We start from the raw sequence: 144,179 nt of genomic DNA, 5'->3' as shown, positions 1-144,179 counted from the left end.
CTTAGGCTACAGGACACCATTAGCTCCAGAGGGATCGCACACAGGACCCGACCTCGTCATCCGTTCCCGGAGCCGCGCCGCCGTCCCCCTTACAGAGCCAGAAGCAAGAAAATCCGGAAAATCGGCGGCTGAAGACGTCTGTCTTCTCCAAGGTAGCGCACAGCACTGCAGCTGTGCGCCATTGCTCCTCATGCACACCACACACTTCGGTCACTGATGGGTGCAGGGCGCTGGGGGGGGGGGGGGGTGCCTTGAGCAGCAATATTAACACCTTGGCTGGCAAAACTGACACCATTTATAGCCCCAGAGGCTATATAGGTGTAAATTACCCCTGCCAGAATAACACAAAAAGCGGGAGAAAGCCCGCCGAAAAAGGGGCGGAGCCATCTCCCTCAGCACACTGGCGCCATTTTCCCTCACAGCTTCGCTGGAGGGATCGCTCCCTGGCTCTCCCCTGCAGTCCTGCACTACAGAAAGGGTAAAAAAGAGAGGGGGGGGCACAAATTTAGGCGCAGTACAATATATATATATGCAGCTATAAGGGAAAACACTCTTTATAGGTGATATCCCTGTGGTATATAGCGCTCTGGTGTGTGCTGGCATACTCTCCCTCTGTCTCCCCAAAGGGCTTTGTGGGGTCCTGTCCTCTGTCAGAGCATTCCCTGTGTGTGTGCTGTGTGTCGGTACCGCTGTGTCGACATGTATGATGAGGAAAATGATGTGGAGGCAGAGCAAATGCCTGTAAATGTGTTGTCACCCCCTGAGGGGTCGACACCTGTGTGGATGGACTTATGGAAGGAATTACGTGACAGTGTCAGCTCCTTACATAAAAGGTTTGACGACATAGGACAGCCGGCTACTCAGCTTGTGACTGTTCCAGCGTCTCAAATGTCATCAGGGGCTTTAAAACGCCCGCTACCTCAGATGGCAGACACAGATGTCGACACGGATACCGACTCCAGTGTCGACGACGATGAGACTAGTGTACCCTCCAATAGTTCCACCCGTTACATGATTGAGGCAATGAAAAATGTATTACACATTTCTGATAGTACCCCAGGTACCACAAAAAAGGGTATTATGTTCGGTGAGAAAAAACTACCAGTAGTTTTTCCTGCATCTGAGGAATTAAATGAGGTGTGTGAGGAAGCCTGGACTTCCCCCGATAAGAAATTGATAATTTCTAAACGGTTATTGGCAGCGTACCCTTTCCCGCCAGAGGATAGGTCACGTTGGGAAACATCCCCTAGGGTAGATAAAGCGCTTACACGTTTATCAAAACAGGTGGCACTACCGTCTCCGGATACGGCCGCCCTAAAGGATCCTGCTGATAGAAAGCAGGAGGCTACCCTAAAAGCTATATATACACACACGGGCATTATATTGCGACCAGCGATTGCATCAGCATAGATGTGCAGTGCTGCTGCTGCGTGGTCAGATTCCCTGTCGGATAATATTGATACCCTGGATAGGGACACTATTTTGCTGACAGTAGAGCATATAAAAGACGCTGTCTTATACATGCGTGATGCACAGAGGGACATTTGCCGGCTGGCATCAAAAATAAGCGCAATGTCCATTGCCGCCAGAAGGGGGTTATGGACTCTGCAGTGGTCAGGTGATGCCGATTCAAAAAGGCACATGGAAGTTTTGCCTTATAAGGGGGTGGAACTGGGGATGGTCTTTCAGACCTCGTTTCCACAGCTACGGCTGGGAAATCGACATTTTTGCCACAGGCTACCCCACAGCAAAAGAAGGCACCGTATTATCAAGTACAGTCCTTTCGGCCCCATAAACACAAGAGGGCTCGAGGCGCATCCTTTCTGCCGAGAGGCAAAGGTAGAGGGAAAAAGCTGCAACATACAGCCAGTTCCCAAGAGCAAAAGTCCTCCCCCGCGTCCGGTAAGTCCACAGCATGACGCTGGGGCTTCACAGGCGGATCCGGGTACGGTGGGGGCCCGTCTCAGAAATTTCAGCACACAGTGGGCTCTCTCACAGGTGGATCCCTGGACCCTTCAAGTAGTATCTCAGGGGTACAGGCTGGAATTCGAGACGTCCCCCCCCCCCCCCCGCCGTTTTCTAAAATCTGCCTTATCAGCAACTCCCTCTGCCAGGGAGGCAGTGTTGGTGGCTATCCAAAAAACTGTATTCACAGCAAGTGATTGTCAGGGTACCCCTCCTTCAGCAAGGGAAGGGTTACTATTCCACAATGTTTGTGGTACCGAAACCGGACGGTTCGGTGAGACCCATCTTAAATTTAAAATCCTTGAACACTTATATCAAAAGGTTCAAGTTCAAGATGGAATCGCTCAGGGCGGTTATTGCGAGCCTGGACGAGGGGGATTACATGGTCTCCCTGGACATCAAGGATGCGTACCTGCATGTCCCCATTTACCCTCCTCACCAGGAGTACCTCAGATTTGTGGTACAGGACTGTCACTATCAGTTCCAGACGCTGCCGTTTGGGTTATCCACGGCACCGAGGGTCTTTACCAAGGTAATGGCCGAAATGATGATACTCCTTCGCAAGAAGGGAATTTTAATTATCCCGTACTTGGACGATCTCCTGATAAAGGCGAGGTCCAAGGAACAGTTGGTAGTGGGGGTAGCACTTTCTCGGGAAGTGCTACAACAGCACGGCTGGATTCTCAATATTCCAAAGTCACAGCTGGTCCCGACGACACGTCTTCTGTTCCTGGGAATGATTCTGGACACAGACCAGAAAAAAGTGTTTCTTCCAGTGGAAAAAGCAGAGGAGTTGTCATCTCTAGTCAGAGACCTCCTAAAACCGGGACAGGTGTCGGTACATCAATGCACACGAGTCCTGGGAAAAATGGTAGCTTCGTACGAAGCCATTCCATTCGGAAGGTTCCACGCAAGGACTTTCCAGTGGGACCTGTTGGACAAATGGTCCGGGTCCCATCTCCAGATGCAACAGCGGATAACCCTGTCGGCAAGGACCAGGGTGTCGCTGCTGTGGTGGCTGCAGAGGGCTCATCTACTAGAGGGCCGCAGATTCGGAATACAGGACTGGGTCCTGGTGACCACGGATGCCAGCCTTCGGGGCTGGGGCGCAGTCACACAGGGAAGAAATTTCCAAGGACTGTGGTCAAATCAGGAGATTTCGCTTCACATAAATATTCTAGAGCGAAGGGCCATTTACAATGCCCCAAGCCAAGCAAGGCCCCTGCTTCAGAACCAGCCGGTACTGATCCTATCAGACAACATCACGGCGGTCGCCCATGTAAACAGACAGGGCGGCACAAGAAGCAGGAGGGCAATGGCAGAAGCCACAGATATTGCACCAGGTCAAGGGACCCTCAGGCGATCGCTGTGGACGCTCTGGTAGCACCGTGGGTGTACCAGTCGGTTTATGTGTTTCCTCCTCTGCCTCTCATTCCCAAGGTACTGAGAATAATACGAAGGCGAGGAGTGAAAACTATACTCGTGGTTCCGGATTGGCCAAGAAGAGCTTGGTACCCGGAACTTCAAGAGATGCTTTCAGAGGACCCTTGGCCTCTGCCGCTCAGACAGGACCTGCTGCAGCAGGGGCCTTGTCTGTTCCAAGACTTACCGCGGCTACGTTTGACGGCATGGCGGTTGAACACCGGATCCTGAAGGAAAAGGACATTCCGGAGGAAGTCATCCCTACACTGATCAAAGCCAGGAAGGATGTCACCGCAAAACATTATCACCGCATTTGGCGGAAATATGTTGCTTGGTGTGAGGCCAGGAAGGCCCCAACGGAGGAATTTCAACTGGGTCGATTCCTGCATTTCCTGCAAGCAGGGGTGACGTTGGGCCTCAAATTGGGGTCCATTAAGGTCCAGATTTCGGCCCTGTCGATTTTCTTCCAGAAAGAACTGGCTTCACTGCCTGAAGTTCAGACTTTTGTCAAAGGAGTTATGCGTATTCAGCCTCCTTTTGTGCCCCCAGTGGCACCTTGGGATCTCAATGTGGTTTTGGAGTTCCTGAAATCACATTGGTTTGAACCACTTAAGACTGTGGATTTGAAATATCTCACGTGGAAAGTGGCTTCGGCCAGGCGTGTGTCAGAATTGGCGGCTTTGTCCTATAAAAGCCCTTATCTGATTTTCCATATGGATAGGGCAGAGTTGAGGACTCGTCCTCAGTTTCTCCCGAAGGTGGTATCAGCGTTTCACTTGAACCAGCCTATTGTGGTGCCTGCGGCTACTAGGGACTTGGAGGATTCCAAGTTACTGGACGTAGTCAGGGCCCTGAAAATTTATGTTTCCAGGACGGCTGGAGTCAGGAAAACTGACTCGCTGTTTATCCTGTATGCACCCAACAAACTGGGTGCTCCTGCTTCTAAGCAGACTATCGCGCGCTGGATTTGTAGCACTATTCAGCTGGCGCATTCTGCGGTGGGACTACCGCAGCCTAAATCTGTAAAAGCCCATTCCACAAGGATGGTGGGCTCATCTTGGGCGGCTGCCCGAGGGGTCTCGGCTTTACAACTTTGCCGAGCTGCTACTTGGTCAGGGGCAAACACGTTTGCAAAATTCTACAAATTTGATACCCTGGCTGAGGAGGACCTGGAGTTCTCTCATTCGGTGTTGCAGAGTCATCCGCACTCTCCCGCCCGTTTGGGACCTTTGGTATAATCCCCATGGTCCTTACGGAGTCCCCAGCATCCACTAGGACGTCAGAGAAAATAAGAATTTACTTACCGATAATTCTATTTCTCGTAATCCGTAGTGGATGCTGGGCGCCCGTCCCAAGTGCGGATTGTCTGCAATACTTGTACATAGTTATTGTTATACAAATCGGGTTGTTATTGCGAGCCATCTGTTCAGAGGCTCCGTTGTTATCATACTGTTAACCGGGGTTCCTATCACGAGTTATACGGTGTGATTGGTGTGGCTGGTATGAGTCTTACCCGGGATTCAAAATCCTTCCTTATTGTGTCAGCTCTTCCGGGCACAGTGTCTTAACTGAGGCTTGGAGGAGGGTCATAGGGGGAGGAGCCAGTGCACACCAGATAGACCTAAAGACTCAGGAACTGCAACAAGCAGTGGCAAGTCTTACTGCTAAACATCCCCCCCTGTCTGCTTCAGGTGCACAGAAACGTGCTTTACCTGCACTCCTATCAGATACGGATGATGATTATACAGGATGATGTGGACCCCATAAGTGGCAATTTCACCCCTACACAGAGCAGGGACGTGCAGTCAGGGGAGGTAGGAGGCAGTGCCTCCCCTGTCATTAATGATTACAATAATTCAAAGAAGATACTTATGACACGTATTCTGTCATAAGTATCTTCTTTATATAATTCTAAACATTTTAATGCTTCAAAATTAGCTTGGGAGGCACCGATAGCAGTGCCTCCCGTTTACAATGAGAACGGGATAAGGTAGGGGGGCAAGCACTGGGCTGTAAAAGCCCATTGAAAAAAGGGAAGAAAGCGGCACTAGTATAGGTGCCTCGTTTACAGAGACGTGCTTTCAACACACATATCACGCCCCTGTCAGTGAGGCAGCTGTGATTGGACAGGTGGATCTAGTGCTGGACCCGCTGTCCAATCACCCATACCGCTGCGGGGGGAAGCGGTGGCGGGATAAGATGATGTGTACTTCTGTGGGTGCTGCCTGGCAGACTGTGTCCCAGTCAGCTCTGTAAGTAGGCTGGGGCGAGCGATTGAAGACTGGGGGCGGCGATCTCTACCTACCCGGCTCCGTCCGTGCTCCGCAGCTGGCATGCTTACAGCATGGGAGCCGAGGCCCCGCCCCATGCCAGATAGGTGTGCTGAGACTGGCAACGGTGCGGCCTTCTCCCTGTCCTCCAGAGCGTCTCCCAGCAGCGGTGTGTGCCTGCGACCTGCAGTAAGGGGTAAGAGAAGTGGAGGCGGCAGGAGAGAGACACACACATGATGTGATGAGGCTAGGGAAATCAGAGATGGTTCAGGTTGTAAGCACTTGTAACTGTCAGGTGTGTGTGTCTGGAGGGGGGGGGGGGAGTTGGGTAGACAGCAGCACACTAATGCCACCATTTATCAACAGGTTTTGCCGTCAACACCCCATTTCCTTTGATAAGTATCTGCTTTGTTTATTTAACAAGACCCCACAGCTTAAGTCACTGCTATTTCTCTTACGTCCTAGAGGATGCTGGGGTCCACATTAGTACCATGGGGTATAGACAGGTCCACCAGGAGCCATTGGCACTTTAAGAGTTTGAGAGTGTGGGCTGGCTCCTCCCTCTATGCCCCTCCTACCAGTCTCAGTTTAGAAAATGTGCCCGGAGGAGCCGGTCACAGCTAGGGGAGCTCTACAGAGCTTCTGTAGTAAAAGTTTATTTTAGAGTTTATTATTTTACAGGAGGCTGCTGGCAATAGCCTGCCTGCAGCGAGGGACTAAGGGGGGAAGCAGTGTCCGCCCTGCGGGGTCTGAGCCACTTACTCCGCTAACTGGACACTGAGCTCCAGGGTGGTCTGATCGGTCTCCGCCACAGGGGAACCGCTCGCCCCAGCAGCATGCTGCCACCCCCTTACAGAGCTGAAGAGAGTGGTGAGTTAGTAACCGACCCCGGTGTGAAGATGGCGGCATTGGGGAGGGAGCGCGGTATTATCCGTGCTCCTGGGATGGTACCAGAGGCACATAGTGCGGCGCTGTGAGGGGCGCCCTGGGCCAGCGCTTACTCCCCACACTGGTCAGCACGTCTGTCGGGGTCCAGGGATCTCAGCCAGCAACTTTCCTCCGGCCAGTATAATCTATGAAGAGCAGGAAGACAGCGCCATTAAGGGGGTGGAGCTTCTCAAAGCGGACCCAGCAGCATTCCAGCGCCATTTTCCAGCCTGCACAGCGCTGAGAGGAAGATACAGGTCCCTCCACAGCAACTCCAGCTTACTGTGCACGGTACCAGGGGGCTGTAGAAGGGAGGGGAGGCTGTTATTAGACTGTGTGTCCTATTAAGGAGCACAGTCAGCGCTGACGGGGTTTTCTCCTTGCTAAAAACGCTGTGTGTGGGTTGGCTCCAATCTCTGTCTCTCTCTTGCCATTCTTGGGGGGGGGAAACTCTGTCTGCCCCCACGTGTGTGTGTGTGTGTGTGGAATGTTTGGTGGTCTCCTTTAGCTATGTCCTGGGACACTGTGTCATATGCTGCAGAGGATTTATCCTCCCAGGATGATCCCAGTCCTTGTAATCAGGATAGCACTGGTTTAGCACAGATACCAGCAAGGGAACCAGAGTGGTTTTCCTCTATCAAATCTTGGATTTCTCAGATTTCTGACAGGGTTGCTAGTAATGAATCTGCAACCCAGGTATTACAGAGCTCTATGGCAGTATGGCCTGTGTCTGGTACCTCAGGACGCCCCGCTATATACCCCCACAAACGTGCGTTTGTGCATGTCACACAAGACTACACGGATACCGATTCTGACACTACAGATGGTGATGGGGATGTGTTGCGGGGGTCCGGATCTCTTGCAAGGGGGGTGCAATTGTTGATAGAGGCTATCAGGGATGTGTTAAATGTAAATGATACCACACCTGAGCAGGTTGAGGAGGTTTTTTTTCACAGAAAATAAGAAAGCCTCGCTAACCTTCCCTGCGTCAAAGGAGCTGAACGCTATATTTGAAAAGCATGGGTAAACCCTGAAAAGAAGTTTCAGATCCCTAAGAGGGTTCTGGTGGCTTTTCCTTTCCCTGAGGAGGATAGGAAAAGGTGGGGAAACCCTCCCACTGCTTCGGGGGCCATTTTACGTCCCACTATTGCTAGTGCATGGATTGCAAAGGCAATAGTAAAGTGGTTGGCTACCTTTCTTGAGGATTTGGATACGATGGATAGGGATGTCGTTGCTTTATATTTACGCAACATCCATGATTCTGCAGGTTTTATGGTAGAATCCATGAAAGACCTGGGTTCCATGGCTGCGGGAATATCTTCCATGCCTATTTCAGCTCGTCGGGGACTGTGGCTGCGCCAGTGGTCGGCCGATGCGGAATCCAGAAGAAGTGTGGAGTCCCTACCCTATACAGGTCAGGCTCTCTTTGGGGAAGCTCTAGACGCGTGGATATCCACGGCTACAGCGGGTAAGTCTCCGTTTCTTCCCTCAGCAGCACCTTCTCCGAAGAAATCCGTCTCCTCAGCTGCGCAGCAGTCCTTTCGGCCTAACAAGCCTAGAAAGGCCAGATCATCCAATACCTTCTTTAGGGGAGGTCGAGTTAAGTCCAAGAAACCTGCCGCTGCAGGCTCCCAGGAACAAAAGCCTGCTTCCAGTACCCCAAAGTCCTCCGCATGACGGTGGACAGCACGGCCCGGAAGTGGGGCCTGTGGGAGCGAGACTCAGACAGTTCTGTCATGTCTGGGTATCATCCGGCCTGGATCCCTGGATGGTAGATATTGTGTCTCAGAGATACAGGCTGGAATTTCAAAGTCTCCCTCCTCATCGTTTTTTCAAGTCAGGCTTACCAACTCTGTTGGAAGACAGCACAGTGCTTCAGGATGCTGTCCAAAAGCTGGTGGAGGCACGGGTCATTGTGACAGTACCACCTCACATGCTGACAAAAGGTTACTATTTGAACCTTTTCGTGGTACCGAAACCGGATGGTTTGGTCAGGCCCATTCTGAACCTAATCATTGCACCCCTTTCTAAAGGAGTTCAAGTTCAAGATGGAATCTCTCAGGGCGGTGATATCAGGTCTGGAAGAGGGTGAATTCCTGGTATCACTGGATGTCAAGGATGCGTACCTTCACATTCCGATTTGGCTACCGCATCAGGCTTATCTCAGTTTCGCATTACTGGACTGTCATTTACAGTTCCAGGCCCTGCCATTCGGCCTCTCCACAGCACCAAGGGTGTTTACCAAGGTGATGGCAGAAATGATGGTTCTCCGCAAACAAGGGGTGAACATCATTCCATATCTGGACGATCTCCTGATAAAGGCATCGTCCAAGGAGCAGCTGCTGCAGTCCATTGTTCTCACAACTCGACTGCTCCAGAGTCATGGGTTGATTCTGAATTTTCCAAAGTCACATTTGGAACTGACCCAGAAATTGTCATTTCTGGTATGATCCTGGATACGGAAGTGCAGCGGGTGTTTCTTCCGCGGGACAAGGTGTTGGTGATCCAATCCATGGTCCGGGATGTCTTGAAGCCACCCCGAGTGTCTGTTCATCAATGCATTCGCCTATTGGGAAAGATGGTGGCCTCCTACGAGGCTCTCCAGTACGGGAGGTTCCATGCTTGGTCCTTCCAACTGGATCTCCTGGACAAGTGGTCGGGATCTCACCTCCACATGTATCAGAGAATTCGTCTGTCGCCAAAGGCAAGGATTTCTCTCCTCTGGTGGCTCCAATTGCCTCACCTCCTAGAAGGCCACAGGTTCGGGATTCAGGACTGGGTCCTGCTAACAACGGATGCGAGCCTCCGGGGCTGGGGAGCAGTCACTCAGGGAGTGACCTTCCAAGGACTGTGGTCAAGCCTGGAAGCCGGCCAGCCCATCAACATCCTGGAACTAAGAGCCATCTACAACAGTCTTCTGCAGGCGGCCCCTCTTCTAAGAAATCGGGCCATTCAAGTGCAGTCAAACAACGTAACAGTGGCTTACATAAACCGGAACGAAGAGCAGAGCGGCAATGTCAGAGGTGACAAGAATACTCCTCTGGACAGAAAAGCACGCATTGGCGCTGTCAGCCATCTTCATTCTGGGAGTAGACAACTGGGAAGCAGACTTCCTCAGCAGACACGATCTCTATCCAGGAGAGTGGGGACTCCATCCGGAGGTTTTCAAGGAAATAACGGATCTTTGGAGATTGCCCCAAATAGACATGATGGCCTCTCGTCTCAACAAGAAGCTTCGGCGTTATTGTTCCAGGTCGAGGGACCCACAGGCAGTGGCAGTGGACGCCCTGGTGTCTCCATGGGTGTACCAGTCAGTGTACGTTTTTCCACCTCTTCCACTCATCCCAAGAATCCTAAAGCTCATAAGGAGAACAAGGGTTCAAGCGATCCTCATTGCCCCAGATTGGCCAAGAAGGGCTTGGTACGCGGACCTTCTGAATCTACTGCTAGAAGAGCCGAGTCCTCTTCCTCTTCGGGAGGACCTGCTGCAGCAGGGGCCGTTCGCCTATCAAGACTTACCGCGGCTACGTTTGACGGCATGGAAGTTGAGCGCCTGATTCTTGCTCGGAAGGGCATTCCGAAGACTGTTATTCCTACCCTCATACAAGCTAGGAAAGGGGTGACGTCAAAACATTACCATCGTGAAAGAAATAGGTTTCTTGGTGCGAGTCCAAGAAGTTTCCTGCGGTGGAATTTCAACTTGCATGTTTCCTTCTCTTCCTGCAAGCAGGAGTGGATATGGGTCTGAGGTTGGGATCTGTGAAGGTCCAGATTTCAGCCTTATCCATTTTCTTTCAGAAGCAATTGGCTGCCCTCCCTGAGGTTCAGACCTTTTTGAAGGGGGTTCTGCATATCCAACCTCCCTTTGTGCCGCCTACGGTGCCATGGGACCTTAACGTGGTGTTGCAGTTCCTCCAGTCGGATTGGTTTGAGCCTCTACAGGAGGTAGAGGTCAAATTTCTTACATGGAAGGCGGTCACTTTGTTGGCCTTGGCTTCTGCTAGACGTGTCTCCGAGCTGGGGGCTTTATCCTGTAAAAGCCCTTACTTGATCTTCCACGAAGATAGAGCTGAGCTGCGGACTCGTCAGCAGTTTCTTCCGCAGGCTGTGTCGGCTTTTCATATCAACCAACCTATTGTGGTGCCAGTGGCTACTGACTCCTCAATTACATCAAAGTCCTTGGATGTCGTAAGGGCTCTGAAGATATATGTGAAGAGAACTGCTCGTCACAGAAAGTCGGACGCTCTGTCCTATATGATCCCAAGAAAATTGGGTGTCCTGCTTCTAAGCAGACGATCACTCGCTGGATCAGATTCACTATCCAGCATGCGTATTCTACGGCAGGGCTGCCGTGTCCAAAATCTGTTAAGGCCCTCTCTACTCGTAAGGTGGGGTCTACTGGGCGGCTGCCTGGTGTGTCGCTGCAGCTTGGTCTGGGTCGAACATGTTCACAAAGTTTTACAAGTTCGATACTTTGGCCTCTGATGATCTGTCAAGTTCAGTCAAGTCAGTTCTGCAGGAGCCTCCGTTGCTCTCCCTCCCGTTCTGGGAGCTTTGGTACATCCCCATGGTACTAATGTGGACCCCAGCATCCTCTAGGACGTAAGAGAAAATAGGATTTTGGTACCTACCGGTACCGGTAAATCCTTTTCTCGTAGTCCATAGAGTATACTGGGCGCCCGCCCAGCGCTTCGTTTTCCTGCAATTGTTATTTGGTTCAGTTCATCTTCGTTTAAGTCGAGTACTGCGTTGTTACTTGGTAAGTAATGTTCAGCGGTTGCTGAGTTTTCAGGCTGGTTAGCTTGCTGTGCCTTGTATGTGTGAGCTGGTATGAATCTCGCCACTATCTGTGTATATAATCCTTCTCTCGAAGTATGTCGTCTCCTCGGGGCACAGTTTCTAGACGGAGTCTGGTAGGAGGGGCATAGAGGGAGGAGCCAGCCCACACTCAAAAACTCTTAAAGTGCTAATGGCTCCTGGTGGACCCGTCTATACCCCATGGTACTAATGTGGACCCCAGCATCCTCTACGGACTACGAGAAAAGGATTTACCGGTAGGTACCAAAATCCTATTTCTCTATCGTCCTAGTGGATGCTGGGGTTCCTGAAAGGACCATGGGGAATAGCGGCTCCGCAGGAGACAGGGCACAAAAAGTAAAGCTTTAGGATCAGGTGGTGTGCACTGGCTCCTCCCCCTATGACCCTCCTCCAAGCCTCAGTTAGATTTTTGTGCCCGGCCGAGAAGGGTGAAATCTAGGTGGCTCTCCTAAAGAGCTGCTTAGAAAAGTTTAGCTTAGGTTTTTTATTTTACAGTGAGTCCTGCTGGCAACAGGATCACTGCAACGAGGGACTTAGGGGAGAAGAAGTGAACTCACCTGCGTGCAGGATGGATTGGCTTCTTGGCTACTGGACATTAGCTCCAGAGGGACGATCACAGGTACAGCCTGGATGGTCACCGGAGCCTCGCCGCCGGCCCCCTTGCAGATGCTGAAACGAGAAGAGGTCCAGAATCGGCGGCAGAAGACTCCTCAGTCTTCTTAAGGTAGCGCACAGCACTGCAGCTGTGCGCCATTTTCCTCTCAGCACACTTCACACGGCAGTCACTGAGGGTGCAGGGCGCTGGGAGGGGGGCGCCCTGGGAGGCAAATGAAAACCTTTTTTTGGCTAAAAATACCTCACATATAGCCTCCGGGGGCTATATGGAGATATTTAACCCCTGCCAGAATCCGTTAAGAGCGGGAGACGAGGCCGCCGAAAAAGGGGTGGGGCCTATCTCCTCAGCACACAGCGCCATTTTCCCTCACAGAAAGGCTGGAGGGAAGGCTCCCAGGCTCTCCCCTGCACTGCGCTACAGAAACAGGGTTAAAACAGAGAGGGGGGGCACTAATTTGGCGTTAGAAATATAAAAAAGATGCTATAAGGGAAAACACTTATATAAGGTTGTCCCTATATAATTATAGCGTTTTTGGTGTGTGCTGGCAAACTCTCCCTCTGTCTCTCCAAAGGGCTAGTAGGTCCTGTCCTCTATCAGAGCATTCCCTGTGTGTGTGCTGTGTGTCGGTACGTGTGTGTCGACATGTATGAGGACGATGTTGGTGAGGAGGCGGAGCAAATTGCCTGTAATGGTGATGTCACTCTCTAGGGAGTCGACACCGGAATGGATGGCTTATTTAGGGAATTACGTGATAATGTCAACACGCGCCAAGGTCGGTTGACGACATGAGACGGCCGACAAACAATTAGTACCGGTCCAGACGTCTCAAAAACACCGTCAGGGGTTTTAAAACGCCCGTTTACTTTAGTCGGTCGACACAGACACAGACAGGGACACTGAATCCAGTGTCGACGGTGAATAAACAAACGTATTCCTTATTAGGGCCACACGTTAAGGGCAATGAAGGAGGTGTTACATATTTCTGATACTACAAGTACCACAAAAGAGGGTATTATGTGGGATGTGAAAAAACTACCGTAGTTTTTCCTGAATCAGATAAATTAAATGAAGTGTGTGATGATGCGTGGGTTCCCCCCGATAGAAAATATGGGCGGTATACCCTTTCCCGCCAGAAGTTAGGGCGCGTTGGGAAACACCCCTTAGGGTGGATAAGGCGCTCACACGCTTATCAGAACAAGTGGCGGTACCGTCTATAGATAGGGCCGTCCTCAAGGAGCCAGCTGACAGGAGGCTGGAAAAATATCATAAAAAGTATATACACACATACTGGTGTTATACTGCGACCAGCGATCGCCTCAGCCTGGATGTGCAGAGCTGGGGTGGCTTGGTCGGATTCCCTGACTAAAAATATTGATACCCTTGACAGGGACAGTATTGTATTGACTATAGAGCATTTAAAGGATGTATTTCTATATATGCGAGATGCACAAAGGGATATTTGCACTCTGGCATCAAGAGTAAGTGCGATGTCCATATCTGCCAGAAGATGTTTATGGACACGACAGTGGTCAGGTGATGCAGATTCCAAACGGCACAAAGGTGTATTGCCGTATAAAGGAAGAGGAGTTATTTGGGGTCGGTCCATCGGACCTGGTGGCCACGACAACTGCTGGAAAATCCACCGTTTTTACCCTAAGTCACATCTCTGCAGAAAAAGACACCGTCTTTTCAGCTTCAGTCCTTTCGTCCCTATAAGAGTCATATCTGCCCAGGGATAGAGGAAAGGGAAGAAGACTGCAGCAGGCAGCCCATTCCCAGGAACAGAAGCGTTCCACCGCTTCTGACAAGCTCTCAGCATGAGGCTGAGACCGTACAGGACCCCTGGATCCTACAAGTAGTATCCCAGGGGTACAGTTTGGAATGTCGAGACGTTTCCCCTGCGCAGGCTCCTGAAGTCTGCTTTACCAAGGTCTCCCTCCGACAAGGAGGCAGTATGGGAAAAAATTCACGAGCTGTATTCCCAGCAGGTGATAATTAAATTACCCCTCCTACAACAAGAATAGGGGGTATTATTCCACACTATATTGTGGTACTGAAGCCAGAAGGCTAGGTGAGACCTATTCTAAATCTAAAAAAATTTGAACACTTACAAAGGTTCAAATCAAGATGGAGTCACTCAGAGCAGTGATAACGAACCGGGAAGAAGGGGACTATCTGGTGTCCCGAGACATCAGGGATGCTTACCTCCATGTCCCAAATTTGCCCTTATCACTAAGGGTACCTCAGGTTCGTGGTACAGAACTGTCACTATCAGTTTCAGACGCTGCCGTTTGGATTGTCTACGGCACCCCGGGTCTTTACCAAGGTAATGGCCGAAATGATGGTTCTTCTTCGAAGAAAAGGCGTCTTAATTATCCCTTACTTGGACGATCTCCTGATAAGGGCAAAGTCCAGGGAACAGTTGGAGGTCGGAGTAGCACTATCTCGGATACTGTTACAACAGCAGGGGTGGATTCTAAATATTCCAAAATCGCAGCTGATCCCGACAACAAGTCTCCTGTGCTTAGGGATGATTCTGGACACAGTCCAGAAAAAGGTGTTTCTCCCGGAAGAGAGAGCCAGGGAGTTATCCGAGCTAGTCAGGAACCTCCTAAAATCAGTGCATCATTGCACAAGGGCCATGGTAAAAAAATGGTGACTTCCTTCGAAGCAATTCCAGTCGGCAGATTTCATGCAAGAACTTTTCAGTGGGATCTGCTGGACAAATGGTCCGGATCGCATCTTCAGATGCATCAGCGGATAACCCTATATCCAAGGACAAGGGTGTCTCTCCTGTGGTGGTTACAGAGTGCTCATCTTCTAGAGGGCCGCAGATTCGGCATTCAGTTTTGGATGTTGGTGACCACGGAGGCCAGCCCGAGAGGCTGGGGAGCAGTCACACAAGGAAAAAATTTCCAGGGAGTGTGATCAAGTCTGGAGATTTTTCTCCACATAAATATAGCTAAGGGTAAATTTATAATGCTCTAAGCTTAGCAAGACCTCTGCTTCAAGGTCAGCCGGTATTGATCCAGTGGGATAAAACATCACGGCAGTCGCCCACGTAAATAGACAGGGCGGCACAAGAAGCAGGAGGGCAGTGGCAAAAACTGCAAGGACTTTTCGCTGGGCGGAAAATCATGTGATAGCACTGTCAGCAGTGTTTCATTCCGGGAATGGAAACTGGGAAGCAGACTTCCTCAGTAGGCACGACCTCCACCCGGCAGAGTGGGAACTTCATGGGGAAGTTTTCCACATAATTGTAAACCGTTGGGAATTACCAAAGGTGGACATGATGGCGTCCCGTCTGAACAAAAAACGGGACAGGTATTGCGCCAGGTTAAGAGACCCTCAGGCAATAGCTGTGGACGTTCTGGTAACACCGTGGGTGTACCAGTCGGTGTATGTGTTCCATCCTCTGCTTTTCATACCTAAGGTACTGAGAATTATAAGACGTAGAGGAGTAAGAACTATACTCATGGCTCCGGATTGGCCAAGAAGGACTTGGTACCCGGAACTTCAAGAGATGCTCACAGAGGACTTATGGCCTCTGCCGCTAAGAAGGGACTTGTTTCAGCAAGTACCATGTCTGTTCCAAGACTTACCGCAGCTGCGTTTGACGGCATGGCGGTGGAACGCCGGATCCTAAGGGAAAAGGCATTCAGGAAGAGGTCATTCCTACCCTGGTCAAAGCCAGAAAGGAGGTGACCGCACAACATTATCACCACATGTGGCGAAAATATGTTGCGTGTTGTGAGGCCAGGAAGGCCCCACGAAGAAATTTCAACTCGGTCGATTCCTGCATTTCTTGCAAACAGGAGTGTCTATGGGCCTCAAATTGGGGTCCATTAAGGTTCAAATTTCGGCCCTGTCGATTTTTCTTCCAGAAAGAATTGGCTTCAGTTCCTGAAGTCCAGAAGTTTGTCAAGGGAGTATTGCATATACAACCCCCTTTTGTGCCTCCAGTGGCACTGTGGGATCTCAACGTAGTTCTGGGATTCCTCAAAACACATTGGTTTAAAACCAGTCAAATCTGTGGATTTGAAGCATCTCACATGAAAAGTGAACATGCTCTTGGACCTGGCCTGGACCAGGCGAGTGTCAAATTGGTGGTTTTTTTCTCAAAAAAGCCCATATCTGTTTGTCCATTCGGACAGGGCAGAGCTGCGGACTCGTCCCCAGTTCTCTCCCTAAGGTGGTGTCAGTGTTTCACCTGAACCAGCTTATTGTGGTGTCTTGCGCCTACTAGGGACTTGGAGGACTCCAAGTTGCTAGATGTGGTCAGGGCCCTGAAAATATAGGTTCCAGGACGGCTGGAGTCAGGAAAACTGACTTGCTGTTATCCTGTATGCACCCAACAAACTGGGTGCTCTTGCTTTTAAGCAGACTTTTGCTAGTTGGATGTGTAATACAATTCAGCTTGCACATTCTGTGGCAGGCCTGCCACAGCCAAAATATGTAAATGCCCATTCCACAAGGAAGGTGGGCTCATCTTGGGCGGCTGCCCGAGGGGTCTCGGCTTTACAACTTTGCCGAGCGGCTATTTAGTCAGGGGCAAACACGTTTGTAAAATCCTACAAATTTGATACCCTGGCTAAGGAGGACCTGGAGTTCTCTCATTCGGTGCTGCAGAGTCATCCGCACTCTCCCGCCCGTTTGGGAGCTTTGGTATAATCCCCATGGTCCTTTCAGGAACCCCAGCATCCACTAGGACGATAGAGAAAATAAGAATTTACTTACCGATAATTCTATTTCTCGGAGTCCGTAGTGGATGCTGGGCGCCCATCCCAAGTGCGGATTATCTGCATTACTTGTACATAGTTACAAAAATCGGGTTATTATTGTTGTGAGCCATCTTTTCAGAGGCTCCGCTGTTATCATACTGTTAACTGGGTTCAGATCACAGGTTGTACAGTGTGATTGGTGTGGCTGGTATGAGTCTTACCCGGGATTCATAAATCCTTCCTTATTGTGTACGCTCGTCCGGGCACAGTACCTAACTGAGGCTTGGAGGAGGGTCATAGGGGGAGGAGCCAGTGCACACCACCTGATCCTAAAGCTTTACTTTTTGTGCCCTGTCTCCTGCGGAGCCGCTATTCCCCATGGTCCTTTCAGGAACCCCAGCATCCACTACGGACTCCGAGAAATAGAATTATCGGTAAGTAAATTCTTATTTTCTCTGACGTCCTAGTGGATGCTGGGGACTCTGTAAGGACCATAGGGAATAGCGGCTCCGCAGGAGACTGGGCACAACTAGGAAAGATTTAGGACTACCTGGTGTGCACTGGCTCCTCCCTCTATGCCCCTCCTCCAGACCTCAGTTAGAATTTTGTGCCCGGCCGAGCTGGTTGCACACTAAGGGCTCTCCTGAGCTCTTAGAAAATAAGAATTTACTCACCGGTAATTCTATTTCTCGTAGTCCGTAGTGGATGCTGGGACTCCGTAAGGACCATGGGGAATAGCGGCTCCGCAGGAGACTGGGCACAACTATAAAGAAAGCTTTAGGTCTAACTGGTGTGCACTGGCTCCTCCCACTATGACCCTCCTCCAGACTTCAGTTAGGATACTGTGCCCGGAAGAGCTGACACAAGAAGGAAGGATTTTGAATCCCGGGTAAGACTCATACCAGCCACACCAATCACACCGTATAACTCGTGATAGGAACCCCGGTTAACAGTATGATAACAACGGAGCCTCTGAACAGATGGCTCAACAATAACCCTGTAGTTAAGCAACAACTATATACAAGTATTGCAGACAATCCGCACTTGGGATGGGCGCCCAGCATCCACTACGGACTACGAGAAATAGAATTACCGGTGAGTAAATTCTTATTTTCTCTGACGTCCTAAGTGGATGCTGGGACTCCGTAAGGACCATGGGGATTATACCAAAGCTCCCAAACGGGCGGGAGAGTGCGGATGACTCTGCAGCACCGAATGGGCAAACTCTAGTTCCTCCTCAGCCAGGGTGTCAAACTTGTAGAATTTTGCAAATGTGTTTGACCCCGACCAAGTAGCTGCTCGGCAAAGTTGTAGAGCCGAGACCCCTCGGGCAGCCGCCCAAGAAGAGCCCACCTTCCTCGTGGAATGGGCTTTCACTGATTTTGGATGCGGCAGTCCAGCCGCAGAATGTGCAAGCTGAATCGTACTACAGATCCAGCGAGCAATAGTCTGCTTTGAAGCAGGTGCGCCCAACTTGTTGGGCGCATACAGGATAAATAGCGAGTCAGTTTTCCTGACTCCAGCCGTCCTGGAAACATATATTTTCAGGGCCCTGACTACGTCCAACAACTTGGAAGCCTCCAAGTCTTTTGTAGCCGCAGGCACCACAATAGGTTGGTTCATATGAAACGCTGATACCACTTTAGGGAGAAATTGGGGACGAGTCCTCAATCCTGCCCTATCCATATGGAAAATCAGATAAGGGCTTTTACACGACAAAGCTGCCAATTCTGATACACGCCTGGCCGAAGCCAAGGCCAACAACATGACCACTTTCCACGTGAGATATTTCAAATCCACGGTTTTCAGTGGCTCAAACCAATGTGACTTTAGGAAATCCAACACCACGTTGAGATCCCAAGGTGCCACTGGAGGCACAAAAGGGGGCTGAATATGCAGCACTCCCTTAACAAAAGTCTGAACTTCAGGTAGCGAAGCCAGTTCTTTCTGGAAGAAAATCGATAGAGCCGAAATCTGGACCTTAATGGAACCCAATTTAAGGCCCATAGTCACCCCTGACTGTAGGAAGTGCAGGAAACGGCCCAGCTGAAATTCCTCCGTTGGGGCCTTCCTGGCCTCACACCACGCAACATATTTTCGCCATATGCGGTGATAATGGTTTGCGGTTACTTCTTTCCTAGCCTTAATCAGCGTAGGAATGACTTCCTCCGGAATGCCCTTATCCTTCAGGATCCGGTGTTCAACCGCCATGCCGTCAAACGCAGCCGCGGTAAGTCTTGGAACAGACAGGGCCCCTGCAGCAGCAGGTCTTGTCTGAGCGGTAGAGGCCATGGGTCCTCTGAGATCATTTCTTGAAGTTCCGGGTACCAAGCTCTTCTTGGCCAATCCGAAACAATGAGTATAGTTCTTACTCCTCTTCTCCGTATTATCCTCAGTACCTTTGGTATGAGAGGAAGAGGAGGGAACACATAAACCGACCGATACACCCACGGTGTTACTAGAGCGTCCACAGCTATCGCCTGCGGGTCTCTTGACCTGGCGCAATACTTTTCTAGCTTTTTGTTTAGGCGGGACGCCATCATGTCCACCTGTTGCCTTTCCCAACGGTTTACAATCATTTGGAAGACTTCTGGATGAAGTCCCCACTCTCCCGGGTGGAGGTCGTGCCTGCTGAGGAAGTCTGCTTCCCAGTTGTCCACTCCCGGAATGAACACTGCTGACAGTGCTAACACGTGATTTTCCGCCCATCGGAGAATCCTTGTGGCTTCTGCCATCGCCGTCCTGCTTCTTGTGCCGCCCTGTCGGTTTACATGGGCGACCGCCGTGATGTTGTCTGACTGGATCAGTACCGGCTGGTTTTGAAGCAGGGGTTTTGCCTGACTTAGGGCATTGTAAATGGCCTTTAGTTCCAGAATATTTATGTGCAGGGAAGTCTCCTGACTTGACCATAGTCCTTGGAAGTTTCTTCCCTGTGTGACTGCCCCCCAGCCTCGAAGGCTGGCATCCGTGGTCACCAGGACCCAGTCCTGTATGCCGAATCTGCGGCCCTCTTGAAGATGAGCACTCTGCAGCCACCACAGCAGAGACACCCTTGTCCTTGGAGACAGGGATATCAGACGATGCATCTGAAGATGCGATCCGGACCACTTGTCCAACAGGTCCCACTGAAAGGTTCTTGCATGAAACCTGCCGAATGGAATCGCTTCGTAGGAAGCTACCATTTTTCCCAGGATCCGCGTGCAGTGATGCACCGACACCTGTTTTGGTTTTAGGAGGCCTCTGACTAGAGATGACAGCTCCTTGGCCTTCTCCTCCGGGAGAAACACTTTTCTCTGTTCTGTGTCCAGAACCATCCCCAGGAACAGTAGACGTGTCGTAGGGACCAGCTGTGACTTTGGAATGTTTAGAATCCAGCCGTGCTGTTGTAGCACTTCCCGAGATAGTGCTACCCCGACCAACAACTGCTCTCTGGACCTCGCCTTTATCAGGAGATCGTCCAAGTACGGGATAATTAAAACTCCCTTCTTTCGAAGGAGAATCATCATTTCGGCCATTACCTTGGTAAAGACCCTCGGAGCCGTGGAGAGACCGAACGGCAACGTCTGGAATTGGTAATGACAATCCTGTACCACAAATCTGAGGTACTCCTGGTGAGGATGCTAAATGGGGACATGCAGGTAAGCATCCTTGATGTCCAGTGATACCATGTAATCTCCCTCGTCCAGGCTTGCAATAACCGCCCTGAGCGATTCCATCTTGAACTTGAATTTTTTTATATGTGTTCAAGGATTTCAAATTTAAAATGGGTCTTACCGAACCGTCCGGTTTCGGTACCACAAACATTGTGGAATAGTAACCCCTTCCTTGTTGAAGTAGGGGCACCTTTACTATCACTTGTTGTGAATACAGCTTGTGAATTGCCTGTAACACTGCCTCCCTGCCTGAGGGAGTGGTTGGCAAGGCAGATTTGAGGAAACGGCGGGGGGGAGACGTCTCGAATTCCAGCTTGTACCCCTGAGATACTACTTGAAGGATCCAGGGATCCACCCGTGAGCGAGCCCACTGATTGCTGAAAAATTTGAGACGGACCCCCACCGCACCTGGCTCCGCCTGTGGAGCCCCAGCGTCATGCTGTGGACTTAGAGGAAGCGGGGGAGGACTTTTGCTCCTGGGAACTGGCTGTATGCTGCAGCTTCTTTCCCCTACCTCTGCCTCTGGGCAGAAAGGACGCTCCTTTAACCCGCTTGCCCCTATTGGGCCAAAAAGACTGTACCTGATAATACGGTGCTTTCTCTGGTTGTGAGGGAACATGGGGTAAAAATGTAGACTTCCCAGCTGTTGCTGTGGATACGAGGTCCGAGAGACCATCCCCGAACAACTCCTCACCCTTATAAGGCAGAACTTCCATATGTCGTTTGGAATCTGCATCTCCTGTCCACTGCCGAGTCCATAACCCTCTCCTGGCAGAAATGGACATTGCACTAATTTTGGATGCCAGCCGGCAAATATCCCTCTGTGCATCCCTCATGTATAAAAGTGCGTCTTTTATATGTTCTACGTTTAGCAATATAGTGTCCCTGTCTAGGGTATCTATATTTTCTGACAGGGAATCTGACCACGCAGCAGCAGCACTGCACATCCAGGCTGAAGCAATAGCCGGTCTCAGTATAACACCTGTGTGTGTATATATAGATTTCAGGATAGCCTCCTGCTTTCGATCAGCAGATTCCTTCAGGACGGCCGTATCCGGAGATGGTAGTGCCACCTTCTTTGACAAGCGTGTGAGCGCTTTATCCACCCTAGGGGATGTTTCCCAGCGTGCCCTATCCTCTGGCGGGAAAGGGTACGCCATTAGTAACCTCTTAGAAATTACCATCTTTTTATCAGGGGAAGCCCACGCTTCTTCACACACTTCATTTAACTCTTCAGATGGAGGAAAAGCTACTGGTAGTTTTTTCTCTCCAAACATAATACCCTTTTTTGTGGTACCGGGGGTAACATCAGAAATGTGCAACACATTTTTCATTGCCTCAATCATGTAACGTGTGGCCCTACTGGAAGTTACATTAGTCTCATCGTCGTCGACACTGGAGTCAGTATCCGTGTCGACATCTGTGTCTGTCATCTGAGGTAGCGGGCGTTTTAGAGCCCCTGATGACTTTTGAGACGCCTGGGCAGGCACAGGCTGAGAAGTCGGCTGTCCCACATTAGGTATGTCGTCAAACCTTTTATGCAAGGAGTCGACACTGTCGCGTAATTCCTTCCACAGCACCATCCACTCAGGTGTCGACCCCGCAGGGGGTGATATCACGTTTACAGGCATTTGCTCCGCCTCCACATAAGCCTCCTCATCAAACATGTCGACACAGCCGTACCGACACACCGCAAACACACAGGGAATGCTCTGACAGAGGACAGGACCCCACAAAGCCCTTTGGGGAGACAGAGAGAGAGTATGCCAGCACACACCAGAGCGCTATATAACACAGGGATCCCACTATAAATGAGTGTTTTCCCTTATAGCTGCTTTTTTATATATCATATATATATATATATCTATACTGCGCCTAAATTTAGTGCCCCCCCCTCTTTTTTACCCTTCTGTAGTGTTCAGACTGCAGGGGAGAGCCAGGGAGCTTCCTTCCAGCGGAGCTGTGAGGGAAAAATGGCGCCAGTGTGCTGAGGGAGATGGCCCCGCCCCCTTTTCGGCTGACTTTCTCCCGCTTTTTCTGGAATACTGGCAGGGGTAATTTTACATCTATATAGCCTCTAGGACTATATATGATGTAGATTTGCCAGCCAAGGTGTCATATATTGCCCTCAGGGCGCCCCCCCCCCCCCCCCAGCGCCCTGCACCCATCAGTGACCGGAGTGTGAGGTGTACATGAGGAGCAATGGCGCACAGCTGCAGTGCTGTGCGCTACCTTGGTGAAGACCGAAGTCTTCTGCCGCCGTTTTTCCGGACCTCTTCGTTGCTTCTGGCTCTGTAAGGGGGACGGCGGCGCGGCTCCGGGAACGAACACCAAGGTCGGGTCCTGCGGTCGATCCCTCTGGAGCTAATGGTGTCCAGTAGCCTAAGAAGCCCAAACTACCACCTGTTAGGTAGGTTCGTTTCTTCTCCCCTTAGTCCCTCGCTGCAGTGAGTCTGTTGCCAGCAGATCTCACTGTAAAATAAAAAACCTAAATATACTTTCTTTCTAGGAGCTCAGGAGAGCCCCTAGTGTGCATCCAGCTCAGCCGGGCACAAGATTCCAACTGAAGTCTGGAGGAGGGTCATAGTGGGAGGAGCCAGTGCACACCAGTTAGACCTAAATCTTTCTTTGTAGTTGTGCCCAGTCTCCTGCGGAGCCGCTATTCCCCATGGTCCTTACGGAGTCCCAGCATCCACTTAGGACGTCAGAGAAAAGAAAGTATATTTTGTTTTTTTATTTTCAGTGAGATCTGCTGGCAACAGACTCACTGCTACGAGGGACTGAGGGGAGAAGAAGCGAACCTACCTGCTTGCAGCTAGCTTGGGCTTCTTAGGCTACTGGACACCATTAGCTCCAGAGGGATCGAACACAGACCCAGCCTCGGTCGTCCGGTCCCGGAGCCGCGCCGCCGTCCCCCTTGCAGAGCCAGAAGCAAGAAGAACGTCCAGGAAATCGGCGGCTGAAGACTCCGGTCTTCATTTTGGTAGCGCACTGCACTGTAGCTGTGCGCCATTGCTCCCCATGCACACCACACACTCCGGTCACTGATGGGTGCAGGGCGCTGGGGGGGGGGGGGGGGGGGGCGCCATGGGCTGCAATAAGAGTACCTTAGCTTGGCAAAAAAAAACACATAATATAGTCAGTAAGACTATATATGTGTAAAGTACCCTGCCAAAAATATCCTGAAAAAAGCGAAAGAAGTCCGCCGAGAAGGGGGCGGGGCTCTCTCCCTTAGCACACTGGCGCCATTTCCTCTCACAGCTCCGCTGGAAGGACGCTCCCACGGCTCTCCCCTGCAGTTTCCAGGCTCAATAGGGTAAAAAAAGAGAGGGGGGGCACTAAATTTAGGCGCAAACTGTGTATTATAGCAGCTATAGGGGAAAAATCACTGTGTGTAGTGTGTATCCCTGCATTATATAGCGCTCTGGTGTGTGCTGGCATACTCTCTCTCTGTCTCCCCAAAGGACTTTGTGGGGTCCTGTCCTCAGTCAGAGCATTCCCTGTGTGTGTGCGGTGTGTCGGTACATGTGTCGACATGTTTGATGAGGCTTATGTGGAGGCGGAGCAGGTGCCGATAAATGTGATGTCACCCCCTGCGGGGTCGACACCTGAATGGATGGACATGTAGAAGGAATTACGCGACAGTGTCAACTCCTTACATAAAAGGTTTGACGACATAGCAGATGTGGGACAGCCGGCTTCTCAGCCCGTGCCTGCCCAGGCGTCTCAAAAGCCATCAGGGGCTCTAAAACGCCCACTTCCTCAGATGGCAGACACAGATGTCGACACGGATACTGACTCCAGTGTCGACGACGATGAGACTAGTGTACATTCCAATAGAGCCACTCGTTATATGATTACGGCAATGAAAAATGTGTTGCACATTTCTGATATTACCCCAGGTACCACAAAAAAGGGTATTATGTTTGGGGGAAAAAAGCTACCAGTGGTTTTTCCCCCATCTGATGAATTAAATGAAGTGTGTGAAGAAGCGTGGGCTTCCCCCGATAAGAAACTGGTAATTTCTAAAAAGTTACTAATGGCGTACCCTTTCCCGCCAGAGGACAGGTCACGTTGGGAGACATCCCCTAGGGTGGATAAAGCGCTCACACGTCTGTCAAAAAAGGTGGCACTACCGTCTCCGGACACGGCCGCCCTAAAGGAGCCTGCGGATAGAAAGCAGGAGGCTATCCTGAAGTCTGTATATACACACTCAGGAATTATACTGAGACCGGCTATTGCTTCAGCATGGATGTGCAGTGCTGCAGCTGCGTGGTCTGATTCCCTGTCGGAAAACATTGATACCCTAGACAGGGACACTATATTGCTAACCGTAGAGCATATTAAAGACGCTGTCTTATACATGAGAGATGCACAGAGGGATATTTGCCGGCTGGCATCTAAAATAAACGCAATGTCCATTTCTGCCAGGAGAGGATTGTGGACTCTGCAGTGGACAGGAGATACAGATTCTAAAAGGCACATGGAAGTTTTGCCTTACAAGGGTGAGGAATTGTTTGGGGATGGTCTCTCGGACCTCGTTTCCACAGCGACAGCTGGGAAGTCAGCATTTTTACCCCATGTTCCCTCACAGCCAATGAAAGCACCGTATTATCAGGTACAGTCCTTTCGGCCCCAGAAAGGCAAGCGGGTTAGAGGCGCGTCCTTTCTGCCCAGAGGCAGAGGTAGAGGGAAAAAGCTGCAACATACAGCCAGTTCCCAGGAACAAAAGTCCTACCCCGCTTCCTCTAAGTCCACCGCATGACGCTGGGGCTCCACAGGCGGAGCCAGGTACGGTGGGGGCCCGTCTCAAGAACTTCAGCGACCAGTGGGCTCGCTCACAGGTGGATCCCTGGATTCTACAAGTAGTATCTATGGGGTACAAGCTGGAATTCGAGACGTCTCCCCCTCGCAGTTTCCTCAAATCTGCCTTGCCGACAGCTCCCCCGGACAGGGAGGCAGTGCTGGAGGCGATTCACAAGCTGTATTCTCAGCAGGTGATAATCAAGGTACCCCTCCTTCAACAAGGACGGGGTTACTATTCCACAATGTTTGTGGTACCGAAACCGGACGGTTCGGTGAGACCCATTTTAAATTTAAAATCCTTGAACACTTATATAAGAAGGTTCAAGTTCAAGATGGAATCGCTCAGGGCGGTGATTGCAAGCCTGGATGAGGGGGATTACATGGTATCACTGGACATCAAGGATGCTTACCTGCATGTCCCCATTTACCCTCCTCACCAGGAGTACCTCAGATTTGTGGTACAGGACTGTCATTACCAATTCCAGACGTTGCCGTTTGGTCTGTCCACGGCACCGAGGGTATTTACCAAGGTAATGGCCGAAATGATGATACTCCTTCGGAAAAAGGGAGTTTTAATTATCCCGTACTTGGACGATCTCCTTATAAAGGCGAGGTCCAGGGAACAGTTGTTGATCGGAGTAGCACTAGCTCGGGAAGTGCTACAACAGCACGGCTTGATCCTGAATATTCCAAAGTCGCAGCTGGTTCCTACAACGCGTCTACTGTTCCTGGGGATGGTTCTGGACACAGAACAGAAAAAAGTGTTTCTCCCGGAAGAGAGGGCCAAGGAGTTGTCATCTCTAGTCAGAGACCTCCTAAAACCAAAACAGGTGTAGGTGCACCACTGCACGCGAGTCCTGGGAAAGATGGTGGCTTCTTACGAAGCAATTCCATTCGGAAGGTTCCATGCAAGGATCTTTCAGTGGGATCTGTTGGACAAGTGGTCCGGATCGCATCTTCAGATGCATCGGCTGATAACCCTGTCTCCAAGGGCCAGGGTGTCGCTGCTGTGGTGGCTGCAGAGTGCTCATCTTCTAGAAGGCCGCAGATTCGGCATACAGGACTGGATCCTGGTGACCACGGATGCCAGCCTTCGAGGTTGGGGGGCAGTCACACAGGGAAGAAACTTCCAGGGACAATGGTTGAGTCAGGAGACTTCCCTACACATAAATATTCTGGATCTAAGGGCCATTTACAATGCCCTACGTCAGGCAAGACCCTGCTTCAACACCAGCCGGTACTGATCCAGTCAGACAACATCACGGCGGTAGCCCATGTAAACCGACAAGGCGGCACAAGAAGCAGGATGGCGATGGCAGAAGCCACAAGGATTCTCCGATGGGCGGAAAATCATGTGTTAGCACTGTCAGCAGTGTTCATTCCCGGAGTGGACAACTGGGAAGCAGACTTTCTCAGCAGACACGACCTCCACCCAGGAGAGTGGGGACTTCATCCAGAAGTCTTCCAAATGGTTGTACACCGGTGGGAAAGGCCACAGGTGGACATGATGGCGTCCCGCCTCCACAAAAAGCTAAAAAGATATTGCGCCAGGTCAAGGGACCCTCAGGCGATAGCTGTGGACGCTTTAGTGACACCGTGGGTGTACCAGTCGGTTTATGTGTTCCCTCCTCTTCCTCTCATACCCAAGGTACTGAGAATAATAAGAAGGAGAAGAGTAAGAACTATAATCATTGTTCCGGATTGGCCAAGAAGAGCTTGGTACCCAGAACTTCAAGAAATGATATCAGAGGAACCATGGCCTCTGCCGCTCAGACAGGACCTGCTGCAGCAGGGACCATGTCTGTTCCAAGACTTACCGCGACTGCGTTTGACGGCATGGCGGTTGAACGCCGGATCCTGAAGGAAAAGGGTATTCCGGAGGAAGTCATCCCTACGCTGATTAAAGCTAGGAAGGAGGTGACCGCAAACCATTATCACCGCATATGGCGAAAATATGTTGCGTGGTGTGAGGCCAGAAGGGCCCCAACTGAGGAATTTCAGCTGGGTCGATTTCTGCACTTCCTACAGTCAGGGGTGACTATGGGCCTCAAATTAGGTTCCATTAAGGTCCAGATTTCGGCTCTGTCGATTTTCTTCCAAAAAGAACTGGCTTCACTGCCTGAAGTTCAGATGTTTGTTAAAGGAGTGCTGCATATTCAGCCCCCTTTTGTGCCTTCAGTGGCACCTTGGGATCTCAACGTGGTGTTGGATTTCCTTAAGTCACATTGGTTTGAGCCACTTAAAACCGTGGAACTAAAATATCTCACGTGGAAAGTGGTCATGCTGTTGGCCTTGGCTTCGGCCAGGCGTGTGTCAGAATTGGCGGCTTTGTCATGTAAAAGCCCTTATCTGATTTTCCATATGGATAGGGCGGAATTGAGGACTCGTCCCCAATTTCTTCCTAAGGTGGTATCAGCTTTTCATTTGAACCAACCTATTGTGGTGCCTGCGGCTACTAAGGACTTGGAGGATTCCAAGTTGCTGGATGTAGTCAGGGCCCTGAAAATCTATGTTTCCAGGACGGCTGGAGTCAGGAAAACGGACTCGCTATTTATCATGTATGCGCCCAACAAGCTGGGTGCTCCTGCTTCAAAGCAGTCTATTGCTCGCTGGATCTGTAGTACGATTCAACTTGCACATTCTGCGGCTGGACTGCCGCATCCTAAATCTGTAAAAGCCCATTCCACGAGGAAGGTGGGCTCTTCTTGGGCGGCTGCCCGAGGGGTCTCGGCTTTACAACTTTGCCGAGCTGCTACTTGGTCGGGTTCAAACACATTTGCTAAATTCTACAAGTTTGATACCCTGGCTGAGGAGGACCTTGAGTTTGCTCATTCGGTGCTGCAGAGTCATCCGCGCACTCCCGCCCGTTTGGGAGCTTTGGTATAATCCCCATGGTCCTTACGGAGTCCCCAGCATCCACTAGGACGTCAGAGAAAATAAGAATTTACTCACCGGTAATTCTATTTCTCGTAGTCCGTAGTGGATGCTGGGCACCCATCCCAAGTGCGGATTGTCTGCAATACTTGTATATAGTTATTGCCTAACTAAAGGGTTATTGTTTGGAGCCATCTGTTGGTGAGGCTCAGTTGTTATTCATACTGTTCACTGGGTATAGCATCACGAGTTATACGGTGTGATTGGTGTGGCTGGTATGAGTCTTACCCGGGATTCCAAATCCTTTCCTTATTGTGTCAGCTCTTCCGGGCACCGTTTCCTAACTGAGGTCTGGAGGAGGGGCATAGAGGGAGGAGACAGTGCACACCAGGTAGTCCTAAATCTTTCTTAGTTGTGCCCAGTCTCCTGCGGAGCCGCTATTCCCCATGGTCCTTACGGAGTCCCCAGCATCCACTACGGACTACGAGAAATAGATTTACCAGTGAGTAAATTCTTATTTTTTTCTTCCCCTAATTTGACATGTAGAAGTGTATTTAACGCGCGGTTTTCCCCACTTGCCTTTCATTGCGCTATTTGAAGCTTGTCAGCTGCCTGTTAATTTGCGCTTACCGGCGCTGTACTGCCGGAGCCCCCCTCCCGGCTCCATGTCCCCGGCGACCTCCTCCCGGCTCCATGTGTCTATTGCCCCCCCTCCCAGCTCTATATCCATAATCTGCCTGCTGCCAAATGGTGTGAATGGCTGGCCCCAGATCCCTACACACTGGACACCTCAGATCCCCAAGCATGGCTGTCCTCCTCCTCCTCCCTGCAGGCTTCCCAACAGTACGAGGTGCAGCAGCACGGCCGGGACCACAAGCAGATCTCAGCGTCTGGTCAGAGACTGCGCATGTGCCAGGAAGGAAGAAGCACTGGTCCTGCGCATGTGCCAGGAAGGAAGAAGCACTGGTCCTGCGCATGTGCCAGGAAGGAAGAAGCACTGGTCCTGCGCATGTGCCAGGAAGGAAGAAGCACTGGTCCTGCGCATGTGCCAAGAAGGAAGAAGCACTGGTCCTGCGCATGTGCCAGGAAGGAAGAAGCACTGGTCCTGCGCATGTGCCAGGAAGGAAGAAGCACTGGTCCTGCGCATGTGCCAGGAAGGAAGAAGCACTGGTCCTGCGCATGTGCCAGGAAGGAAGAAGCACTGGTCCTGCGCATGTGCCAGGAAGGAAGAAGCACTGGTCCTGCGCATGTGCCAGGAAGGAAGAAGCACTGGTCCTGCGCATGTGCCAGGAAGGAAGAAGCACTGGTCCTGCGCATGTGCCAGGAAGGAAGAGGCACTGGTCCTGCGCATGTGCCAGGAAGGAAGAGGCACTGGTCCTGCGCATGTGCCAGGAAGGAAGAGGCACTGGTCCTGCGCATGTGCCAGGAAGGAAGAGGCACTGGTCCTGCGCATGTGCCAGGAAGGAAGAGGCACTGGTCCTGCGCATGTGCCAGGAAGGAAGAGGCACTGGTCCGGCGCATGTGCCAGGAAGGAAGAGGCACTGGTCCGGCGCATGTGCCAGGAAGGAAGAAGCACTGGTCCGGCGCATGTGCCAGGAAGGAAGAAGCACTGGTCCTGCGCATGTGCCAGGAAGGAAGAAGCACTGGTCCTGCGCGTGTGTCAGGAAGGAAGAAGCACTGGTCCTGCGCGTGTGTCAGGAAGGAAGAAGCACTGGTCCTGCGCGTGTGCCAGGAAGGAAGAAGCACTGGTCCTGCGCATGTGCCAGGAAGGAAGAAGCACTGGTCCTGCGCATGCGCCAACCTGTGAGAAAGAGAATCCCCAGCGCTATGCTTTCATTTGTCAGCGCTGTTTGGACTTCACAAACAGCGCTGCTTGTTTTTGTTTTAACGTTGTCACTCGCCAGCGGCAGCTTCATGGTTGAGTTCCTAAAAAACCATGTCAGGCGGTAACGTTAATTAATGTTTAAAAAAAAAAAATACCGTTAATAAATGGGGGCTTTAATACGCTGATTATACTCTGCCTGCGTGTGTGCTTATGTGCTCAGCAGCGAGTGTGTCAGGACAGCTACTGTGCTGTTGTCAGACAGACAGAAGGCATCTTGTATTTTGTATCTGCATGGTAATTTATTTATTTTTTCTCCAACACTGCCACAAGCAGCAGGTGTGCAAGTCGCCATCAGGGAATGTGGGGTGAGCAACAATCAGGTGACTGGGGGGAAGTGAGCCGCCATTGGGGGAATGGGGTTGCACGAGCTGTGATCGTCATACTGTGGGGGTGAGAACCGCAATAGGGATGCAAGTAGTGAGCAACCAAAGGGGGAGGCAAGTGGGGTGTGTAAGTTGCAAGTAGGGGGGGGGGGGGGGGGTATAGTGAGACAAGGTGACTTACCGGCAGTGACCGCCTTGGCTAATGTTAGACTGTAGGGGAGATCCCTGTTGACAGTCGCGTGATGGGGCCGATGCAAATGTTGCATGCTGCTGGTCTTAAAACGTGAGCTGAGGTTTGTGTTCTTATGCAGTTGGGGATCTAGTGGTGAAGCCAGTGCCTCCCCAGCCAGTGACCTCACCGCACGCCACTGACCAGAGTATTGAACCCCTCATATGGGCTATAAGAGATGTGCTAAAGCTCCCCCTGGAGGACACTACTAATCAGCAGTCGTGTTTCCTCCCACAAGAAAAACTGGCAGTCACTTTTCCTGATTCCAAAGAATTGGATGATTTATTTAAATTGTCCTGGAAAAATCCAGATAAAAAATATCAGGTGTCCAAACGGTGTTTGCATACATTCCCCTTTGCCCCTGAAGGCAGGAAATTCTGGGAAGAATCTCCAGCTGTAGACGTTTCAGTCTCTCGCCTCTCTAAAAAGGCGGTACTCCCTGTTCCAGGCTCCTTTACGGTAATGGACACAGGGGATAGGAAAATCGAAACCACACTGAAATCTATCTACACTGCTGCAGGTATATCTCAAAGGACAGGTCATTGCAGGTTGCTGGATGACGCATGCAATTCATTCCTGGGCTACTCAAATTCAGGAGAGTCTCTTAGGTGATATGACCTTGGTTACTACTGTAACTTTCCTAAAACACATTCAGGATATGGCAAGAGTCCACTGTGACTCCCTTAAAGAGATTGGCAATATTAATGCTAGGACCACTGCTATGGCTGTGTCTGCGTGCAGAGCCATATGGTTGCGTCAGTGGATTGCTCATGCTGACTCCAAACGCAATGTGGAATCTCTTCCCTTCACAGGTGAATGGCTCTTCGGAGACAAATTGGGCACATGGATCTCCAAAGTTACTGCTGGTAAATCCACGTTTCTTCCCTCGGGGGCTCAGTCTGCTAGATGTACCTACTCCAGATTTCGATCTAGGGCCAGAGGTGCCTCCAGCGCAGCTAGAGGCACCAGAGGTAAGCCTTAGAAATCAGCCGTTGCCGGCTCCCAGAAATAGAGCACCAGTTCAGCTTCGGCAAAAACTTCAGCATGACGGTGCCCGCCCACCGCGAGAGGATCTATTCGTAGTACCAAAACCATATGGGTCTGTGAGACCCATTTTGAATCTGAAGTCCTTGAATCCTTCACTGATGGTTTTCAAATTCAAGATGGAATCTTTAAGAGTGGTGATCGCAGGCCTGGAACAACAGGAATTCCTAGTGTCCCTGGATAGCAAAGATGCCTACCTCCATATCCCAATTTGGCCTCATCATCAGGCCTGTCTGAAGTTTGCCCTGCTGAACGATCACTACCAGTTGCAGGCTTACCCTTCGGCCTGTTTACAGCTCCTGAGGGTGTTCACGAAGGTGATGGCAGAAATGATGTTTCAGCTCAGAGTCCAGGGGGTCCACGTGGTTCCTTACCTGGACGATCTCCTGATAAAAGCGTGTTCCAGGGAGCTTCTTCTGCTCCATATAGATCGCACTACCCAACTTCTGTAGATTGAGGATCCACCCGTGGTGCGACAGAAGTCTCACCTGGAGCCATCTCAGTGGCTCCTGTTTCTGGGAATGCTACTGGATACTGTAGCGCAGAAAGTATTCCTCCCAGAGGACAAAGCGAGAACACTCCAAGAAATGGTTCGCATGGTACTCTGACCTGCTTGAGTATCCATTCATCTTTGCATAAAATTGTTGGGAAAGATGGTGGCCTCCTACAAAGCGATACAGCATGGAAGGTTCCATGCCAGTCCCTTCCAATTGGACATCCTGAACAAGTGGTCCAGTTCCCATCTTCAGATGCACCGGATGATTCAGCTGTCACCCCAGGCCAGGATTTCACTCCTGTGGTGGCTACAGTCTTCCAATCTCCTGGAAGGTCGACGCTTCGGGATTCAGGATTGGATCCTCCTCATGACGGATGCGAGTCTGAGAGGATGGAGAGCTGTCACCCAGGGGGCGCAGTTCAGGGGCAGGTGGTCTGCCCAAGAGGCCTTACTTCTGATCAACATCCTGGAACTTCGGGCTATCTACAATGCTCTGATTCAGGCCTCCCCTCTGCTCCGGGATCAGGCAATCCAGGTTCAGTCGGACAACGCCAGAGCCTGCACGTGAGAAGTTTCAAGAATACTCCTCTGGGCAGAAAGAAATGCAAGAGCACTATCCGCAATCTTCATTCCAAGAGTGGACAACAGGGAAGCGGACTTCCTGAGTCGCCACGATCTCCACCCAGGGGAGTGGGGACTATACCCTCAGGTGTTTCAACTGCCCATCGACAGGTGGGGCTGCCCCCAGATCGACTTGATAGCATCTTGCCTCAACACGAATCTTCGCTGCTATTGCTCGCGAACCAGAGACCCTCAGGCAAGCGCGGTGGATGCGCTGACATCGCCTTGTCCTTACCAGCTGGTCTACCTATTTCCTAAGATTCAGTTGATTCCAAGGGTACTCAAGAGAATCGGGCCTCAGGGAGTGCAGGCAATCCTGATTGCCCTGGATTGGCCCCGGAGAGTGTGGTACGCGGCTCTTCTGGACATGTCTGTAGAAGACCCTTGGCCTCTGCCAATAAGAAGGGATCTCCTTCATCAAGGACCATTCATTTACCCGGACTTACGGCGGCTTCGTTTGACGGCATGGAAGTTGAGCGGAATAGTCTAGCTCACAAAGGTCTTTCCAAAAAAGTAATTGCCACTATGGTGCAAGCCAGAAAGCCTGTGATGTCAAAACACTATAATCATATCTGGCGGAGATATGTCTCCTGGTGCGAGCAAGACACTTATCCATCTGCAGAGTTCCACTTGGGAAGAGTCCTTCGTTTCCTGCAGGTTGGAGTGGATAAAGGCTTGCGCCTGGGATCAATTAAGGTCCAGATTTCAGCTCTTTCGATCTTTTTCCAGAAGAAGTTGGCTATGTTGTACTTCACATCCAACCTCCGTTTGTGCCGCCTACGGCACCTTGGGATTTGGATATGGTGTTAAGATTTCTACAGTCCTCCTGGTTTGAACCTCTGGCGATGGTAGAAGATAAGTACCTCACGTGGAAGACGGTGATGTTACTGGCCCTGGCTTCTGCTAGACGTGTCTCAGAATTGGGGGCTTTATCGTGTAAAAGTCCGTACTTGGTCTTTTACGAGAACAGAGCGGAGTTTAGAACTAGACAGCAGTACCTGCCGAAGGTGGTTTCCGCGTTTCACTGGAATCAACCTATTGTGGTTCCATCCAGTTCTGGCACTTCTGCCCCTCCGCAGGCATTGGATGTGATGCGAGCTTTAAAGATCTATGGCAAGAAGATGGCTCATATCAGAAAGACTGATTCCCTGTTCGTGCTCTATGATGCGCAGAACAAGGGTTGCCCTGCTTCCAAGCAGTCCATTGCTCGTTGGCTTAGGTTCACTATCCAACAGGCCTATGTGTCGGCAGCCTTACCTGTTCCACAGTCTCTGAAGGCTCACACTACAAGATCGGTGGGGTCTTCCTGGGCGGCTGCCCGTGGAGTCTCGGCCCTGCAACTATGCCGAGCTGCTACCTAGTCGGGGAAGAACACCTGAACACCTTTGAGAAGTTCTACAAGTTTGATACCTTGGCCGAAGAGAATATCCAGTTTGCTGCAGCACCACCTGCCCAATCTCTGCCAGTTCCGGAAGCTTTGGGACGTCCCCATCGTACTAATGTGTTCCCCAATATCCCTTATGGATGTTAAAGAAAATAGGAATTTAATATCCACAGGTAAATCCTTTTCTCTTAGTCCATGAGGGATATTGGGCGCCCTCCTCTGAGCGGTGACTTTCTGCAGGTTCTCTGTTATGTGTTACCTGTTCAGCTGTTGCTGGCCAGGATTATGCGTTGGTGCGTAAATCTTACCACGCTTATTGTTATATTCCTTCTCTCAAGTATGTCATTCTCCTTTGGGCACTGTTTTACATACAACTGCCTGTAGGAGGAGGCATAGAGGGGAGGAGCCAGCACACCCAGTGGAAGAAATTTAAAGTGCACTGGCTCCTTTGGACCCATCTATACCCCATCATACTAATGAGTTCACCAATATCCCTTATGGACTATGAGAAAAGGATTTACCGGTAGGTATTAAAATTCTATTTATACCGCCTGTACCACCGAGCTGTCCCGTGTACCGCGTCATAGATCTGCTGTAATACTGACATCTCCCCCATGTGACACGTGTACCGCATATTATACCACCTGTAACACTGACCTATCCCGTGTACTGCGTCTTATATCTGCTGTAATACTGACCTCTCCCCCGTGTACCGCATATTTCTCTTACATACTAGAGGATGCTGGGGTCCACATTAGTACCATGGGGTATAGACTGGTCCACCAGGAGCCATTGGCACTTTAAGAGTTTGAGAGTGTGGGCTGGCTCCTTCCTCTATGCCCCTCCTACCAGACTCAGTTTAGAAAATGTGCCCGGAGGAGCCGGTCACAGCTAGGGGAGCTCTCCTGAGCTTTTCTAGAAAAGTTTTTAATTTTAGCTGTTTTTTATTTTACAGCGAGGCTGCTGGCAACAGCCTCCCTGCAGCGAGGGACTAAGGGGTGGAGTAGTGTCCGCCCTGCGGGGTCTGAGCAACTGTCTCTGCTGACTGGACACTGAGCACCAGAGGGGTCGGACGTTCTCCGCCACAGGGGAACCGCTCGCCCCAGCAGCATGCCGCCAACCCCTTACAGAGCTGAAGAATTGGCGAGTGAAACACCGACCCCCCCTACCAAGCAGGGGGCCGGTGTGAAGATGGCTGCAGCGGGGAGGGAGTGCAGTATTAACTGCGCTCCTGAGAAGGCTCAGAGGTATATGGTGCGGCATTGTGAGGGGCTCCCTGGGCCAGCGCTTACCCCCACACTAGTCCAGAAGCCTGTCGGGGTCCTCGGATCTCAGCCAGCACTAATTCCTCAGGCCAGTATAATCCATGAAGAGCGGGAAGACAGCGCCATTAAGGGGGCGGAGCTTCTCAGAGCGGACCCAGCAGCGTTTCAGTGCCATTTTCCTGCCTGCACAGCGCTGAGGAGAACAGGTCCCTCCACAGCAACTCCAGCTATCTGTACACGGTACCAGGGGGTTGTACGAGGGGGGGGGGGGGGAGGCTGTAATAAGACTGTGTGTCCTATTAAGGTGCACAGTCAGCGCTGACAAGGGGTCTCCCTTTGGTAAAAGCGCTGTGTGTGGGTTGGCTCCAATCTCTGTGTCTCTCTTGCCATTCTTGGGGGGGAAACTCTGTCTGCCCTCCCCTGTGTGTGTGTGTGGAGTGTTTGGTGGTCTCCTTTAGCTATGTCCAGGGACACTGTGTCATATGCTGCAGAGGATTTATCCTCCCAGGATGATCTCGTTGCATGTAATCAGGATAGCACTGGTTTAGCACAGATACCGGCAAGGGAACCAGAGTGGTTTTCCTCTATCAAATCTTGGATTTCTCAGATTTCTGACAGGGTTGCAAGTAATGGATCTACAACCCAGGTATTACAGAGCTCTATGGCAGTATGGCCGGTTTCTGGTACCTCAGGTCACCCCGCTATATACCCCCATAAGCGTGCGCTTGTGCATGTCACACAAGACTACACGTATACCAATTCTGACATCACAGACTGTGATGGGGATGTGTTGCGGGGGTCCGCATCTCTTGCAAAGGGGGTGCAATTGTTGATAGAGGCTATCAGGAATGTGTTGAATGTTAATGATACCACACCTGAGCAGGTTGAGGAGGCTTTTTTCACTGGAAATAAAAAAGCCTCACTAACCTTCCCTGCGTCAAAGGAATTGAATGCTATATTTGATAAAGCATGGGAAAACCCTGAGAAAAAATTCCAGGTCCCTAAAAGGGTCCAGGTGACGTTTCCTTTCCCTGAGGAGGATAGGAAAAAAATGGGAAAACCCGCCTATTGTTGACGCATCTGTGTCCAGACTCTCAAAGAAGGTGGTTTTACCTGTTCCAGGATCTACCGCCTTAAAGGAGCCGGCTGATAGGAAAATTGATAACAAACTTAAATCAATGTATACTGCTTCAGGGGCCATATTACGTCCCACTATTGCTACCGCATGGATTGCAAAGACAATAGTAAAGTGGTCGGCTACCTTACTTGAGGATTTGGATACGATGGATAGGGATGATGTTGCATTATATTTACGCAACATACATGATTCAGCAGGTTTTCTGGTAGAATCCATGAAAGACCTGGGTTCCATGGCTGCGGGAATTTCTTCCATGTCTGTTTCAGCTCGTCGGGGACTGTGGCTGCGCCAGTGGTCGGCCGACGCGGAATCCAGAAGGAGTGTGGAGTCCCTACCCTATACAGGTCAGGTTCTCTTTGGGGAAGCTCTAGACGCGTGGATATCCACCGCTACAGCGGGTAAGTCTCCGTTTCTTCCCTCAGCTGCACCTGCTCCGAAGAAATGCTTTTCTTCATCTGCAACACAGTCCTTACGGCCTAACAAGCCTAGAAAGGCCAGACCGTCCAATACATTCTTTAGGGGCGGCTAGTTAAGTCCAAGAAACTTGCTGCTGCAGGTTCCCATGAACAAAAGCCTGCATCAGGTACGCCAAAGTCCTCCGCAAGACGGTGGACTGCGCGCCCTGGAGGTGGGGCCGGTGGGAGCGAGACTCAGACACTTCAGTCACGTCTGGGTATCGTCCAGCCTGGATCCCTGGGTGATATGAACCCCTTTCTAAAGGAGTTCAAGTTCAAGATGGAGTATCTTGCCCTGATATCAGGTCTGGAAGAGGGGGAATTCCTGCTATCCCTGGATATCAAGGATGCGTACCTCCATATTCCGATCTGGCTGCCGCATCAGGCTTATCTCCGTTTTGCATTGCTGTCATTTCCAGTTCCAGGCCCTGCCATTCAGCCTCTCCACAGCACCAAGGGTGTTTACCAAGGTGATGGCAGAAATTATGGTTCTCCGCAAACAAGGGGTGAACATCATTCCATATCTGGACGATCTGCTGATAAAGGCATCGTCCAAGGAGAAGCTGCTGCAGTCGATTGTTCTCACAACACGCCTCCTCTAGAGTCATGGTTGGATTCTGAACCTTCCAAAGTCACATTTGGAACCAACCCAGAGGTTGTCCTTTCTGGGAATGATCCTGGATACGGAAGTGCAGAAGGTTTTTCTTCCACAGGAAAAGGCGTTGGTGATACAAGCTATGGTCCGGGATATCCTGAAGCCAGTCCGGGTGTCGGTTCATCAATGCATTCACCTATTAGGAAAGATGGTGGCCTCTTACGAGGCTCTCCAGTACGGGAGGTTCCACGCTCGGACCTTCCAACTGGATCTCCTGGACAAGTGGTCGGGATCTCCACATGCACCAGAGAATTCGTCTGTCGCCAAAGGCCAGGATTTCACTCTTCTGGTGGCTCCAATTGCCTCACCTTCTGGAGAGCCGCAGGTTCGGGATTTAGGACTGGGTCCTTCTAACCACGGACGCGTGCCTTCGGGGCTGGGGAGCAGTCAGTCAAGGAGTAACCTTCCAAGGACGGTGGTCAAGCCTGGAAGCCGGCCTGCACATCAACATCCTGGAACTAAAAGCCATCTACAACGGTCTTCTTCAGGCAGCCCCTCTTCTAAGAAATCGGGCCATTCAAGTGCAGTCGGACAACGTAACAACAGTGGCTTACATAAACCGACAAGGCGGAACGAAGAGCAGAGCTGCAATGTCAGAGGTGACAAGAATACTCCTCTGGACAGAAAAGCACGCATTGGCGCTGTCAGCCATCTTCATTCCGGGAGTAGACAACTGGGAAGCAGACTTCCTCAGCAGACACGATCTCCATCCAGGGGAGTGGGGTCTCCATCCGGAGGTGTTCTAGGAAATAACAGACCTTTGGGGATTACCCCAAATATACATGATGGCCTCTCGTCTAAACAAGAAGCTTCGGCGTTATTCCAGGTCAAGGGACCCACAGGCAGTGTCGGTGGACGCCCTGGTGTCTCCATGGGTGTTCCAGTCAGTGTACGTATTTCCACCACTCCCACTCATCCCAAGAATCCTAAAGCTCATAAGGAGAACAAGGGTTCAAGCGATCCTCATTGCCCCAGACTGGCCAAGAAGGGCTTGGTACGCGGACCTTCTGAATCTACTGCAAGAAGATCCAAGGCCTCTTCCTCTTCAGGAGGACCTGCTGCAGCAGGGGCCGTTCGCCTATCAAGACTTACCGCGGCTACGTTTGACGGCATGGAAGTTGAGCACCTGATTCTTACTCGGAAGGGCATTCCGAAGAAGGTCATTCCTACCCTCATACAGGCTAGGAAAGGGGTAACGTCTAAACATTACCATCGTATTTGGAAGAAATATGTCTCTTGGTGTGAATCCGAGAAGTTTCCTACGGTGGAGTTTCAACTCGGACGTTTTCTCCTCTTCCTGCAAGCAGGTGTGGATATGGGCCTGAGGTTAGGATCTGTGAAGGTCCAGATTTTGTCCCTATCCATTTTCTTTCAGAAACAATTGGCTGACCTCCCTGAGGTTCAGACTTTTTTGAAGGGAGTCCTGCACATCCAACCTCCCTTTGTACCGCCTACGGTGCCTTGGGACCTTAACGTGGTGCTGCAGTTCCTCCACTCTGATTGGTTTGAGCCTCTACAGGAGGTTGAGGTCAAATTTCTTACATGGAAGGCGGTCACATTGTTGGCCTTGGCTTCTGCTAGACGCGTGTCCGAATTGGGGGCTTTATCCTGTAAAAGCCCTTACTTGATCTTCCACGAAGATAGAGCTGAGCTCCGGCCACGTCAGCAGTTTTTTCCGAAGGTTGTGTTGGCATTTCATATCAACCAACCTATTGTGGTGCCAGTGGCTACTGACTCCTCAATTTTGTAAGGGCTCTGAAGATATATGTGAAGAGAGCTTCTCGTCACAGAAAGTTGGACTCTGTTTGTCCTATATGATCCCAAGAAAATTGGGTGTCCTGCTTCTAAGCAGACTATTTGTCGCTGGATTAGATTTACTATCCAACAAGCTTATTCTACGGCAGGACGGCTGTGTCCAAAATCTGTTAAGGCCCACTCTACTCGTAAGGTGGGTTCTTCCTGAGGGGCTGCCCGTGGTGTCTCGGCAGTGCAACTTTGTCGAGCTGCAACTTGGTCTGGGTCGAACACGTTAGCAAAGTTTTACAAGTTCGATACTTTGACTGAACTTCAGATCATCAGAGGCCAATCAGTTCTGCAGGAGCCTCCGTTGCTCTCCCTCCCGTTCTGGGAGCTTTGGTACATCCCCATGGTACTAATGTGGACCCCAGCATCCTCTAGGACAGAGGTTCTCAAACTCTGTCCTCGTGGGCCCACACAGTGCATGTTTTGCAGGTAACCCAGCAGGTGCACAGGTGTATTAATTACTCACTGACACATTTTAAAAGGTCCACAGGTGGAGCTAATTATTTCACTTGTGATTCTGAGGAGACCTGCAAAACATGCACTGTGTGGGCCCACGAGGACCGAGTTTGAGAACCTCTGCTCTAGGACGTAAGAGAAAATAGGATTTTGGTACCTACCGGTAAATCCTTTTCTCGTAGTCCGAAGAGGATGCTGGGCGCCCGCCCAGCGCTTCGTTTTCCTGCAAATGTTATCTGGTTCAGTACAACTTTGTTTAGTTGAGTACTGCATTGGTACTTGGTAAGTAATGTTTCAGCGGTTGCTGAGTGTTCAAGCTAAGTTAGCTTGTTTTGCCTTGTATGTGTGAGCTGGTGTGAATCTCGCCACTGATTAAATCCTTCTCTCGAAGATGTCCGTCTCCTCGGACACAGTTTCTTGACTGAGTCGGGTAGGAGGGGCATAGCGGGAGGAGCCAGCCCACACTCTCAAACTCTAAAAGTGCCAATGGCTCCTGGTGGACCCATCTATACCCCATGGTACTAATGTGGACCCCAGCATCCTCAATGGATTACGAGAAAAGGATTTACCGGTAGGTAACCAAAATCTTATTTATACCGCCTGTACCACCGAGCTATCCTGTGTACTGCGTCTTTTATATCTGCTGTAAGACTGACTTCTCTCCCATGTGACACGTGTACCACATATAACACTGAGCTATCCTGTGTACTGCGTCTTATATCTGCTGTAATATTGACCTCTCCCACGTGTACCGCATATTATACCGCCTGTAACACTGACCTATCCCGTGTACTGCGACTTCTCCCCTGTGTGTCCTAACAGCGCCTGTAACACCGAGCTATCACGCATACCACGTCTTATATCTGCTGTAATACTGACCTCTCCCCCGTGTACCACATATTATACCACCTGTAACACTGACCTATCCCCCATGTACCGCATATTATACCGCCTGTAACACTGACCTATCCTGTGTACCGCGTCATAGATCTGCTGTAATACTGACCTCTCCCCTGTGTACCGCATATTATACCGCCTGTAACATGGAGCTATCCTCCGCCTGTCCTATGTACTGTTCCTCTATGGGGGGGTATACAGGGGATGGATTACCCTCCCCATTCTGTGTTGTGCATTTGTACACGGAGTAAGAGGGGCTCTGCAGATATCACTCTGACCAGTTTGCTGTGTAGCCTCTGTCCTGCTGGATGCTGTGTATTCTTGGTACCTCCATCAGAGGACACGTTATACTCCGGCTGTCCTGAGTGTCAGCCCAGCGTCCCAGAGCTTGCTCATGACCAAAGCGGACCTGACCCTTGCTAAGCGGTCTGTGGGAAAGACCTCATAGTGCCCCCTAACCTCCCCCATACATGGGGCAGACCTGTCATGTTACCCTACTCTCTCTCCCGCACATGTGCCCAGATTTATCAATCCTTGGAGAGTGATAAATATCAACCAATCAGCACCTAATGGTCATGCTACAGGCTTAGAAAACTGACAGCTAGGGGCTGATTAGATAGTACACTGTGCAATGTATCACTCTCCAAGGCTTGATACATCTGGGCCTTACACACCTCATCCCTTTGTATTGCGTCCTGCACCATGCTATGATGTCACCGCTATGAGAACCAATGGAATACCACCCGTCATGTTTTATCACTGATCTCTTCTTCTTTCCGATCTCTTTCCTCCAATCATTTCCCTGAAGCCACATAACGCATCGGTCACATCGCTACATAATGACATAAGATACAACATGATCCTGAAAGTTCAAATAAACATTTTATTACAACGTTCTACAAACCGCGTATAAAATACATTACAAAATCCTTTCATTCTAACAGCGAAACAGCTTCCTGCAGACGTGCCGCAGTCACACCGTACACTGACGCATGTGCGTAATAAAACAGATCATGGTAACCAGGTAACGCCGTGAAGTGCACGAGAAACGTTTCACATGAACGCAACAATATGAAATTGGAGCACAGGTAACTATATAATTCATGCAACGCGTTATAAAAATAACTGGGCTCCCCAACCAACCCGTCCCATCATCTATAACATGGGTCTTCAACCTGCGGCCCTCCAGCTATTGTGGAACTATACATCCCAGCATGCCCTGCTACAGTTTTGCTATATGGACATGCTAAAACTGTAGCAGGGCATGCTGGGATGTGTAGTTCAACAACAGCTGGATTGCCAAAGATTCGCCATCACTGATCTAGAGCATGGATCTTCAACCTGTGGCCCTCCAGCTGTTGTGGAACTACACCTACCAGCATGCCTGGCTCTGCTTTAGTATGCCTTAATAGCAAAACTGGCAGGGCATGCTGGGATGTGTAGTTCCACAGCAGCTGGGGGGCCGCAGGTTGAAGACTCATAATCTAAAGGAAATGATGTCTCCCAGCTAGCACGTGTCTCCTAGGGGTGCGATACATCTTCTGTGCCTCTCATATTATATCCCTGGGGGTTGAGATGAGGCATAGTATATGATTGATCTGAGGGAGCCCCATAGGGATAGTACTGTACACTTTATATATCCCCCCTATAGGAGAGGGGCAGTGTGGAGACACAATAAATTGTATTGAACCCGTTATATCTCCTCCTGTAATGGGTCCATGAGGTACGGTGGGTAACGCGCGTTTCACCACATAGGGCATATACATAAGTGCAATAATACAGCAAACAGGCCACAGCTGGCAGAAATAAGGCACAATTCAGCTATACCGGGCAGCGCCAGTCACAAGGGGCGAGGTCATCAGTCACACTGTAGCATACTGCTCTGAAGGGGTTAAATGGCAGGCATGTCCCCCGGTGTCCAGCTGCCAGTTCTTGCGTGGGTGCACATATAAAAGGAAACGGGTTACACACTGGATGCTGCTTAGTCCTGTATGTGTCTCTGCCAGCAAGGTGGTCTGATATGGCTGGCACTGCAAAGGTTGGGACATGGGCACGTACAGATGACAAGTGCAGGAAAGTGCATTGATAACTGGCAGAAGTATATCTGGTGGGCACAGGACTGGCATACTGGAGTCTAGTTGTGACCAGCGCAGTGAATGTTGTCAGTATATGTAGATACCCAGCAGGTATAAGGCTGTCTGGCATTTACTGGCACAGAAGCTGGGATATGCCAGCCGGAGGGTCAGATGAGGAATATAGCATTGGCCAGTGGGAATGGCACAGCAGATACCAGATAATGGAGACGCACTGGCTGGCACAGACAAAGTAGGCAGAGACATCCCAGGATGACTGGCAGATGACTGAGATGCACCGGCTGGCACAGATGAAGTAGGCGGAGACATGCCAGGATGACTGGCAGATGATGGAGATGGCCACTAAGCAGGGATAAGGTAGTTTGGCGCTGGCTGACATACAGAAGCAGGCTAGATTTTTCCAGGCGGCTGGGACATGCTAGTTGGCAGGGGCAGCAGTGTCCCGTACAGAAGCTACAGCGGGGGCCGGGTAATGGAGGTGTACATTAGGCAGGGGTATATTAGGCTGAGACTTGGCAAGCAGGGTCTAAGATGGCGAGACCAGATGAGAGAACATTGTCCGGTGGGTTGGCACTGCACTGGTCAGATGGTGGAGGTGCCCATTTGGCAGGGATAAGGTTGTGACATTGATTGGCATGTTAGTATTATGATGAAGGTCAGACGATGACATTGTAGAGATGCCCAGTGACGGGTATTATGTTCCTGTGAGTGGCATAGCGACGGTTGGGTAATGCAGATGCACATTATACCAGGATGAGGTTGTGCGGCACTGACTGGCACATTGGTGGATGAGAATGGATGATAGAGGTCAGGGGTAGCACAGTGTAGATGATTGAGGTAACCATTAGGCAGGGCTGAGGGTGTGAGGCTTTACCTGGCACAGCAATGTTAGGATGGGAGTTGCCAGGCCATGAGTCAGATGAGATGCCAGTTGGTACTGGGGATGACACAGCCAAAGACTGTTTGTGAGCGTGCATGATGTATGTCAGTCAGTAAGCAGGTATAGGAGGTCGATCAGGGAGCGGAGGCCAGTGAGTGAAGGTCAAATGTTGGAGGTCAGACCGTTGCCAAGCAGGGAGCGGAGGTGAGGTGGAAGTCGGTTGGTGTGCTCATGTGATGGAGGATGATTAGTCAGGTCACAGATGGAGGCGGGTCAGTCAGTGAGGCCACAGGTGATGGAGGCCAGTCGGTTGGTGAGGGCACAGTTGATGAGTGCTGGTTGGTCGGTGAGGTCAGTCAGTCTGTGAGGCAACAGGTGATGGAGGCAGGTCAGTCGGTCAGTGAGGTGATGGAGGTCAGGTGGTGGATGCCGGACAGTGAGGTGAAGGAGGCCGGTCAATCAGTGAAGTCAGGTGATGGAGGCCAGTTGGTCAGTGAGACGACAGGTGATGGAGGCCGGTAAGTTGGTGAAGTCAGGTGATGGAGGCTGGTCAGATGATGAAGGCCGGTCAGGTGATGAAGGCCAGTCAGTTGGTGAGATCAGGTGATGGAGGCCGGTCAGTCTGAGGCCACAAGTGAGGTGATGGAGGCCGGTCAGTCGGTGAGGTCGGTCAGGTGATGGAGGCCGGTCATTCGGTGAGATCAGGTGATGGAGGCCGGTCCGTCGGTGAGGCCACAGGTGAGGTGATGGAGGCTGGTCGGTGAGGTCAGGTGACGGAGACCGGTTAGACGGTCAGGTGACGGAGGCCGGTCAGTCGGTGAGGTCAGGTGACGGAGGCCGGTCAGGTCAGTGAGGTCAGGTGACGGAGGCCGGTCAGGTTAGTGAGGTCAGGCGACGGAGGCCGGTCAGGTCAGTGAGGTCAGGTGATGGAGGCCGGTCAGTCGGTGAGGTCAGGTGACGGAGGCCGGTCAGGTCAGTGAGGTCAGGTGACGGAGGCCGGTCAGGTCAGTGAGGTCAAGTGACGGAGGCTGGTCGGTCGGTGAGGTCAGGTGACGGAGGCTGGTCGGTTGGTGAGGTCAGCTGATTGAAGCCAGCCGGTCGGTGAGGTCAGGTGACGGAAGCCGGCCAGTCGGTGAGGTCAGGTGACGGAGGCCGGTCAGTCGGTGAGGTCAGGTGACGGAGGCCGGTCAATCGGTGAGCAGGGAGCGGAGGTTACACAGCGGAGGCTGGGGGCAGGGGTCCACTCTGGCCGGTAGCATTGCCCCGTACTCCTGCTGCCAGTAGGGGGACGTGTCTCCGTGGAAGCTGCCCGGGCTGATGGTGGTGTAGACCGGCTGCGGAGCCCGGGGATAGAGGAGAGGGGTCCCGGGCCCCCAGGGACCACTGAGCAGCGGGTAGTGGTAGGCGGGCGGCTCCTGGTAGCGGAAGGCGGGGATCGGGGCGCTGGGCTCGGGCTGCCTCTGCCGCCGCCTCCTCCGGTAGTTGCCCCGCTGGAACATGCCGTAGAAGGAGGGCTCCAGCGCCCAGAGGCTGCCCCGGTGTCCGGGCTGGCGGGGCAGGCGGGTGAAGCACTGGCTCAGGCTCAGGTTGTGGCGGACGCTGTTCTGCCAGCCCTTCCCCGGCAGCCGGGAGTAGTACGGGAAGCGCCGGCCGATCGCCTCGTAGATGCCGCTCAGTGACAGCCGCTGCCCCGGGCTCTCCTCCAGCACCAGCGCGATCAGAGCCACGTACGAGTACGGCGGCTTCTCCTGCTCCGGCGGCTCCTGCTCTCCCGCCCGCTGCGGCTCCATGCTGCCCGGGGCAAGCTGCTCCATCACTCCGGGGACCGGCGTCCACATGTGTCCTGCGGGAACGCCCACTGCAATGCTGTGTATACTGCCTGACCCGCCCACTGCGCCCTGTCACCGCCCACTGCAATGCTGCATATACTGCCTGACACGCCTACTCCAGCTGCGACTCCACCTACCGCAATACTAGTCTATACAAGTCTGGCACGCCCACTCCGCCCTGTCACCGCCCACTGCAATGCTGTGTATACTGTCTGACACGCCCACTCCGCACTGTCACCGCCCAGTGCAATGCTGCCTGACACGCCCATACCGCACTGTCACCGCCCAGTGCAATGCTGGGTATACTGCCTGACCCGCCCACTGTATTTGTGACTACGCCCACTGCAATGCTCTTCTTTTTACTAGTCTGAAACGCCCACTCCGCTCAGTCACCGCCTACTGCGGTTCTAACTACGCCCACCACAGTACTACTGTAAACCGGCGGGACACGCCCACAGCTGTCAGTTTGTCAGAGCAGTAAACACACAGCTACGCCCACAGCACGCGCGTGCCGCAGGACCGCCCCCCCCCCCACTCACAGGAGTCAGCCGGAGGTCACCTCCACCTGAACCCGCAGCGATAACAATGTATCAGCCGCAGTGACCCCGCCCCCAGCCTGACCCCGCACCTGTAACACTGTAACCCCCGCGCCGTGCCCGCAGCCTGCTCCCCTCCCGCCAGTACTGAGCTGAAGCTCGCAGCGGTATGGCCGGATGGTGGGGTCTATGGGGGTCATTCAGACCTGATCGCAGCAGCAAATGTTAGCAGTTGGGTAAAACCATGTGCAGTGCAGGGGGGTGGGGGCAGATGTAACATGTGCAGAGAGAGTAGATTTGGGCGGGGTGTGTGAAATCTAAATTGCAGTGTAAGAATAAAGCAGCCAGTATTTACCCTGCACAGAAACAATATAACCCACCCCAATCTCGAGGCACTGATTGGGAAAACGACACACACAAAAGGAAAAATGTAAAAAAAAATTGTCGAGCTTTTTCCATGTCAACCTAGTCACTGTAGACCCTATGACCCACACCCTGGGGGACCGTCCCCCTGAGCCGCTACCGCCCTGGGGCAACCAGCAGACGTCTAGTACCAGGCGTTACCCGTCAGCGTACACACCGGGTGCCGCCTGCACTGTGTCAGCTGTTTGGGGTTTTCGTGCCTATGCATTACCAACTCAGGCCCTCTGCCACAGTACATGATGCCACGCAGTGCCCCCAATTCCCATTATGCAGCGTCCCCACGTCATACTATGCCACCTTACAGTCCGTAGCACACGCAGGGAGGAGGACAGCCAGGCCAGCTCAGCAGGGGGCATGCAGGTGCAACTGTGTCATCGCGACCCCACCCACGCTATTCAATGCCCCGATTACAGTCATTGCAAAGTAGGGGCGGGGCTATGATGACGCAATTCAACAGAAATCATGTCATCACCCCATCTACTTACCCTCAGCAAGCGGGCGGCTGGCCAGTTCCAAGAGACTTACCTTCTCTTCCGGGTGGCCGGGAGTGCCACCCAATGTTCCGATCGCTCCCGGCTTTTCCAGCAGCGTAGACAAGTGTCCTTATTATACCACACTACAATGCCGGGACTTCATATTGTGCCATATTACAGGGCCCCGGTTCTCGTTACATCACATCGCAGGGCCCCGGCTCTCGTTACATCACATCGCAGGGCCCCGGCTCTCGTTACATCACATCGCAGGGCCCCGGCTCTTGTTACATCACATTACAGGGGCCCGGTTCTCGTTACATCACATCACATCGCAGGGCGCCGGCTCTCGTTACATCACATCGCAGGGCCCCCGGCTCTCGTTACATCCCATCGCAGGGTCCCGGTTCTCGTTACATCCCATCGCAGGGCCCCGGCTCTCGTTACATCACATTGCAGGGCCCCAGTTCTCATTACAGGACATCACAGGGTCCCGGTTCTCATTACATCACAGGGCCCTGGTTCTCGTTACAGGACATCACAGGGCCCCTGGTTCTCGTTACAGGACATCACAGAGCCCCTGGTTCTCGTTACATCACATTGCAGGGCCCCGGTTCTCATTACAGGACATTCCAGGGCCCCGGTTCTCGTTACAGGACATTCCAGGGCCCCGGTTCTCGTTACAGGACATCGCAGGGCCCCGGTTCTCATTACAGGACATCGCAGGGCCCCGGTTCTCATTACAGGACATCGCAGGGCCCCGGTTCTCATTACAGGACATCGCAGGGCCCCGGTTCTCATTACAGGACAACGCAGGGCCCCGGTTCTCGTTACAGGACATTTTCAGAGCCCCAGTTCTCACTATACACCACCAGTTTGACCCCCACTCTGCGTACAACGTTACACACACAGTGACCCCACCACCAGCCTGAACCCCCACTCTGGGAATAATATAAGACCATCAGACACGATCCACTTCTGCACATGCGCCAGGACTTGGGACTGTGATCGAATGCGATCACAGTTTAAGTGCCAGCGGAAGGCGGTGGCGGCGCAGCGTTTTTTGGTCGTTGACGGGGATGAGGTCCGGACAATGGAGGAGTGTCCTGACCATTTCTGCGGGGCGGTGACACAAAACATGGCGGCACCCGTGACTGGCTTTGCAGCTAGGCTGCGCGGGCAGGGGGCTTCCCTTAAGATGCGAGCGCTTCGCTGTTCAGCGAAGCGTTTGCATTTTAGCAGGAGGGCGGAGCCAGCACGTGGGCCGGCCCCCCGGCCTCTTCCTAGTGGAAGGAGTTGTAGTTTGGGAATTTTTGCTAAACTACACCTCATGCTGAATTAGGCCTTAATACCATGAGACATACGCGGACCCTCTCCCCGTTCTCCAGCTGCTGTGTCCTATGTAACAGGAGTTACAGCTGGTACAATACAGTGGGAGCCCAGGAGCGTATATTAGACACACGCCCATGTAGAACGTATTCTTACAATGCATTAGGCACACGTACTGGATGGTATCTGCTTAGCAAATGTTCCCTACTCTGACCAAGAGAGAAGACCCCAAAACTTCTATTTATAAAAGCAACAAAAGGTCCAGCCACTTCTCTGCATTTCCACCCATTTATCATAATCCCCCCCAACACTCCATGGCTTGCAGAGATCAGGTTTGCAGTTTATAGAGAAGCTTTTCTCTTCTGTTGGTAACAAAGCGTCATCCCTGGATGGCTTTATGTCTGCTCACACCGGGCAGTTCTCTTCCAGATTTCTCCCACAGTGCATCTTCCCGCAGATCCATCAGGTGTACCAAGTTACAACCTTATGCAGCAGTCTCACATTTGTGACAGGCATCAGCCAAAGCACACCGGATGCCAGTTTACTGACTGCCAGGATAGGCCGCCGCCCCCGCAGTCTGTGCCAGCGGGTATGTATACAGTATATAAATATGGCAGTGAGACTTCTGCAAAATGCTGAATCGCATCTTTTATAGAATAGGCCCCTTAATGATGACAGCTATTTGCATAAATATTTCATTAAACACAGAGACACTTACAAAGCATAAGAAATGGACACCTGGGGCGCAGACGCACCTGTCACATTACACACCGATATTTGCGGAGACGCACTTTGCAGCCGGTCTGTATTTCTGCAGGAATGGCCATACGCAGACACAGGCCAACAGACGCCTATAGCCGCCGCCACACACCGGAAAAGTAATCGCAGGATCTAAGACACAGCGACTTGTCAGGAGAAGAATTTAGAAGATTACATTAACGAGGATGATGGTCCTGCAGTGTTACATTAACGAAGATTATGGTCCTGCAGTGTTACATTAACGAAGATTATTGTCCTGCAGTGTTACATTAACAAAGAGGGTTGTCCTGCAGTGTTACAATAACAAGGATTATTGTACTGCAGTGTTACATTAACAAAGAGGGTTGTCCTGCAGTGTTACAATAACAAGGATTATTGTACTGCAGTGTTACATTAACAAGGATGATTGTCCTGCAGTGTTACATTAACAAAGATGATTGTCCTGCAGTGTTACATTAACAAGGATGATTGTCCTGCAGTGTTACATTAACAAGGATGATTGTCCTGCAGTGTTACATTAACAAAGAGGGTTGTCCTGCAGTGTTACAATAACAAGGATTATTGTACTGCAGTGTTACATTAACAAGGATGATTGTCCTGCAGTGTTACATTAACAAAGAGGATTGTCCTGCAGTGTTACATTAACAAAGAGGGTTGTCCTGCAGTGTTACATTAACAAAGAGGGTTGTCCTGCAGTGTTACATTAACAAAGAGGGTTGTCCTGCAGTGTTACATTAACAAAGAGGGTTGTCCTGCAGTGTTACATTAACAAAGAGGGTTGTCCTGCAGTGTTACATTAACAAAGAGGGTTGTCCTGCAGTGTTACATTAACAAAGAGGGTTGTCCTGCAGTGTTACATTAACAAAGAGGGTTGTCCTGCAGTGTTACATTAACAAAGAGGGTTGTCCTGCAGTGTTACATTAACAAAGAGGGTTGTCCTGCAGTGTTACATTAACAAAGAGGGTTGTCCTGCAGTGTTACATTAACAAAGAGGGTTGTCCTGCAGTGTTACATTAACGAAGAGGGTTGTCCTGCAGTGTTACATTAACAAAGAGGGTTGTCCTGCAGTGTTACATTAACGAAGAGGGTTGTCCTGCAGTGTTACATTAACGAAGAGGGTTGCCCTGCAGTGTTACATTAACGAAGAGGGTTGCCCTGCAGTGTTACATTAACGAAGAGGGTTGCCCTGCAGTGTTACATTAACGAAGAGGGTTGCCCTGCAGTGTTACATTAACGAAGAGGGTTGCCCTGCAGTGTTACATTAACGAAGAGGGTTGCCCTGCAGTGTTACATTAACGAAGAGGGTTGCCCTGCAGTGTTACATTAACGAAGAGGGTTGTCCTGCAGTGTTACATTAACGAAGAGGGTTGTCCTGCAGTGTTACATTAACAAAGAGGGTTGTCCTGCAGTGGCAGCGAATTTATGGTAACTTCCCGGTACCATGAATCGGGCAGAAGAGCTCCATGTTTCCAGTTTGCAAGTAATCCTTACAGCAATAGTTACACCTTGTGGAATTTCACACATCAGAGGCCAAATGTAAGAGTGAGAGTTTCAGAAAGTGAGAGATTTGGTAAAGTTTCACAGTTTTTTTTTTAAAGTGGCAATCATTTACACTGCAAAACAAGGTTGATCTTGCTGTGTAAATGATTGCCACTTTAAAAAAACCCTGAAAAAACCCTTACCAAATCTCTCACTTTTTGAACCTCTCACTCTATTACATTTGGCCCCAGGTATCTGCACACACACAGCTTGCAGCAAAGGTTTTTTTCCCCTAACAGTAAAACTAAATCTCGTGTTAACACTGCGGTTGGGTAGTATAGCCACATATTTTGGAATACTCCAGGTGGGAGCAATTTACTGGAGTTCACCCCATGCGGTGCATTATTCTATCAGCAGCCTGAACAAAGATATGGTGGCAACGTGGGAAAACGAGGGCTCAGTAATCTGTAGCAGAAGCAGGCTGCCCATACAGAAGGGCGTATGCCATTACAGAGGCTGGAAAGTGAAAAAATACATTCTGCAGTCACCAAAGGCTCGTCCCCCGCCAGCAGCTGCTACCATTACGCCGCACACCTGCTAGATCATCTTTACCTTCCGTTCCATGTCCTTGTATGTTTTATACTTCCATCAGCCTCCCACCCCCAATGTACAGCGCTAATCATTTTATAAATATAGATAAGGGGGGAAAGGTATCAAGCCTTGGAGAAAGATTAAGTATCAGCTCCTGTCATTTTTCAAACAGCCTGTAGCATGGCAGCTATGAGCGGATTATTATTATTACATTTTATTTATAAGGCGCCACAAGTGTTACGCAGCGCCGTACAAAGGACAGTACAGGGAGACAATACTTAGCATTACAATAAATAAATAACAGAAATAGAGTACAGGTAACAAGGAGCACCACAATTCTCATACATAATACAGCTAAGATGTAAGTAGTGAGGAAGTTATCATCGTATTACTAGGGGCTGGCGGCCATAGATAGAGATGAACCTTTACCAGCAGGAGAGAAAGCGGGTAAAGATGGTCGCTGAGTACGGGAGAGCTGCGAGTGAAATGTGAGGAGAAGAGGGCTTAGATAGAGGGCTTAGATAACAAGCTCTGAAGAGCTAACAATCTAGTGGGGAGGGGCGACAGATGACAAGAGGTGCAGGCAAGCCGGAGGTAGCCTGATGGCAGTATGTAAGCAAAGCGGAGATGTTCACGTAATGAGTCAGGGGGATGGAGGCACGGCTTCAGGACTAGGTTATGCATCGGGAGGGTACGCTTTGATGAATAGGTGGGTTTTTAGTGCCCATTTGAAGCTTTGCAAGGTTGGGGAGAGTCTAATGGAGCGGAGAAGCGCGTTCCACTGAAGGGATGCAGCACGGGCATAGTCATGTACACGAGCATGGGAAGCAGTGACCAGGGCGGTGGGGAGGCGACGGTCATTGGTCTACCGTAGGGGGCGGGAGGGAGTATGAAGGAAGAGGAGGTTGGAGATGTAGGGAGCAGTGGAATTAGAGATGGCCTTGTATATGAGGGTGAGGAATGTGAAGAGGATTCTGTAGGGGAATGGGAGCCAGTGTAGATTTTGTGGAAGGGGAGTGGCAGATGTGGAGCGGCGGGAGAGGAAGATGAGCCTAGCTATGGAGTTCAGGACAGATTGGAGGGGAGCAAGCGAGGCCAGTGAGAACATTGCAGTAGTCATGAGAGGACCAGTGAGTGGATGATAAGTTTAGTTGCACTCTGGGAGAGAAATGGCCTGATGCGAGCAATGTTGCGTAGCTGGAACCGACAGGATTGTGCCAGAGCATGGATATGGGGTGCAAAGGAGAGGGAGGAGTCAAGAGTGACACCCAGGCAGCGGAGTTGGAGAACAGGGGAGATGGTGGTGTTGTCAACAATGATAGAGATATTGGTTGGGGGTGTTGCTCTGGATGGGGGGGGGGGGGGGGGGGGGGGGGGATGAGGAGTTCAGTTTTTTCCATGTTGAGCTTCAGAGAGCACTCAGACATACAGGAGGAGATGGCGGAGAGGCAGCCGGAAACCTGAGAGAGGACAGAGGAGGACAGATCAGGAGAGGAGGAGAGGTAGAGTTGTGTGTCATCAGCATAGAGGTGGTATTGAAGGCCAAAGGAGTTAATGAGCGCACCCAGGGAAGAGGTGTACAGGGAGAACAGAAGGGGGCCGAGGACAGAACCCTGATGGACACCAACAGGAAGGATGGAAGGGTGTGAGGTGGTGCCAGAGGCAGACACAGAGAAGGAGCGGTTAGTGAGGTAAGAAGAAAACCAGTCAAGAACAGTGCTAGAGAGGCCAACGTTTTGGAGTGTGCGGAGGAGGAGAGGATGATCCACGGTGGCAAAGGCAGCAGAGAGGTCCAGAAGGATGAGCAGAGAGAAGTGGCCCCTGGATTTGGCCAAAAAGTAGGTCATTGGTGACTTTCAACAGGGCAGTCTCAGTTGAGTGGAGTGGGTGAAAGCCAGATTGTAGTGGATCGAGGATGGAGTTGTCAGAGAGGTAGCTTGTGAGATGGCTACAGACCAGTCGTTTAAGTAATTTGGAGGTGAAAGGGAGAAGAGAGATGGGGCGGTAGTTAGTGGGTGATGAGGGGTCGAGGTTGGGTTTTTTGAGAATAGGTGAGACCAGAGCATGTTTGAATGGTGAGGGGAAGGTGCCGGTAGAGAGGGACAGGTTAAAGAGGTGAGCAAGGTGGGAGCAGGCACTGGGAGAAAGGGAGCGGAGAAGACAGGAGGGAAGGGAGTCCAGGGGTCAGGTGGAGGGGAAGGGGGGGATAAGATGAGGGAGTGGACTTCCTTTTCTGAAGTGGGACGGAAGGAGGACAGGGTGGGATAGATGGAGGGTAGGGATGAAGGGGGTAGCAGAGGGGTGACGGCGGGAGATGTGTTGGATGTCCTCAATTTTGGAGATGAAGGAGGCGAAGTCAGTGGCAGCGAGGGAGGATGGGAGGGGAGGAGGAGGGGGGCGAAGGAGAGTGTTGAAAGTTTCAAAGAGACGGCGTGGACAGGAGGACTGAGAAGAGATGAGTGCTTGGAAAAAGGATTGCTTGGCGAGGGAAAGAGCAGAGCTGTAGGAGGAGAGAATAAACTTGAAATGGAGGAAGTCCGGCAGAGCGTGAGATTTCCTCCAGGAGCGTTCAGCGGAGCGTGAGCATTTTTGTAAGAAACGTGTTAGTTTGGTGTGCCAGGGTTGGAGTTTGGAGCGGCGGAGGGGGACAGAGGAGAGGGGCGCCACAGAGTCGAGAGCAGCGATAAGGGAAGAGTTACAGAAGGAGGCTGCCTGGTTGGGACAAGTCATAGTAGAGAGAGGAGAGAGGAAAGTCTCGAGGGAGGACATGAAAGTGGGGTTGAGAGACCCAAGATTGCGTATGGTGGTGGTGGGTCTGTGCGTGGAGAGGGGGGAAGGAGGATGAGAGGGTGAAAGAAAGCAGATGGTGGACAGAGAGGGGGAAGGAAGAGTTAGAGAAATCAGAGAGATCATATCAGTGGGTGAAGACGAGGTTGAGGGAGTGGCCGAGATTGTGAGTAGGGGTGGAGGTCCATTGAGAAAGTCTAAAGGAGGTGGAAAGGGCGAGAAGATTAGTGGAAGCAGCATTAGTGATGTCAATAGGGATGTTAAAGTCACAGAGGATGACAGGGGGGAGGTCGGAGGAGAGAAAGTGGGGAAGCCAGGCAGAAAAGTTGTCAAGGAAAGGTGAACAGTGGCCAGGGGGGCGGTAGATCACTGCCACAAGGAGGTGAATGAGTAGAAGAGGCGGATAGTGTGGACCTCAAAGGAGGAGAAGGTGAAGGAGGGCTCAGGTAAAATGACACGAAAGGTGCAGTTTGGGGAGAGAAGGATGCCCATGCCTCCACCCTGGAGGCCATCACGTCTGACCGTGTGGGTGGAGAGGCCTCCGTAGGAGAGGGCAGCAGGGGAGGTGGTGTCAGAGGAGGAGAGCCAGGTTTCAGTGATAGCGAGAAGGTTAAAAGTGAGGGAGATGAAGAGGTCGTGGATAGTTGACAGCTTGTTGCAGACTTATCCAGCATTCCAGAGTGCACAGGAGAAAGGAAGGGAGGGGACAGGGGAGATAGGGACAAGGTTGGCTGGGTTCTGAGTGCATGTGGGTGATTTGGAATTTGGGGGGTGAGACCTGGCAGTGAGGATTGGTATGTGAGGATTGGCTGGTACTTTATCTCTCTACCATACATATCACCTCATAAGTTTATTTCTTCACTGGTTTGTGGCTCTCTCGGTGGGATCTAGAGGAAGACTGTTCTGACCTGTATCCTGTCCCAGCAGAGTCGGCTCCCAAAAATATTCTGCCTTACTAAGAAAGCCCTCCCACGGGGCAGATCTCGTGCGTATTGCTGCCCACGTTCAGTACCACGCGCTACTTGCATTCATAACAGAAGATACGTCTGGCTCCAATCCTTTGTAGATGTTACGTGCACTGGAAGATGCACACATTGGGCCCAAATCAGATGCATTTAGCAATATTGAGCAGACTGCGCACGTCTTAAACTGAAAACACGGTGTGCGCTTGTGCCATACGACGCATCTGGAGTAGTAAGCAGCTGCTGCTGTGACACATCTAGGGTGAAAGGATCCCAATGGGTGGGGAGTAATCATGGGAGTGCTGGGAGCTTCTACCCTGACTTCTGAGTCACCCAGGCACAACGTTTTTGTCAGTTCTACCAAGGACGAAGGTTGCGGCAAAAAACAGTGGGCGGTGCGACTTGTACGCATGCAGAACATATATGTGCCTAGACGGCCATATAGTTTAATGAACAGATCATAGTACATGGGTCGCTGCGACCAGACTCAAGTTCTAGTGTGCCATAAACCAGCCAATTGTAGTGAGCAAAAATTAACGATCAAACAAATAAATGCCACACTTTCACTTTCCAATTTAAAAAAGAAATTAAAAAATTGTATTTTTTTTTCTATTTTCTTTTTTTTAGTGACAAATTTTGTTGCCTGGCTGCCCGGTATCCGGTCTTTAGGATGACATCACTTAGGCCGACCACTATTAGCCGACATGGCAAAGGTCAAAGCATGAAAAGGTCAACATGAGTTTTTAAACCTTTTACTTTTTTTTCATTTTTTTAATTTTTTTCATACTTTATGATCCACGTGGACTACGATTGGGAATAGTAACCTGTGCCCGAAGCATGACGAGTAAAGCGAGCCACGTGAGGGGATATGGTGCCCTAATTTGGGTTCTCGGTCACTTTGCGAAGAAAATGACACCAATTTTATTTTTCTTTAACAAAAACTCTTGTCGACCTATTTCAGGTGTCGACTTAGTCACTGTCGGCCAATAGTGGTCGACCTAATGACTGTTGACCCTATGATCCACACCCGGCGTCCCACGTATCTGCAAATCACAGCAACAGGTTTTCACACGGAGGCGCATTCATGAACGCAAGTGGGTCCATTTCACTGCAAAATAACCATTTATCAGTGAACAATACAATATATACAACAAATTCTGAACAGATAATAGACACCATGAGAGATCGGAGCTCCTCCGTCGTACACAGAAGAGGGGAGTGCGCACTTTAAACATAAAAATTTCAAACTAAAACTCCATCTTAAATCGCTGACAACGCGGCGGCATGTCCGAGACGGCTGTGACTGAACAGGACTAAAACTGAATTGCGTCTGACAGAAATAACATCCGCAGAATTTGCTTTTCCATCGCATCCTCTTGCTTTGTAATTCTAAAACGTTATCACCGCAGCATTAGAGTGCGGCTCCCAGGGGAAACGGATTGCAGCAACGTCCCATGTCTAACGAGACGGAAACGGATATCGGAGCAGGCGTGCGGGCCTGTGCAGCAGCCAGGGGGCAGCACCAGGTATTGGCAGCAGAGGAATCTGTCCAGGTAATCAGGCAGTGTCATGATATACAGAAGCACCAAGTGACGCATCACCGAGGTATGAGGAGGGACAGTGACGTCATGAGAGTACGAGGTACAGGTAGGCGGAGATGAACACCAGGTTCATGGTGACGCTTAACACCATGCAGCCGCTGCCTAGAGACATCCTGCCACAGCCTGCAAGGGAAAGCACAGGACAGTCAGAACGTACCACCGCAATATTACACCAACGTGGACCCACATAGCAATATGTATGTATATATAAAAGTGTCGCCGCTTATTCATCTCTCTGCAAGCTATTGTTCTCCGTTATCACATCCTAAATGTACCCCGGGTTGTGAGTGTGATGTTTCCAGGTTTAAAAGGTATAAATGTAAGATGATTGGCCAACTGCAGAAGCTTTAGGTCCTAATTCAGACCTGCAGAGCGGCAGATTATCAAACGACTGTGCATGTGTACGGAATCGTAAAGCGCAGGCGCGAGGCCAAACTGCACAAAAAAAACAAACAAAAAAAAACAAACAAACAAAAAAACCACAACCCCCCCCCCACAAATTTTGATCGCTAGGCGTACGCAAGGTGACTTGACAGGAAGCGGACATTTTTTGGGGGTGTCAAAAAACGCTGGCGTTCCCAAGTGTTTTCAGCCTGTTCATATCGCGCTGCAGGAGTAAGTCCTGGGAAAACCATTCGATGGTGAGTGAGTCACGAACGGATTTGCAGCTGACCGGCGTTTGCAAAGTGCACGGCGTACGCAGACTCGCACGGGGCGGATTTTCACTCCGTCTGGGCGGCGACTATCTGATCGCACACTTCTGCAAATTCACAGAGGAGCGACCAGGTCTGAATTAGGCCCTTACGCCAATCTGTGTTCGCCATCAAAGACCAACTAGGTCAGAAACCCCGAGCAGAACAGGATTCCTTTCATTTACTGCCTACACAAAAAGGCTCTACGAGAACTGAACGTGATAACTCTCACCTTTAGAGGTCTGTGTACTAAACCTGGATAAAGTGGATGGAGATAAAGTACCAGCCAATCAGCTCCAAGGCTTAGTACATAGACACCTTCATCCTAAGTACTTAATGTGGAATTTTTACTTAGCAGCAATTACGCAAAACCATGCAACAAATTCTGACGCCAAGATACGGCTCGTACGGCGACACATATTCTGAAGGACTAAGCCGTTAACTCATAGGGCTGCGGACGGTGCCTAACACACCCCAGGATCAATCCATGCCACGTCGTCCAATTTTTAGTTTTCTGGCTGCTTGACTATTTTTATTTTTTAAATGCCATGTTCTGTCTACCACTATATGCCAATACTTTAATGCGACAGATATTTCCCATTCGCTCGCTTTCCTTTACAAATGGCAGCCACCCTCAGCTCACGGTGGGCGGTGATTTTCATCTTTGTAGGCGATTACACAAAAGCAATGGTCTCAGGACTGGGAGGTGGTAGAGCACTGGGACACATTGTTCTCCGCACGGTCTGGGCTATAGCGTAGTCACACGTTCATTACCTTATCTCACGTTTTCATGGCTGAAAAGCTGGAAAAGAAGACTTTTCAGGGCGCCATTATCTCAGCTTAGACATACATCAGGTCTCAGGAATCAGCGGGAAGTATATACTGTACCTACACACTAGTAACTGTTGCAATAAAAGTTACTATACATTTTTTTACGAGACTTTGAAAATGATGTTTTCCCCAAATTGTACCTATTTCAGGCTTATATATCTCAGGATGGCAACATAGGAAAATAAAAATATTTAAGTCAACGTCTATACGACACTAAACAGCTGTGAAAACTCATGTTTGAGACTGAACCTAAAATTAAATCTAGATACAATATTGAACGAAACTTAATTTGCGACGTCTTATACCAAAGATGGACAGAACGCTCAGGCTATTTAACACACGCTACTAGTGTACACGTACTGTACGTACCTCCTACACAAAACCCGAGAGCAGACATCCTCTCTCCAAGCTACGATAGCGGCATCGGACCAGAAACGTGCAGATTTCGCAGGTATTTTGTGCTAACAGAGACCAGTCATTAACAAGTGAGATACGGTAATCAATGTGCTGACCAGAAGCCCAGAGGCTGCCGAGAACTCGGTCCTAAAGGTGCATACACACGGAGCGATATAACTGAGCGATTTTGACTATATAGTCAAAATCGCTCAGAAAGTTAGTGCAGATCGCTCCGTGTGTACACAGCCAGCGATAGCGATGCGCGTCCCCGCTAGGTCGCTATCGCTGGGAAAAATAGTCAGTGCAGGCAAGTCAATTTTGACTATGTCGCTGCAAAAGTTAGGCAAAATCGCTACACTTTAAGAGGCCAGCGATTTTGCCCAGCGATAGCGATGTGCAGGCGGCGGTGGTGCGGGCGGCGGCGGGTTGTGGCGGCGGTGCGGGCGGCGGCGGGTTGCGGTGGCGGTGTGGGCGACGGCGGGTTGCGGTGTGGGCGGTGCGGGCGGCGGCGGGTTGCGGCAGCGGTGCGGGCGGGGGAAATTTACCTTTCTATTGCAGAGTTTGGCAGCGGAGCGGTACCAGTTTCAAAAATGGCGCCTCAGCGTCATTTTTGAAATTCAAGATGGCCGCCGCGAGCCAATCACGGCTCGCCGCGTCATCGCCCCGCCCCCTCCCGCTGACTTATATAAGTCAGCGCGAGGCAGCGGCTGTCAGTCCGACGGCGGAGGAGGAGCGGAGAAGAGCTCCTGAAGACGCCGTGGAAGTCCTGGATGGGCGGCGGCTATGCAAAAGAGCTTAGCAGCCGCCGCCCACCAGGTGAAGATGCCGGAGCAAGACCACAGAAGCCCTGGGGAGGTGGCGCCCCCCCAGGTGAAGACGCCGGAAGCCCTGGGAAGGCGGCGGCCATGCAAAAGAGCTTAAAGGCTGCCGCCCCCAGGTGAAGACCCAGTTTAATAAAGGATTTTTAAAAGAATGTGTTGTGTTTTTTTTTTTATATTTTCTTTACAGGTGGACTACAGGTGCCAGCGGGCCCTTTATGTCCGGGCATGCTGGCACTTGTGGTTCTCCAAGTGCCAACATGCTGGGGCAGGCTTGCTGGGACCTGTAGGCCTCCTGTAAAGAACAATATTACTATTGAAAGGCTATCAGCCTCCCATCCACCGGGCCACGGATGGGGGGGACAGCCTCGGGCTTCACCCCTGGCCCTTGGGTGGCTGGAGGGGGGGGGGGGGGGGGGGGGACTCCTTGATTTAAGGGGTCCTCACTCCTCCAGTGTACCCCGGCCAGGGGTGACTAGTTGGGGGGGTAATGGCACGGCCGCAGGGACCAATATAAACGTGTCCCCCGGCTGTGGCATTATCTCCCTGGCTAGTGGAGCCCGGTGCTGGTTTGGAAAATACGGGGGACCCCTATGTCTTTTGTCCCCCGTATTTTTTAAACCAGGACCGGACGCAGAGCCCGGTGCTGGTTGTCTAAATATGGGGGAACCCTACTCATTTTTCCCTCTGTATTTTAACAACCAGGACTGGCTCAAAGAGCCCGAGGCTGGTTTTACATAGGAGGGGGGACCCCACGCAAATTTTTTTTTTAACTTTCAGCTATTTAAATACCAGCCACCCTGTAAAATCGTCCTATATATGACACTCATCCCCTTATTTAAATGAGATAGTCAAAATCTCCCATAGCCAAAATCTCTTGCATAGTTAGACAAAATCTCTGGTAAAGTTAGTCAAAATCTCCTACTGCCAGTTCAAGGGAAAAGTTAGTCAAAATCTCTCATAGCCAAAATCTCTCCGTGTGTATGCACCTTAAGACTCTACCACCTCCAATTCCTGAGATATCTGCATTTGTGTAAACGCCTACAAACATGAAAACAGCTGTCCGCCATGATGTAAGTATGGCTGCCATTCCTAAAGGGAGCGACAGAAAATAGGATTTTGGTACTTACCGATAAATCCTTTTCTCCTAGTCCGTAGAGGATGCTGGGGACTCCAAAAAGACCATGGGGTATAGACGGGATCCGCAGAATTACACTGAAAAGACTCAATCTGGGTGTGAACTGGCTCCTCCCTCTATGCCCCTCCTCCAGACCTCAGTTATAGGAAGTGTGCCCAGGAGAGACGGACATTTCGAGGAAAGATTTTTGTTTAAACTAAGGGCTACCAACATACCAGCCCACACAACAAACATACCGTACAACCAGGAGTAACATTAAACCAGATAACCGTATGAATTAACAACAGCAACAAGCTGAAACAAGAAATACACAACCCGTGTATAAACTAATTTAACTAGCAAGAAAACACTGCAAGTAACAGTCCGCACTGGGATGGGCGCCCAGCATCCTCTACGGACTAGGAGAAAAGGATTTATTGGCAAGTACCAAAATCCTATTTTCTCTTACGTCCTAGAGGATGCTGGGCACTCCAAAAGGACCATGGGGTTTATACCAAAGCTCCAGAACAGGCGGGAGAGTGCGGACGACTCTGCAGCACTGACTGAGCAAACGCAAGGTCCTCATCAGCCAGGGTATTAAACTTATAGAACTTAGCAAAAGTGTTTGAACCCGACCAAGTAGCCGCTCGGCAAAGCTGTAACGCCGAGGGCAGCCGCCCAAGATGAGCCCACTTTTCTGGTAGAATGGGCTTTTACTGACTTCGGCACCGGTAGTCCGGCCGAAGAATGAGCCTGCTGAATCGTACTACAAATCCAGCGTGCAATGGTCTGCTTGGAAGCAGGATGACCAATCTTGTTGGAAGCGTACAGGACAAACAGCGCCTCCGTTTTCCTGGCAACAGCTGTCCTAGTGACGTAGATCTTCAACGCTCTTACAACATCCAGAGATTTTGGAATCGCCACAGCCTCCGTAGCCACCGGGACCACAATAGGTTGGTTAATGTGAAATGAAGAAACCACCTTCGGCAGAAATTGTTGACGAGTCCTCAATTCCGCCCTATCCGAATGAAAAATCAAGTACGGGCTCTTATGAGATAAGGCTGCCAACTCTGACACCCGCCTGGCAGACGCCAGCGCCAACAGCATAACTACCTTCCAAGTGAGAAATTTCAATTCAACCTTACACAAAGGTTCAAACCAGGAAGACATGAGAAACCGTAAGACGACATCAAGCTCCCATGGAGCTACAGGAGGCACAAACGGTGGATTGATATGCATTACTCCTTTCACAAAAGTCTGAACCTCTAGGAGGGCAGCTAATTCTTTTTGAAAGAAAATAGACAAAGCCGAAATCTGCACTTTGATGGAACCTAATTTCAGGCCTGCGTCTACTCCCGCCTGTAAAAAGTAGAGAAAGCGCCCCAAGTGAAAATCTTCCACAGGAGCCCTTTTAGACTCACCAGGAAACATACCTTCTCCAAATACGGTGATAATGTTTCGCCGTAACCTCCTTCCTAGCCTTAATGAGAGTTGGAATGACCTCCCTGGGGATACCCTTACGAGCTAAGATCTGGCGCTCAACCTCCATGCCGTCAAACGCAGCCGCGGTATGTCTGGAAACACGCATGGACCCTGCAACAACAGGTCCTCTCTTAGAGGAAGCGGCCAAGGATCTTCCACCAGTAATTCCTGAAGATCCGGGTGCCAGGCCCTTCTTGGCCAATCTGGAACGATGAGAATCGCCTGAACCCTTGCTCGTCGAATGATCCCCAGTACCTTTGGAATGAGAGGAAGTGGAGGGAACACATACACCGACTGGAACACCCACGGACACACCAGGGCGTCCACTGCACTGGCTTGGGGGTCCCTTGACCTGGAACAATACCTCGGGAGCTTCTTGACGAGACGCCATCATGTCGATCAACGGAATTCCCCAACGTTTTGTCACTTCTGCAAATACCTCTTGGTGAAGAGCCCACTCTCCCGGATGGAGATCGTGTCTGCTGAGGAAATCTGCTTCCCAGTTGTCCACTCCCGGTAGGAAGACTGCTGACAGGGCGCTCACGTGTTGTTCCGCCCAGCGAAGGATTCTTGTGGCCTCCGCCATTGCCGCTCTGCTCCTTTTTCCGCCTTGACGGTTTATATGTGCCACTGCTGTGATGTGGTCTGACTGTACCAGGACAGGTCGACCCTGAAGAAGGCTTCTTGCTTGCAGCAGGCCGTTGTAAATGGCTCTTAACTCGAGAACATTTATGTGGAGACAAGCTTCCTGGAGCGACCATTTCCACCGAAAGTTCCTTCCTTGGGTGACTACGCCCCAGCCCCAGAGACTTGCATCTGTCAGAAGTACCCAATCCTGGATACCAAACCGGCGTCCCCCTAGGAGGTGAGGACTTTGTAGCACCACAGGAGAGAAATTCTGGCTCTGGGAGATAGACTTATCTTCCGGTGCATGTGCAGGTGAGACCCGGACCATTTGCTCAGCAAGTCCCACTGAAACACCCGGGCATGAAACCTGCCAAATGGAATGGCTTCGTACGCCGCAATCATTTTCCCCAGAACCTGAGTACAGTGATGGATCGACACACTCGTCGGCCTCAGAAGTTCCCTGACCATCGTCTGCAGTTCCAGAGCTTTTTCTTCTGGAAGAAATACTTTCTGTAAATCCGTGTCCAGAATCATGCCCAGAAAAGGCAGCCGAGTGGTCGGAATCAACTGAGATTTTGGCAAATTGAGTACCCGACCGTGCTGTCGCAGAACCGACAGTGACAAATTTACACTTCTCAGCAACCGTTCCTTGGACCTCGCCTGTATCAGGAGATCGTCCAAGTACGGGATAATTATAACCCCTTGTTTGCGAAGGAGAACCATCATTTCCGCCATGACTTTGGTGAAAATCATCGGAGCCGTGGAAAGCCCAAACGGCAACGTCTGAAATTGGTAATGAGAACCCTGTATCGCAAACCCGAGGAAGGCCTGATGTGAAGGACATATCGGGACATGTAAGTAGGCATCCTTTATGTCGACTGACGCCATAAAATCCCCCCCCTTCCAGGCTGGCAATTACCGCTCGAAGAGATTCCATCTTGAACTTGAAAACTTTCAAGTATGGATTGAGGGATTTTAGATTTAGAATTGGTCTGACCGAACCGTCCGGTTTCGGCACAACAAAGAGGCTCGAGTAGAACCCCTCCCCCCATTGGGACGAGGGAACGGGAACAATGACCCTCTGTAGACACAATTTTTGTATCGCTGCCAGCACCACCTCCCTGTCCGGAAGAGCTACTGGTAACGCTGAAATGAAGAACCGGTGAGGGGGTATCTTCCGAAACTCCAGCTTGTATCCCTGAGACACAATCTCTAGGACCCAAGGATCCAGGTCAGATTGAATCCAGACCTGACTGAATATTAGTAGACGGCCCCCCACCGGTCCGGACTCCCCCAGGGAAGCCCCAGCGTCATGTGGTGGACTTGGTAGAGGCAGCGGAGGACTTTTGGTCCTGGGCGCCTGACACTGCAGGTGGTATCCCTCCCCTTCCTCTACCTTTTGAAGCGAGGAAGGACGAACCTTTTCCACGCCTGTATTTATTGTGACGAAAGGACTGCATCTGCTGATGTGGTGCCTTTTTCTGTTGTGTGGGAACATAAGGAAGAAAAGAGGACTTACACGCCGTCGCGGTCGAGACCAGGTCAGCCAAGCCGTCCCCAAACAAGACAGTACCTTTGAAGGGTAACGCTTCCATAGCTCTCTTGGAGTCGGCATCAGCATTCCATTGATGGATCCACAACGCCCTCCTGGCCGATATCGACATGGCATTGGCTCTTGATCCCAAGAGACAGACATCCCTCGCCGCATCCTTCAGGTAATCTGCAGCGTCCCATACAGACGCCACAGCAGGTCTGAGCAATGCACCCGAATTAGCGAAAATGGACTTCAGAGATGTCTCCAGCTTGCGATCCGCCGGATCCTTGAGAGCTGCCGTGTCAGGAGACGAAGTGCCACTTTCTTAGACAAGCGAGATAGAGCTTTGTCAACATTTGGAGACATCTCCCATTTTTCCCTCTCATCCGAGGGGAACGGATATGCCATGTAAATCCTCTTGGGAATCTGCCACCTCTTGTCCGGCGACTCCCAAGCCTTTTCACAAAGAGTATTCATTTCATGAGAGGGGGGAAACTTCACCTCAGGCTTTTTTCCCTTAAACAAGCAAATCCTTGTTTCCTGTACCGCAGGTTCATCAGAAATGTGTAAAACATCTTTTATAGCCACAATCATGTACTGAATACTCTTAACTAATCGTGGATGTAAAGGAGCCTCAGTGAAATCGTCCTCGGAATCAGAGTCTGTGTCGGTATCCGTATCTACCACTTGAGTAAATGGCCTCTTTTGCGACCCGGATGGGGTCTGTACCTGAGACAAAGCCTCTTCCATGGACTTTTTCCACACCTGTGTCTGTGACTCAGACTTAAGGGGGGTACACACGGAGCGATAATCTAAGCAATCTGACTAGATTGCTTAGATTTTCAGCAAGATCGCTCCGTGTGTAGCCCTAACAGCGATAGCGATGCGCAGCCCCGCGCATCGCTATCGCTGCTGCTAGATTGGCCTGCATGCAGGCCAATCTAGCGGGTCGCTCACTTCACCCGCTGGGTGAAGTGAGCGGCCCCCCCGCACGCTCAGCACAGATCGCGCTGTGCTGAGCGCCGGGAGAGATGTGTGCTGAGCGGTTCGCTCAGCACACATCTCTCGAGCATCGGGCCGTGAGTACTGGCCTTTATCCAACCTCTTTGATAAAGAAGCTACATTCGAATTTATCGTACTGAGCAATGCGAGTAAATCAGGTGTCGGCTGCGTCGACAGTCCCAAATCTAGCCCCGCATCCGCTCCCCCAATAACCTCCTCTGGTGAATAACATTCAGCCTCAGACATGCCGACACGTAGTACCGACACACAGAACGTCCCAGCTAGGTGACAGGCCCACAATGAAGCCCAGATGGAGGACACAGAGGGAGTATGCCACCTCACACCCCAGCGCCCATATATCCCGACAAAAGATATATGTACCCAGCGCTGCTTAATTTATAATAAGAAGCACCACACTACGGCCCCCCCCTTCTGAATATCTCCCCGTTACTTGTGAGAGGAATGTGGAGGTCCGGGTAGCGTCTCCTTCAGCCGCGTGTTGAAGGAGAAGATGGCGCCTGTGAGCAGCGGGACGAAGCTCCGCCCCCTTCCCGGCGCGCTTCGGCCCGCCAAATTTGAAAATGAAAAAGATGCCGGCGGGGGTTTAAGAAACTTTGCCGAGGCACCGAAAGCCTTCTGCCGGTCCCCGACCTCCGTAACATGCTGCCCAGGGCGCCTTCCCCAGCGCCCTGCACCCTGTAACTACCGTTGGTGATGTGTGTGTGGGAGCATGGAGCACAGCGTTACCGCTGTGCTGTACCTTTACTGAAGTCTTCTGCCGTCCTGAAGTCTTCTGATCTTCTCATACTCACCCGGCTTCTTTCTTCTGGCTTCTGTGAGGGGGGGTGACGGCGTGGCTCCGGGAACAAGCAGCTAGGTGCACCAAGTGATCGAACCCTCTGGAGCTAATGGTGTCCAGTAGCCGAGAAGCAGAGCCCTTAACTAAGAAGAAATAGGTCTGACTTCTCTCCCCTCACTCCCACGATGCAGGGAGCCTGTAGCCAGCAGGTCTCCCTGAAAATAAAAAAACCTAACAATAAAGTCTTTCAGAGAAACTCAGTAGAGCTCCCCTAGTGTGCACCCAGTCACTCCTGGGCACAGAATCTAACTGAGGTCTGGAGGAGGGGCATAGAGGGAGGAGCCAGTTCACACCCAGATTAAGTCTTTTCAGTGTGCCCAAGCTCCTGCGGATCCCGTCTATACCCCATGGTCCTTTTGGAGTCCCCAGCATCCTCTAGGACTAAGAGAAACAAAGATTTGTGGTTCTGATCTCCTGGCATATGGGGGAGGGGATAATTAAAAAAAACAAATGGACAAGCAATGTATTTGGCCACTTCTAGTGCCACCCTCCTGGAAACACAGCAGCAGGCTATGTGCTGTATGGAAAGTGGACAACCGCACCCTCCTCCCCCGCAATAAAACACAGCCAGAGGCTCCCATACATGTAACATAGATCAGAATAGAAAGCCACAATCATCACATACAGTAACCGGGGATCTAAGCTCAGAAGTGGATGAAGTTATAACAGTTCATAGTGATTAGTAGTCCAAGAAATCCAGGGTCAAATATTCAGAAAATTTTGTGGGTGTAGCGCCCCATGTCTGCATGTTTGGGGAAGGGGGGGAGGGGGGGGGGGGGTAGCGCCCCATGTCTGCATGTTTGGGGAAGGGGGGGGTGTAGCACCCCACGTCTGCATGTCGGGGGAGGGGGGGATGGGGTGTAGCACCCCACGTGTGAATGTCGGGGGGGGGGGGAGGGGTGTAGCACCCCATGTCTGCATGTTGGGGGAAGGGGGTGTAGCACTCCATATCTGCATGTTTGGGGGGGGGGGGGGGGGAGAGTAGCACCCCATGTCCGCATGTTTGGGGGGGATGGGAGTGTGGCACCCCATGTCTGCAAGTGGGGGGGTAGCACCCCATGTCTGCATGTTGAGGGGGGGAAGGGGGGAGGTGGTGTAGCACCCCATGTCTGCATGTTGGGGGAAGGGGGGCGGAGAGGGGGTGTAGCGCCCATGTCTGCATGTTGGGGGAAGGGGTTGTAGCGCCCCATGTCTGCATGTTGGGGGAAGGGGGGCGGGGAGGGGTTGTAGCGCCCCATGTCTGCATGTTGGGGGGGAGGGGTGTAGCGCCCCATGTCTGCATGTTGGGGGGGAGGGGGAGGGAGTGTATCACCCCATGTCTGCATGTTGGGGGAAGGGGGTGTAGCACCCCATGTCTGCATGTTGGGGGAAGGGGGTGTAGCGCCCCATATCTGCATGTTTGGGGGGGGGGGGGGGGGAATAGCCTCCCATGTCCGCATGTTTGGGGGGGGGGGGGGGGATGGGAGTGTGGCACCCCATGTCTGCAAGTGGGGGGGGTAGCACCCCATGTCTGCAAGTGTGGGGGGGGGTAGCACCCCATGTCTGCATGTTGGGGGAAGGGGGGCGGGGAGGGGGTGTAGCGCCCCATGTCTGCATGTTGGGGGGTGTAGCACCCCATGTCTGCATGGTGGGGGGGGGGGGGTGTAGCACCCCATGTCTGCATGTGGGGGGAGGGGGTGTAGCACCCCATGTCTGCATGTTGGGGGGGGGGGGAAGGGGGTGTAGCACCCCATGTCTGCATGTTAGGGAAAGGGGGTGTAGCGCCCCATATCTGCATGTGGTGTTTTTTTTTTTTGGGGGGGGGGGGGGGGGGGGGTGTAGCGCCCTATGTCTATGTGGGGGGGGGGGGGGGGGGTAGCACCCCATGTCTGTATGTTGTGGGGGATGTAGCACCCCATGTCTGTATGTTGTGGGGGATGTAGCACCCCATGTCTGTATGTTGTGGGGGATGTAGCACCCCATGTCTGTATGTTGTGGGGGATGTAGCACCCCATGTCTGTATGTTGTGGGGGATGTAGCGCCCCATGTCTGTATGTTGTGGGGGATGTAGCGCCCCATGTCTGTATGTTGTGGGGGATGTAGCACCCCATGTCTATGTTGTGGGGGATGTAGCGCCCCATGTCTGTATGTTGTGGGGGATGTAGCGCCCCATGTCTGTATGTTGTGGGGGATGTAGCGCCCTATGTCTGTATGTTGTGGGGGAGGGGGGGTGGTAGCGCCCTATGTCTGTATGTTGGGGGGTGAAGCGCCCTATGTCTGTATGTTGGGGGGTGTAGCGCCCTATGTCTGTATGTTGGGGGGTGTAGCGCCCTATGTCTATGTTGGGGGGTGTAGTGCCCTATGTCTGAATGTTGGGGGGTGTAGCGCCCTATGTCTGTATGTTGGGGGGTGTAGCGCCCTATGTCTGTATGTTGGGGGGTGTAGCGCCCTATGTCTGTATGTTGGGGGGTGTAGCGCCCTATTTCTGTATGTTGGGGGGTGTAGCGCCATATGCCTGTATGTTGGGGGGTGTAGCGCCCTATGCCTGTATGTTGGGGGGTGTAGCGCCCTATGTCGGTATGTTAGGGGGTGTAGCGCCCTATGTCGGTATGTTGGGGGTGTGTAGCGCCCTATGTCGGTATGTTGGGGGTGTAGCGCCCTATGCCTGTATGTTGGGGGGTGTAGCGCCCTATGCCTGTATGTTGGGGGGTGTAGCGCCCTATGCCTGTATGTTGGGGGGTGTAGCGCCCTATGTCGGTATGTTGGGGGGTGTAGCGCCCTATGTCTGTATGTTGTGGGGGAGGGTGGGGGTAGCGCCCTATGTCTGTTTGTTGGGGGGTGAAGCGCCCTATGTCTATGTTGTGGGGGGGGGTAGCACCCCATGTCTGTATGTTGTGGGGGGGGGTAGCACCCCATGTCTGTATGTTGTGGGGGATGTAGCACCCCATGTCTGTATGTTGTGGGGGAGGGGGGGGGGTAGCGCCCCATGTCTGTATGTTGTGGGGGAGGGGGGGGGGAAGCGCCCTATGTCTGTATGTTGGGGGGTGTAGCGCCATATGCCTGTATGTTGGGGGGTGTAGCGCCCTATGTCGGTATGTTGGGGGGTGTAGCGCCCTATGTCGGTATGTTGGGGGGTGTAGCGCCCTATGTCGGTATGTTGGGGGTGTGTAGCGCCCTATGCCTGTATGTTGGGGGGTGTAGCGCCCTATGCCTGTATGTTGGGGGGTGTAGCGCCCTATGTCTATGTTGGGAGGTGTAGCGCCCTATGTCTATGTTGGGGGGTGTAGCGCCCTATGTCTGTATGTTGGGGGGTGTAGCGCCCTATGTCTGTATGTTGGGGGGTGTAGCGCCCTATGTCTGTATGTTGGGGGGTGTAGCGCCCTATGTCTGTATGTTGGGGGGTGTAGCGCCCTATGTCTGTATGTTGGGGGGGTGTAGCGCCCTATGTCTGTATGTTGGGGGGGTGTAGTGCCCTATGTCTGTATGTTGGGGGGGTGTAGTGCCCTATGTCTGTATGTTGGGGGGGTGTAGCGCCCTATGTCTGTATGTTGGGGGTGTAGTGCCCTATGTCTGTATGTTGGGGGGGTGTAGTGCCCTATGTCTGTATGTTGGGGGGGTGTAGCGCCCTATGTCTGTATGTTGGGGGGGTGTAGTGCCCTATGTCTGTATGTTGGGGGGTGTAGCGCCCTATGTCTGTATGTTGGGGGGTGTAGCGCCCTATGTCTGTATGTTGGGGGGTGTAGTGCCCTATGTCTGTATGTTGGGGGTGTAGTGCCCTATGTCTGTATGTTGGGGGTGTAGTGCCCTATGTCTGTATATAGAGTAAATGTACTCATTTGTGCGTATTGGGTTTTTCCTTTGCAGGACCTGCTGATGGTGGAGGAGATGGACGAGTGCTGCTCACCTTTCCAGCCCGGTGGAGAGTCCAGGAAGGCGGTGGTTGTGTCCACCTGGCAGGCTGAGGAATGGGACGAGTTGCGGTCTTCTCTGTGCGTGGTGTTGCTGGACACGCTCCGAGCCTCCGCATGCAGCTTTGTGTGGTCTGTATACGCAGAGAACATGGTGAATGTAAGCATGTGGCGTGCGATTTACAGTCATTTCCCGCTGTAACACATTGAGCCCTAAAGCTGGGTACACACTGGGACGATGTGACCCCAGCCGATATATCCGATCCTGGGTACACACTGAACAATGTAATGAAGGTCGTAGGGACATAAATCACTTCTTCCTTCACCACACATGCCGCGGTCGCTGAGACTGATCTGCAGCACATCAAATCCGGCGACATCGCTACTGACTGCAGGCACATCAAACCCGGCGACATTGCTACTGACTGCAGGCACATCAAACTCGGCGACATCGCTTCTGACTGCAGGGACCTGCATACCGGGCATACACACCGAGTGATCTGCCCAATTGTCGCTCCGAATCGGCCTAAGACATATCGGGACAATATCGGCCAGTGCGTACCCGGTTTAAGGCATTCTCCTCACTCATGGGCTGTTCCATTCACACTTCAGTATCAGTCATTATTACACACACACACACACACACCCTTGTTTGCTCACAACACTTTGTACTTTCAGACAACAACATTGGTTTCTATCTTAGCCCAAGACTAGAACACAAAGCACTTAATGGAAAGCCTCAGTCACACACAGTATACAGGTGTCATATATCACATTACTCAGCGCAGTCTCCTGGTGCGTCCTAGTCACATTGTGCTCCGTATACAGCCTCAGTCACACACAGTATACAGGTGTCATATATCACATTACTCAGCGCAGTCTCCTGGTGCGTCCTAGTCACATTGTGCTCCGTATACAGCCTCAGTCACACATAGTATACAGGTGTCATATATCACATTACTCAGCGCAGTCTCCTGGTGCGTCCTAGTCACATTGTGCTCCGTATACAGCCTCAGTCACACACAGTATACAGGTGTCATATATCACATTACTCAGCGCAGTCTCCTGGTGCATCCTAGTCACATTGTGCATCCTAGTCACATTGTGCTCCATATACAGCCTCGGTCACACACAGTATACAGGTGTCATATCACATTACTCAGCTCAGTCTCCTGGTGCGTCCTAGTCACATTGTGCTCCGTATACAGTATCAGTCACACACAGTATAGAGGTGTCATATATCACATTACTCAGCGCAGTCTCCTGGTGCGTCCTAGTCACATTGTGCTCCGCATACAGCCTCAGTCACACACAGTATACAGCTGTCATATATCACATTACTCAGCGCAGTCTCCTGGTGCGTCCTAGTCACATTGTGCTCCGTATACAGCCTCAGTCACACACAGTATACAGCTGTCATATATCACATTACTCAGCGCAGTCTCCTGGTGCGTCCTAGTCACATTGTACTCTGTATACAGCCTCAGTCACACATAGTATACAGGTGTCATATCACATTACTCAGCGCAGTCTCCTAGTGCGTCCTAGTCACATTGTGCTCCGTATACAGTATCAGTCACACACAGTATAGAGGTGTCATATATCACATTACTCAGCGCAGTCTCCTGGTGCGTCCTAGTCACATTGTGCTCCGCATACAGCCTCAGTCACACACAGTATACAGCTGTCATATATCACATTACTCAGCGCAGTCTCCTGGTGCGTCCTAGTCACATTGTGCTCCGTATACAGCCTCAGTCACACACAGTATACAGCTGTCATATATCACATTACTCAGCGCAGTCTCCTGGTGCGTCCTAGTCACATTGTACTCTGTATACAGCCTCAGTCACACATAGTATACAGGTGTCATATCACATTACTCAGCGCAGTCTCCTAGTGCGTCCTAGTCACATTGTGCTCCGTATACAGCCTCAGTCACACACAGTATACAGGTGTCATATATCACATTACTCAGCGCAGTCTCCTGGTGCGTCCTAGTCACATTGTGCTCCGTAAACAGCCTCAGTCACACACAGTATACAGGTGTCATATATCACATTACTCAGCGCTGTCTCCTGGTGCGTCCTAGTCACATTGTGCTCCGTAAACAGCCTCAGTCACACACAGTATACAGGTGTCATATATCACATTACTCAGCGCTGTCTCCTGGTGCATCCTAGTCACATTGTGCTCCGTATACAGCCTCAGTCACACATAGTATACAGGTGTCATATCACATTACTCAGCGCAGTCTCCTGGTGCGTCCTAGTCACATTGTGCTCCGTATACAGCCTCAGTCACACACAGTATACAGGTGTCACATATCACATTACTCAGCGCAGTCTCCTGGTGCGTCCTAGTCACATTGTGCTCCGTATACAGCCTCAGTCACACACAGTATACAGGTGTCACATATCACATTACTCAGCGCAGTCTCCTGGTGCATCCTAGTCACATTGTGCTCCGTATACAGCCTCAGTCACACATAGTATACAGGTGTCACATATCACATTACTCAGCTCAGTCTCCTGGTGCATCCTAGTCACATTGTGCTCCGTATACAGCCTCAGTCACACATAGTATACAGGTGTCACATATCACATTACTCAGCTCAGTCTCCTGGTGCGTCCTAGTCACATTGTGCTCCTAGACTGACTCTGCCGTCACCTCCATAGGCTGTGAGTAGAATCAGCGCTCCTTGAGGTGATGCATGAAGCCGCCCCGGTGGCCGTTTCCCTTTATTAAATCGGCCCCTATAAGTGGGTTTTATCATTCTTCAGCAATCAGAGAAGTACAAAAACTGAAAAGGACAGACAACTAACCTAGAGCACGTCTAACACAAGCCTGAACTTCACTACAATGGCCAGGAGGTGGCGCAAGAGAGGAACATTTATCACGTTTTTCATTCATTATCGAACAAAGTTGAAGCTGTAGGATTACTGCAGGCAAGTCTCCGGGGAGCTGCCGGTCCCAGACACCTCGTTTGTATCCGCTGGCCTACTACAGTATAAAGGGACTGTGCAAATACACACTATAGAGAAGTTTTATTGTGTGCAAGAGTACGTTCCCCTCTTTAGAAGTATTTGCTAATGGGGGGGGCGGGGGGGGGAGAGAAGGTGATATGTTGTGGAAAGACATCACTTTACTTAGCAGCCAGGTGGTGGGACCAGAACTTCTAAACCACCCAAACACCTACCTCTATCTATTACTTATGGCCTGTTTATAACAACTATCCGCAGGCAATGATCAGACGTGAACGCCCTGGTGGGGTAACCTGTATACAAGAGACACAAGAAAGATACTGACTGTGAGGCTTGGCCGGGAACGGAGTGAACTCCTGCGGACACAGGCTGCTGTCGGCTGGGTACAGGTCATCCGTGCAGTGGGGGTTCTGTGTCCTATCCAGCTGGGAAGTCGAGAAGCCAAGCTTTTGCCCCTGCAGGTTGAGGCGGGCAGGGCTGATCAAGGGACGCCGGTGGAGCAGGGACCCGCAGCTGGATGCGGCAGAGCCAGCCACCGATGGGGTGGGTGACGGAAGAGGGGAGGCAGCCCGGCTTCCAGACAGCAGGGAAAAATAATCTGAAACAAAAGGGAGGAGGGGGGAGAGACCCCAATATCAGGATTTTGGTACTTACCGATAAATCCCTTTCTCCGATTCCACAGGGGCCACTGGAGAGCAGGGTACGCGGGGGGAGCGGGAGGAGGCAGATCTGTACTCACCGCTGCTGCTGCTGTTGTAACTGCTCTCCAGTGGCCCCTAGTGGATGAAGAAGAAATTACATTTCCAGAATAAATACAGAAAGTATGAAAACGCGCTTCAGAAAATCACAGGCAGACCGATCATCACAGATTGCAGACAACATAGGAATGAGACGGTTATAAGCACCGATATCACACCACCCCTAATCCAGCTTCTTATCTGGTGTCTCACCTGATCCCGGTGACTCTTTGTGAGCGGAGGATCGAGAAGCCGGACGGCTCCCGCTGAACAGGTACCCGGAATCTAGAAAACACATTATATTTATATACACTGATGTTCTAATGCGGCTTCAGAATAGAGACACATATCAACCTTCAACTGCATCCCGTTACACCCCACAGCGTCGGTGCTTCTCTGTATGGGGCGACGGGTCGGTCTCCGTATCTCATCTTAAGGTTTATCATGTAATATTACCAGCACATCTTGTAGCTTTATACCTTTGGCCCTCCAGCTGTTGTTGAACTACACATACCAGCATGCCCTGCTACAGTTTTGCAATTTGGCCATGCTAAAACTGTTGCAGGGCATGCTGGGATGTGTAGTTCAACCACAGCTGGAGGGCCGCAGGTTTCCCACCCCTGCTTTATACATACAAGACCACTACCTACAATCACGAAGACCATTGAGTGAAATCAGGGCTACCATACTATAGCACTCGCCAGTGACAAACTCAGAGCAGCAGAGAAACCAAAGACTTTACTACAACTTTCCTTCCACTTTCCCGCGCCACTTAGTGCACCTCCCTTTACAGTAGCAAGTGGAGACTGCGCAGTGCGGACGGCAGCAGATCCGGTGCATGGCATGTTAGTTATTAGGGGGGTCATTCAGACCTGATTGCACGCTAGGTTTTTTCGCTGCACTGCGATCAGGTCAGAACTGCACATGCACCGCAATACGCAGGTGCGTCGCATAGGTACAAAGTGAATCGTTGCTGTGCGATTGGTTTTACGAAGAATCCATTCGCACGGGCGATCGCAAGGAGATTGACAGAAAGAAGGCGTCTGTGGGTGGCAACTGACCGTTTGCTGGGAGTGGTTGGAAAAACGCAGGCGTTTGCAAGGCGGGTGTCTGACGTCAATTCCGGCCCCGGACAGGCTGAAGTGATCGCAGCGGCTGAGTAAGTTCTGGGCTACTTGGAAACTGCACAAATATTTTTTTGTACCGCTCGGCTGCACATGTGATCGCACACTTGCAAAGCAAAAATACACTCCCCTATGGGCGGCGACTATCTGATCGCAGCGCTGCAAAAAACCCTAGCGAGCGATCCGGTCTGAATTAGGCCCTAGGTTTCTTATATAGCGCAGAAAATTCCATTGCGATTTACAATTAGAAACAAGTGTTCTAAAACAAAAACTGGGTAATAACAGATAGAGGTAGGAGGGCCCTGCTCGCTGGCTTACACTCTATAGAAGGAGGCATCTGTACACAAGGATAGTGGTATAATGGTCGTGCCAGATTACAGAAGTTCTTGAAGGGCTGTATGATATGGTCACACAGTGATGTCGGCCAGGTGTTAGGAGGATGTTAAAATGAAGAAAGAAAAAACATGTGAGGATACGTGTGGACTGTGCGGAGGGCATGTAAGTGGATAGGAAAGTATGTGAACGTCTTACCTGCCCGTGCCAGTGACGGGATGGTGCCCAGTGAGAGGGCTCGGTTCAGGCGCCCAGGCAGTGAGGAGGGGGAAACTTTGCGATGAGAGCGACAGGCCTGCTGGTTGAGCAGCTGGAGCAGTCCCGGCGGCGTGGAGAGTAACGGCGTGGGCAGGTCTGGGAGAATCACATTGCTGTTCATGCTTCCAAACGGACAGGTCGCCTCGCCGTAGAGACACCTGTAGGAGGAAGGAGGCGGCTGAGCGACAGGTAGTACAGCAATATTCCCACCTAGAGGAGGAGTGGGGTAACGATGGATTATATGGGGCCTCTTCTGCGTCATGACTGTCTACTAACAACACTGGTCATTGATATTTACATGGCGCGTTCAGAAACCTTATGTTAGTGTAACCAGCAACACTTATCATGGGGCCATTTACTAATCTGCTATACTGTAGCCTTCCTGCGACACACAATAGCACCTGCTTTTCCTACACGATGTCCGGCGGTCACATTCCAACATCTACTAAGCTACAGGAATCCTGGAGGGGAGATATAATGGCCGGCAGGCCCCGTTCCATTACTAATGACTCGGGAGGGTGCGGATTCCGGGAGGTGCCTGTCCCGATAGGCCACATCACCGCAGCCGGAGGATGGGAGAGAGTAATGTGGGGGTAGATTAGATATAAACTTTACTTAAAAACCAAAGTGATATTAGTGTTGCTTATATACAGGACAGAGGGTGTGAGCGCCCTGTAGCCCATCATATGGCGTAGGCATAACTTACCACCTCTAAGCTCCTTATTGTATTAATGAGGAACACTGGTTACTGTACTAATTATCAGGAGACTGCAGAGAAGCAGGACAGCGCTGGTCACTATTATTATCAGGAGACTGCAGAGAAGCAGGACAGCGCTGGTTACTGTACTATTATCAGGAGACGGCAGAGGAGCAGGACAGCGCTGGTCACTGTACTATCAGGAGACTGCAGATGAGCAGGACAGCGCTGGTCACTGTACTATCAGGAGACGGCAGAGAAGCAGGACAGCGCTGGTCACTGTACTATCAGGAGACGGCAGAGGAGCAGGACAGCGCTGGTCACTGTACTATCAGGAGACTGCAGATGAGCAGGACAGCGCTGGTCACTGTACTATCAGGAGACGGCAGAGAAGCAGGACAGCGCTGGTCACTGTACTATCAGGAGACTGCAGAGGAGCAGGACAGCGCTGGTCACTGTACTATCAGGAGATGGCAGAGGAGCAGGACAGCGCTGGTCACTGTACTATCAGGAGACGGCAGAGGAGCAGGACAGCGCTGGTCACTGTACTATCAGGAGACGGCAGAGGAGCAGGACAGCGCTGGTCACTGTACTATCAGGAGACGGCAGAGGAGCAGGACAGCGCTGGTCACTGTACTATCAGGAGACGGCAGAGGAGCAGGACAGCGCTGGTTACTGTACTATCAGGAGACTGCAGAGAAGCAGGACAGCGCTGGTTACTGTACTATCAGGAGACTGCAGAGAAGCAGGACAGCGCTGGTTACTGTACTATCAGGAGACTGCAGAGAAGCAGGACAGCGCTGGTCACTGTACTATCAGGAGACGGCAGAGGAGCAGGACAGCGCTGGTCACTGTACTATCAGGAGGCGGCAGAGGAGCAGGACAGCGCTGGTCACTGTACTATCAGGAGACGGCAGAGGAGCAGGACAGCGCTGGTTACTGTACTATCAGGAGATGGCAGAGGAGCAGGACAGCGCTGGTTACTGTACTATCAGGAGACTACAGAGGAGCAGGACAGCGCTGGTTACTGTACTATCAGGAGACTGCAGAGGAGCAGGACAGCGCTGGTTACTGTACTATCAGGAGACTGCAGAGGAGCAGGACAGCGCTGGTTACTGTACTATCAGGAGACTGCAGAGGAGCAGGACAGCGCTGGTTACTGTACTATCAGGAGACTGCAGAGGAGCAGGACAGCGCTGGTTACTGTACTATCAGGAGATGGCAGAGGAGCAGGACAGCGCTGGTTACTGTACTATCAGGAGACTGCAGAGGAGCAGGACAGCGCTGGTTACTGTACTATCAGGAGACGGCAGAGGAGCAGGACAGCGCTGGTTACTGTACTATCAGGAGACTGCAGAGGAGCAGGACAGCGCTGGTTACTGTACTATCAGGAGATGGCAGAGGAGCAGGACAGCGCTGGTTACTGTACTATCAGGAGACTGCAGAGGAGCAGGACAGCGCTGGTTACTGTACTATCAGGAGACTGCAGAGGAGCAGGACAGCGCTGGTTACTGTACTATCAGGAGACTGCAGAGGAGCAGGACAGCGCTGGTTACTGTACTATCAGGAGACTGCAGAGGAGCAGGACAGCGCTGGTTACTGTACTATCAGGAGATGGCAGAGGAGCAGGACAGCGCTGGTTACTGTACTATCAGGAGACTGCAGAGGAGCAGGACAGCGCTGGTTACTGTACTATCAGGAGACGGCAGAGGAGCAGGACAGCGCTGGTTACTGTACTATCAGGAGACTGCAGAGGAGCAGGACAGCGCTGGTTACTGTACTATCAGGAGATGGCAGAGGAGCAGGACAGCGCTGGTTACTGTACTATCAGGAGACTGCAGAGGAGCAGGACAGCGCTGGTTACTGTACTATCAGGAGACTGCAGAGGAGCAGGACAGCGCTGGTTACTGTACTATCAGGAGATGGCAGAGAAGCAGGACAGCGCTGGTTACTGTACTATCAGGAGACTGCAGAGAAGCAGGACAGCGCTGGTTACTGTACTATCAGGAGACTGCAGAGGAGCAGGACAGCGCTGGTTACTGTATTATCATCAGGAGACTGCAGAGGAGCAGGACAGCGCTGGTCACTGTACTATCAGGAGATGGCAGAGGAGCAGGACAGCGCTGGTTACTGTACTATCAGGAGATGGCAGAGGAGCAGGACAGCGCTGGTTACTGTACTATCAGGAGACTACAGAGGAGCAGGACAGCGCTGGTTACTGTACTATCAGGAGATGGCAGAGGAGCAGGACAGCGCTGGTTACTGTACTATCAGGAGACTGCAGAGGAGCAGGACAGCACTGGTCACTGTACTATCAGGAGACTGCAGAGGAGCAGGACAGCGCTGGTTACTGTACCATCAGGAGACGGCAGAGGAGCAGGACAGCGCTGGTTACTGTACTATCAGGAGACGGCAGAGGAGCAGGACAGCGCTGGTCACTGTACTATCAGGAGACGGCAGAGGAGCAGGACAGCGCTGGTTACTGTACTATCAGGAGACGGCAGAGGAGCAGGACAGCGCTGGTCACTGTACTATCAGGAGACTGCAGAGGAGCAGGACAGCGCTGGTCACTGTACTATCAGGAGACGGCAGAGGAGCAGGACAGCGCTGGTCACTGTACTATCAGGAGATGGCAGAGGAGCAGGACAGCGCTGGTCACTGTACTATCAGGAGATGGCAGAGGAGCAGGACAGCGCTGGTTACTGTACTATCAGGAGATGGCAGAGGAGCAGGACAGCGCTGGTTACTGTACTATCAGGAGACTACAGAGGAGCAGGACAGCGCTGGTTACTGTACTATCAGGAGATGGCAGAGGAGCAGGACAGCGCTGGTTACTGTACTATCAGGAGACTGCAGAGGAGCAGGACAGCACTGGTCACTGTACTATCAGGAGACTGCAGAGGAGCAGGACAGCGCTGGTTACTGTACTATCAGGAGACGGCAGAGGAGCAGGACAGCGCTGGTTACTGTACTATCAGGAGACGGCAGAGGAGCAGGGCAGCGCTGGTTACTGTACTATCAGGAGACGGCAGAGGAGCAGGACAGCGCTGGTTACTGTACTATCAGGAGACTACAGAGGAGCAGGACAGCACTGGTTACTGTACTATCAGGAGACTGCAGAGGAGCAGGACAGCGCTGGTTACTGTACTATCAGGAGACTACAGAGGAGCAGGACAGCGCTGGTTACTGTACTATCAGGAGACTGCAGAGGAGCAGGACAGCACTGGTTACTGTACTATCAGGAGACTGCAGAGGAGCAGGACAGCGCTGGTTACTGTACTATCAGGAGACGGCAGAGGAGCAGGACAGCGCTGGTTACTGTACTATCAGGAGACGGCAGAGGAGCAGGACAGCGCTGGTTACTGTACTATCAGGAGACTGTAGAGGAGCAGGACAGCGCTGGTTACTGTACTATCAGGAGACTGCAGAGGAGCAGGACAGCGCTGGTTACTGTACTATCAGGAGACTGCAGAGGAGCAGGACAGCGCTGGTTACTGTACTATCAGGAGACTGCAGAGGAGCAGGACAGCGCTGGTTACTGTACTATCAGGAGATGGCAGAGGAGCAGGACAGCGCTGGTTACTGTACTATCAGGAGACTGCAGAGGAGCAGGACAGCGCTGGTTACTGTACTATCAGGAGATGGCAGAGGAGCAGGACAGCGCTGGTTACTGTACTATCAGGAGACTGCAGAGGAGCAGGACAGCGCTGGTTACTGTACTATCAGGAGACTGCAGAGGAGCAGGACAGCGCTGGTTACTGTACTATCAGGAGACGGCAGAGAAGCAGGACAGCACTGGTTACTGTACTATCAGGAGACTGCAGAGAAGCAGGACAGCGCTGGTTACTGTACTATCAGGAGACTGCAGAGGAGCAGGACAGCGCTGGTTACTGTATTATCATCAGGAGACTGCAGAGGAGCAGGACAGCGCTGGTTACTGTACTATCAGGAGACTGTAGAGGAGCAGGACAGCGCTGGTTACTGTACTATCAGGAGACTGTAGAGGAGCAGGACAGCGCTGGTTACTGTACTATCAGGAGACGGCAGAGAAGCAGGACAGCACTGGTTACTGTACTATCAGGAGACTGCAGAGAAGCAGGACAGCGCTGGTTACTGTACTATCAGGAGACTGCAGAGGAGCAGGACAGCGCTGGTTACTGTATTATCATCAGGAGACTGCAGAGGAGCAGGACAGCGCTGGTTACTGTACTATCAGGAGACTGTAGAGGAGCAGGACAGCGCTGGTTACTGTACTATCAGGAGACTGCAGAGGAGCAGGACAGCGCTGGTTACTGTACTATCAGGAGACTGTAGAGGAGCAGGACAGCGCTGGTTACTGTACTATCAGGAGATGGCAGAGAAGCAGGACAGCACTGGTTACTGTACTATCAGGAGACTGCAGAGGAGCAGGACAGCGCTGGTTACTGTACTATCAGGAGACGGCAGAGAAGCAGGACAGCACTGGTTACTGTACTATCAGGAGACTGCAGAGGAGCAGGACAGCACTGGTTACTGTACTATCAGGAGACTGTAGAGGAGCAGGACAGCGCTGGTTACTGTACTATCAGGAGACTGCAGAGGAGCAGGACAGCGCTGGTTACTGTACTATCAGGAGATGGCAGAGGAGCAGGACAGCGCTGGTTACTGTACTATCAGGAGACTGCAGAGGAGCAGGACAGCGCTGGTTACTGTACTATCAGGAGATGGCAGAGGAGCAGGACAGCGCTGGTTACTGTACTATCAGGAGACTGCAGAGGAGCAGGACAGCGCTGGTTACTGTACTATCAGGAGATGGCAGAGAAGCAGGACAGCACTGGTTACTGTACTATCAGGAGACTGCAGAGGAGCAGGACAGCGCTGGTTACTGTACTATCAGGAGACGGCAGAGAAGCAGGACAGCACTGGTTACTGTACTATCAGGAGACTGCAGAGAAGCAGGACAGCGCTGGTTACTGTACTATCAGGAGACTGCAGAGGAGCAGGACAGCGCTGGTTACTGTATTATCATCAGGAGACTGCAGAGGAGCAGGACAGCGCTGGTTACTGTACTATCAGGAGACTGTAGAGGAGCAGGACAGCGCTGGTTACTGTATTATCAGGAGATGGCAGAGGAGCAGGACAGCGCTGGTTACTGTATTATCATCAGGAGACTGCAGAGAAGCAGGACAGCGCTGGTTACTGTACTATCAGGAGACTGCAGATGAGCAGGACAGCGCTGGTTACTGTACTATCAGGAGACTGCAGAGGAGCAGGACAGCACTGGTTACTGTACTATCAGGAGACTGCAGATGAGCAGGACAGCGCTGGTTACTGTACTATCAGGAGACTGCAGAGGAGCAGGACAGTGCTGGTTACTGTACTATCAGGAGACTGCAGAGGAGCAGGACAGTGCTGGTTACTGTACCATCAGGAGACAGCAGAGGAGCAGGACAGCGCTGGTTACTGTACTATCAGGAGACGGCAGAGGAGCAGGACAGCGCTGGTTACTGTACTATCAGGAGACGGCAGAGGAGCAGGACAGCGCTGGTTACTGTACTATCAGGAGACGGCAGAGGAGCAGGACAGCGCTGGTCACTGTACTATCAGGAGACTGCAGAGGAGCAGGACAGCGCTGGTTACTGTACTATCAGGAGACTGCAGAGGAGCAGGACAGCGCTGGTCACTGTACTATCAGGAGACTGCAGAGGAGCAGGACAGCGCTGGTTACTGTATTATCAGGAGACTGCAGAGGAGCAGGACAGCGCTGGTCACTGTACTATCAGGAGACTGCAGAGGAGCAGGACAGCGCTGGTCACTGTACTATCAGGAGACTGCAGAGGAGCAGGACAGCGCTGGTCACTGTACTATCAGGAGACTGCAGAGGAGCAGGACAGCGCTGGTTACTGTATTATCAGGAGACTGCAGATGAGCAGGACAGCGCTGGTTACTGTATTATCATCAGGAGACGGCAGAGGAGCAGGACAGCGCTGGTTACTGTACTATCAGGAGACTGTAGAGGAGCAGGACAGCGCTGGTTATATCAGGAGACTGTAGAGGAGCAGGACAGCACTGGTTACTGTACTATCAGGAGACTGTAGAGGAGCAGGACAGCACTGGTTACTGCACTATCAGGAGACTGCAGAGAAGCAGGACAGCGCTGGTTACTGTATTATCATCAGGAGACTGCAGAGAAGCAGGACAGCGCTGGTTACTGTATTATCATCAGGAGACGGCAGAGGAGCAGGACAGCGCTGGTTACTGTACTATCAGGAGACTGCAGAGGAGCAGGACAGCGCTGGTTACTGTACTATCAGGAGACGGCAGAGGAGCAGGACAGCGCTGGTTACTGTACTATCAGGAGACTGTAGAGGAGCAGGACAGCGCTGGTTATATCAGGAGACTGTAGAGGAGCAGGACAGCGCTGGTTACTGTACTATCAGGAGACTGCAGAGGAGCAGGACAGCGCTGGTCACTGTACCATCAGGAGATGGCAGAGAAGCAGGACAGCGCTGGTTACTGTATTATCAGGAGACTGCAGAGGAGCAGGACAGCGCTGGTTACTGTACTATCAGGAGACGGCAGAGAAGCAGGACAGCGCTGGTTACTGTATTATCAGGAGACGGCAGAGGAGCAGGACAGCGCTGGTCACTGTACTATCAGGAGACTGAAGAGAAGCAGGACAGCGCTGGTTACTGTACTATCAGGAGACTGCACAGAAGCACGACAGCGCTGGTTACTGTACTATCAGGAGACTGCAGAGGAGCAGGACAGCACTGGTCACTGTACCATCAGGAGACTGCAGAGAAGCAGGACAGCGCTGGTTACTGTACTACCAGGAGACTGCAGAGGAGCAGGACAGCGCTGGTTACTGTACTATCAGGAGACGGCAGAGGAGCAGGACAGCGCTGGTCACTGTACTATCAGGAGACTGAAGAGAAGCAGGACAGCGCTGGTTACTGTACTATCAGGAGACTGCACAGAAGCACGACAGCACTGGTTACTGTACTATCAGGAGACTGCAGAGGAGCAGGACAGCGCTGGTCACTGTACCATCAGGAGACTGCAGAGAAGCAGGACAGCGCTGGTTATATCAGGAGTTGGCAGAGGAGCAGGACAGCGCTGGTTATATCAGGAGATGGCAGAGGAGCAGGACAGCGCTGGTCACTGTACTATCAGGAGACTGCAGAGGAGCAGGACAGCGCTGGTTACTGTACTATCAGGAGACTGCAGAGAAGCAAGACAGTGCTGGTTATATCAGGAGACTGCAGAGAAGCAAGACAGTGCTGGTTATATCAGGAGTTGGCAGAGGAGCAGGACAGCGCTGGTCACTGTACTATCAGGAGACTGCAGAGAAGCAGGACAGCGCTGGTCACTGTCCTATCAGGAGACTGCAGAGAAGCAGGACAGCGCTGGTTATATCAGGAGACTGCAGAGGAGCAGGACAGCGCTGGTCACTGTACTATCAGGAGACTGCAGAGGAGCAGGACAGCGCTGGTCACTGTACTATCAGGAGACTGCAGAGGAGCAGGACAGCGCTGGTCACTGTACTATCAGGAGACTGCAGAGAAGCAGGACAGCGCTGGTCACTGTACTATCAGGAGACTGCAGAGGAGCAGGACAGCGCTGGTTACTGTACTATCAGGAGACTGCAGAGGAGCAGGACAGCGCTGGTTACTGTACTATCAGGAGACTACAGAGGAGCAGGACAGCGCTGGTTACTGTACTATCAGGAGACTGCAGAGGAGCAGGACAGCGCTGGTTACTGTACTATCAGGAGATGGCAGAGAAGCAGAACAGCGCTGGTTACTGTATTATCAGGAGACGGCAGAGGAGCAGGACAGCGCTGGTCACTGTACTATCAGGAGACTGAAGAGAAGCAGGACAGCGCTGGTTACTGTATTATCAGGAGACGGCAGAGGAGCAGGACAGCGCTGGTCACTGTAATATCAGGAGACTGAAGAGAAGCAGGACAGCGCTGGTTACTGTACTATCAGGAGATGGCAGAGGAGCAGGACAGCGCTGGTTATATCAGGAGATGGCAGAGGAGCAGGACAGCGCTGGTTACTGTACTATCAGGAGACTGCAGAGAAGCAAGACAGTGCTGGTTATATCAGGAGTTGGCAGAGGAGCAGGACAGCGCTGGTCACTGTACTATCAGGAGACTGCAGAGAAGCAGGACAGCGCTGGTCACTGTCCTATCAGGAGACTGCAGAGAAGCAGGACAGCGCTGGTTATATCAGGAGACTGCAGAGGAGCAGGACAGCGCTGGTCACTGTACTATCAGGAGACTGCAGAGGAGCAGGACAGCGCTGGTCACTGTACTATCAGGAGACTGCAGAGGAGCAGGACAGCGCTGGTTACTGTACTATCAGGAGACTGCAGAGGAGCAGGACAGCGCTGGTTACTGTACTATCAGGAGACTGCAGAGGAGCAGGACAGCGCTGGTTACTGTACTATCAGGAGACTGCAGAGGAGCAGGACAGCGCTGGTCACTGTACCATCAGGAGATGGCAGAGAAGCAGGACAGCGCTGGTTACTGTATTATCAGGAGACTGCAGAGGAGCAGGACAGCGCTGGTTACTGTACTATCAGGAGACGGCAGAGAAGCAGGACAGCGCTGGTTACTGTACTATTATCAGGAGACGGCAGAGAAGCAGGACAGCGCTGGTTACTGTACTATCAGGAGACTGAAGAGAAGCAGGACAGCGCTGGTTACTGTACTATCAGGAGACTGCAGAGGAGCAGGACAGCGCTGGTCACTGTACTATCAGGAGACTGCAGAGAAGCAGGACAGCGCTGGTTATATCAGGAGTTGGCAGAGGAGCAGGACAGCGCTGGTTATATCAGGAGATGGCAGAGGAGCAGGACAGCGCTGGTTACTGTACTATCAGGAGACTGCAGAGGAGCAGGACAGTGCTGGTTATATCAGGAGTTGGCAGAGGAGCAGGACAGCGCTGGTCACTGTACTATCAGGAGACTGCAGAGAAGCAGGACAGCGCTGATTATATCAGGAGACTGCAGAGGAGCAAGACAGCGCTGGTCACTGTATTATCAGGAGACGGCAGAGGAGCAGGACAACGCTGGTCAATGTACTATCAGGAGACTGCAGAGGAGCAGGACAGCGCTGGTCACTGTACTATCAGGAGACTGCAGAGAAGCAGGACAGCGCTGGTTACTGTACTATCAGGAGACTGCAGAGGAGCAGGACAGCGCTGGTTACTGTACTATCAGGAGACTGCAGAGGAGCAGGACAGCGCTGGTTACTGTACTATCAGGAGACTGCAGAGAAGCAGGACAGCGCTGGTCACTGTACTATCAGGAGACTGCAGAGGAGCAGGACAGCGCTGGTCACTGTACCATCAGGAGACTGCAGAGAAGCAGGACAGCGCCGGTTACTGTACTATCAGGAGACTGCAGAGGAGCAGGACAGCGCTGGTTACTGTACGCCTGCGTTGTCCGGACCACACCCGCGAAATGCAGCGTTGACGTCCACCACCGTCATGCACCTTGCAAATGCATCCTTCCGGTATACGACCGAATGGTGCAAGGAACGCGTACACGCAGTTGCGTTGGGGTCTGAATAAGGCCCATGTGCGTTTCCTCAGCCAGTACAAGATTGCTTTACGTCACATGACCCATTGTTCCCAACCTCTGCCGGGTGTCACATATGCCGCTTACCAGGCAGGTGACCACACAAAGCAGAGACAGCCTTAGGTCTCCCATTCCACAATCCACGTGATCAGAAAATGCTACACGGGCAACAACACAGCCTCTCCCATCACACATAGCCGGAGACACAGCGGGCCTGACGGTGACCTGGGAGCAGAGCAAACAACGGCCAGTGACTGAGCACCTGGGGAGCACCGTGCTGCCCTGCAGGGAGATTCTGGACCTGTCTTAGCTCAGATCTAAATTACAGCGCCAGGATAAAGCCAGAGCCTAAACTTCACTGATGTGCGGATTGGGAATAAATAGATGGCATTACATTACATGTCCTCTGTCTATGTACGGACTTCGGGTTCAGCAGCTCAGACGACAACTTGCTGCTTCAGAAAGCATCTTATTACTACAGTGTGTATGCCCAGACTGCGCACAACACAAGCCCCAGTGTCTCTGTCCGGCATTGCACCTGCTCCCAGCAGCTGGACTGCAGACACATTAGGAGATTGAGGACAATGTGGGAAGGGGACGGCTGTCCGCTTACTGTGGACCCGGCCACACGGGCAGCTGACGGCAGCAGCTGTGCGGGATAAGCAGGGTCTCTGTGTAAGGGACAGTGCTGCATTAGGGTACTGCCCCATAGTAATACAACCTGGGAGCCTGCACCTTGTTCCTTACAGTAAATGGCATTGCACTAGTAGGTGCTGGGAACCGCACAAGAGACGGAGCAAGGAGGTCACTGCTGGCTTTGGCTTAGACCATGGGTCTTCAACCTGCGACCCTCCAGCTGCTGTGGAACTACACATCCCAGCATGCCCTGCCTCGGTTTTAGCATGCCTTAATAGCAAAACTGTTGCAGAGCATGCTGGGATGTGTAGTTCCACAGCAGCTGGAGGGCCGCAGGTTTAAGACCCATGGCTTAGACTTTATTACATCATGAGCAACCTGGGGCTATGGCTTCAGTACAGTGATATTGCATTATCTGTGCAGAACATGCCTGCATAGTACAGTATACAGATCACAGCGTGACAATCAGTCCCATTCCATTGGAAAACAACCCGTTATGAGAAGCCTCATGTATTAGAATATTAAACCCTGATCAATATATCTTACGTTTTCCTGCCCACCCAGGATTCATTTACAGAGCGCACAATCTGCGCACACACTTGCAGTCTGCACGGGCAGCCAGAATACTGGGGTGGGGGGGCAGCGGGCTGGTGATGGTATAGGCCAGGCATGTCCAAACTGCGGCCCTCCAGCTGTCGTGAAACTACATATCCCAGCATGCCCTGACACAGTTTTGCGGTCAGAGAATGCTAAAGCTGTGTCAGGGCATGCTGGGATATGTAGTTTCTCAACAGCTGGAGGGCCGCAGTTTGGACATGCCTGGTATAGGCTATATTGGCAATGCATGTTGGGTAATAGTATGAGCAAGTCATAGACTGGAAGCACACCATAATGTTCCCCCGGTATAACTTACAGCATACGTGCGGCTATACCTGCGACGCTCACACACCGCAGGAACACCGCGCTCACACAATACCAAAGGCAATGCGCGAGATTCAGATTTTGAAAGACCCTTTCATTCCAAAGAACATTTGGGACATTTACAGACTGTGAACCATAACTCACCTGAGGTCAGGCAGCAATTTCTCAGACTCAGGATTAAGGTATATTCTACCTTTCTAACATTAATATTTGTGCGAGCATTCATGGGTGTGTATTTGCACGCATGCCCCTTAGCAATCCCTAACCGTATTCTTTATGCAGATCACTTATATTAGGCCGTTTACACATTTCTATTGCATGCAAATTAGGTTGATCTCAAAGGACCCCCGGGGGAACGCAATGTGCGCAGTACAGCTCACATAACGCACTGTATAGCAACATTCACAAAACCACTCCCAGACCATTGGGCGACAGTGGAGCGTGGGAATAGATTCTAGTATAGGCTATAGTCCCATCTTCCCAATCCTGCAGGTGCCACTGATCTGGTAGAACCCAACTCATTCCCTTCTGAGCCAATGCTCACCCAACGTCCCCTAGCTTTAGTTGTAGGTGTTCACCTCTTCCGCTGAACCCTCAGTGAATGACCTTGTGCATCTCAGTCAGGAGTGACGCCACAAGAGGAACCAGTTTGGGTGCAATGTTTGCCCAAATTAGTACAAAATTTGGTAAAAAAAAAAATTTCCTCTTCCTTAGGGAGGATTCTAGAGACACCTCCCTGGCTAAGCCATGGAAAGTGCTGCCTTGGTGCAGGTCCTGGGAGAGACAGAGTGAAAGTGCTCCACCCAAGAAGAGGACAGCAAGGTAGAGGTAGGAGGAGATGTGGAGGAATGTGGGAGCGGCCTGGGGAAGAGGATTTAGTGTGGGTAGATTGGTATGCACTACACATCCAGGACAGCGATTACTCAGTACTTTCCCTGAAGAAAACCAGAGGGCTGAAACGCGGTGGTAATACATCTTACACACCAAGCTTGTACCTTGAAACACACCCGTTCAAAGATGGTGCTACTACCATATTTAAGTCCAATACTTACATCTTGGACACGGACACCCTCTTGCCAGAATACTGTGGATAATCATTAAGTTGACTCATTGGAGAGGAACGTCTACCTGTCCGTAGAGTCACTCCCATCCCGCTGATGAAAAACCAATCCCAATGGTACCCAACAAGGCGGCCTCTCCACATTGCTATATAAGCGGCACACCGCACCCTAGTGCCAGAAGCGAGCAACCAGCGTAGAAAGCAGTCCTGCAACAACCTCAGACTCAAATTTCCAATCAGCCATCCCGTGTGTTCCCCCTTCCACTCTACCTGTGCATAAGGACTCCACTTAGGATTGTGGGCCCAATACAGACCTGATCGCTAGCAGGCGATTTTTACACTGCTGCGATCAGATAGTCGCCGCCTACAGGGGGAGTATTTTAGCTGTGCAGGTGTGCGATCGCATGTGTAGCCGAGCGGTACAAACAGATCTTGTGCAGTCTCTGCGCAGCCCAGGACTTACTCAGCCGCTGCGATCACTTCAGCCTGTCCGGGGCCGGAATGGACGTCAGGAACCCTCCCTGCAAACGCATGGACACGCCTGCGTTTTTCCAGACACTCCCTGAAAACGGTCAGTCACCACCCACAAACGCCTTCCTCCTGTCAATCTCCTTGCGATCGCCCGTGCGAACGGATCCATCGCACAAACCCATCACTGAGCAACGATCCGCTTTGTACCTGTGCGACGCGCCTGCGCATTGCGGTGCATACACATGCGCAGTTTGGACCCGATCGTCCGCTGTGCAAAAACGCAGCCTAGCGATCAGGTCTGAATTACCCCCTGTGTTGTAACAATGAGAATGACAAACCTGGCCAAATTATCAACTGTAACAGTCTATGGGGGGAATTCAATTGTTTGAAAAGTCAGTTGGGTGTCTGTTTTTTCTAATAGACAGGAAAAAACAGACACCCAACTGACTTTCCAAACAATTGAATTCCCCCCTATGAGTCAGCAACACTGAGGGCTCACTGCGCCAGGTTGTGTGTTATCCTGTTGGTGTATTTAGAAACCCTTGCACTGGTTAAAGTAAAGAATTGTTCCCACCAATCTTGCATCCGACCATCCTTCCACTACAAAATGCCCACACGGGAACAGAAATACAAAACTACAGTGAAGGTGTGTACACACGGTGAGATTTCTCCTTTCGATTATATATAGTCAAAATCGCAAGGAAACTTAGGTGAAATCGCAAGGCGTTAGGCAGCTGATTCGATCCCGATGCGCACTCCCGCAGGGTCGGTATCGCAAGGCTAGATAGACTGTGCAGGCAAGTCAATCTTGACTATCTAGTACAGGGGTGGGCAATTATTTCAGCTGAGGGGCCACTTGACGCTTTTTTGTCAGTATCCGAGGGCCACACATAAAATAGCAGCTCCCCCCCCCCCCCCCACGTGCCAAAAATATAGGGACGTGGCTTCATGTGGAAGGGGCATGGCCAAAAAAGAATAGATTCATATTAGGCTGCTCAATAGTCTCCATTATTCAAATTGCGCCACACAGTAGCGCCACTTACACACATTATACCAGGTAGAGCCCCTTTTACACACATTATGGCAGGTAGAGCTCCCTTATACACAGTATGGACGGTAGAGCCCCCTTTTTACACAGTACGGAAGGTAGAGCTCCCTTTTACACATTACAGCAAGTAGAGCCCCCTTTTACACATTAACATTTTATTTGGGATAATCATTGCGCAGCAAGCAAATTATCCAGTGTCTTACGGCCCCTGGGGAAAGGTGTGACACAGTGATAGAACACGGGGGTGTGACACAGTGACAGAACACAGGGGGGTGTGACACAGTGACAAAACACAGGGGGGTGACACGATGACAAAACATGGGGTGACACAGTGACAGAACACGGGGGGTGACAGTGACAGAACACGGGGGTGTGACACAGTGACAGAACATGGGGGGGTGACACGGTAACAGAACATGGGGTGACACGGTGACAGAACACTGGGGTGTGACACGGTGACAGAACATGGGGGGGTGACACGGTGACAGAACATGGGGGGGTGACACGGTGACAGAACATGGGGGGGTGACACGGTGACAGAACATGGGGGGGTGACACGGTGACAGAACATGGGGTGACACGGTGACAGAACATGGGGTGACACGGTGACAGAACACGGGTGTGATACGGTGACAGAACATGGGGGGGTGACACGGTGACAGAATACGGGGGGTGACACGGTGACAGAACACTGGGGGGTGACTCGGTGACAGAACATGGGGGGGTGACACGGTGACAGAACATGGGGGGGGTGACACGGTGACAGAACATGGGGTGACACGGTGACAGAACACGGGGGGGTGACACGGTGACAGAACACGGGGGGGTGACACGGTGACAGAATACGGGGGGTGACACGGTGACAGAACACTGGGGGGTGACACGGTGACAGAACACGGGGGGGTGACACGGTGACAGAACATGGGGGGGTGACACGGTGACAGAACATGGGGGGGTGACGCGGTGACAGAACACTGGGGGTGACTCGGTGACAGAACACTGGCGGGGTGACTCGGTGACAGAACATGGGGGGGTGACGCGGTGACAGAACATGGGGGGGTGACGCGGTGACAGAACATGGGGGGGTGACGCGGTGACAGAACACTGGGGGTGACGCGGTGACAGAACACTGGGGGTGACTCGGTGACAGAACACTGCGGGGTGACTCGGTGACAGAACATGGGGGGGTGACACGGTGACAGAAACTGGGGGGTGACACGGTGACAGAACACTGGGGGGTGACTCGGTGACAGAACACTGGGGGTGACTCGGTGACAGAACATGGGGGGTGACACGGTGACAGAACACTGGGGGGGTGACACGGTGACAGAACATGGGGTGACACGGTGACAGAACACGGGTGTGATACGGTGACAGAACATGGGGGGGTGACACGGTGACAGAATACGGGGGGTGACACGGTGACAGAACACTGGGGGGTGACTCGGTGACAGAACATGGGGGGGTGACACGGTGACAGAACATGGGGGGGGTGACACGGTGACAGAACATGGGGTGACACGGTGACAGAACACGGGGGGGTGACACGGTGACAGAACACGGGGGGGTGACACGGTGACAGAACATGGGGGGGGTGACGCGGTGACAGAACACTGGGGGTGACTCGGTGACAGAACACTGCGGGGTGACTCGGTGACAGAACATGGGGGGGTGACACGGTGACAGAACATGGGGGGTGACACGGTGACAGAACACTGGGGGGTGACTCGGTGACAGAACACTGGGGGGTGACTCGGTGACAGAACATGGGGGGTGACACGGTGACAGAACACTGGGGGGTGACACGGTGACAGAACACTGGGGGGTGACTCGGTGACAGAACATTGGGGGGTAACATGGTGACAAAACACGGTGGGGGTGACACAGTGACAGAACACTGGAGGGGTTGGTACAGCGAGAGCTAAAGATCTCTACCCCCCAACCTAAAGACAGTCTGACGCCACTGCCCGCACACACAAATATACACACACTCTCACATATACACACACACACACACACACACACACACACACACACTCTTTCTTTCACTCACTTTTTCCATTAACTCACTGATCTGGCTGGCAGTGCAGGAAAGATTGATCCGTAGCAGTATGGCTCTTGTCCCGTGTAGCTCCGCCCCCTGAGGTCCCGTGTAGCCCCGCCCCCTCACCGACACGTAGCTCCGCACCTTTTCGGCTGTACACAGCCGTTGTCACTGGGGACTCTGCAGGGTGCAGGCGGGAGGAGGAGGAGGCTACTACAACACAGGCGCCGTGCAGCAGCAGCAGCAGGGGAGACTGGCACCGGCAGCTTGTCGGTACTGCAGAGCAATGACAAGCAGCTCAGCCTGTCGGGCCGCTTGTCATTGCTTGCTAGTGGGAGGCAGTGGGCCGGGCAGGATCGGTTTGCGGGCCGCATCCGGCCCACGGGCCGTATTTTGCCCACCCCTAATCTAGTACAAAGTACAGTCGAAGTTGGCACTTAGTCAAAATCGTACGTAGACAAAATCTCAAGTACAAATTGTCAAAATCGGTGGTTCTGGGGGAGTTCAAGGGACATCGCATAGTCCAAATCGGCCATAGCAAGGATCTCACAGTGTGTACACACCTTTAGGATAGCGAATACACACACCCACACATACAGGCGCAATGCCGACACTAACAATTTGCACTTCACTCACCATGAGGCCAGACACCTACTTCCAGCGGCACCCACCCTACAAACCAATAGCTGGTGGACGGTGGGCAGTACACAGTTTGTTTGGAAGATAAAAGAAAATGCAACTGCATTGATCAGTAAGCGGTGGACCAAACCTGACCGTAACTTTCACACACACACACACACAAAAACTGTATACTTCTGAATATCACAGCGAAGCAGGTCCGAGTGCTGGTCAAACTGGAGCAAGAGTATCAGCTTTCGTGGCCTCTGCTCATTGGGCCTTATGGCACAAAAAACACACACACACATACATCACAACATACTCAAGCTTTTTCCCACAATCTCTCATTCACCCCAGAGTTGGATATCATCATCCTGTTGACAAGTTGGGAGGGTTCTTTCCTACTGTCAATATGCCTGTAGGGTTCTCATATTGTGCTCACAGTAAAGGAGGTCAGGGGTCAAGTTGTTGCTACTCAGCGCCACTTAAAACCAGGCTTGATCCACGAAGGAACTGTTGGCCAAGCTCTCAGACAGTCTGCACAGTGGGCCATCCGGTGGTAGCACTTCTGCTCCTCTACGATTATCAGAGTCCTGGCTATAGGATATTATGGATCAGGGCCACATCCGTGTCCCTAGAGCACCAACCGAAAAAGTTATACACCACCATATATCAGGAAACAAGCCAGGCCACGTGCTTAGCTATTCACATGTTGCTTACTACAAGGGTGAACGTTGCTCTGCCGGGTAGGGGGGTGTTTGTTGTATATCCTGAGGGGCAGGTAGCAGGTATAACCTGTTTATCACGTTTGCTTATTCGGAACTTCAAGACTCTAAACACTCATGATAGGAACGGTTAAAAGATGGATTTTTTTCAAATTAATTACCACTGCCACTACGTGGTATACACTGACAAAAGGGTTGCTTTTGTGCATATTCCAATATGGAAAGGTCACCAATGCTTCAGGGTTGCATGTACGATTCCACAAATTTCGAGCTCTAACCTGTGGGCGGGATCAGTACTAAATGCCGCCGGACGGAATCCCGGCGGTCGAAATACCGACCACACAATCCCGACAGGGGTGGCGAGCGGAACGCAGCCCCTTGCGGGCTCGCTTCGTTCGCCACGCTGCAGGCACGGTGCCTCGCTACGCTCGGCACACTATTATATTCTCCCTCTATGGGTGTCGTGGACACCCACGGAGGGAGAATATGTTGGGATTGTGGCGGTCGGGATTCCGGCTTCGGTGTTTCGACCGGCGGCATCTTGACCGCCTCCCCTGTGGGCTGGCAACAGCTCCATGGGTAGTCACAATGGCCATATTGGTCATGGCAGCTCTCCCGAGACTCAAAGGGGTGTTGACTATCCCTCGTTTGGATGACCTCTTGAACAAGGCAGAGCCTCCAGCTTTGCTTCAAGAGCACTGCCGAGAGTTAGCCAATCGTCTACCATAATTGGGCACTCCAGTATAAACGCCTCTCACAGTGGAACACCCTGTACCACCATTTCTCCGGACAATGGCGATCACATCAAGAACGCATTGGTCTGTGGTTGTCGGACAACTTCCTACACCTCACGTTCTTACCATCAACACTGCTACCCATCCGTTATCGGACTCTGTAGATATTGCTAATTCATTCCTTGATTATTATAAAGGGTTATATAAAGCCCCCCCCCCATTTATTAGACATCGCCATCTGACAAGGGATTCAAATTGGATCTCACCACCTCAAAGTCTTGGCTTATGCCGATGACTTATTGTTATATTTCTCAAATCCTTACATAGCTTTTCCAGATTTTTTACGTCTACCGATGGTCTTTGAGTCCGTCTCGGGGTTTTTGATTAACAAATCTAAAACGTAAGCATTAGCCCTACACCCAATGGCATCCCAAGGTTGGAATTTTAAATTTCCCTTTCGCTGGGTAGACCAGAAGATTACATACCTGGGTCTTCAAATCTCTGCCAACCCCTCTGACCTATACAATTCCAATTTCCCGAGACTCATTACCCTGACGTGAGCTGATTTCCGGGCCTGGAAGCACTTCCCACTCTCTTACCTTGGAAGGGGTCACTTGATTAAAATGATCACCTTCCCAAGATTGTTATATCCCATGCAAATGTTACCCTTACTGTTGTCAGACACAGATTTGACTATTTTGAACAAGGCTTTCAGTGGGTTCGTCTGGGCAAATAAGAAACCTAGGATTTCTCTATTTAAATTGTGTCAATACCCAAAATAGGGGGGGGGGGGGGCATAAACCTTCCCGGTCTTAAAAGTTACATGTTGGCCGCGAATTAACGCTATGCTGTACATTGGATATGTGAGACGGAACATTTCGCAAGCCCCAGCTTGGAACACGCCTTTTGTCCTGATGTCTCTCGTCGCCTTGTTACACATGCGTCCTTTTACTTTCCCGAACTCCATTGCAAATAATATTTTGATAACTTCCACATGTGCTGCATGGAGATTAGAGTGTTCTAGAATGGTGGCGTCTCCAGCTTTAATACTCTATTTTTCCCATTAAAGGTGGGTACACACTAATAAATATATCTGCAGATAAATTGATCTGCAGATATATCTATGGACGGATCGAGCAGTGTGTTGAGCATACACACTGCCCGATCCGTTGGGGACTGACGTCATGAACTGGGCGGGCGTGTACACATGCCCGCCCAGTTCAGCTGTCAATCACCGCCGGCCGCCGCAGCATGTGTACGGGCGGTCGGCCCGTACACACACAGCGACGCGCCAATATATCGGCAGATATATTGGCCGTCGGCTGTGCTGCGGGGCCGACGTGATACGTCTGTGAACGACGGAGTTCACAGACGTATCGGCCGTACACACTGGCCGACGGTCCCGCGATATATCGGCCGTTCAGGAGAACGGCCGATATATCGACCAGTGTGTACGGGCCTTAACTCGTTATACAGAATTCAGAGGGACAAACGTCCATTCAACGCTGACAGCTTTGTCACAACTCAATGCCAGATTACTATACCAATTATTAGATCCAAGTACACTGCAAATTCATTCTTATACAGGTTGAGTATCCCATATCAAAATATTCCGAAATACGGAATATTCCGAAATACGGACTTTGAGTGAGAGTGAGATAGTGAAACCTTTGTTTTTTGATGGCTCAATGTACAAACTTTGTTTAATACACAAAGTTATTAAAACTATTGTATTAAATGACCTTCAGGCTGTGTGTATAAGGTGTATATGAAACAAATGAATTGTGTGAATGTAGACACACTTTGTTCAATGCACAAAGTTACAAAAAACATTGGCTAAAATGACCTTCAGGCTGTGTGTATAAGGTGTATATGTAACAAAAATGCATTCTGTGCTTAGACTTAGGTCCCATCACCATGATATCTCATTATGGTATGCAATTATTCCAAAATACGGAAAAATCCGATATCCAAAATACCTCTGGTCCCAAGCATTTTGGATAAGGGATACTCGACCTGTACTACTTTTTGTGAGAAATATCCACAAATTAAAATTCCACTGTTCACATACTTCCAGATACGTAGTTATGTACACAGTTTTTTGGCTAATTTGACAGATAAGGACAAAACTAAATGATCTGGATAGGTTATTAAGGTTGAATCCAGGAAGGAGTCCCTCGACGCTTTTTATACACATTTATCAAAAGAACTATTGATTGGGATACCACTCTCACATGGTTGGCTAAATGGTCCACGGACTTCCAGTCTATTACGATCCTAACTAAACTTACCGCTTTTAACCGCTTGAATAAATACCTTATAAATCAGCCTCATATGCTGAAATGAACTATCAAATTCTACACGCTCATATATCACCCCGAAACTACGATTTCAAATGGCTTTATCAACAGATTCCAAATGTTTTAAATGTGGAAGGGCGGACGCTGATATTTATCATTGTCTGTGGAGCTGCCCAGAGGTTTTTACATTTTGGAGTTCAATTCAGTCCTTTATTACAGAAAAGTTGGGTATCAATATTGACGTTTCCCCTGAATGGGCATTTTGGGACATTTACTCTACTCTCCACACCCCCAAACTATCGTTAGGGCAGCGCACCTTATTGGCCAAAGTGGCTGCTGCCAGGAAGAAATCTATTCTTTCACAATGGATATCCACAGATACTTTATCTTTGGCTCAATTACTACCCCGCTTATCATATATTTTTCATATGGAATGGTTGGAGATGGCAGTAAAGAAAGAAAGAGAAAAAATGTCAAAACACTACCTGATTCTATAAAAGACTCTTCTAGACGGGCAGGGATTCTCACCTCTTGGTACAATCTTGAGGTGCTCGTCCTAGGTCATCCACCCTTCTAAAAGTTTATTGCTCAAGGATTCCTTTGATCCACATGCTTGGTATGCTTATATTTCATTATGACATTGTCTGAAACATTTATTTCTCCGGCTGGGTCCACAGGTTATCCACAGGATAACAATGGGATATGATGGAGCGACAGCGGATTGGCACCAAACGATCACAAGCTTTTAGTCCTCCCAGGATGCAACGGGCTAGTCCATATATCCCCGCCTACTGGCTCAGGCAAATCAGTTTTTTATTTGGTGCGGCAGGAGCCGGACCATGGTTACAGGGCTGCTGTGTTGGGCAACCCTAAGCTTTTCTTATTTTATTTTTATAGTCTTAATACATTGTTTATGAGTGATCTTTCCGAACAGCGTCTTACACGCATATCGGAAAGAGTCGCTCCAACAACGCTTACCCACGGTACAAGTGCTGTCTCGACGGGTGTCTGTGTCAGATATACTAGCAGGTCCAGCAGACGTTACCAGGCTGCGGCCGGAGCACGGGGAGAAGGTAAGGCATCGGTTCCGCTTAGAAGGGGAATACGGACACAGCCGCACTGATTTGGAAGGAGACTACCAAACAGTGGCTGGTGCGCCTCCAGCACTAGGCCTTAGGGAAAATAAGCACAAGGATTAGTTTGAGCCTGCGATCCCTAGGGTTGATGTCAGCGGTGGGGAGTCAGACGCTCTCCTGGTCGCCCCTCCCCCCAGTTCATGACCAGTTTCCGCCGACTCTCCCGCCATGAACTGTTACCTCACTTCCGTCTCAGATGCTACCACGAGGGGTCTCGGTCGCAGCATAGGCTGCTGCGTCTGTGTACACTAAATGTTACCGCGAGGAGACCGGGTCGCAGAACGGTGCGTCTGCATGTACTAGCGTTCAATGAGCGTCTGTGTCCACTAAAAGTTCCCGGAACGGCAATGTACACTAGTAGCGTCTGGATCCACTCAGCGTTCGCTAACGTATTGATCGATCCTGGAAGTGGGGTGAGTCTCCCTGTATCCCACTCTGAGTACAGGTTATACAGCATTCAAATTCTATCTACTTTGGTTAGTATGAATAGTTAACTTTAGTGCTGATTGCATACGAGTCTGTGTACATTACTGTGGTTTTCTTCGCAATGCGTCTGAATACGTTAAAGATCTGTATAGAACAGAATTCAGTAATATATACTCCTACATACTTTGAGATGTGTCTGTAGTTGATAATATGCTCATATGACTAATATATAACATGCGACTGACTGCTAGTGTGATTGCTGACTTAATAAGTAAATGATTGTTGGTTGATCTTCTGACATTCTTACACTATTAACCCATGCAGCTCAATACTTGCGGTATATCCCCAACAGCTTCTCCAATAAGACAAGCTGATGTACCGAAGGTAAATAAATCGACTTCACAGGCTACACATGATAATCATCAGGACGATGAAAGCTCTATATGCTCTTCAGCATATGAAGAACAGGTAAGAGGTATCAGCTAAATGAATAAGAGCAAAAAAGGCTAGTCTGTCAATAGAGGCAGCAGAGCCTGGGGTAAAAATAAGGCACCTGTGTTTAAACGTCCTAAAGGACCTCTTCATGAGGGCAAAATTCAGGAAAAAGGTTTTGGGTTACGCCCAATAAAATAGAAACTCGGTAATGGGATTCCAATATCTTTTTCCAGCTGGGGACTGTTTAAAATAGGGAAGTGCCTCCCAAAATAGATATGCATGTCATTGATGGTGCAAAAATCTATATGGCCTCTGCCGTCAAGAGGAATGGTTTTCAAAAACGTCCATATTCCCTTTGTTTGGGGCAGTCATAAGGTCAGCCATGACGTCACTTTGCAATCTACGGCTACACCACACGGGATAGGTCCAATCTCACTAGATCTTGGAAGCTAAGCAGTGTTGGGCCTGGTTAGTTCTTGGAGGGGAGACCACCTTGAAATACCAGGTGCTGTAGGTACATTGGGCTGAGGTACTGGAAGACAGGTTTTCAGTGCCTGCAAGTGAGCAAGAATCCCACATAGCTCATATGGACACTAATGTTCTAGGGCATCAGCAATAACAATAGCTGTTGGCAGAGCAGTTTGGCTCACATACACAGAATCTAAGAAGGTTCTGGAAACTTTGCCTTGGCTGGAAGTTTCTGTTGGGGAAGGAGTTAACAGTTATTCTGGAGTCAGAAACAGACTCCAAGAAGGTCACGTTTCCTTCCAAATATAACCCCATACCTAGGGGTCCGGTTTCGGCCTTGTCGGTCATAAAGGAACGTAACAGCCCCAAGAGGGCCAGTTTGCAAACCAGAGGGGGCCGACTTCTTCAGTTTTCACAGATCTGGTAGTAGTCTACAAACAGATGCCTGGGTGGAAGAAGCAGTATCTATAGGTTATGCTTTCCCTTCTAGAAGCATCCTACTCGAAGGTTCTTCTGTTTCAGCCCATCTCGGGTAGAGGCGTAGACAAGGGATTTGCATGAAGCAGTTCAGAAATTGCTTTGGTTAGGAATAGTCATTCCGGTAACCCAGGCAGTGTTTACTCCAACCTGGATCCTACGCCCCATTCTCAATCTCAAAAAAAGTCTAAAACAGATAAATTTGGGTACCATGGTTCACATGGAGACATGGCACTCCATAGTTGGTGGGAAGCCAGTAGAATAAATAGTATTGCTGGATAAGTCAGGAATCTTACCTTCAGGCTCCTATAGCACTGTCCATCAGGGTTACTATCCTTCAGCAATTTTTCAGTTTTTAGGCCTTAGCCCCAGAGAATTTACCAAAATGATTATAGCAGTTTATCTCCACTAGCAGGGGATAAGAAAATTGCCATACCTTGACCACCTTTTTATCCTGGCACAAATACAGGAAAGGTTTCTGTGCCATCTACAACACACAATAACTTGTCTGCAGAGGCACGGGTGGTTCATAAATTGGCAAAATCATCTCTGGTTCCGTAACTACAGATGGCTCATGGTGGGGCTGTTTTGAATTCAAGTCTGCAGATAATTGTTACCTTGGAACAAGATATCCAAGGTGAAGTTAAGGACTCAGGAGTGGTTACACAGTCAAACAATATCAATTCACGCAGCAATGCGAATGATGGATTTGATGGCGAATAAACATGGTGGAGTGGCACAATTCCACTCAAGACCTCTCCAGCATCTGTTTCCATCTACAGCCGCATCACACTGGACATGCCCAATCTCATTGATGTTGGAAATTAAGCAGTGTTGTGCTTTGTTAAATTCTCCGATAAGAGACCACCTGTGAATACCAGGGGGTGTAGGTGGGCCAGATGGACAATAACCATCTACAGCCATACCACACTGGTTATGCCCAATCTCACCTGATTTTGAAAGCTAAGAAGTGTGGGGCCTGGTAGGTACTTGGATGGGAGACCACCTGGGAACACCAGGTGCTGTCCGTATAACACAAACAAGTACGTGGTACTGGCAGAAAGGGCAAGAGTCAGTAGCCTGGGGGTTACAGACATTCCATCTAGGCCAGAGGACACCCCTTTTGGATATCAGGTTGAGAGATCCTGACAACATATGCCAGTCTTCAGGGCTGTGGGGTCCATTGTCCGGAAGATTATGATTCCGGGGACTATGGGCCACAGAAGAAAGTTGCCTGTTAATAAACCTGTTAGCACCTCGGGCCATATACTGGGTCCTGATTCAGGCACAGGACATTCCTAAAGGAAAACCGGTCCAGATCCGCAAGGACAAGGAAATGGCAGTAGTGTACCTCAACCTTCAGAGAGGAACACGCAGCTAAACAGCAAGGAAGGAGGCAAGACACATACTAAAGTGTGCAGAACTCCATCTTCCAGCCTTGTCCACAGTGTTTGTTCCGGGAGTCCTAAACTGAAAAGATTTCTCAGTCGACACGCCATTCACGTAAGCGAATGGGCTTTACACCCTAAAGTCGTTTCAGACTCAGGTAGACAAGTGGGGTTGGCCAGAGATAGATCTCATGGAGACCCATCTGAACAACAAAGAGCCATAAATCGGGTCAGGAACAAAGGATCAGGGAGTGATCTTTGTGGACGTCTTTTTAATGGGAATTTCATTTCACTTATGTGTTTTCTCAAATCATCCTGCTACCCAGGATAGTGAGGAAAATACAACAAGGAGACCGGGATTCTAATAGCTCCGGCTTGGCCCAGAAGGCGTTGGGTACACAGATCCGCAGAAAATGTTGAATGCCATTTCTGTTTCCTCTATGCCCAGATCTACTAATGCAGGGCCCCTGTGATTATAGATATCTGGATCGACTGTCTTGATGGCATGGCTCTTGAAGTCTATATCCTGAAGTCCAGAGGATTCTCACAGATGCTCAGAGCAAGGGAAACTTCCTTGGCTCGTATTTATCACCAAATATAGCAAGCCTATATTAATTGGTGAAATGGAAGAGGTATGGACCCGAAATCTTGCAGAGTTTCCAGGGTTCTAGCATTCCTTCAGGTAGGAATGGCTTCCTTGAGAAGGCAATTGTCAGCACTGACTGGATCGTTCCGAGAGAAAAATTGCCAAAATGCAGGATGTGCACACTTTTTTCCAGGGAATGCTGAGCATTCAACCTCCCTTTGTTCCTACTACAGTGCCTGGGGATTTAAGTCTAATCCTCAAAGCCCTTCAAGTTGCTCTGTTTGAACCACTAAATAAAGTGGATTTTAAATGGTTGACAGCTAAAGTTCTCTTCCTGCTGACAATGGCATCAGCTAGAAAAGTGTCAGATTTAGGAGCGCTGTCATGTTAATCTCCTTGTCTGATGTTTATCCAGATAAAATAGTTCTCAGAACTAGGTCTGAGTATCTTCCTAAGGTGGAGTCTAGATTCCACCTTAATGAAGAAATTGTAGTCCCGATTTTTTAGGAATCGGGATTTTCTGCGGGAGAAGTGTCGCTGGACGTAGTCCGGCCATTAAGGATCTACGTGGATCATACCAGCTCCATCAGAAAGACAGATTCTCTCTTCATCCTCTACGGATTTCACAAGAGGGGATGGCCTGCTACTAAACAGACGCTAGCAAGATGGCTTTGAATGACAATTTCAGAAGCATATTCTCAAGCTGATCTCCCTGTTCCGGCTAATGTCTCTGCTCACTTTACAAAAGGTAGGTCCTTCATGGGCAGCACAACATGGTGCTCAGATATATAAGGCAGCCACATGGTCTTCCAATAACACATTCAATAGACATTATGCCTTGGATACTTTTGCATCTCATGATGCTGAATTCGGGCGTATGGTTCTCCTATCTCATCAGGAGCGTCCCCACCACTAAAATTGCTTTGGGAAGTCCCATTGTTATCCTGTGGACCCTGCCGGAGAAAATAAGATTTTACTCACCGGTAAATCTATTTCTCGTAGTCCGTAGTGGATGCTGGGAACTCCGAAAGGACCATGGGGAATAGCGGCTCCGCAGGAGACTGGGCACAACTAAAGAAAGCTTTTAGGTCACCTGGTGTGCACTGGCTCCTCCCACCATGACCCTCCTCCAAGCCTCAGTTAGGACACTGTGCCCGGACGAGCTGACATAATAAGGAAGGATTTTGAATCCCGGGTAAGACTCTTACCAGCCACACCAATCACACCGTATAACTCGTGATACTATACCCAGTTTAACAGTATGAAAACAACTGAGCCTCTCAACAGATGGCTCAACAATAACCCTTTAGTTAACAATAACTATGTACAAGTATTGCAGACAATCCGCACTTGGGATGGGCGCCCAGCATCCACTACGGACTACGAGAAATAGATTTACCGGTGAGTAAAATCTTATTTTCTCTGACGTCCTAGTGGATGCTGGGAACTCCGAAAGGACCATGGGGATTATACCAAAGCTCCCAAACGGGCGGGAGAGTGCGGATGACTCTGCAGCACCGAATGAGAGAACTCAAGGTCCTCCTCAGCCAGGGTATCAAATTTGTAGAATTTTGCAAACGTGTTTGCCCCTGACCAAGTAGCAGCTCGGCAAAGTTGTAAAGCCGAGACCCCTCGGGCAGCCGCCCAAGATGAGCCCACCTTCCTTGTGGAATGGGCTTTTACTGATTTAGGATGCGGCAGTCCAGCCGCAGAATGCGCCAGCTGAATTGTGCTACAAATCCAGCGAGCAATAGTCTGCTTAGAAGCAGGAGCACCCAGCTTGTTGGGTGCATACAGGATAAATAGCGAGTCAGTTTTCCTGACTCTAGCCGTCCTGGAAACATAAATTTTCAAGGCCCTGACTACGTCCAGTAACTTGGAATCCTCCAAGTCCCTAGTAGCCGCAGGCACCACAATAGGTTGGTTCAAGAGAAAAGCTGATACCACCTTAGGGAGAAACTGGGGACGAGTCCTCAATTCCGCCCTATCCATATGGAAAATCAGATAAGGGCTTTTACATGACAAAGCTGCCAATTCCGACACACGCCTGGCTGAAGCCAATGCCAATAACATGACCACTTTCCACGTGAGATATTTTAGATCCACGGTTTTAAGTGGCTCAAACCAATGTGATTTTAAGAAACTCAACACCACGTTGAGATCCCAAGGTGCCACTGGAGGCACAAACGGGGGCTGAATATGCAGCACTCCTTTCACAAACGTCTGAACTTCAGGTAGTGAAGCTAGTTCTTTCTGGAAGAAAAATCGACAGAGCCGAGATCTGTACCTTAATGGAGCCTAATTTCAGGCCCATAGTCACTCCTGCTTGTAGGAAATGCAGAAATCGACCTAGTTGAAATTCCTCTGTTGGGGCCTTTTTGGCCTCACACCACGCAACATATTTCCGCCATATGCGGTGATAATGCTTTGCAGTTACATCTTTCCTGGCTTTAATCAGCGTAGGAATGACTTCCTCCGGAATGCCCTTTTCCTTCAGGATCCGGCGTTCAAACGCCATGCCGTCAAACGCAGCCGCGGTAAGTCTTGGAACAGACAGGGCCCCTGCTGCAGCAGGTCCTGTCTGAGCGGCAGAGGTCATGGGTCCTCTGAGATCATCTCTTGAAGTTCCGGGTACCACGCTCGTCTTGGCCAATCCGGAACCACGAGTATTGTTCTTACTCCTAGTTTTCTTATTATTCTCAGTACCCTTGGTATGAGAGGCAGAGGAGGGAACACATAAACTGACTGGTACACCCACGGTGTCACTAGAGCGTCCACAGCTATCGCCTGAGGGTCCCTTGACCTGGCGCAATATCTCTCTAGTTTTTTGTTTAGGCGGGACGCCATCATGTCCACCTGTGGCCGTTCCCATCGATTTACAATCAGCGTGAAGACTTCTGGATGAAGTCCCCACTCTCCCGGGTGGAGGTCGTGCCTGCTGAGAAAGTCTGCTTCCCAGTTGTCCACTCCCGGAATGAACACTGCTGACAGTGCTATCACGTGATTTTCCGCCCATCGGAGAATCCTTGTGGCTTCTGCCATTGCCATCCTGCTTCTTGTGCCACCCTGTCGATTTACATGGGCGACTGCCGTGATGTTGTCTGACTGGATCAGTACCGGCTGGTGTAGAAGCAGGGATTTTGCCTGACTTAGGGCATTGTAAATGGCCCTTAGTTCCAGAATATTTATGTGTAGGGTAGTCTCCTGACTCGACCATAGTCCTTGGAAGTTTCTTCCCTGTGTGACTGCCCCCCAGCCTCGAAGGCTGGCATCCGTGGTCACCAGAACCCAGTCCTGTATGCCGAATCTGCGGCCCTCTAGAAGATGAGCACTCTGCAGCCACCACAGCAGAGACACCCTGGTTCTTGGAGACAGGGTTATTAGGCGATGCATCTGAAGATGCGATCCGGACCATTGGTCCAACAGGTCCCACTGAAAGATTCTGGCATGGAACCTGCCGAAAGGAATTGCTTCGTAAGAAGCCACCATCTTTCCCAGGACCCGCGTGCAGTGATGCACCGATACCTGTTTCGGTTTCAGGAGGTCTCTGACTAGAGATGACAGCTCCTTGGCTTTCTCCTCCGGGAGAAACACTTTTTTTTGGACTGTATCCAGAATCATACCCAGGAACAGTAGACGTGTCGTCGGAACCAGCTGTGATTTTGGAATATTCAGAATCCAACCGTGCTGGTGTAGCACCTCCTGAGATAGTGCTACTCCCACCAACAACTGCTCCTTGGACCTCGCCTTTATTAGGAGATCGTCCAAGTACGGGATAATTAAAACTCCCTTTTTTCGAAGGAGTATCATCATTTCCGCCATTACCTTGGTAAACACCCTCGGTGCCGTGGAGAGTCCAAACGGCAGCGTCTGGAATTGGTAATGGCAATCCTGTACCACAAATCTGAGGTACTCCTGGTGAGGATAGTAAATGGGGACATGCAGGTAAGCATCCTTGATGTCCAGGGATACCATGTAATCCCCCTCGTCCAGGCTTGCAATAACCGCCCTGAGCGATTCCATCTTGAACTTGAATTTTTTTATGTATGTGTTCAAGGATTTCAAATTTAAAATGGGTCTCACCGAACCGTCCGGTTTCGGTACCACAAACAGTGTGGAATAGTAACCCCGTCCTTGTTGAAGTAGGGGCACCTTGACTATCACCTGCTGGGAATACAGCTTGTGAATTGCCTCTAGCACAGCCTCCCTGCCTGAGGGAGTTGTCGGCAAGGCAGATTTTAGGAACCGGTGGGGTGGAGACGCCTCGAATTCCAGTTTGTACCCTTGAGATACTATTTGCAGGATCCAGGGATCCACCTGTGAGCGAGCCCACTGATCGCTGAAATTTTTGAGGCGGCCCCCCACCGTACCTGGCTCCGCCTGTGGAGCCCCACCGTCATGCGGCGGACTTGGAAGAAGCGGGGGAGGACTTTTGCTCCTGGGAACCTGCTGTTTGTTGCAGCCTTTTTCCCCTACCTCTGCCTCTGGACAGAAAAGACCCGCCTTTTCCACGCCTGTTTTTCTGAGTCCGAAAGGACTGTACCTGATAAAACGGCGCCTTTTTAGGCTGTGAGGGAACATGGGGTAAAAATGCTGACTTCCCAGCAGTTGCTGTGGAAACTAGGTCCGAGAGACCATCCCCGAATAACTCCTCACCCTTATAAGGCAAAACTTCCATGTGCCTTTTTGAATCTGCATCACCTGTCCACTGCCGAGTCCATAAGCCTCTCCTAGCAGAAATGGACAATGCACTTATTTTAGATGCCAGCCGGCAGATCTCCCTCTGTGCATCTCTCATGTATAAGACGGAGTCTTTTATATGCTCTATGGTTAGCAGAATAGTGTCCCCGTCTAGGGTGTCAATATTTTCTGACAGGGAATCTGACCACGCAGCGGCAGCACTGCACATCCATGCTGACGCAATAGCTGGTCTAAGTATAATGCCTGAGTGTGTATATACAGACTTCAGGATCGCCTCCTGCTTTCTATCAGCAGGTTCCTTGAGGGCGGCCGTATCCGGAGACGGTAGTGCCACCTTTTTAGACAAACGTGTGAGCGCTTTATCCACCCTAGGGGGTGTTTCCCAACGTGACCTATCCTCTGGCGGGAAAGGGAACGCCATTAGTAACTTCTTAGAGATTACCAATCTTTTATCAGGGAAAGCCCACGCTTCTTCACACACTTCATTTAATTCTTCCGATGGGGGAAAAACTACGGGTAGTTTTTTCTCCCCAAACATAATACCCTTTTTAGTGGTACCTGGGTTTATATCAGAAATTTGTAACACCTCTTTCATTGCTTCAATCATGCAACGAATGGCCTTAGTGGACATTAGACTAGACTCATCGTCGTCGACACTGGTATCAGTATCCGTGTCGACATCTGCGTCTGCCATCTGAGGTAGCGGGCGTTTTAGAGCCCCCGATGGCCTTTGAGACGCCTGGACAGGCACGAGCTGAGAAGCCGGCTGTCCCGCATTTGGCATGTCGTCAAATTTTTTGTGTAAGGAGTCGACACGTGCACGCAATTCCTTCCATAATCCCATCCACTCAGGTGTCTGCCCCGCAGGGGGTGACATCCCTTCTATAGGCATCTGCTCCGCCTCCACATCATTATCCTCATCAAACATGTCGACACAGCCGTACCGACACACCGCACACACACAGGGAATGCTCTAACGGAGGACAGGACCCACCAAAGCCCTTTGGGGAGACAGAGTGAGAGTATGCCAGCACACACCAGAGCGCTATATAATGCAGGGACTAACTGAATTATGTCCCCTATAGCTGCTGTTATATATACTGCGCCTAAATTTAGTGCCTCCCCTCTCTTTATTTACCCTTTTCTGTAGTGTAGACTGCAGGGGAGAGCCAGGGAGCTTCCTTCCAGCGGAGCTGTGAGGGAGAAATGGCGCCAGTGTGCTGAAGGAGATAGCTCCGCCCCTTTTTCGCGGACTATTCTCCCGCTTTTTTATGGATTCTGGCAGGGGTAATTATCACATATATAGCCTCTGGGGCTATATATTGTGGTATTTTTGCCAGCCAAGGTGCTCAGGGCGCCCCCCCTAGCGCCCTGCACCCTCAGTGACCGGAGTGTGAAGTGTGTATGAGGAGCAATGGCGCACAGCTGCAGTGCTGTGCGCTACCTTGGTGAAGACTGATGTCTTCTGCCGCCGATTTTCCGGACCTCTTCTTGCTTCTGGCTCTGTAAGGGGGACGGCGGCGCGGCTCCGGGACCGAACACCAAGGCCAGTTCCATGCGGTCGATCCCTCTGGAGCTAATGGTGTCCAGTAGCCTAAGAAGCCCAAGCTAGCTGCAAGCAGGTAGGTTCGCTTCTTCTCCCCTTAGTCCCTCGCTGCAGTGAGCCTGTTGCCAGCAGGTCTCACTGTAAAATAAAAAACCTAATTATATACTTTCTTTTTAGAAGCTCAGGAGAGCCCCTAGTGTGCATCCAACCTCGGCCGGGCACAAAATCTAACTGAGGCTTGGAGGAGGGTCATAGTGGGAGGAGCCAGTGCACACCAGGTGACCTAAAAGCTCTCTTTAGTTGTGCCCAGTCTCCTGCGGAGCCGCTATTCCCCATGGTCCTTTCGGAGTTCCCAGCATCCACTACGGACTACGAGAAATAGATTTACCGGTGAGCGTCCCCACCACTAAAATTGCTTTGGGAAGTCCCATTGTTATCCTGTGGACCCTGCCGGAGAAATATACGTTATGATAAGAACTTACCGTTGATAACGGTATTTCTCCTATGTCCACAGGGATCCCACCCTGACGCACCTGATTTGAGAATCTTTATACTCACTAAACTCTTCCCTCTTGCATGGAAGGGTGTGCATGTGTGTTCTTCTGGCCTGAATAGGGTTCTACATAATGCTCCTGCCTAAATGCTGTGGAATACAACTGATTTGCCTGAGCCAGCGGGCGGGGATATATGGACGAGCCCGTTGCATCCTGGGAGGACTGAAAGCTTGTGATCGTTTGGTGCCAATCCGCTGTAGCTCCATCATATCCCATTGTTATCCTGTGGACATAGGAGAAATACCGTTATATAGTCTATATATTGAATGTATTTGAAAATTTGTATTGTGCAGTTGTCCAATAAAGTATTTTCCAAAAGAAGAATGCATTGGTTGCTACTTTGTGCCTGGCAGATGCCAGCTTCAACAGGTGTCGTCGCCTACGCAAATAGAATTTGGCCAATTGTAATGACAGACGTTGGCTTAAAAGGGCTCAGGGTGAGGCCGTTCACTGTCCGTTCCAAAACGTCTGGTTCCCCAGAAAAATATTCTAGAATTAAGAGTGGTCTTGTTACGAGGACAACCCATACAGATCAGATGAAACTGCAGTGGCCTACATCAACCAGCAGGTGGCTTTAGCCAGTCAGTCACGAAGCTCCTCTATGGTCCTGTAGTGGCAGAGGAGGGTCTGCGCTCACTACATCATAGGTCATATGGCTGTGCCAAATGTCTGTGTGATTACTATGGAAACACCAAATCAGAAATCATTAATACAGTGGATCCCAAAATCGATCCTCAAGGCACCATAACAGTCCAGGTATTACGGATATCCATGCTTAAACACAAGGGGACTTTATTAGTTCCTCAGTCAGTTTGATTGAACCATCCGTGCACAAGCATGGATAGATCCTGAAAACCTGGCCTGTTAGGGTGCCATGGGGACAGAGTTTGGGAAAACCATACAAAAGATGCTGCAATCAAAACCCTACGGTAGAATAGACCGCTACACGAGTCAACGTTTCCTGTAATCAGACTGACGTTAAATTTATCACACCCCTTTTTTTATAGTAATCTTCAATGACGGGATGCACGATTGTGATAATTTTCATGTATCTCTGTAATTGTGGGGACATAAATATATCAGAAACACACACACACACACACACGGCACCATGTCATACTGGTGAAAGACTGGATTCATTTTTGCTACTAAGACATGGATGAAAAGCACAGAATGAAGAAAAAATAAACACATTTAGCAATAGCTGCAAGAGTACACGTGAGATCCCAATGACGGCTGAAGCTGTAACCCCTTGTATGTGAATGAGACATGCGCTGCCCCCTGAGAATAAGCCCCACGAGCCCGGTGTGCGATGTGAAGTGCGTGAATACTGTGCCAGCGGAGTGTGCGCTGGACACTCAGACATATGCGCAATGAAAGTACGGCTACTGGACGCAGTTGGTTTGCTGTAATGGGCTCAATGGCCATTTATTTCAAACATAAAACAGCTGCCAATATAAGCAGGACGTACAGAGCATTCAAAATATAAGAGAGAAGAGGAGACGGGTAACGGTGGGGGACAGTCTGACGGAAGCAGGGGGACGGCAGCCAGAGGGGTACACAGCACACACAGAGCAAAACGGACCCCATCACATTACAGAGTCATGCTGCTGAGCTACCGCCATCACATCTCTATATACCCCCAAGCACTGATTATAGAGAGACAATCATGAAACATTGTGACAAATTAATCTGCATTATTAATGGTTTTGCTTTTTCTAGAATATTATTAAAAATGCTGAAGTGTAAAGTGTCTGAAAGGATCTGCTCGCTGCCATATCCCCGCTAGCATACATTGTGCCGGAGCATTATAAAGGATATTATACTCCACAGGCGTCTTCAGTAACAGAATGTGGGGGCATATCATTTATACACCTCACTTACAGCACATCTATAGAGCTACAGACACTCAGGCTGCACCAATATTCAGCGAGTCCCGATATCGGTTCAGTCTACCTGCATGTCACTGTCTGGGTAAGAGGTAAACCATAGAATGAATTCCTCTAAGAACGCCAAATACAGGATGTAACGTGAATCATGATTGTTTCCCTGTACATATGTACAATGCACCAGTCTTATCACCCGTACACATTACAGTACATGCCGAACGTAATCACAACAATCTGTCCTACAATGTGACAGCGCTCAGGGTCATCTCTAAGACAAGCATCGGTAAACGAGCTACTGGCCTGTGCGGAAATCCTGAAAACATGCACTGTCAAGGGGACAAATGGACTGCTTCGAAAGCCAGCGTACTACGGAAAGCAAAAGGCATTTACTGAATTGTGCCTAGAACAGGGGATTCCCAACGATGCCAAGTGTGGAAGGGAGACATATTTCCCAGTAACGTATTCTCTAGCACACCGCATTCCACAAGGAGTGCGCAGCCCAAAATACACATCTTATCCAGAAATATAATTTATTACAGCTTATAATCATTCATTGTGCATTCACTGTAGATGTTTATAATCGATGGAGTACAATTTCCGTTAGCAGGCATTAGATTGCCCGAGGCACGTGGGCACAGACCGTTCGTTGTACCCCTGCCCGGAGCTCGCTAGCCGCTCAGAGTGTGAGCAGATAGTCAGATGGACTACGCAGGTATCAGTCCTGCGCTCTGGTGATAACGGGCAAGACGACGCAACCTATCAGAAAGTGCAATGTTGCAGGAAATTCAGCCAGGAAAGGAGAACCTGTCGGGCAGGAGAGCTACAGGGAGTATTGGGCTGTGCAATACTCACCACTGTGCAGCTTCCAGCATGTGGTGTAATAGGCAGCCCGAAGCGAGCAGTCACTATACAGTACACATTAGCATCTCCATGCAAGTACATCTGTGACTGTCACCGCCCTTTATGAATGGAGATCATTATTTTAGGGTTAGTGTTACTGTAACTTGGTGTAGATATAAAAGGGGTGTGGTTTGGAAGGTAGACAGTAACTAGGTCGACCACTATTGGTCGACAGTAACTAGGTCAACAGGCCGACATGAATATTTGATTTTTTTGGGTGTCGTTTTCTCCGTACAGTGACCGGGAACTCCAATTAGTGCACAGTGACCCCTCACATGACTCGCCAGGTTACTATTCCCAAACGTAGTCCGCGTGGATCGCTAAGTATGAAAAATAAGAATTTACTTACCGATAATTCTATTTCTCGGAGTCCGTAGTGGATGCTGGGGTTCCTGAAAGGACCATGGGGAATAGCGGCTCCGCAGGAGACAGGGCACAAAAGTAAAGCTTTTACAGGTCAGGTGGTGTGTACTGGCTCCTCCCCCTATGACCCTCCTCCAGACTCCAGTTAGGTACTGTGCCCGGACGAGCGTACACAATAAGGGAGGATTTTGAATCCCGGGTAAGACTCATACCAGCCACACCAATCACACCGTACAACTTGTGATCTAAACCCAGTTAACAGTATGATAACAGAGGAGCCTCTGAAAGATGGCTTCCTAAACAATAACCCGAATTAGTTAACAATAACTATGTACAAGTATTGCAGATAATCCGCACTTGGGATGGGCGCCCAGCATCCACTACGGACTCCGAGAAATAGAATTATCGGTAAGTAAATTCTTATTTTCTCTATCGTCCTAAGTGGATGCTGGGGTTCCTGAAAGGACCATGGGGATTATACCAAAGCTCCCAAACGGGCGGGAGAGTGCGGATGACTCTGCAGCACCGAATGAGAGAACTCCAGGTCCTCCTTTGCCAGGGTATCAAATTTGTAAAATTTTACAAACGTGTTCTCCCCTGACCACGTAGCTGCTCGGCAGAGTTGTAATGCCGAGACCCCTCGGGCAGCCGCCCAAGATGAGCCCACCTTCCTTGCGGAATGGGCCTTAACAGATTTAGGCTGTGGCAGGCCTGCCACAGAATGTACAAGTTGAATTTTGTTACAAATCCAACGAGCAATCGACTGCTTAGAAGCAGGTGCACCCAACTTGTTGGGTGCATACAGTATAAACAGCGAGTCAGATTTTCTGACTCCAGCCGTCCTTTAAATGTATATTTTTAAGGCTCTGACAACGTCCAACAACTTGGAGTCCTTCAAGTCGTCTGAAGCCGCAGGCACTACAATAGGCTGGTTCAGGTGAAACGCTGATACCACCTTAGGGAGAAAATGCGGACGCGTCTGCAGCTCTGCCCTATGTCGAATGGAAAATTAAATAAGGGCTTTTATAAAACAAAGCCGCCAGTTCAGATACTCTCCCGGCCGAAGCCAGGGCCAGTAACATAGTCACTTTCCATGTGAGATATTTCAAATCCACATTCTTTAGTGGTTCAAACCAATTGGATTTGAGGAAATCTAAAACTACATTTAGATCCCACGGTGCCACCTTAGGCACCACAGGAGGCTGTATATGCAGTACTCCTTTGATAAAAATCTGGACCTCAGGGACTGAGGCCAATTCTTTTTGGAAGAATATTGATAGGGCCGAAATTTGAACCTTAATAGATCCCAATTTGAGACCCATAGACAATCCTGATTGCAGGAAATGTAGGAAAATGACCCAGTTGAAATTCCTCCATCGGAGCACTCCGCTGCTCGCACCACGCAACATATTTTCGCCAAATACGGCGATAATGCTTCGCGGTGACTTCCTTCCTTGCCTTTATCAAGGTAGGAATGACTTCTTCTGGAATGCCTTTTCCTTTTAGGATCTGGCATTCAAACGCCATGCCGTCAAACGCAGCCGCGGTAAGTCTTGAAAAAGACAAGGACCCTGCTGAAGCAGGTCCCTTCTCAGAAGTAGAGGCCACGGATCGTCCGTGACCATCTCTTGAAGTTCCGGGTACCAAGTCCTTCTTGGCCAATCCGGATCCACTAGTCTTACTCCTCTTTGCCGTATAATCCTCAATACCTTTGGTATGAGAGGCAGAGGAGGAAACACATATACCGACTGGTACACCCAAGGTGTTACCAGCGCGTCCACAGCTATTGCCTGCGGATCTCTTGACCTGGCGCAATACCTGTCCAGTGTTTTGTTGAGGAGAGACGCCATCATGTCCACCATTGGTTTTACCCAACGGTTTAATAGCATGTGGAAAACTTCTGGATGAAGTCCCCACTCTCCCGGGTGAAGGTCGTGTCTGCTGAGGAAGTCTGCTTCCCAGTTGTCCACGCCCGGGATGAATACTGCTGACAGTGCTATCACGTGATTCTCCGCCCAGCGAAGGATCCTGGCAGCTTCTGCCATTGCCCTCCTGCTTCTTGTGCCGCCCTGTCTGTTTACATGGGCGACTGCCGTGATGTTGTCAGACTGGATCAACACCGGTCTTCCTTGAAGCAGAGGTTCCGCCTGGCTTAGAGCATTGTAGATTGCTCTTAGTTCCAGAATGCTTATGTGAAGAGACTTTTTCAGGCTCGACCACACTCCCTGGAAATTTCTTCCCTGTGTGACTGCTCCCCAGCCTCTCAGGCTGGCATCCGTGGTCACCAGGATCCAATCCTGCATGCCGAATCTGCGGCCCTCCAATAGATGAGCCTCCTGCAACCACCACAGAAGGGATACCCTTGTCCTCGGCGACAGGGTTATCCGCAGGTGCGTCTGAAGATGCGACCCTGACCATTTGTCCAACAGATCCCATTGCATGGAATCTGCCGAAAGGGATTGCTTCGTAAGAAGCTACCATTTTTTCCCAGGACTCTTGTGCATTGATGTACAGACACCTTTCCTGGTTTTAGGAGGTTCCTGACCAGGTCAGATAACTCCTTGGCTTTTTCTTCGGGAAGAAAAACCTGTTTCTGAACTGTGTCCAGAATCATCCCCAGGAACAGCAGACGAGTTGTCGGCATTAATTGGGATTTTGGAATATTCAGAATCCATCCGTGCTGCTTTAGCACCTCTTGAGATAGTGCTAAACCCATCTCTAGCTGTTCTCTGGACCTTGCCCTTATTAGGAGATCGTCCAAGTATGGGATAATTAATACGCCTTTTCTTCGAAGAAGAAATATTATCTCGGCCATTACCTTTGTAAAGACCCGAGGTGCCGTGGGCAAACCAAACGGCAGCGTCTGAAACTGATAGTGACAGTTTTGTACAACGAACCTGAGGTACCCCTGGTGTGAGGGGTAATTGGAACGTGGAGATACGTATCCTTGATGTCCAAGGATACCATAAAGTCCCCTTCTTCCAGGTTCGCTATCACTGCTCTGAGTGACTCCATCTTGAACTTGAACTTCTTTATGTACAGGTTCAAGGACTTCAGATTTAGAATAGGCCTTACCGAGCCATCCGGCTTCGGTACCACAAAAAGAGTGGAATAATACCCCTTCCCTTGTTGTAGAAGAGGTACCTTGACTATCACCTGCTGAGAATACAGCTTGTGAATGGCTTCCAAAACCGTCTCCCTTTCTGAGGGGGACGTTGGTAAAGCAGACTTCAGGAAACGGCGAGGTGGCTCTGTCTCTAATTTCAACCTGTACCCCTGAGATATTATCTGCAGGATCCAGGGATTTACCTGCGAGTGAGCCCACTGCGCGCTGTAATTCTTGAGACGACCGCCTACCGCCCCCGAGTCCGCTTGCGAAGCCCCAGCGTCATGCTGAGGCTTTTGTAGAAGCCGGGGAGGGCTTCTGTTCCTGGGAAGGAGCTGCCTGTTGCTGTCTCTTCCCTCGTCCTCTGCCTCGTGGCAGATATGAATAGCCCTTTGCTCTCTTATTTTTAAAGGAACGAAAGGGCTGCGGTTGAAAGGTCGGTGCCTTTTTCTGTTGGGGAGTGACTTGAGGTAGAAAGGTGGATTTCCCGGCCGTAGCCGTGGCCACCAAATCCGATAGACCGACCCCAAATAACTCCTCTACGCATCGCCTGTCCACTGTCGTATCCATAAAGCTCTTCTGGCCGAAATGGACATAGCACTTACCCGTGATGCCAGTGTGCAGATATCTCTCTGTGCATCACGCATATAAAGAAATGCATCCTTTATTTGTTCTAACGACAGTAAAATATTGTCCCTGTCCAGGGTATCAATATTTTCGATCAGGGACTCTGACCAAACTACCCCAGCACTGCACATCCAGGCAGTCGCAATAGCTGGTCGTAGTATAACACTTGCATGTGTGTATATACCTTTTTGGATATTTTCCATCCTCCTATCTGATGGATCTTTAAGTGCGGCCGTCTCAGGAGAGGGTAACGCCACTTGTTTTGATAAGCGTGTTAGCGCTTTGTCCACCCTAGGAGGTGTTTCCCAGCGGTCCCTAACCTCTGGCGGGAAAGGGTATAAAGCCAATAACTTCTTTGAAATTAGCAGTTTTTTATCGGGGCACCCCACGCTTCATCACACACGTCATTTAATTCTTCTGATTCGGTAAAAACTACTGTTAGTTTTTTCACACCCCACATAATACCCTGTTTAGTGGTACCTGTAGTATCAGCTAAATGTAACATCTCCTTTATTGCCAAAATCATATAACGTGTGGCCCTACTGGAAAATACGGTTGATTCGTCACCTTCACCACCGGAATCAGTGCCTGTGTCTGGGTCTGTGTCGACCGACTGAGGCAAGGGGCGTTTTACAGCCCCTAACGGTGTTTGAGGCGCCTGGACAGGCACTAATTGAGTGTCCGGCCGCCTCATGTCGGCAACCGACTGCTTAAGCGAGTTGACGCTATCCCGTAATTCCACAAATAAAGGCATCCATTCTGGTGTCGACCCCCTAGGAGGTGACATCCTCATATTTGGCAATTGCTCCGCCTCCACACCAATAACGTCCTCATACATGTCGACACACACGTACCGACACACAGCAGACACACAGGGAATGCTCTATACGAAGACAGGACCCACTAGCCCTTTGGGGAGACAGAGGGAGAGTCTGCCAGCACACACCAAAAAGCGCTATATATGACAGGGATAGCCTTATGATTAAGTGCTCCCTTATAGCTGCTTTTATATTAATATATTGCCATTTATTTTGCCCCCCCTCTCTGTTATACCCTGTTTCTGTAGTGCAGTGCAGGGGAGAGACCTGGGAGCCTTCCTGACCAGCGGAGCTGTGACAGAAAATGGCGCAGTGTGCTGAGGAGATAGGCCCCGCCCCTTTTTCGGCGGGCTCGTCTCCCGCTATTTAGTACATTTAGGCAGGGGTAAATATCTCCATATAGCCTCTGGGGGCTATATGTGAGGTATTTTTAGCCTTTATATAGGTTACATTTGCCTCCCAGGGCGCCCCCCTCCCAGCGCCCTGCACCCTCAGTGACTGCCGTGTGAAGTGTGCTGAGAGGAAAATGGCGCACAGCTGCAGTGCTGTGCGCTACCTTTAGAAGACTGCAGGAGTCTTCAGCCGCCGATTCTGGACCTCTTCTTGCTTCAGCATCTGTGAGGGGGCCGGCGGCGTGGCTCCGGTGACCATCCAGGCTGTACCTGTGATCGTCCCTCTGGAGCTTCATGTCCAGTAGCCAAGAAGCCAATCCATCCTGCACGCAGGTGAGTTCACTTCTTCTCCCCTCTGTCCCTCGTTGCAGTGATCCTGTTGCCAGCAGGAATCACTGTAAAATAAAAAACCTAGCTAAACTCTCTAAGCAGCTCTTTATGAGAGCCACCTAGAATTGCACCCTTCTCGGCCGGGCACAAAAATCTAACTGGAGTCTGGAGGAGGGTCATAGGGGGAGGAGCCAGTACACACCACCTGACCTGTAAAAGCTTTACTTTTGTGCCCTGTCTCCTGCGGAGCCGCTATTCCCCATGGTCCTTTCAGGAACCCCAGCATCCACTTAGGACGATAGAGAAAAGTTAAAAAAATAATAATAACCTTCTGTCGACCTTTTGACCTGTCGACCAAGAAACCCTATCGACCAATAGTGATCGACACAGTTACTGTCAACCTAGAGACCGGATCCCATATAAAGAGCCAATCACTGCCCTTGCAGGCTGCCCTGCAGTATAGTAAGATAGGATAAAGAAATACACAATAGAACAACCTCACGCTCCCTATATTTATACGTGTCCTGTACACCGTGATTACGTAGAATGATTATAAATAATTAAGTGAATAATAAATAACACCACTACATCTATGATAAAAACACATTAGAAAAGGTGTAATACTTACCTTACAATTAATTTGTGCTCACACTATAAAAAGACTGGATTTATTTTTAAACACACAATAATATAATAGTAAAAAAAAAAAAAAAACGTCAAACTCGCAAGAGGATCCTCTCTCTGCCGACCAAAGCATCAGAAGAGGTTTGCCTACTGATCTCAATGGAGTACAGAAAGCTCTTACAGCCAGTAGCTCCTGTGGAACTGTAAGTCCCAGCATGCCCACCCAACAAGCGGGCTATCACATAACATTCCTCAAGAGGTTGTCTACCTCTGGAAAATGCAAACAAGGGGGTCTCGCTACCTGTGAAAGCCTCCCCCGCCTGCCCACCAGTCATACAAGTAGTGTAGGAAGCACCCGTTACAGCGAGCGTCTGGTTTTTGGAGGTGGTTGTGGGGGGAAATGGAGCTTATAATCTGAACTTTATATTTTTTGTAATAAAAAGGCGACTGCTATTCTATTATGGTGGATAGGGGAGGTTATAATACAGGGAGCTATGCTTTAACTTACAGCACTTCATTATATGGGAGGAACCTGCTGGTATGTCAAACATCATAAATAGCCATCGCATCAATAGGAAAAGATAAAAGGCTGGATTATAAAACGTGAGAAAAGAGGAACAGCCACAAACCTCTTCAACCTTACAATAAAGTGATTTAAAAACAACAGCATTCCCAACGCTTAATAAAAACTCGCCGTCACTTCTGTGCGCAACAAAATCGCTAATTAAAACAAAAGCCCCACAAGCCACAATGTATCCTACAACAGCCACAGAATACGGCATGACAGCGCAGAGTGGCTTCTACGGGGGACGCAGGACCCCTCTGCACGGCATAAGCTGGCGGCTCTATGTAGTAGGGGAGATTTTATCACTACAACCAAAGACAACGGTGAAAATTCCATTTCAATAACGTCAGATCTAAGCGATACAAAGGAGGAAATAATAGCGGCTTTCATCGTGTTACAAGTAAAAGGGATTCCCTACAATACTGAAGGCTCTGTTACCATTAGAACACTGAGAGGGAGTTACTTCTAGTCCTATATCAAGCTCCTCCAGCCATCTGGGAGTACCAATATTCCTTGAAATGAGACCTCCTTAGTTAGTGTTAATGGCTGCTACGTATCGGCTGTCATGGCGTCATGCGGCCAACAGGAACAGCCCTGGAAGTGCTAATGGAGGAATGACCCCAAGAATCATTGTACTGGCAGATGGCGCAGTGTGCGGGTTCCGCCAGCGACCCAATAATACAGAGATGATGGGTGAACACGGATGGGCAGGAAATGAGATATATGCACAATGAACAGCTGAGATAGGGAAGCGTATTCAATCCGGTCCCAGGGTTCACTGCTCTGACCTTCGTGGCCGAGGTCTCCGCTGACCCGTTGATTTCCGTGTAGCCACCGCAGAGGTCAGGCCAACCAAGCAACACAAGGAGGTGGTACCAAGCTTGGCGGTGTCCATCCAGGTGGGCGACTCTTTCAGGAAGTAGGTCTCAGACAGATAAAGGCCCATCACCAGGATCCATAAGAAAGACGAAAACGCATCAACACGACGCATCCTAAAAATAGAAAATGATAAAGTTATAAAAAACGTACAACACACAGGAGTTCTAACAGAATAACAATACTTAGTAGATAACTACGTGGCTTTTCCTGCACCAATACGTGACTGGGCCAACATACAGAAGGAGCAGTAGGGAACATCACCACAAGCCTAGCTTTCATGTAAACTACAATACAGACAGGAACTGACCTAATCCGACCGGCTAAGAGCATGGCAAAGACACAAGCCAAGAGTCCAAAGGACGCCAAGGCCATCTGGTGGTCCCATCCAAGGCGCCAAGCTTCGTTCAAGCTTTCCAGCGTGTGCTCTGGCAGAACATCTAGGACCTTCTCAACGAGGGAGGACTGTGTAGGGGCATCAGGCTGGGACAGGTTCCTGGGTTGCGCTTCAGAACTTGGAGAGGCTTTTATGGAAGGAGAGAAGAGGTTGGAAGAACCCAACCAGACCATTGAGACAAGGAACACACAGCAGAGGAACGCGAGGCAGCGCAGGACAATGACGGTGACAGGAGCTCGAGTGCATGTGGAACTTGCAAAACTCTAAAAAGACACAGAAGAAGCCATTACAAACATATAGATGTGTGACCACCAACACTGATAACAAGAACAGTCAGCACATAAAAAACAAACAGTAGTGTCCTAAATTGCCACAAAATACAGTCGGACATTTTTGTTCTTAAATAAATTGTCACTTCATGCGATTGAAGGTTCTATGGTCCACTAAATCTACCCAGCATGCTCTGCTCCATGCTATAAGCAGATAACTGCGTTACCTATCAGAAGTCTGTGTTACTTGCAGTCCTCTAGGTAACAGATGCATGGTGCAGATTAGCAGCCAGTCAGTGGCGTTTAGCCAGCAGTACCACCGCAGTCGTACAATACAAGCTAGTGTACCCACCTGTACGTAGCCTTTGTCCATCTCTCGCCGCTTGAGCTGATGGTTTAGCAGAATGGCCCTCAGCTGTCTGTTCTGGTGCTTGATATAACACTCTACTGCCGTCTGACACGGGCGGCACATCTTGTACATCTGCTCCAGGTGGTGTTTATACACCTCGATCTCCTCGTCGTACCGATCCTAGAAAATTACAAGCGACCATGAGCGATACGAAACCATTTCTGATATACTAAAACGACAGGCTACATTGCACCAAAAATACACAAAAACATGACCGTCAATATCTAAAGCAAAGAAACAACTAAAAATAAAGGCGTTTCATTTTCAAAGAGGGGGGGGGGGGAAAGCGTTCATTCACCATTAGTAGGTAATTTGTGGCATTCCAAGAAACCAGGGTTTGCTGGGACTTGTAGTGCCCAACCATTGGTTTGCAGAGTCTGCCTTAGGCATATAGGGCAGTCAGAAACTGTAAAGAACAAACGTTTGCACGTGGGAAGTGAAAACCAATGTAGTGATTGCATTCCACATCTTCTCTGTATTGCCCAGTGATGCACGGTGAGGCAGGTGAGGCAGAACCTTTCCGGTCATACTTGCGTTTAAACCACAATTTTGTCTGAATAAAGTATATGAAAAATACTGATAATTTGTTTGAAATATCTTCTTTGCATTTTTCTAATAATTTTTATAGCCCAAACTCTGGAGTAAAAAGTCTATGGCAGGTGCGCTAATCTTTTCAGCACATCTCTGATCAAACCTCACCAAATTTCCAGGAGTTTATACTGCTGCACCTGTGTATAATGCCCAGATGTACCCTTCGGCTCATGTACTGCATGGAATCCTGGCTCTGGGGTTAGCCAGTGCCTCCTGAGCCATTTAGCTCACCGCACGTCCCTGGTATTGCGGTTATACACCGCAGATGCTGCGTGGCAGGTAAGTGGTCATGTATTAGCAGGAAGGTTAGACACTCTATGCAGAAGTGCAGACAGGGAGCTGGGATAACACAGGGCCGTGTCCTTGTAGCCAGGTTCTATTCAGGAGACTTGTTAAATAAAACTTTAAAAAAAAAAACTATGCCTGGGGTCTATTTATAACCCACTTTCCACTACGACCACCGAGGAGGCGGTTTCATGGCGCGTGTGCACAGACACACTGGAAAACACAACAGTGAGATAGGACATCTGGGGGCAAGTGGATCCCCAGCATAAGCCAACACTCACAGTCTCCCACGTTCTGTCTGATACATAGACTGGAGAGGAGCGTGAAGGCGGAGGGGAGGCGCCGGCAGAGAACTGCTGCGCTGCTTGCACAGGTCTCCTTGCGTTTTAAAGCTAATTGTTATTTCTTCTACTGAAGTATTTTTAACCTTTTTTCCCCCCCTCAGTAAAACCAGCCACATTAACATTGTGTGCAGCATCTGCGTGTCTCCTCTGAATTATATACCACTATTTCATGGCCTGGAAACCCCCAGAGGAAAGGAGAAGGTTTCGCAGCTTTACATTCCTCTGCTGCTGCTGTAACGCGGGTGTAGTATGGTATGCCGGCAGTCGGGCTCCCGGCGACCAGCATACAGGCGCAGGGAGCCCGACCGCCGGCATACCGACAGTGTGGCGAGAGCAAATGAGTCCCTTGCGGGCTCGCTGCGCTCGCCACGCTGCGTGGACGGCGGCGCGCTATTTTATTCTCCCTCCAGGGGGGTCGTGGACCCCCACGAGGGAGAATAAGTGTCGGTATGCCGGCTGTCGGGATTCCGGCGCCGGTATACTGTGCGCCGGGATCCCGACAGCCGGCATACTGAAGACCACCCCTGTAACGCATACCAAGAGATGTCCTGGATTACTCATGTCTGCAGGTTCATGCTGCAGATGCCGGATTCCTGGCTAGTACACCCTGCATACTGAGGGGGATCACACAGAGCCGAGGCACGTCCTGCACAAAGTCACACAAGTGCGGGCGATCAGCAAACCCCCCCCCCCCCCCACCCCAATCCAGGGCAGGCGGGGATTACAGCCGGACCCTCCGCCCCTTATCCTAGAGGCTTCCCTGCCCCAATAAGCCCCTGGTACACCTCTGTACTCACCTCGTCCCTGGGTAAGAAAGACGCTAGCTGCTTGATCTTGGTGGTCTGGTTATTGTTGCACTTCTTACAGAGCAGCAGCTGGCAGTTCACCCACTGCTGGGGTCTGGCCGCCTCGGCGATCATACTGCTTCCGGACACCATGTGGTTGAGGTGCTCACTGTGCTGTGCCGGGATCGGCTTGTTGTAGTCACCATTCTATAGGTAAGCAGAGAAACATTACTCAAAAATCAGTTCAACCATGCAGGCTTGGACCGCAAAACTGTGATATGCTGGGATGTGTAGTTCCACAGTAGCCGCACATTCCCTACCCATGATCCATCGTATGAAATACACGGAGTACCGATAATACCCCCCTCTTGCGCTCACTTACCTCCTGAAAGCCGTTGTACTGTTCACAGTAGGGGCAGTCCCAGCAGTTGCGATTTCCATAGGGCACCACCGTGTTCTGGTCACAGAACCAGCAGTTTACTTTCACATGCACTGGGGGTTTCCTGCAGAACGGGACACAAGCGTCAGACAGAGCACGTATAAAATACACCGTGCGGCGTACAAGAACACAACGCCAGTCACAGCCACGAACGCCGCACTTCCAGGCCTAGTGATCCGGGGTAGAAAGGAGCTGCGTAGGAAGTAGAACGCTCATATACTGAATATGCATATAATAGCAGCACCTATGCATGGTGATAAAATGTATATTATAAGCTATAAAACTAACCAGGAGTACGGACAGCACAGATCCCCCACTCCAGAAGGAGTATTATAGACTAAAGCTCTGTGAATTTGCAGCCGTGCGATATAATGAGAAGATCACATAAAACATGACAGCACAGATGACCTGCTCGGGCCTGTCTATATGCCCAGCGTAACAAGTTCCTCTACTTCCAGATACTCCTCTTATATGGAAGAGACTGGCGGGGTAATAACGTAATAAGCTCTAACGACAGCAGAGAAAGTCAACAGATTATGAATACCGTTTTTACAGCAAAATGCCGGGTCGCACCAGGGATTTTGTACACGGCCGAGACCCCTTTCGGGCAACAAGTCATGTGTGCGGTGCCGGCTCTTCCTATGCAGTAAACGGGTCCCATCAACTCAGCCTACACTACACCGCGACACGGGTCTTTCCCAGAACCAACTCTGCAAAGCTAGACTGTTAGAATTCCCGAATCAGTGGACCCGGGTGGAGTTGTTTCCGCTGGCAGAAATCCCGGGTTCAGGTGCAATAAACCGGGACTTTAATGTTAGTGGAAAAGGGGTATTACAAAGGGATGCGGTTAAGATGGCAGCTGTCTGGATCCTGGCAGTCGGACTGCCGACGGCGGAATCCCAACACCCGTCAGAAGGCAGATGCCAGAATCCCGATAGATACAGGAGACGGACGCCAGCACCCCAACCGTAAGTATAGCGGGCAGGTTAGGGTTAGGACGGGACAAGTTTAGGAGCCACCCTGGGGGAGGGGGGGGGGGGTGTTAGGCTGCGCTGCGGGGACGGGGGTAGGTTTAGTCACCACTGGGGGGGGGAGGGTTACGGTTAGGCACCAACGGCGGGAGGTTAGGGTTAGGCTGCAGAAAGGGGGGAACATACTTCCTGTCGGTATTCTGACTGCCATCATATCGTACTGAACCCATTACAAACATTTAAAAGCAAAAATAAGATTTTACTTACCGATAAATCTATTTCTCGTAGTCCGTAGTGGATGCTGGGACTCCGTAAGGACCATGGGGAATAGCGGCTCCGCAGGAGACAGGGCACAAAATAAAAGCTTTAGGATCAGGTGGTGTGCACTGGCTCCTCCCCCTATGACCCTCCTCCAAGCCTCAGTTAGGATACTGTGCCCGGACGAGCGTACACAATAAGGAAGGATTTTGAATCCCGGGTAAGACTCATACCAGCCACACCAATCACACTGTACAACCTGTGATCTGAACCCAGTTAACAGCATGATAACAGCGGAGCCTCTGAAAAGATGGCTCACAACAATAATAACCCGATTTTTTGTAACAATAACTATATACAAGTATTGCAGACAATCCGCACTTGGGATGGGCGCCCAGCATCCACTACGGACTACGAGAAATAGATTTATCGGTAAGTAAAATCTTATTTTCTCTGACGTCCTAGTGGATGCTGGGACTCCGTAAGGACCATGGGGATTATACCAAAGCTCCCAAACGGGCGGGAGAGTGCGGATGACTCTGCAGCACCGAATGAGAGAACTCCAGGTCCTCCTCAGCCAGGGTATCAAATTTGTAGAATTTAGCAAACGTGTTTGCCCCTGACCAAGTAGCTGCTCGGCAAAGTTGTAAAGCCGAGACCCCTCGGGCAGCCGCCCAAGATGAGCCCACTTTCCTTGTGGAATGGGCTTTTACAGATTTTGGCTGTGGCAATCCTGCCACAGAATGTGCAAGCTGAATTGTACTACAAATCCAACGAGCAATCGTCTGCTTAGAAGCAGGAGCACCCAGCTTGTTGGGTGCATACAGGATAAACAGCGAGTCAGATTTTCTGACTCCAGCCGTCCTGGAAACATATATTTTCAAGGCCCTGACAACGTCAAGCAACTTAGAGTCCTCTAAGTCCCTGGTAGCCGCAGGTACCACAATAGGTTGGTTCATGTGAAATGCAGAAACCACCTTAGGTAGAAATTGAGGACGAGTCCTCAATTCCGCCCTGTCAGAATGAAAAATTAAGTAAGGGCTTTTATATGATAAAGCCGCCAATTCTGACACACGCCTGGCTGAAGCCAAGGCTAACAGCATAGACACCTTCCATGTGAGATATTTTAAGTCCACAGTGGAAAGTGGTTCAAACCAATGTGACTTTAGAAAACTCACCACATTGAGATCCCAAGGTGCCACTGGAGGCACAAAAGGAGGCTGTATGTGCAGCACCCCTTTTACAAATGTCTGAACTTCAGGTACTGAAGCCAGTTCTTTCTGGAAGAAAATCGACAGGGCCGAAATTTGAACCTTAATGGACCCTAATTTTAGGCCCATAGACAGTCCTGTTTGCAGGAAATGAAGGAAACGACCCAGTTGAAATTCCTCTGTAGGGGCCCTCTTGGCCTCACACCACGCAACATATTTACGCCAAATGCGGTGATAATGTTTTGCGGTTACGTCCTTCCTGGCTTTGACCAGAGTAGGAATGACTTCTTCTGGAATGCCTTTTTCCCTCAGGATCCGGCGTTCAACCGCCATGCCGTCAAACGCAGCCGCGGTAAGTCTTGGAACAGACAAGGCCCCTGCAGTAGCAGGTCCTTTCTTAGAGGTAGAGGCCACGGTTCGTCCGTGAGCATCTCTTGAAGTTCCGGGTACCAAGTCCTTCTTGGCCAATCCGGAACCACGAGTATAGTTCTTACTCCTCTCCTTCTTATGATTCTCAGTACTTTTGGTATGAGAGGCAGAGGAGGGAACACATACACTGACTGGTACACCCACAGCGTTACCAGAGCGTCCACTGCTATTGCCTGAGGGTCCCTTGACCTGGCGCAATATCTGTCCAGTTTTTTGTTTAGACGTGACGCCATCATGTCCACCTTTGGTTTTTCCCAACGGTTTACAATCAGGTGGAAGACTTCTGGGTGAAGTCCCCACTCTCCCGGGTGAAGGTCGTGTCTGCTGAGGAAGTCTGCTTCCCAGTTGTCCACTCCCGGAATGAACACTGCTGACAGTGCTATCACATGATTTTCCGCCCAGCGAAGAATCCTTGCAGCTTCTGCCATTGCCCTCCTGCTTCTCGTGCCGCCCTGTCTGTTTACGTGGGCGACTGACGTGATGTTGTCCGATTGGATCAACACCGCCTGACCCTGAAGCAGAGGTTTTGCTTGACTTAGGGCATTGTAAATGGCCCTTAGTTCCAGAATGTTTATATGAAGAGATGTTTCCATGCTTGACCACAAGCCCTGGAAATTCCTTCCCTGTGTGACTGCTCCCCAGCCTCTCAGGCTGGCATCCGTGGTTACCAGGATCCAATCCTGAATGCCAAATCTGCGGCCCTCTAGTAGATGAGCACTCTGCAGCCACCACAGGAGAGATACCCTTGTCCTTGGCGACAGGGTTATCCGCTGATGCATCTGCAGATGCGATCCGGACCATTTGTCCAGTAGATCCCACTGAAACGTTCTTGCATGGAATCTTCCGAATGGAATCGCTTCGTAAGAAGCCACCATTTTTCCCAGGACCCTCGTGCACTGATGCACTGAGACCTGGCCTGGTTTTAGGAGGTTCCTGACTAGCTCGGATAACTCCCTGGCCTTCTCCTCCGGGAGAAACACCTTCTTCTGGACTGTGTCCAGAATCATTCCTAGGAACAGTAGACGTGTCGTTGGAATCAGCTGCGATTTTGGAATATTTAGAATCCACCCGTGCTGACGTAACACTACCTGAGATAGTGCTACTCCGACTTCTAACTGTTCCCTGGATCTTGCCCTTATCAGGAGATCGTCCAAGTAAGGGATAATTAAAATGCCTTTTCTTCGTAGAAGAATCATCATTTCGGCCATTACCTTGGTAAAGACCCGAGGTGCCGTGGACAATCCAAACGGCAGCGTCTGAAACTGATAATGACAGTTTTGTACTACAAACCTGAGGTACCCTTGGTGAGAAGGGTATATTGGGACGTGGAGATAAGCATCTTTGATGTCCAGAGACACCATATAGTCCCCTTCTTCCAGGTTCGCTATCACTGCTCTGAGTGACTCCATCTTGAATTTGAACCTTTTTATGTAAGTGTTCAAGGATTTCAGATTTAAAATTGGTCTCACCGAGCCGTCCGGCTTCGGTACCACAAACAGCGTGGAATAATACCCCTTTCCTTGTTGCAGGAGGGGTACCTTGATTATCACCTGCTGGGAATACAGCTTGTGAATGGCTTCCAAAACTGCCTCCCTGTCGGAGGGAGACTTTGGTAAAGCAGACTTCAGGAACCGACGAGGGGGAAACGCCTCGAATTCCAGTTTGTACCCCTGCGATACTACCTGTAGAATCCAGGGATCCACTTGCGAGTGAGCCCACTGCGCGTTGAAATTCTTGAGACGGGCCCCCACCATATCTGAGTCTGCTTGTAAAGCCCCAGCGTCATGCTGAAGACTTGGCAGAAGCAGGGGAGGGCTTCTGCTCCTGGGAAGCGGCTGCATGGTGCAGTCTTTTTCCTCTTCCTCTGCCCCGGGGCAGAAAAGAGTGGCCTTTTGCTCGCTTGTACTTATGGGAACGAAAGGACTGAGTTTGAAAAGACGGTGTCTTTTTCTGCTGATGTGAAGTGACCTGGGGTAAAAAGGTGGATTTTCCAGCCGTTGCCACCAGGTCGGATAGACCAGCCCCAAATAACTCCTCCCCTTTATACGGCAATACTTCCATGTGCCGTTTGGAATCCGCATCCCCTGACCACTGTCGCGTCCATAACGCTCTTCTGGCAGAGATGGACATAGCACTTACTCTTGATGCCAGGGTGCAAATATCCCTCTGTGCATCACGCATATATAGTAATGCATCCTTTAAATGTTCTATAGTTAACAAAATATTGTCCCTATCCAGGGTATCAATATTCTCAGTCAGGGAATCCGACCATGCGACTCCAGCACTGCACATCCAGGCTGAGGCGATTGCTGGTCGCAGTATAACACCAGTATGTGTGTATATACTTTTTAGGATATTTTCCAGCCTTCTATCAGCTGGTTCTTTGAGGGTGGCCGTATCAGGAGACGGTAACGCTACTTGTTTAGATAAACGTGTGAGCGCCTTATCTACCCTAGGGGGTGTTTCCCAACGCGCCCTAACCTCTGGCGGGAAGGGATATAATGCTAATAATTTTTTAGAAATTAGCTGTTTTTTATCGGGGGAAACCCACGCTTTATCACACACCTCATTTATTTCCTCTGACTCAGGAAAAACTATTGGTAGTTTTTTCACACCCCACATAATACCCTTCTTTGTGGTACTTGTAGTGTCAGAAAGGTTCAATGCCTCTTTCATTGCCGTGATCATGTAACGTGTGGCCCTACTGGACATTACGTTTGTCTCGTCACCGTCGACACTAGACTCAGTATCTGTGTCAGGGTCTGTGTCGACCCACTGAGGTAACGGGCGTTTTAGCGCCCCTGACGGTGTCTGAGAGGCCTGGACAGGCACTAATTGATTTGCCGGCTGTCTCATGTCGTCAACAGTTTTTTGCAAATTGCTGACATTATCACTTAATTGTTTAAATACAATCATCCAGTCAGGTGTCGACTCCCTAGGGGGTGACATCACCAACACAGGCAACTGCTCCGCCTCCACATCATTTTCCTCCTCATACATGTCGACACACGCGTACCGACACACAGCACACACACCGGGAATGCTCTGATAGAGGACAGGACCCCACTTAGCCCTTTGGAGAGACAGAGGGAGAGTCTGCCAGCACACACCCAGCGCTATAGCTATATATATATATATATATATATATATATATATATATATATATATATATATATATATATATATATATATATATATATATATATATATATATATATATATATATATATATACAGGGATAACCTTATATAAGTGTTATTCCCTTATAGCTGCTGTTATTATCGTTATTTGCTGCCAAAAATGCCCCCCCTTCTCTTTTTTACCCTGATTCTGAAGCAGGACTGCAGGGGAGAGTCAGGGAGCCGTCCTTCCAGCGGAGCTGTGAGGGAAAATGGCGCTTGTGTGCTGAGGAGATAGGCTCCGCCCCTTCACGACGTCCTTATGTTAAAATACATCCATATAGCCCAGGAGCTATATGTGATGTATTCTTCTTGCCACCTAAGGTATATACTGTTATATTGCGTCTCAGGGCGCTCCCCCCCAGCGCCCTGCACCCTCAGTGACCGGAGTGTGAAGTGTGCTGAGAGCAATGGCGCACAGCTGCGGTGCTGTGCGCTACCTTAGACTGAAGACAGGATGTCTTCTGCCGCCGATTTCACCGGACCTCTTCGTCTCTTCTGGCTCTGTAAGGGGGACGGCGGCGCGGCTCCGGTGACCCATCCAGGCTGAACCTGTGATCGTCCCTCTGGAGCTAATGTCCAGTAGCCTAAGAAACCCGATCCACTCTGCACTCAGGTGAGTCCGTTTCTTCTCCCCTTAGTCCCACGATGCAGTGAGCCTGTTGCCAGCAGGACTCACTGAAAATAAAAAACCTAAATTAAACTTTTATTCTAAGCAGCTCAGGAGAGCCACCTAGCCTGCACCCTTCTCGTTCGGGCACAAAAATCTAACTGAGGCTTGGAGGAGGGTCATAGGGGGAGGAGCCAGTGCACACCACCTGATCCTTAAGCTTTTATTTTGTGCCCTGTCTCCTGCGGAGCCGCTATTCCCCATGGTCCTTACGGAGTCCCAGCATCCACTAGGACGTCAGAGAAATTAAGGAAGCAAGTGGTGGCTCCTCATATAGGAGTACGCCCGGGAGACCGTTTCTATAAACCAATATAAAAAGGCACAAGCCTTGCACATCCGGACACCCCTGCTATAATAGCCCACGCATGGGGCGATGTCTGGAGGATAATTTAGATAAGACACTGTATTATCAAACGCTGGGACAGCACAAAGGTCAGATTTCGTTTTCTATTTACTCTTTCATATCGAAACCCCTAATTAACTATAGCTCGCTACGGAGTATTGATGCTGAAACAGCGATCGTCACAAAACTGCTACTGGTAAAAATCGCATGTGAAGAGCCGCCCATAAAGCGTAATATCACCGGTGTGATCGCAAATCTGCGTACGCATTAGCAGAACTGCAATATATACGCAAAACCAGAGTACCATCAATAATTGCGGCTGACCCCTTCCTACTCAGAGTAATGCAACTGCACCGGACGCCATGTTTGTCATTGCAGCGATCGCAGATAGTGTCAGATACACTCCCTGAAAACGGCCATGATCCGCCTGCGTTTTCCCAACCACGCCCCACAAACGCCATGTTGCCAACCACAGGCGGTCGCTGCCTGTCAAATTGCGATGGCTTTTCACTTAGGCTGCAAACGCAGAGCAATCACATTTTGGTGTTTGCAGTGCGTGCGCAGTCCGACAATCGCTCAGTGCGTGCGTTCTCACATAAGCAAATGAGAGTGAATCAGGCCCAAACTTTAGTCGAATTGCAAACAGAATCTCGTAATGAAACATATTCCGGCTCTCGCTGTGTAGGTACTAAAGGAGCTCTAGCTGGCGGCATCTCACCGGTAGTGTGCCGACATTCTGCTGCAGAAGGTACAGGTCACTATGTTCTCTCGTACAGTGCCGTGCACATTGCCCATTAGGTTTCCCTTCAGTAAATAGACAAGTGCTTCAGTGCTACCCAGACAATAGTGGATGTGACACTATACTCCCGGCAGACTGCTGGACAAGCTACGAGTCTGGAAAGGACTCAAGATGCGGATCATAAATCAGCAAAATATATACAACCCGAGCTATCACCTGTGTCACCTGCAGGACGGTGCAGCGTGTGTCTGCTACAAACTGCAGATGCTGAAACAGGACTTCTACCTGCACTCTCCTCCTGCATCACAAACATTATGTTGCTGCCCTTCTGACAGATACAGATATTGGGGGTCATTCCGAGTTGATCGTAGCTGTGCTAAATTTAGAACAGCTACAATCTGGCACTCAGACAAGCGGGGGTACGCCCGGCACAGGGCTAGTCCGCCCCGCATGTCGGTGCCGCCGCCCCCCTGCAGAAATGCAAGAGCATCGCACAGCGGCAATGCTTTTGCATCTCAGGAGTTACTCCCGGCCAGCGCAGCTCCTGCGGTTGGCCGAGCGAACCTCTTTGCTGCCCCGGGTCGCAGCGGCTGCGTGTGACGTCACGCAGCTGCCGCGGCCCGCCAACTGTCCGGCCACACCCCCTAAACGGCGGCTTAACGCCGCCGCCCAGCCCCCTCCCGCCCAGCGACCGCCTCTGCCTCAGAGGCGATTGCTGGGCAACGACGGCTGGCATGCGCCGGCGCACTGCGGAGCCGGCGCATGTGCAGTTCCAACAATTCGCTGTGCTGCGATAAACTGCAGCGAGCGATTGGGTTGGAATGACCCCCATTGTGAATAACTAAACATAAACCCATTTAAAAAAAATAAAAGGACCCGTTATGGCCGACAGATGCTGCAAAAGGAGTGTCAGTCATTCACAACTTGTCAGGTATATGTTTCCTAGTTTCTGACAGGCTATTTCAGGCAAAAGTCCTCTCTCAAGCGCCAGGACTCCTTCTAGCACGTTTTAGTACCCAACAAACGGATTTCATTCTGGCAACATCAGCGTGTAATAGCTCTTTAATAGCAGATGTAATTTGCCAAGCAGTTGTAGTGAACACGTGTTCTCAGCATGGCTAATGGGACAATGGGGAGACGCAGGGAACAAAGAGGCACAGTCACAAGCTCCCTAAGCCCGAGCTAGCTCTCATGCCGCCGATCTACAGCAGCTGCAAACTGTACGTAATGACAGGCACCACGCAGATGCCAAGAGCTGCCACATTAGGGTGCCGACTGGCATTATACACAGGAGGGAACCACGGACTTCTCTATAACAGGACACATGAAGGATCTGCACCAACAAATCACCCTCTGCAGGACACAGGACAACACAACGGTCACATATTCTGATAACATGGGAAATCCTCATGTCAGCATACACATAACACTAGCCACATGTAACACCATAACAGCCGCATCTGTCTGCACAGACGCACAATAGCCATAATGTGTTCTACGCACACGTGCTGGCCAATAAACAGAGCACTCAGCGTCATAACACAAATGTCTGCACTGCCAAGAACACACATCTGTATGCACAGGCGCTGTTATTACCGTCACCACCACCTTATACCGGATGTGAGCGCAGGAGAGTTACGGTGCCCATACACTAGTGCCATACGGGCTCTTTATGCGATTGTGACGAATTGCATGAAAAGTGTCACATCGCATGTCCTTTTCGTGCGATTGCGAGGCACACGGGAACGCACCTCGCAGATCACACGGGCTGACCATTATATTTATCTCAAGTGCACAGAAAATAAGATTTTACTTACCGATAAATCTATTTCTCGGAGTCCGTAGTGGATGCTGGGGTTCCTGAAAGGACCATGGGGAATAGCGGCTCCGCAGGAGACAGGGCACAAAAAGTAAAGCTTTTCCGATCAGGTGGTGTGCACTGGCTCCTCCCCCTATGACCCTCCTCCAGACTCCAGTTAGGTACTGTGCCCGGACGAGCGTACACAATAAGGGAGGATTTTGAATCCCGGGTAAGACTCATACCAGCCACACCAATCACACCGTACAACCTGTGATCTAAACCCAGTTAACAGTATGATAACAGCGGAGCCTCTGAAAGATGGCTTCCTTCAACAATAACCCGAATTAGTTAACAATAACTATGTACAATTTATGCAGATAATCCGCACTTGGGATGGGCGCCCAGCATCCACTACGGACTCCGAGAAATAGATTTATCGGTAAGTAAAATCTTATTTTCTCTATCGTCCTAGTGGATGCTGGGGTTCCTGAAAGGACCATGGGGATTATACCAAAGCTCCCAAACGGGCGGGAGAGTGCGGATGACTCTGCAGCACCGAATGAGAGAACTCCAGGTCCTCCTTAGCCAGAGTATCAAATTTGTAAAATTTTACAAACGTGTTCTCCCCTGACCACGTAGCTGCTCGGCAAAGTTGTAATGCCGAGACCCCTCGGGCAGCCGCCCAAGATGAGCCCACCTTCCTTGTGGAATGGGCCTTTACAGATTTAGGCTGTGGCAGGCCTGCCACAGAATGTGCAAGTTGGATTGTGCTACAGATCCAACGAGCAATCGTCTGTTTAGACGCAGGAGCACCCATCTTGTTGGGTGCATACAATATAAACAACGAGTCAGATTTTCTGACTCCAGCTGTCCTTGCAATATATATTTTTAATGCTCTGACAACGTCCAGTAACTTGGAGTCCTCCAAGTCACTTGTAGCCGCAGGCACTACAATAGGCTGGTTCAGATGAAATGCTGACACCACCTTAGGGAGAAAATGCGGACGAGTCCGCAGTTCTGCCCTGTCCGAATGGAAAATCAGATATGGGCTTTTGTAAGATAAAGCTGCCAGTTCTGACACTCTCCTGGCCGAAGCCAGGGCTAGAAGCATGGTTACTTTCCATGTGAGATATTTCAAATCCACCTTTTTTAGTGGTTCAAACCAATGAGATTTTAGGAAGTCCAAAACCACATTTAGATCCCACGGTGCCACTGGAGGCACCACAGGAGGCTGTATATGCAGCACTCCCTTAACAAAGGTCTGGACTTCAGGGACTGAAGCCAATTCTTTTTGAAAGAAAATCGACAGGGCCGAAATTTGAACCTTAATAGATCCCAATTTGAGACCCATTGACAATCCTGATTGCAGGAAATGTAGGAATCGACCCAGTTGAAATTCCTCCGTCGGAGCACTCCGATCTTCGCACCACGCAACATATTTTCGCCAAATTCGGTGATAATATTGCACGGTTCCTTCCTTCCTTGCTTTAATCAAAGTAGGAATGACTTCTTCCGGCATGCCTTTTTCCTTTAGGATCCGGCGTTCAACCGCCATGCCGTCAAACGCAGCCGCGGTAAGTCTTGAAACAGACAGGGACCCTGCTGAAGCAAGTCCCTCCTTAGAGGTAGAGGCCACGGATCTTCCGTGATCATCTCTTGAAGTTCCGGGTACCAAGTCCTCCTTGGCCAATCCGGAACCACTAGTATCGTTCTTACGCCTCTTTGCCGTATAATTCTCAATACTTTTGGTATGAGAGGCAGAGGAGGAAACACATACACCGACTGGTACACCCAAGGCGTTACCAGCGCGTCCACAGCTATTGCCTGCGGATCTCTTGACCTGGCGCAATACCTGTCCAGTTTTTTGTTGAGGCGAGACGCCATCATGTCCACCATTGGTCTTTCCCAACGGGTTACCAGCATGTGGAAGACTTCTGGATGAAGTCCCCACTCTCCCGGGTGAAGATCGTGTCTGCTGAGGAAGTCTGCTTCCCAGTTGTCCACTCCCGGGATGAACACTGCTGACAGTGCTATCACATGATTCTCTGCCCAGCGAAGAATCCTTGCAGCTTCTGCCATTGCCCTCCTGCTTCTTGTGCCGCCCTGTCTGTTCACATGGGCGACTGCCGTGATGTTGTCCGACTGGATCAATACCGGTTTTCCCTGAAGCAGAGGTTCTGCCTGGTTTAGAGCATTGTATATTGCTCTTAGTTCCAGAATGTTTATGTGAAGAGACGTTTCCAGGCTCGTCCATACTCCCTGGAAGTTTCTTCCTTGTGTGACTGCTCCCCAGCCTCTCAGGCTGGCGTCCGTGGTCACCAGGATCCAATCCTGTATGCCGAATCTGCGGCCCTCCAATAGATGAGCACTCTGCAACCACCACAGAAGAGACACCCTTGTCCTTGGAGACAGGGTTATCCGTAGGTGCATCTGAAGATGCGACCCTGACCATTTGTCCAACAGATCCCTTTGGAAAATTCTTGCGTGGAATCTGCCGAATGGAATCGCTTCGTAAGAAGCCACCATTTTTCCCAGGACTCTTGTGCATTGATGTACAGACACCTTTCCTGGTTTTAGGAGGTTCCTGACAAGCTCGGATAACTCCTTGGCTTTTTCCTCCGGGAGAAAAACCTTTTTCTGAACCGTGTCCAGAATCATCCCTAGGAACAGCAGACGAGTTGTCGGCATTAACTGGGATTTTGGAATATTCAGAATCCACCCGTGCTGTTTTAGCACTTCTTGAGACAGTGCTAATCCCATCTCTAGCTGTTCTCTGGACCTCGCCCTTATTAGGAGATCGTCCAAGTATGGGATAATTAATACGCCTTTTCTTCGAAGAAGAATCATCATCTCGGCCATTACCTTTGTAAAGATCCGAGGTGCCGTGGACAATCCGAACGGCAGCGTCTGAAACTGATAGTGACAGTTTTGTACAACGAACCTGAGGTACCCCTGGTGTGAGGGGTAAATTGGAACGTGGAGATACGCATCCTTGATGTCCAAGGATACCATAAAGTCCCCCTCTTCCAGGTTCGCTATCACTGCTCTGAGTGACTCCATTTTGAACTTGAACTTCTTTATGTACAGGTTCAAGGACTTCAGATTTAGAATAGGCCTTACCGAGCCATCCGGCTTCGGTACCACAAAAAGAGTGGAATAATACCCCTTCCCTTGTTGCAGAAGAGGTACCTTGACTATCACCTGCTGAGAGTACAGCTTGTGAATGGCTTCCAACACCGTCTCCCTTTCGGAGGGGGACGCTGGTAAAGCAGACTTCAGGAAACGGCGAGGTGGATCTGTCTCTAATTCCAACCTGTATCCCTGAGATATTATCTGCAGGATCCAGGGATCTACTTGCGAGTGAGCCCACTGCGCGCTGTAATTTTTGAGACGACCGCCCACCGTCCCCGAGTCCGCTTGAGAAGCCCCAGCGTCATGCTGAGGCTTTTGTAGAAGCCGGGGAGGGCTTCTGATCCTGGGAAGGAGCTGCGTGTTGCTGTCTCTTCCCTCGACCTTTGCCTCGTGGCAAATATGAATAGCCCTTTGCTCTCTTATTTTTAAAGGAACGAAAGGGCTGCGGTTGAAAAGTCGGTGCCTTTTTCTGTTGGGGAGTGACTTGAGGTAGAAAGGTGGATTTCCCGGCTGTAGCCGTGGCCACCAAATCTGATAGACCGACTCCAAATAACTCCTCCCCCTTATACGGCAAAACTTCCATATGCCGTTTTGAATCCGCATCGCCTGTCCACTGTCGCGTCCATAAAGCTCTTCTGGCCGAAATGGACATAGCACTTACCCGTGATGCCAGTGTGCATATATCCCTCTGTGCATCACGCATATAAAGAAACGCATCCTTTATTTGTTCTAACGACAGTACAATATTGTCCCTGTCCAGGGTATCAATATTTTCAATCAGGGACTCTGACCAAACTACCCCCGCACTGCCCATCCAGGCAGTTGCTACAGCTGGTCGTAGTATAACACCTGCATGTGTGTATATACTTTTTTGGATATTTTCCATCCTCCTATCTGATGGATCTTTAAGTGCGGCCGTCTCAGGAGAGGGTAACGCCACTTGTTTAGATAAGCGTGTTAGCGCCTTGTCCACCCTAGGAGGTGTTTCCCAGCGCTCCCTAACCTCTGGCGGGAAAGGGTATAATGCCAATAATTTCTTTGAAATTATCAGCTTTTTATCAGGGGTAACCCACGCTTCATTACACACGTCATTTAGTTCTTCTGATTCAGGAAAAACTATAGGTAGTTTTTTCATACCCCACATAATACCCTGTTTAGTGGTACCTGTAGTATCAGCTAAATGTAACGCCTCCTTCATTGCCAAAATCATATAACGTGTGGCCCTACTGGAAAATACGGTTGATTCGTCACCGTCACCACTGGAGTCATCGCCTGTGTCTGGGTCTGTGTCGACCGACTGAGGCAAAGGGCGTTTCACAGCCCCTGACGGTGTTTGAGTCGCCTGGACAGGCACTAATTGATTGTCCGGCCGTCTCATGTCGTCAAACGACTGCTTTAGCGTGTTGACACTATCCCGTAGTTCCATAAATAAAGGCATCCATTCTGGTGTCGACCCCCTAGGAGGTGACATCCCCATATTTGGCAATTGCTCCGCCTCCACACCAATATCGTCCTCATACATGTCGACACACACGTACCGACACACAGCAGACACACAGGGAATGCTCCTAATGAAGACAGGACCCACTAGCCCTTTGGGGAGACAGAGGGAGAGTTTGCCAGCACACACCAAAAGCGCTATATATATATCAGGGATAGCCTTATAATAAGTGCTCCCCTATAGCTGCTTTGTTATATAAAAATATCGCCATAAATTTGCCCCCCCTCTCTGTTTTACCCTGTTTCTGTAGTGCAGTGCAGGGGAGAGACCTGGGAGCCGTCCTGACCAGCGGAGCTGTGAGAGGAAATGGCGCCGTGTGCTGAGGAGATAGGCCCCGCCCCTTTTCCGGCGGGCTCGTCTCCCGCTATTTTGAGAAATCAGGCAGGGGTTAAATATCTCCATATAGCCTCTAGGGCTATATGTGAGGTATTTTTAGCCTTTATAGGTACTCATTTTGCCTCCCAGGGCGCCCCCCTCCCAGCGCCCTGCACCCTCAGTGACTGCCGTGTGAAGTGTGCTGAGAGGAAAATGGCGCACAGCTGCAGTGCTGTGCGCTACCTTTAGAAGACTGCAGGAGTCTTCAGCCGCCGATTCTGGACCTCTTCTGTCTTCAGCATCTGCAAGGGGGCCGGCGGCGCGGCTCCGGTGACCATCCAGGCTGTACCTGTGATCGTCCCTCTGGAGCTTGATGTCCAGTAGCCAAGAAGCCAATCCATCCTGCACGCAGGTGAGTTGACTCCTTCTCCCCTCAGTCCCTCGCTGCAGTGATCCTGTTGCCAGCAGGAATCACTGTAACATAAAAAAACCTAGCTAAACTTTCTCTAAGCAGCTCTTTAGGAGAGCCACCTAGATTGCACCCTTCTCGGCCGGGCACAAAAATCTAACTGGAGTCTGGAGGAGGGTCATAGGGGGAGGAGCCAGTGCACACCACCTGATCGGAAAAGCTTTACTTTTTGTGCCCTGTCTCCTGCGGAGCCGCTATTCCCCATGGTCCTTTCAGGAACCCCAGCATCCACTAGGACGATAGAGAAATAGGTTTAATAACGTTAGATCACATGTGATAATCACATGTAAAAGATACAGTTAAGTAGCGAATCGCAGGAGAAAAGGATCCCGCTAGTGTATGGGGGCTTTTACCGAATTACCTCTGATAACTCTGATAGAACAGGACAGAACAACCCCAACCACCATATACTACCCCTGACCCGGCACATACCTACCCTGACCACAGCAAAGAGTAACACACGCCCCTTATACCTTCCCCACAGAGGGCAAACCCTCCCGACCATTATTACACATCCACACAGAACACCCCAAACGTCTTCTCACCATAACACAGGAGGTGCCCCCGCCCCGCCACAGTCTGACCACAACACAGGAGGTGTGTGTCCCCCCCGCCACAGTCTGACCATAACACAGGAGGTGTATGTCCCCCGCCACAGTCTGACCATATAACAGGAGGTGTGTGTCCCCCCCCCCCCCCAGCCACAGTCTGACAATAACACAGGAGGTGTTTCCCCCCCCCAGCCACAGTCTGACCATAACACAGGAGGTGTTTCTCCCCCCCCCCCCCCCCCCCGCCACAGTCTGACCATAACACAGGAGGTGTTTCCCCCCCCCCCCCGCCACAGTCTGACCATAACACAGGAGGTGTTTCCCCCGCCACAGTCTGACCATAACACAGGAGGTGTGTGTCCCCCGCCACAGTCTGACCATAACACAGGAGGTGTTTCCCCCCACCCCGCCACAGTCTGACCATAACACAGGAGGTGTTTCCCCCCACCCCGCCACAGTCTGACCATAACACAGGAGGTGTTTCCCCCCCCACCCCGCCACAGTCTGACCATAACACAGGAGGTGTTTCCCCCCCACCCCGCCACAGTCTGACCATAACACAGGAGGTGTTCCCCCGCCACAGTCTGACCATAACACAGGAGGTGTGTCCCCCCCGCCACAGTCTGACCATAACACAGGAGGTGTGTGTCCCCCCCGCCACAGTCTGACCATAACACAGGAGGTGTGTGTCCCCCCGCCACAGTCTGACCATAACACAGGAGGTGTGTGTCCCCCGCCACAGTCTGACCATAACACAGGAGGTGTGTGTCCCCCGCCACAGTCTGACCATAACACAGGAGGTGTTTCCCCCCACCCCGCCACAGTCTGACCATAACACAGGAGGTGTTTCCCCCCACCCCGCCACAGTCTGACCATAACACAGGAGGTGTTTCCCCCCCACCCCGCCACAGTCTGACCATAACACAGGAGGTGTTCCCCCGCCACAGTCTGACCATAACACAGGAGGTGTGTGTCCCCCGCCACAGTCTGACCATAACACAGGAGGTGTGTGTCCCCCCGCCACAGTCTGACCATAACACAGGAGGTGTGTGTCCCCCGCCACAGTCTGACCATAACACAGGAGGTGTGTGTCCCCCGCCACAGTCTGACCATAACACAGGAGGTGTGTGTCCCCCGCCACAGTCTGACCATAACACAGGAGGTGTCCCGTCCCCCCCCCCCCGCCACAGTCTGACCATAACACTGGAGGTGTTTCCCCCCCCCCCCCCCCCCCCCCCCCGCCACAGTCTGACCATAACACAGGAGGTGTGTCCCCCCCCGCCACAGTCTGACCATCACACAGGAGGTGTGTGTCCCCCCCGCCACAGTCTGACCATAACACAGGAGGTGTGTGTCCCCCCCGCCACAGTCTGACCATAACACAGGAGGTGTGTGTCCCCCCCGCCACAGTCTGACCATAACACAGGAGGTGTGTGTCCCCCCCGCCACAGTCTGACCATAACACAGGAGGTGTGTGTCCCCCGCCACAGTCTGACCATAACACAGGAGGTGTCCCGTCCCCCCCCCCGCCACAGTCTGACCATAACACTGGAGGTGTTTCCCCCCCCCCCCCCCCGCCACAGTCTGACCATAACACAGGAGGTGTGTCCCCCCCGCCACAGTCTGACCATAACACAGGAGGTGTGTCCCCCCCCGCCACAGTCTGACCATAACACAGGAGGTGTGTGTCCCCCCCGCCACAGTCTGACCATAACACAGGAGGTGTGTGTCCCCCCCGCCACAGTCTGACCATAACACAGGAGGTGTGTGTCCCCCCCGCCACAGTCTGACCATAACACAGGAGGTGTGTGTCCCCCCCGCCACAGTCTGACCATAACACAGGAGGAACCCCACACACACACACACACACATCTTTTGACCTTAACACAATCCTCCCCACCAAGGAGGCGGTGTGAGGGGTGACAGGAGCAAGTGTGCCGGGTGTGGGGCGACAGGAGCCGGTGGGTGTGAGGGGGGGCGACAGGAGCCGGTGGGTGTGAGGGGGGGGGCGACAGGAGCCGGTGGGTGTGAGGGGGGGGCGACAGGAGCCGGTGGGTGTGGGGGGGCGACAAGAGCCGGTGGGTGTGGGGGGGGGCGACAGGAGCCGGTGGGTGTGAGGGGGGGGGGGGGGGGGGGGGCGACAGGAGCCGGTGGGTGTGAGGGGTGTGTCAGGAGCCGGTGGGTGTGAGGGGTGTCAGGAGCCGGTGGGTGTGAGGGGTGTGTCAGGAGCCGGTGTGCCGGGTGTGAGGGGTGTGTCAGGAGCCGGTGTGCCGGGTGTGAGGGGTGTGTCAGGAGCCGGTGTGCCGGGGGTGACAGGAGCCGGTGTGCCGGGGGTGACAGGAGCCGGTGTGAGGAGCCGGTGTGAGGAGCCGGTGTGCCGGGGGTGACAGGAGCCGGTGTGAGGAGCCGGTGTGCCGGGGGTGACAGGAGCCGGTGTGAGGAGCCGGTGTGCCGGCGGTGACAGGAGCCCGGTGTGAGGGGGTGACAGGAGCCCGGTGTGAGGGGGTGACAGGAGCCCGGTGTGAGGGGGTGACAGGAGCCGGTGTGCCGGGTGTGAGGGGGTGACAGAAGCCGGTGTGCCGGGAGCTGGTGTTCGGGTGTCCGGAGATACGGGTGACAGGAGCACACCCCCCTCCCCTCTGGGTCACTCCCCCTCCCCCACCGTACAACAAAGTCCCCCCCCGCTCACCTCCTCAGCAGCTTGTAGACCAGCAGCCCGGTCAGCCCGGTGGTGGCGGCGGTGGCCAGGCCGGCCAGCGGCAGCAGGTTCCCGTCCTCCATGCGGCTCCGGGCAGCGGGATGGCGGGTGTCCTGTCCGCGGCGAGCACACGGCTTACTGTACGGAGACCGCCAGCCAATCACAGCGCCCGCACTTACCGCTCTGCCAATCACAGCGGCGGGGCGGGGTCACGGCTTGGCGCACACGTGGGCGTCTCTATCCTCTCCGGGGGCGTCAGTCGTGAAAGGCCGAGATCGTGCGCGAGCCCCGGGGGGAGGAGGAGGGGCTGAGTCACCGGTCCGATCGTGCCAGGGGGGAGGGGCTGAGTCACCGAGCGTGCCGGCCTGGTTCCGGGAGAGGGACCGAAAGCGGTATTTACCAACCGGTGTGCGGAGTCTCCGGCGTCCCTGTGACCGGGGTCGGGTGTTAGGGATGTGTCGGGCGTCCCTGTGACCGGGGTCGGATGTTGGGCGTCCCTGTGACCGGGGTCGGGTGTTGGGCGTCCCTGTGACCGGGGTCGGGTGTTGGGCGTCCCTGTGACCGGGGTCGGGTGTTAGGGCTCTGTCGGGCGTCCCTGTGACCGGGGTCGGGTGTTAGGGATGTGTCGGGCGTCCCTGTGGCCGGGGTCTGGTGTTGGGGACGTGTCGGGCGTCCCTGTGGCCGGGGTCTGGTGTTGGGCGTCCCTGTGACCGGGGTCGGGTGTTGGGCGTCCCTGTGACCGGGGTCGGGTGTTGGGCGTCCCTGTGACCGGGGTCGGGGTGTTAGGGCTCTGTCGGGCGTCCCTGTGACCGGGGTCGGGTGTTAGGGATGTGTCGGGCGTCCCTGTGGCCGGGGTCTGGTGTTGGGGACGTGTCGGGCGTCCCTGTGGCCGGGGTCTGGTGTTAGGGCTGTGTCCGGCGTCCCTGTGACAGGGGGTCTGGTGTTGGGGACGTGTCGGGCGTCCCTGTGACCGGGGTCGGGTGTTGGGGACGTGTCGGGGGGCGGGGGTCCCTGTGACCGGGGTCGGGTGTTGGGGCTGTGTCGGGCGTCCCTGTGACCGGGGTCGGGGGTCCCTGTGACCCGGGGTCGGGGGTTAGGGCTGTGTCCGGCGTCCCTGTGACCGGGGTCGGGTGTTAGGGCTGTGTCGGGGGTCCCTGTGACCGGGGTCGGTGTTAGGGCTGTGTCTGGCGTCCCTGTGACCGGGGTCGGGTGTTAAGGATGTGTCCGGGGTCCCTGTGTTCGGGGTCGGGTGTTAGGGATGTGTCGGGTGTCCCTGTGGCCGGGGTCAGGTGTTAGGGCTGTGTCGGGGGTCCCTGTGACCGGGGTCGGGTGTTAGGGCTGTGTCTGGCGTCCCTGTGACCGGGGTCGGGTGTTAAGGATGTGTCCGGGGGTCCCTGTGATCGGGGTCGGGTGTTAGGGATGTGTCGGGTGTCCCTGTGGCCGGGGTCTAGTGTTGGGGACGTGTCGGGCGTCCCTGTGACCGGGGTCAGGTGTTAGGGCTGTGTCGGGGGTCCCTGTGACCGGGGTCGGGTGTTAGGGCTGTGTCTGGCGTCCCTGTGACCGGGGTCGGGTGTTAAGGATGTGTCCGGGGTCCCTGTGACCGGGGTCGGGTGTTAGGGATGTGTCGGGTGTCCCTGTGGCCGGGGTCTAGTGTTGGGGACGTGTCGGGCGTCCCTGTGACCGGGGTCGGGTGTTAGGGCTGTGTCGGGCGTCCCTGTGACCTGGGTCGGGTGTTGGGGATGTGTCCGGGGTCCCTGTGATCGGGGTCGGGTGTTAGGGCTGTGTCCTGGCGTCCCTGTGACCGGGGTCGGGTGTTAAGGATGTGTCGGGGGTCCCTGTGATCGGGGTCGGGTGTTAGGGATGTGTCGGGTGTCCCTGTGGCCGGGGTCTAGTGTTGGGGACGTGTCGGGCGTCCCTGTGACCGGGGTCGGGTGTTGGGGCTGTGTCGGGCGTCCCTGTGACCGGGGTCGGGTGTTAGGGATGTGTCCGGCGTCTCTGTGACCGGGGTCGGGGGTCCCTGTGACCGGGGTCAAGTGTTAGGGATGTGTCGGGGGGTCAGGTGTTGGGGCTGTGTCGGGCGTCCCTGTGACCGGGGTCGGGTGTTAGGGATGTGTCAAGGGTCCCTGTGACCGGGGTCGGGTGTTAGGGCTGTGTCGGGCGTCCCTGTGACCGGGGTCGGGTGTTAGGGCTGTGTCGGGCGTCCCTGTGACCGGGGTCGGGTGTTGGGGATGTGTCCGGGGTCCCTGTGATCGGGGTCGGGTGTTAGGGATGTGTCGGGCGTCCCTGTGGCCGCGGTCTGGTGTTGGGGACGTGTCGGGCGTCCCTGTGACAGGGGTCTGGTGTTGGGGACGTGTCGGGCGTCCCTGTGACCGGGGTCGGGTGTTGGGGCTGTGTCGGGCGTCCCTGTGACCGGGGTCGGGTGTTAGGGATGTGTCCGGCGTCTCTGTGACCGGGGTCGGGGGTCTCTGTGACCGGGTCAAGTGTTAGGGATGTGTCGGGGGTCCCTGTGACCGGGGTCAGGTGTTGGGGCTGTGTCGGGCGTCCCTGTGACCGGGGTCGGGTGTTAGGGATGTCGGGTGTTAGGGCTGTGTCGGGCGTCCCTGTGACCGGGGTCAGGTGTTAGGGCTGTGTCGGGCGTCCCTGTGACCGGGGTCGGGTGTTAGGGATGTGTCGGGCGTCCCCGTGACCGGGGTCGGGTGTTAGGGCTGTGTCGGGCGTCCCTGTGACCGGGGTCGGGTGTTAGGGCTGTGTCGGGGGTCCCTGTGACCGGGGTCGGGTGTTAGGGCTGTGTCGGGCGTCCCTGTGACCGGGGTCGGGTGTTAGGGATGTGTCCGGCGTCCCTGTGACCGGGGTCGGGTGTTAGGGCTGTGTCGGGGGTCTCTGTGACCGGGTCAAGTGTTAGGGATGTGTCGGGGGTCCCTGTGACCGGGGTCAGGTGTTGGGGCTGTGTCGGGCGTCCCTGTGACCGGGGTCGGGTGTTAGGGATGTGTCGGGGGTCCCTGTGACGGGGTCGGGTGTTAGGGATGTGTCCGGCGTCCCTGTGACCGGGGTCGGGTGTTAGGGATGTGTCCGGCGTCCCTGTGACCGGGGTCGGGTGTTAGGGATGTGTCCGGCGTCCCTGTGACCGGGGTCGGGTGTTAGGGATGTGTCCGGCGTCCCTGTGACCGGGGTCGGGTGTTAGGGATGTGTCCGACGTCTCTGTGACCGGGGTCGGGGGTCCCTGTGACCGGGGTCGGGTGTTAGGGCTGTGTCCGGCGTCCCTGTGACCGGGGGTCGGGTATTGGGGCTGTGTCGGGGGTCCCTGTGACCGGGGTCGGGTGTTAGGGCTGTGTCGGGCGTCCCTGTGACCAGGGTCGGGTGTTAGGGATGTGTCCGGCGTCCCTGTGACCGGGGTTGGGTGTTAGGGCTGTGTCGGGGATCTCTGTGACCGGGTCAGGTGTTAGGGATGTGTCGGGGGTCCCTGTGACCGGGGTCAGGTGTTGGGGCTGTGTCGGGCGTCCCTGTGACCGGGGTTGGGTGTTAGGGCTGTGTCGGGGGTCCCTGTGACCGGGGTCGGGTGTTAGGGCTGTGTCGGGCGTCCCTGTGACCGGGGTCGGGTGTTAGGGCTGTGTAGGGGGTCCCTGTGACCGGGGTCGGGTGTTAGGGCTGTGTCGGGCGTCCCTGTGACCGGGTCGGGTGTTAGGGATGTGTCCGGCGTCCCTGTGACCGGGTGTTAGGGATGTGTCCGGCGTCCCTGTGACCGGGGTCGGGTGTTAGGGCTGTGTCGGGGGTCTCTGTGACCGGGTCAAGTGCTAGGGATGTGTCGGGGGTCCCTGTGACCGGGGTCAGGTGTTGGGGCTGTGTCGGGCGTCCCTGTGACCGGGGTCGGGTGCTAGGGATGTGTCGGGGGTCCCTGTGACCGGGGTCGGGTGTTAGGGATGTGTCCGGCGTCCCTGTGACCGGGGTCGGGTGTTAGGGATGTGTCCGGCGTCCCTGTGACCGGGGTCGGGTGTTAGGGATGTGTCCGGCGTCTCTGTGACCGGGGTCGGGGGTCCCTGTGACCGGGGTCGGGTGTTAGGGCTGTGTCGGGCGTCCCTGTGACCGGGTCGGGTGTTAGGGATGTGTCCGGCGTCTCTGTGACCGGGGTCAGGTGTTGGAGCTGTGTCGGGCGTCCCTGTGACCGGGGTCGGGTGTTAGGGATGTGTCGGGGGTCCCTGTGACCGGGGTCGGGTGTTAGGGA

The 144,179-nt window shown here is 51.3% G+C and overlaps 1 protein-coding gene and 2 pseudogenes across 2 annotated transcripts; 2 read left to right on the top strand and 1 right to left on the bottom strand.

Annotated features, from left to right (window-relative positions):
* Positions 1-55,942: 55,942 nt before the first annotated feature.
* TMEM201 (transmembrane protein 201) lies at positions 55,943-140,137 on the bottom strand. 2 transcript variants are annotated; one of them, XM_063943829.1, is made up of 11 exons: positions 139,952-140,133; positions 121,637-121,757; positions 121,267-121,461; positions 119,193-119,369; positions 118,485-118,834; positions 118,087-118,290; positions 75,084-75,301; positions 73,642-73,713; positions 73,017-73,289; positions 69,704-69,841; positions 55,943-56,585 (listed from the first exon to the last, which is right to left on the bottom strand). In XM_063943829.1, the coding sequence occupies exons 1-11, from the start codon at positions 140,041-140,043 to the stop codon at positions 56,488-56,490; spliced, it is 1,938 nt and encodes a 645-aa protein (XP_063799899.1). In that variant the 5' UTR covers positions 140,044-140,133; the 3' UTR covers positions 55,943-56,487. The 2 variants fall into 2 exon arrangements, 1 of the variants encoding a protein (XP_063799899.1); XR_010188716.1 differs by lacking the exon at positions 55,943-56,585 and adding an exon at positions 72,322-72,463 and having other exon boundaries at positions 69,755-69,841; positions 139,952-140,137.
* LOC134967089 (5S ribosomal RNA) lies at positions 98,363-98,481 on the top strand (annotated as a pseudogene).
* On the top strand, positions 99,822-99,940 carry LOC134968300 (5S ribosomal RNA; annotated as a pseudogene).
* Positions 140,138-144,179: the final 4,042 nt, after the last annotated feature.

The sequence above is a fragment of the Pseudophryne corroboree genome, chromosome 10 (genome assembly GCF_028390025.1).
Source record: "Pseudophryne corroboree isolate aPseCor3 chromosome 10, aPseCor3.hap2, whole genome shotgun sequence".
Lineage (NCBI taxonomy): Eukaryota > Metazoa > Chordata > Amphibia > Anura > Myobatrachidae > Pseudophryne > Pseudophryne corroboree.
This window is presented reverse-complemented; position numbering and strand designations above follow the sequence as displayed.

Excerpts from the sequence above, each read along its gene's own strand:
- TMEM201 (XM_063943829.1), bottom strand. The coding sequence starts at position 140,043 with ATGGAGGACGGGAACCTGCTGCCGCTGGCCGGCCTGGCCACCGCCGCC. Across the intron at positions 121,462-121,636 it reads AGTACAACGGCTTTCAGGAG|AATGGTGACTACAACAAGCC; the intron begins GTAAGTGAGCGC and ends GCTTACCTATAG. Across the intron at positions 69,842-73,016 it reads GTTCCCGGCCAAGCCTCACA|ACCACACAAAGCTGCATGCG; the intron begins GTCAGTATCTTT and ends CTGCGTATACAG.